Here is a 114,889-nt window from a genome sequence, read left to right as displayed (position 1 = left end):
ATCTAGCTTCAAAGAGTAGGGCCACGACCTACTTTATACAGTAGGTCGTGAGTAGGGCACTGCCTCTTGAGTTATCATAAAACGTTTCCTTCCTGATCTGCTGTTTCCAGTATCGATATAGTTCCACACTATTCTTCTTTTCCATTGAACTTATCCAATTTTTACCTTCCGCGTTTTTAACCTGTCGTTTAATGCTCTGTCTTTCTTCGTCCTCGTGTCTGGCATACTTGCTGGTTAGCTTCCTAGTTCTTTTCCGCCATTGTGAGTCAACGCTCTTTCTGTATAGGTATTTAAATACCTTAGCTGCCCCCCCTGTTATCGTCCAATTTCCTCAGGCGTTTTTCGTATAGGATTTTACTCTGAGCTTCCCGTGCTTCGAACAATTCATCCCCAGCCCATATCTGCCTGTACTGCTTCGTTTGTGGTTTTCCCGTGGGCACCTAGTGCTAATCTTCCAACAGCTCTCTGATTTAATTCTAGTCTCGACTGAACTTCTGCCCTTAAGCACAGGACCGCATTCTCAAAAGTAAGCCCCGGCACCATTACTCCCTTCCAAGTACCTCTCAGTACCTCATACCTGTTGTACGCCCACAATGCCCTATGTTTCTTTATCCCGGCATCTCTTCGCCCTTTTGCTATGAGAGACTGTTATTGCTTTTCCGTGTACCTCTGCCCTTTGTTTATCCATACCCCGAGAAATTTGCATTCGGCCACTTGGGGTATTTCATGGCCTTGTATTGTAAGCTCCTGATCAGTTGCATCGTTGAAAAACATCCCACCGGACTTAGCTGCACTAAAACTGAAACCCAGACTGTCTCCTTCGTCTCCACAGTAATTAACCAGAGTTTGCAAATCTTCCTGGCTATCTGTTAAAAGTACAGTACCGTCCTTATACATTAAACCCGGTAGTCGTTGCCAACAACCTTTCCGCCTAATCTGTACGACAGATTATACCCTAGATTGCTTCCTTGTAGCCTTCTTTCCATACTTATCATATAAAGCATGAACAGCAGCAGTGATAGAGGACAACCTTGCCTTAATCCTTTTTGTACCTCGACAGTTGTACTCTTAATTCCTTCCCATGTTATTTCAACATTATTTTTTCGATATATTCCCTGTAGAAAATCAATTACCTAATGACCGATACCTTCATCTTTTAATATGTTCCACAGGAGTTCCCTGTTCACATTGTCCTATGCACTGCTCATGTCCAGGAAGGCTAAATACAGAGGTCTATTTTCCACCTTAGCTATTTCTATGCACTGGGTAAGCACGAACAGGCTATAATCTAAGCAGCTGCCACTTCTGAACCCGTTCTGAAGTTCTCCAAGTATTCTATTATTTTCTACCCATGACTGCATTTTCAATTTCACCGCCTGCATTGCCAGCCTATATATAACTGATGTTATCGTAATTGGTCGGAAGGATTTTATGTTCGTTTTATCGCCTTTCCCTTTATAAATCAAATTCAATTTACTCTGTTTCCAGCCGTGCGGAATTTGCAATGCTTATTTGTTATGACTGCCTCCAATGCTTTTATCAGCGTTTCCTTGCTTCTTGGGCCAAGTTCATTAATTAACTAATGAAATGGATGCATGTTATGAGCGTCCCCTTTGTAACGGGACGGTGGGTCGCGCCACCAAGCTCTTGCTATTATACTGCCTAATGTCCTACCTAGGTTAAACAATAAAAAAGAAAGAAAAATACTATGAACTACCACACCCAAATTTTCTGATCCCCTATTGCGAACCGTGCTTTTGTACGTCTCCGTCTTTTGTAGTTTCCCTACTTTTCTTCCACCAATCCTCCAATCGCCTCTTACTAACGCCTATTACAGACATGTTTGCTTTACCACTGCTCCCGCTGAAACCAAGATTTTCAAGGAGGCCAGTGGTGCCTAAAACGACCGCTGGGTAGACGTCTTCACATTCTAATAAAATATGCTCCGTCGTTTCCCTAGCTTTACCGCAGCAAGCACATGCTTCTTCTTCCTTCTTATATCTCGCTTTATAGGTGCGTGTTCTAAGGCATCCCGATCTCGCTTCGAAAAGTAATGAGCTTCCCTTTGAGTTATCATAAATGGTTTCTTTCCTGATTTCGTTTTTTTCCTCTTGAGTAGTTACTCATGGCAGGTTTCTTTTCCACTGCCGCCACGCATGAGATTATTTCAGCCTCTCTCACTTTCTGCTCGACCTTCTTTTTTGCTGTGTTGCCCACCCTACAGGCCGCATACTTGCTGGTAAGGTTCCTAGTTCTTTTCCTCCACTGTGAATCAATGTTTTTCCTGTACCTGAACACTCTCCCAGCCCATTTACTTTCCTCCATATTCCTCAGCCGTTCTTCATCTCAATTTTACTGCGAGCTTCCCTCATTTCAAAACTCAGCCCATATCACCCTGCACAGCTTCATTTGTAGTCTTCCCGTGAGCGCCCAATGCGAGGCGACTCACTGACATGTGGTTTCCATCGAGTCCTGATTGTACCCCTGATTTAAAGCAAACAACCGCATTTCCAAAAGTAAGTCCTGGAACTATTACACCTTTCCACATACCTCGGAGGACCTCGTACCTATTGTATCCCCATAGCGCTCTGTGCCTCATTATGGCTGCATTTCTCTTCCCCTTCACTGTTATTGTTTTTTCCTGTGTTTCCATATATCTATTGCCTTCGTTTATCCATATACCAAGGTATTTATATTCTGTTACCTGAGGTAGTTCGTGGCCCTGTATCTCCACTGTCTGTTCACTGTTTTCATTGAATACCATAACACCTGATTTTCTAACACTAAATTTCAAACCTAAATTGTTGCCTTCCTGTCCACAGATATTAGCCAGACGTTGCAAATCACTTTGCTTGTTAGCTAGCAACACAATGTCGTCCGCATAAAATAAACCTGGGAGTTGCTGCTCTACTAACCCGCCTGTTTGTATGAGAGATTAAACCCGATATTACTTCCTTCTAGCGCCTCTCCATCCTCGCCATGTACATCATAAACAGCAGCGGGGATAAAGGGCACCCCTCCCTCAGTTCTTTGTTGATATGAACTTTCTCCTCGCTCCTCATCCCTTCCCATTCAACGCAGACGGTATTTTCTAGGTAAATCACTCTCAGCAGTTGTAGACAATCTTCACCTAAGCCTTTCCCTTCCAGAATATCCCACAAAATGTTGCAGTCTACGTTGTCATAGGCTCCTGTAATGTCTAAACCAGCCACATATAATGGTCTGCTTTCTACTTTCGATATTTCAATACACTGGATAAGAACAAATAAGTTATCATCTAAACGCCTACCTATTCTGAAGTTCTCCCAAAATGCCATTATTCTCTGCCCATGCTTTAAGCTTTAATTTGATTGCCTGCATTGCTAGCCTGTATATTACCGATGTAATGGTCAACGGTCTGTACGAGTAAATTCTGTCCTTCCCCTATTACCTTTATAAATTAAATTCATTCTACTTTGTCGCCAACTGTCTGGTATTCGTCTATCTTTTAAAGCTTTTTCCATTGCTTTCACCAGAGCTTCCTTACTTTTTGGTCCTAGTTCATTTATCAGCCTAACGGGAGCCTCGTCTAGCCCTGTGGCTGTGCGCTTAGGAATTTTCTCTTCCGCTTTCTTCCAGTTTAAATTTGTCAGCACCAGCTCCTTTTCCACTTGGGTCTCTTTCATGCTCTTTTTTTCTTCAAATACAACATCGTCATTGGCTTGGAAAGATTCGGCTGTTACTTTTCGGATGTAATTTATTGCCGCTTCTCCTTCCAGTCTGTTTTCATCTTCGTTCTTCGTCTAGGATATGTTGTTGTATTGTTGTTGACTTCCTGCCTAATAATTTTATGTGATTCCAAAATATTCTAGGTGCGGCCTTCTTTTTCTCACCTATTTCTGACAACCAACGTTCACTTTTACCTTTTAATTTTGCTTGCACCAGTATTTGAACCATAGACTTTTTCTCCCGGTATATTTCCCATTTACTGTTTACTTCATCCTGCGGCAACTGCGCCTTCTTTGCCTGCCTGTGCTCTCGAGATGCTTTCTGTCGTTCGGCAATCGCTTCTCATATCTCCTTGTTCCACCAGCTTTTCGGTTTCTTTTTTCCTTTCCAACGAACATGTTGTTTCTCTTTCCGTATTTCTGTCGTTATTACACTTAATAGAAGCTCACCATATTCTCACTCTTTGCTTGGCCATTTGCCAAGTTCTTCCTCAACTCTAGTGACTATATTTGCTATTTGTTCAGCGTTCAAATTTGGACTGGCCATTTTGCTCTCCTTGCTCATTATCCCATTATCAAGATGACGCGTTTATGGTCACTCCCTATGCTGCTAAACCCTTCCTCATCGATGACCATTTCTCTCAACTTATCATGAATTCCTTCTGTCATCAGACAGTAATCAATGGTCGATTGCCCGTTTCCTACTTCCCACGGGATCTGTCCTTCACACTTAGGCCCTATATTCACGATAACGAGGTTATGTTGCTCACAAAGGTCTAGCATTGACTTCCCGTTATTGTTGGTATAGCCATCTAAATTTTGTATGTGGGCATTCATGTCACCTAATAGGACAATTTCAGCACCATTCCCGAAACCCTTAATATCAGCGCTTATGCATTCTACTAACTCTTTATTCTTCTCTGTGCAATTTTTTCCGGTCCACAAATACGTAACGCCCAGCCAAATTTATTTCCCACTCATTGTACCTGATAACCAAAGATGCTCTTGACATTGTGAATTTACTCTTTTCCATTTGGCTCCCTGATGAACGAGCATTCCGACTCCCCCTCCCTTTCTTTCCGACTTAGTTTTGTTGCACCCTTCCCAACATAATTCTCAATAACTGGCAGCTCTTCTGAGTCTCTAAGGTGTGTTTCTGTAACCGCATACACCCCTATTTGTTCTCTATGTAACTACTCCTCAATCTCTGCCCACTTTTCATTTCTTCTGCCGCCCTGCATGTTTATGTAGCCTATTGCATGGAGAGCTCTTTTTCTTGCTTTCCTCCTTTTTCTGTTATTGACGGCGATGCTCTTCTGATGTTCCCCTAGGGGACCTCCTGAGCGCCCGCGGGCCCCCTAAAAAAGCAACAGCGCGACCACCAAGTCGCCAGGCCACTTCTCGCGTCAGCCTGTAATTGAAGTGGATCACGTCTCATTTAAAACCACCACAACTTCTCACTTCCCTGTTTACTTCGACAACCTCGAAGCTTTTCTCTCGGCTCATTTTCCATATTGACTCATTAGCAGCCACTACGGCTCTTTGTACGTGACTGTCACGTAAAGGCACCTCCAGCACCGTGCACACCACGATCTGCACCTGAAGGGATAGCTCGCGCATGTCGTCCACCCCCTTCACCAAGCGCTGGGCTAGTCTTGGCCCTTTCCTGATTAGGACGTTATTTTGCCCACCTGCTACTATGACAAGGTTGCGCACGTGGGCATTTTCCGCGAGCTTTTCTTTTGCTCGCTGCATGACAGAACCCAGTGTCCGCCCTGGAAATGTCCCTACCGCCACTCTTTTGCCGCCTTTCACCCTCTCCACAATTGCTTTTGAGCACCCAGCCAGGTTTGAGTCGCCGGCGATAATCACCCTTTTACTCTCCTACTTCGCCCTGCTTCCCTTTGTCCTTTTCCGCGTGATTCGGGCTCGACAAGGGGCATTGTCCCCTGGGCTCCTGCTTTTTCCGCGTGGCGGCCTCAAGGTAGGTGCCGCACTTTCCAGCCAACACTTCATCACGCTGCATGCATTCCACGTATTTCGCTGACCCTACCTCGCCTGTCACGTCGGGGGTCTGCGTTCCATTGACACGCATATTCTCGTTCACAATGGCGGCCCTGTTCAGCTTTTCCTCGGCTGCCTCAAGTCTCTTTTCAACTACCTTCCGTGCATCACGCTCCCTGTTTAGCTCATTTTTGAGCTCCTGCACCTGTTTGAGAAGCTCTTCCTGGAAAGCCTCCATTTTCTGCAGCCTAGTACATTCGAGAACATTCGAGATGGCAGCGCCACCTATCGCTACAGTCAGGAAATAGCCGCAACGAAGGCAAAAACACTCACTTCTAACACCCTTGTAAAACCTGTAATTGAATATGGCAAAATTGTTTGGGATCCTTACACTGCGTCTAACAAATTAAAAATTGAGAAAGTTCAGAAACTTGCTTCCCGTTTTATTTTCAATAAATATCGCCGAACTGATTCACCAACCGAATTATGTAAATTAGCAAACCTTAAAAGTTTAGAATACTGCACTAAAGTAGATAGGCTGAAGTTTCTTTACCTTCATGGCCACTTGAATATCAACACATCACCATATTTTACAATACACCCTAATGAGACATCAAGACATGGCCATTCCATGTAAATTCCTGTGCCGCGTTCTTATAACGATTGTTTTAAGTACAGTTTTTTTCCTCGTGTTATTAAAGAATGGAACATGCTGCCTGATTCCATTGTAAATATTAACTCCCTCGATGCCTTTCTAGAATGCCTGAAATCTTACCTGGACCGTAGTACACCAACGTAATAATTGTGCCTCAGCACTTGCATGCGTTTTCTTATCTACTGTTTGATTTTTCCTTTGTCTTTTGTGTCGATATCGTAGTTGTGAAATGTACCTTGTTTAGAATGTGAATTTATTAGATTTTCCACTCCTGTAATAGCCTGAGAAAGGCTGACAGTATCAATAAATGAAAATGAAATGAATATGGCCTCTGAGATCCGAAGATCTCGCCGGCCAACTAAAACTGTAAAAAACGTGCGCTGCTTAGCGTACGCTACACTATAGCGTATAGCGTACGCTATAAGCTGCGTACGCTTAACTAAAGCTGCAGTCCGACACAGCGGTCACCTGCAATGGAGCGACAGTGACCGATGGGACACCACTCCGCAATGCCGGCTTGCAGGGACAAACGCATACAACACGCGCCAAGAAACCTCCTCAGTAGTGCCTGGGCAGAGTCATATATGGTGTGAATTTCGGTGTGAATGTGCATTCACACCGAAAGCGGAGCGTCTAAGCGGCCAAGCGGATTTTCAACGCGGCGAGGCGGTGAGCGCGCGCGCCTGTTCAGACCGGACGGCTTGCCTGGCGGCCCGCGCCGCAGGGGAGGCGGAGCATCTAACGTTTTCGTGGCGCATGTGTCGCCATCTCTTGGCACCGGTCGTCCGTCCTCAACGCGCGCGCGCGTCCTCATCGCGCCGCCGTAGTCTGGCCAGCCGCTTTCGCTTGCTAACCACTTGTGAAGAATGATCACCGCAGACGAAGATGAAATAGTTGGCATTCCACTCGCTGCTTCTTTAGCAGCTTTTCAAGACGAGCAGCAGAAAGCTAGAAGGAAGACAGCCCGCCAACGCCACTGGTGGGTTGGCCCGCCTTGCAAGAACGAGAGAGAATGGGTTATGCCAGTGCTTTGACTCTTGTATTCAACGTCCTTGTATACACCGTGTCTCTTGTCATATAGCATCGGGTAACATTTGATTGTGTCAATCAAAAGTGCAGCGCAAAATCCAGCTGTCTCGGCGGATGCCATTTTGAGTCGGCTTGTCTCCTCGAGCCCTGATTGGCTGCGGGAGAGCGGGAAGCTCCGGCGGGGCGGAAAAAATTGGTCCGAGAGCGATCGGGCTGCCCGCCTCGTTTTCCGCCTGCTTTGCCAGCTCGGCGAGGAGGTTTTCGCCACTTTCCGCCGGCCCGCTTTGCCCGCCCTGCCTTTGGTGTGAATGCGCCCGCTCCGCCACTGGCTGCCCGCGCGGTGAGGCAGTGGGCACGGACGCTCCATTTGATGATCGCTGTGCCTGAAGGGGCAAGGTTCTGACTGGTGTTGTATAAGTCGCGGGTCGCTTTTTTAGTCGCGACAATAAATTGCATTCTTTACAAGCACTGCTCCAGGAGGGCACATGTAACCGGCAAACGGCGGCCTGAGGAGAGCACCTGAGGTTATATTAAAGCAGGCGACGCAGGATCTCCGGGGCACCCAAGCGGTAGTGGGGGGATCAAAGCTGGAAGCAGGGCGGCCCGTGGGTTGGGGCTGCGGCGGCCGAAGCGTGCCAGGGGGTGTTCGCATAGAAAATTGGATGTCCACGATAGTGGACAGCCAATCTTCTACACCCATGGCAAGCGCAGGCCTCTGCGAGCCCCAACCCACGGACCAGTCCGGGTTCTAGCTTTGAAGTCCCCGTTGCCACTTTGGTATCCTGGAGGCGCTGCCAACAATGCGAAATAATGACATGTTGATTTAATTAGTAAACAACAAGATTGAATAAATACAATTGTGTCGAGCCGCCAGTTTGCGATACTAAGTTCAGCACTACCGCGCCCCGCGACTTCTGCCGGCACGCCTATAGGGACAATCGCATACAACACGCGCTAAGAAACTCCTCCGTAGTGCCTAGGCAGAGTCGTATATTCAAGGTGCAAAAGTCCCCACATTTCCTCTCTCGCACCCTCTCTTACTCGCGCATGCGCGCAAACGTCCGTCGTCTCCAGAAGTGCCACGCCCCGCTGTACCTACTAGCAATTGGAAATATGCACCCGGGTTAGAGTCACAGGAAATAAATGTTTCCAGCAAGTTTTCTAGTTGCAGCGGCAGCTCCAAACTTCAATCACGTTCTCCTGCCTCCGAGATTTTAGCGGCGTCTGTTGCGATCTCGGAGGCAGAACCCGCGGTCTCTCGTCAAGCCATTGTTCGAGCGCGCGCAAGCCTAGTAATCGTCACTTCCTCCGCAACAGGAAGTAGGGTCGGCAGCTAGCGCAGTCTCTCAGCGACTACCCCAAACTACAGGAACCTCCGCTCCAATGGGACAACTAGCGACGCGGCAGGCATCTAGCAAAGGAGGCATTGCTAGTACCCACTAGTACCTAATGCTCGGTACATAAGTGTCCTTATGCTGAAGTCCTCTTACAAGCAGACATATTGTGGTACATACAATCAGACCGCACGCGTATTCGAGTACAACTTGATCGCGCTGCAAGCTAGTGGTGAAATCCCAGCCCATCCACACGCAGCAACACGCCAATGAGTATTTAAGGCATAAATTTAATGTCGAGACATGTGTAGTGTAGTGCATCATGTACATGCACCTTCCCAATGGTTCTCAACTGAAGAGAACACACACCATACAGGTGGCCGTAAGCAAACAAAGAGAAAGGTGTACTTACAGGTTAAATGTTATTCCCGGCGTATTATTAAGCCGATTTGTACAGCCGAAAGCAACGCACACTCTCATCATGGCCTACTGAGGCGCTGCAATGCTCTAGAAAAACAAGCCACAATCAATAAATACCATTACAGCAGCAGTGCGGCAGCACGCTCCGTGCTTTGCTACGACGACTAACCACGGCGGCACGGGCTTTTTGCCCCGAGCAAGATGGTGGGGACCAGCCTCACTTTCGGTGAGCCACCTCCACTCCAGAAGTTTTAGTACATAACCTCATAGAGTTTCATACAATAATTACTAGAGGGGACTCTGGCGCTAGTGTCTACGGGAGCTGCAATGGGAGTGGTTGTACCAGCATAGAAATTATGGGAAGCACATGGATTTGCCTAAATTTCGTCCTTCTGGCTACAAACGGCTTTGTAACTCGTCATTTTCAACAATGTACTGCGCAACAAATATTTAAATAAACAATGTTAAAATTGTCCAACAGCAGGATTCGAACACAGGACTTTTAGCACAGAGGCCTGACATTGAAACCATTAAGCATGCATCGACAAGCGACGTGTAACCTCATGCATGATATCTGCTATAACCTCCTTGGTTTCGAGCCGCCTGGAAGATGTATGGAAAACGCTTCTGCGACATGACGCCACCTCATGACGACAAAGAAAAGCGTCCTGCTCAGCCACCATCTTGTGTGGACAGGAAAGTAGCCTGCATGCGGCCTGTATTGTTCTTGACTTCGATGTTGTCTTCACTAAGCTGTCTACTTTGACCTCTACCACCATTGCCTCCTTTAATAAAGGAGGCAATGCTACGGCGAGTATTGGAACACAGCCTAACAAAATTTCACTTCGGCTCTGTAGCTTTGGCCTTTGGCTGTGCTGCGCGCTGCCACAGAAAGTTGCCACAGGGTGTTCTTCTTGTTCCTCAGCGGTTATGGCAGCTTCCCGTTGACGGCACCTCATGTTGCTTTTCCTACATCTGCTCCTTTTATGCCACGCTGGGCGATGCTGACACTCGGGTTGCTTTCCAAACTGCTGTTCATTATCTGCACTCTGGACCGCTGCCACTGCCACTCCATCGACCATAGGCCGGGCAGAGGGGCACGTGCATGTCTCCACTCTAGCCTGTCCATGGCCGGCCCGCAAGGTTAAATTTCTGGCGTGACGTCAGCGCCTTTATGACCAATTAGCGAGGTGCAGAAACACCGGCACATTCTTCTCCAATGACCTATATTTTCATACTTTAATTTCCGCTGGCTCCGCCTCCATGGCAGCCCTCTCCTCCATACGGTGCTACCCTCTTCTCACTATCAGCTGAGCAACATCAAGAAAGCAAGGACACGCATATGCGTAATCAAACGCACTTGTTGAGCATGTGAACATGATTACACAATCGATAAAAATTGGTACAGCGTTGAGATTGTGGCCACCGAGTGAAATTATGGTGTTCACTATTTCTCCGTCATTTACAGCAGCTGCTCAAAGTACATCATGCGAGATGCTTGCTAGATGCACTTTACGAAAAAAGGAAAACAAAACGACCCTGCAAGGGTTCATTCTGGCGCCAAATGCAACTCACACAATTCAGCGAACCTGCACACTTTCACTGCAAGATGCAAGAGTTTTGGGGGCCAAATTCAACAAATAATTCAGTGAACTTACATATTTGTTTAACGCAAATATCTTTAGTAAGCTATTTCACCCAGTCTGGCTTTACATCTACAGAGTCTCTTTACCCCACTCTTCAAGGAGCAACACATCTCTTAAAATTTCTATGGTGCTGGGCAAAATTGAACCAGCATCACATGAGCTTCCGAAACACAGCAGCCCAACATACCTGAGCTAACATTTGCAACAGGATGAGGCATGTGTCATTAGCAGTAAACGTCCATAAACAAATAACATATCATAATGGTATATCAAGATTAATCATCCAGCAAAACTCAGGAAATGTCCACCTTCCAGAAATGCTGGGATTCAAGGAGAATGGAAGCATTAACCGCATGGTCAGCAGACAAGATAAGCAAGTAATGTTTAGAGTATTAGCGGAAAAAAATCAGGGAAGAGATTTATAGAACCTGAGTTGTTACAGGCATAGGTACGTTTTAATGAAGAGAGTAAAAAATCAAGGAGGGAGAGGCAAAATACTAGACTACGATATATGCAGTAAAACCTGGTTAGATAAAGCGAGCAGGCTAGGCGACATTGTTGCCCCCCGTTTCAAAGGGAATGCCCAATAAAGATTATAATCATCAACCAATAGAGTGCCTCGATAGCAGCACTGCCCGCAGTGGCGTAGCAACAGGGGGGGCCGGGGGGCCGGGGGGCCGTGGGCCCCGGGTGCAAGGGGCCAGAGAGGGGGGGGGGGGGGGGTGTCATATACGTCTGAAGACACCCCTCTTTCTGCCGGCTACACCCGGGGAGGGGGGTGACAGAAGACCTATGGGCCCCGGGTGCCAGACGACCTAGCTACGCCACTGACTGCCCGGCTTGTTATCATGGCATCCTAAGAGAGAGAAGCCAGCTGCAGTACACGACTCATATATTGTGCATTTCGGCAGTGGCAATATTGACACGTGTACTTATCTTTATCGGGCGACCACGTTTGGCCGCCTAACAAATGTTATCGTGCAGCGCAGGACGCGCCTGCATGTAAAAGAAGTTTCTGGAATGTTATCGATGGTTCCCTCCACTGTCTTTCACCGCAACTTGTGTAATCTGATTGCATGTATGCGCGACGCGAATAGTGTAGAACTTTGTGGAAGGCACGCGGGTCCCATCGGTTAATCTGGAACATTCCACGACTGATCTATAAAAGCCGACGCGCTTGACCCGCTGATCAGATTTTCGACGATCGCCGAGCGTGTCCGCCGCTATCGTTGTGCTATAAGTGTAGCCTGTTTTGTGGGCACAGGTTCGCCCAATAAAAGTTAGTTTTGTCGTTCACAGTATTGCTACTGTGTTATTCAACGTCACCACCATGTGACATCTGGTGGAGGTGCTTTTGGTTCATGTACCGGACGCCCCCGACAAGCCTTGATCCAAGCCCGGAACGCAAAGACAACACCAACGTAGTCCCGGACCATCGAGCAAGCCGCCGTCTTCAACAACTGCCCCCGGAGCACGGACTTTGGCCTGAGACGACCAGGAAGATCGCCACCAAGTCCACCCCAATGGCAGCCCCAGCATCCCCCATCGTGCTGCAGCAGCCCAGGGAGCCTCCGACGTTCCGTGGTTCAACGTTCGAGGACCCGGAAAGCTGGCTTGAGACATACGAGAGGGTCGCTGCTTTTAACAACTGGAATAGCGACGACAAACTGCGACATGTCTTCTTCGCATTGGAAGACGCTGCCAGGACGTGGTTCGAGAACCGAGAAGCCACCTTAACGACCTGGGAGCTGTTCCGAAGCGGCTTCCTGCAGACATTCGCAAGCGTCGTACGCCGAGAACGAGCCCAAGCGCTATTAGAAACCCGGGTGCAACTACCAAATGAGACCACCGCGATTTTTACAGAAGAAATGAGCCGCCTATTCCGCCACGCCGACCCGGAAATGTCCGAGGAGAAGAAAGTCCGCCTACTGATGCGTGGTGTAAAGGAGGAACTTTTCGCCGGAATGGTACGGAGCCCACCGCAGACCGTTGAGGAGTTTCTTCGCGAGGCCACCAGCATCGAGAAGACACTGGAAATGCGGAACCGGCAATTCAACCGCCGCTCTAACTCGACAAACTACGCCGGAGTTCAGTCACTGGCCACCGACGACCTGCGCGAGACTATCCGAGCGGTCGTGCGGGAGGAGCTGCAAAAGCTGTTCCCGTCATCACAGCCTCAAGTGGCGTCGATTGCCAACGCCGTACGTGAGGAGGTCCAACAACAACTTGGAGTAGCCCCTGAATTGCCGCAACCTCAGCCGCAAGCGATGACATACGCCGCCGTCGCCCGCCGTCAAGGTCCCCCTCCACGACCGCGCCAGGGCCCCGCAACACCGCAATTCCGTCGACCACCACCGCCGCCGCCAGCACGCCCACCCGTCGCCCAGCGCAGCTACCCGAGGAAGACAGACGTTTGGCGAGCTCCTGACCACCGCCCGCTCTGCTACCACTGCGGAGAAGCAGGTCACGTCTACCGACGATGCCCATACCGGGAGATGGGACTGCGAGGTTTCGCCGTCAACGCTCCGCGCCCGCAGCAAGGTGAACGCCCTCGCGATATCGCCGACTACCTCGCCGCTACTCAGTGGAGCTCTCGACGACCGTCGCGTTCGCCATCACCAGGCCGCTACCTGTCGCCACAGCGCCGACCATACACTGGCCCAGCCCGGGGCCGGACAGCGAGCCCATATCCGGAAAACTAAAAGCAGCAACCGATGGAGGTGCGGTTGCTGTTCGTCGAACTGACGAAGATCCTCCGCCGCCGACGAAGACACCGAAGAAACTACCTCGACGACATAACGACACGCCGCCGTCCTGACGAAGTCTGGAAGTAAAGAATACGACGACGAAAGACAACCTGATGACGCGACGTTCCAGCTTCAGTTTAACACGACGCAGCCGTGATCCGACGCCAAGACCTAACTGCAACGCCAGACAAAGAACCACCGACCTCGACGTGCTTCTCAACGGCCACGCAGTTACCGCCTTAGTGGACACAGGGGCTGATTACTCCGTAATGAGTGGACACATCGCCGCCCATTTGAAGAAAGTTAAAACTGCATGGGAAGGCCCTCAAATTCGAACCGCTGGAGGACACCTCATTACGCCGACTGGAGTCTGCACGGCAAGAATTACCGTTCATGACCGGACTTACCCTGCCACCTTCGTTATCCTCCAACAGTGTTCACGAGACGTCATTCTCGGCATGGACTTCCTGAACCAACACGGCGCAATCATCGACCTGAAGTCGAAGTCAATAACGCTGTCGGAAGATCAAGCGATACCGCTGGAGAGCCCTCGTAGTCACCACGCCTTGAGGGTGCTCGAAGATCAAGTGAGCATCCCGCCTCGCTCCAGCATTGTCATTTCGGTCGGCACCGAAACACCCGCTGACGTAGAAGGCGTCATCGAAGGCGACCAACGTCTACTGCTCGACCGTGAAATTTGCGTCGCAAGAGGGATCGCTCGACTGCACGGAGGAAACACGAAGGTGTTGCTGACAAACTTCAGCCAGGAGTTCAAGCACATCAACAAGGGCACGACGATCGCATACATCGAGGAAATTCAGGAAACCAGCGATGCGTTTGTCTTCTCGGATTCTGTCGCATCTACCCCGACGACCGTAGTTCCCGAGCCAGACTTCGACATAAATCCAAGTCTCTCCGTGATTAAGAAGCAACAGCTCAGAAGTCTGCTTCGATGATACAAAGACTGCTTTTCGACGTCATCGAGGATTCGACAAACCCCAGTCGCAAAGCATCGCATAATAACCGAAGAGTGCGCTCGACCACTCCGCCAGAGCCCTTACCGAGTTTCGACGCGAGAACGCGAAGCTATAAGACACCAAGTCGACGAAATGCTGCGCGACGACATCATCCAGCCGTCGAAAAGCCCGTGGGCATCTCCAGTTGTTTTAGTGAAGAAAAAGGACGGAACCCTACGTTTCTGCGTCGATTATCGTAGATTGAACAAAATCACGAAGAAAGACGTATACCCCCTCCCACGGATAGACGACGCATTGGATCGGCTCTGCAATGCTAAATACTTCTCATCGATGGACCTCAAGTCTGGCTACTGGCAAATAGAAGTCGACGAAAGAGATCGCGAAAAGACCACCTTCATCACACCGGACGGCCTCTACGAGTTCAAGGTCATGCCATTCGGACTGTGCTCGGCGCCTGCAACGTTCCAGCGCGTCATGGACACGGTGTTAGCAGGATTGGAGTGGCAGACCTGTCTCGTTTACTTGGATGACGTCGTCGTCTTCGCCGGAAATTTCGACGATCACCTCAAGCGGCTTGTGACAGTACTAGAAGCCATCAAGACGTCAGGGCTTACTCTGAAGCCGGAAAAATGCCGCTTCGCTTACGATGAGCTTCTGTTCCTAGGCCACGTAATCAGCAAATCTGGTGTCCGTCCAGACCCGCAAAAGACAGCTGCAATCGCACAGTTCCCACAACCCATCAACAAGAAGGCAGTGCGTAGATTCCTTGGCATGTGTGCCTACTATAGGCGCTTTGTCAAGGACTTTTCACGCATCGCCGAGCCGTTGACACGTCTAACTAAATGTGATGTTGAGTTCAAGTGGGAAACGCCACAGGCCGACGCATTTGAAGAACTCAAACGATGTATGCAGTCGCCGCCGGTACTTGCGCACTTCGACGAGTACGCCGATACAGAAATCCATACTGACGCCAGTAGCCTAGGCCTCGGTGCCGTTCTAGTCCAGAGGAGAAACGGAGTCGAACAGGTGATAGCTTACGCTAGCCGGTCGCTGTCAAAAGCGGAAGGCAACTATTCTACGACCGAAAAGGAATGCCTCGCCATCGTTTGGGCTACAGCTAAATTTCGCCCTTATCTTTATGGCAGGCCATTCAAAGTCGTCAGTGACCATCACGCGGTGTGTTGGCTAGCGAATATAAAGGATCCTTCAGGACGACTAGCGCGGTGGAGCCTCAGACTACAAGAATACAACATCACTGTCACCTACAAGTGCCGGACGAAAACACTCCGATGCTGATTGCCTATCACGCGCCCCCGTTGACCCGCCGCCGCAAGACGACGAGAATGACGACGCCTTCCTTGGAATGATAAGCGCGGAAGACTTCGCTGAACAGCAACGGGCAGACGTGGAGCTAAAAGGCCTCGTCGAATATTTGGAAGGGCACACCAACGTTGTCCCCAGGTCATTTAAGCGCGGATTATCTTCCTTCACGCTTCAAAACAATCTACTCGTGAAGAAGAACTTCTCACCAGTCCGCGCCAACTACCTTCTTGTCGTCCCGTCAGGACTTCGTCCAGAAGTATTGCACGCCCTACATGACGATCCGACCGCTGGACACCTAGGATTTTCCCGGACACTATCGAGGATACAAGAAAAGTATTATTGGCCGCACCTGACCGCCGACGTCGCCCGTTATGTCAGAACATGCCGAGACTGTCAGCGACGCAAGACACCGCCGACAAGGCCAGCCGGATTACTACAGCCAATCGAGCCTCCTAGCCGACCATTCCAGCAGATCGGGATGGACTTGCTGGGACCCTTTCCGACGTCAACAACCGGAAATAAGTGGATCATCGTGGCGACGGACTACGTCACCCGCTTCGCTGAAACTAAAGCACTGCCGAAAGGTAGCGCAGCCGAAGTGGCGAAATTCTTTGTCGAAAACATCCTGCTGCGACATGGCGCCCCAGAAGTCCTCATCACCGACAGAGGAACGGCCTTTACAGCGGAGCTCACTCAAGCCATTCTGAACTACAGTCAGACAAGGCACAGGAGGACAACGGCCTACCACCCGCAGACGAATGGTCTTACGGAGTGGCTGAATAAGACCCTCGCCGACATGCTAGCGATGTACGTCGACGTCGAACACAAGACATGGGATGCCGTCCTGCCGTACGTAACATTCGCTTACAACACGGCGGTGCAAGAAACAACACAGATCACGCCGTTCAAGTTGGTTTACGGCAGGAACCCGACGACGACGCAGACGCCATGTTGCCACACGTCACTGACGAAGAGAATCTTGACGTCGCTACCTATCTCCAGTGCGCCGAAGAAGCCCGACAACTCGCCCGCCTCCGGATCAAAAACCAGCAGCGTACCGACAGCCGACACTACAACCTCCGACGACGCTTCGTCGAGTACCAGCCCGGCGACCGTGTTTGGGTATGGACCCTGATACGCCGACGAGGACTGAGTGAGAAACTACTGCGACGCTATTTCGGACCCTACAAGGTCATCCGACGTATTGGCGCACTGGACTATGAGGTCGTGCCAGACGGCATTTCGCATTCACAGCGGCGCCGCGCACGACCTGAAGTGGTCCACGTGGTGCGTCTTAAACTGTTTTACGGACGCTAACGAACTTCCCTTATTTTGTTGTTTTCTTTGCTACGAGTGCTTATTTATTACTTTCGTTTGTTTGCAGCATCGGGTCGATGCTCTTTAAGAGGGGGGTAATGACACGTGTACTTATCTTTATCGGGCGACCACGTTTGGCCGCCTAACAAATGTTATCGTGCAGCGCAGGACGCGCCTGCATGTAAAAGAAGTTTCTGGAATGTTATCGATGGTTCCCTCCACTGTGTTTCACCGCAACTTGTGTAATCTGATTGCATGTATGCGCGACGCGAATAGTGTAGAACTTTGTGGAAGGCACGCGGGTCCCATCGGTTAATCTGGAACATTCCACGACTGATCTATAAAAGCCGACGCGCTTGACCCGCTGATCAGATTTTTGACGATCGCCGAGCGTGTCCGCCGCTATTGTTGTGCTATAAGTGTAGCCTGTTTTGTGGGCACCACCACGTGACAATATGATGTGTAGCTACCTTGCTTATATGCCAATCACATTAACATGCACTCATTCTGAGATGGGCTCTGCCAAATTGTTTTCACATTTCTAAGTTTTCCTGTGTAACCAGTTAGCCTGATTTACATTTTGACGTGAAATGGAATTTTTATGATGCATAATAAACAGGAGCAGCAGAGCAGGAGCGACAGCTGTGAGCTAGGTCATATCCTATATGTGCACATAGAAATCAGTTTAGTTTGTGTGATCATCAACTCAAACAGCACCCCCCCCCCCCAAAAGAAAAATAACATACAATTTAGAGTTCAAGTAGATGAAAAAGGGCACTTAGAAACTGATATCGTGCAAGGGTACACTTCAATATTGGCATTCATTGCAAATTCTTGTCTTGACGGGCACCCACAACGGGAGATCGCATAACGAAGAATTTGGTAGTCATACAAAAACAGATAAAGGCAAGGTGAATTAAAAATATGGAAATTGTCAGGCACAGATAAAAAAACATGGTGCAGGAAAACATAGAAACAGCGAACTAAAGAAAAATATGAAAATCCAACATAATGTCTGATGCGGCGGCCAGTTTCATCGTCTTCTTCAAAGACATGCCAGGCTTACAGCATCGTATATAAATAAATAGCTTTTTACTCATATGAATTTTTAGTGTAGTATTCATATGTTTTTGTGCCATTATTGTTATACTTAGCCACCTGATACTGCATTGAAATTTCATTCACATATTTTATTCTTGATATGCATGGTAATGACGTATCGTATTGTGTCAAACCTTGAACACAAGCCCACAGGCAATGCCCCCCGCCCAACCAGAGCACCTTTAGGTCTGAGTAAACACACAAAACCAATCAGCTTCATACATTTTTGTATTGGTGATATACTAGGCCAAACTCGGTGATTATAGCTCAAAAGCTCACCATGCCAGAGCAAAATGGAAGCAAGAAATAAGCGACCAACACGAAACTGTAGACTATTTTATTTCAACTCTCTGAAGACTTTGAACAAGAAGGTTTATCTTTCTTTCTTTTTTTCACCCTATTACATGTGCACTGTGAACACTGTTCACGTTTTTCAATCTCCCTTTTCTTAAGGAGTCAGCAATTAAGGCTGAGAGCATGCACGACATTCGGAGGAATCACCCTCCACGTTTATAATTTTTTGCAAAGTCATTCTGCTGTCACCTATACGTGAGGAGGAATCTCAAAACAACACAAGATGCTGACGCCACAAGCATACATGAACCCATGTTCATGGGGCAGATAATGCCATGAGATATTTTACAACTGATACTGACAAAGCTGTTTACAAGATAAACCTCAAAAAATACAATCACAGACATGCTTAAGCCTTGTCATTTAAACTTTAGCGACAATGTGCAAACAACTGTCCAAATCATAAAATATGTTTATAGAAATGTTTATATCGCAGGGTATAAGCAATTGGTAAACTGACAATGGAGACCAACAAGACCATGCAAAAAGACTGTATGAGCACGATCAAAAATCCCTTTGCCTACAAGCAGTCGATTTGTAATGGTACACTTCCATCAAAGTCTACCGTGTTCAGTGACATGCACCTTGTGATGTACATACGCACACCAACATACAAAAGAAATATGAAAATGCTCTTCTCAACAGCATGAATTAAATAATCCCGCATACATGGTTCACAGCAGTAGTCTAGCAAAACATCAAGTACTTTATGCAAGGTGTAAACGCAATACTTTCATAAATCAATCTCGGGTATATGGCATTGCTACGAAACTATGCTTAACGTAGTAGTAAGCGTTTGACGTAGTAGTGCTCCATAGTAGTAAGCAGTAGAAATGCCCCTTGTACATTGCTGAAGTGTGGCAGAAACAATTTGTCTAAAGACACAATGTCAGCTTGTAACATGAGCACAAAAACAGTGTGCTGCAACACAAACCTAGACATGTTTGTGATGCAGCAAGAATCAAGTTTTGAATTTCACATTGTGAACTTCATATTGATTCTGCATCCTCCCTTACACTGATTTCAGCGTACCCTGCGTAGGCCATGGTATCCACATGCGCAGCACCTACTTTCATTACATGTTGATTGGCTGAGCAAGCCATGCTCACCAGTCTAATAAAATGTTGCAAAAGATGTTGCATTCAGCAATCAGTTGTGAGTTCGGCACAGAGGAGCACGCATGTCACCACACCAGGGAACCAGAACAATCCTCGGTGGGCAGAACGCATCCAAAAACATGCATATCTAGATGAACTTGTTAGACGTACTCTGATAAAAGTACAGCATGATAAAGATGTTATTTCAGAGCGTGTGGGCAGGGTATGTGACCTGTCTGCTTAATCATCCTGGATCTTTTCTACCACCTCACCAACTTGTGACAAGTGCTTTGCACATAATGTCCCAGATTTAAATGCGGGAGCAACTTTCACAATTTCATCAGCCAGCAACCACTCACGCTGGGAACTGCATACTTCCATCTGCTGCTATCGAACAGCAAGTATAGGTACCTGCATTTTCATTTCAACTTCAAAAAAAGAATAAATACCTTGCACTTGCCACTGCCTTGTTTAACTTGTGCTACAAGACTACATTTTTGGTCTGCGTTGTTGCTTGACTCCTTTGTCCGGAAAAAGAGAAAGCTGTTGTACATGCGAGTGTAAGTGAGCTGCTGTATGGTCACGGACTTGCTGTTTTCGCCACCAAATATATCAGTGGGTCTTCTAGAAATACTGTCCTGGACTGCCCAGGACTGCCCGAGAGGCTGCATATGCCAACACTCACTGGTTGAAAGCATAATCTCCAGGTAGTCCTAGGGAGTCTGGAAAGAAATTTCAATCACACCCAGTGTGGAAGGAGGAAAGAGAAAAGCAGAAGGCAGGGAGGTTAACCAGAATAACGTCCGGTTGGCTACCCTACACCGGGGGAATGGGAAAGGGGAAAACAAAGATGACAGGAAGAGAGAGAGAGTGTGAACTAACAAGAAAGCAAGGCATATTTGCGAGTTGTGTTGCTCCATATTTTAATTTCAAAATGTGACCCTGTTTTGTGAATTCAACTAGAGCGAGGCAATGAAATGAAATTTCCACATGAACTGTCATTCCGTGAAGTCAGCCTCCTGCATCTGTGTTTCTATGCATTCCGTTGCTGAGTACAAGGACACTGGTTCAGTTCCCAGTTGTAGTGGCTGCATTCCAATGAGCGCAGAATGCAAAAAACACTCTTTACCGATGCTTTTGGTGCATATGTTAAAGAACCACAGGTGATCAAAATTAATCCAGAGACAATGGCTTTCCTTATAGCCCATTGTGCAGCTTAATTCAGACATGAAACCTTACAATTGATTGCTGTTATCCACTCTACTTGCTGTTAAGCTTATTCTGTGGCTTAACTGCTGACAGTCAGCAAAACCAGTTCATGTTATACTCTGCAAGCATGGGAGAATGTTTAATTTTCTTAATTTCTTGTCGCGTGTCCACCATTGTTAGAGTACTATAAATCTGATATCAGCTAACCCAAATCAATATGTTGCTGAATGCCAGTTCAAGCTCCTGCAGCAGTTCATGCACACATGTGACGATGATTTATTACTTCTTCCAGACAAGCCATGTAAGCAACGGTGTGAAGTGCTACTATATTCAATGATGTCGACCAAAAAAATCTGATTTTGTAGTGAAATTTCAGCAAGAGCAAAGCAACAGCACGTAAAAAAGAAAAAAAATGATGCCTTAAAATAAAAATGCAGATCACTGTATAAATTTCACTCGCATGTCCAACACTGTATCAAAATCAAATATCTTTATGATCCCATCAGATGTGTATACCTAAAATAGTACCTAAACCAGGGTGTTCGAATGATAAGTCTTTCGTTCCACTGAAAAAGTTCCATTCTGGTTCTGCTCTGGAATGAAAAAACAAAATGATTCGTAACAGTTCATAACGTTCTTCCTCTTGTAAAAATTTTTGAAGCAATGTAATGAATTATGAATTCATTATGAATTATGAATTCTGAGGCCACGCTCAGTGCATTAAGTCAAGGCAACGAGGATGATCTCAGAAGCAACATGTCATCGAGTGTACTTGCCGAAATGCGAGGGTATTGTTTCGATAAAGTAAACTTAAATGAACATAAATGAAACACAAAACTTGGTTACAAAGCGTTGTACCTATAGAAAACAAGATGATAAGCTCTTCAGGGTGCAAGCCCTAGGTTTTACTACGATACCAATCTGCTAGTGCCCTGAGCGACAGGCTTACATTAGTGGAGCTCCAGATGGGCTATTGCTAGCACTATCCCTGCCTGATATACGTGCTAATGTGAACCCCTGAGATACACTCTAATGCTGACATTGCCTTATGTCGGTTGTTTCAGATTGCTGACTTTCCCCTTGAACTGAAATCCATAAAAAATATTTTGGTTTCACTTCGAGACAAAATAATAAATAGTGTTTCGCTTACATTTCCGTTCCATTTCGATGCACTGGTCTAAACACTGCGATACAGAAAACACAGGGTACAGCATGCAAGTAAATTTCCCTGGACCTGAATGTCTGTCTCTCCAGCAAACAAAAGCAGCAAGAGGCACTGGCTCCTCTATGCTTGCCTTCAAATTGCATCCTTGTAGCTCTTGCCAGTAAACCACAAGAAATGCCTGTTGTATGGGGAGCACACACTATGCAGTTAGAAAAGGTTGCACCGGGCAGACAGCTGTGCAGCCTGCTCAAACAGTGGGCAGCAGCATGTGAACTCACTGGCAACAATGCCAGCAGCACCAGGTGTCGACATGGGATAGTGTGCATACAGCGCAACCTAGGCAACTCCCAAAAGTCGAGCGCAATCCACTGTGAGAAACCGGCACCAAAACACATCAACCTCCGACAGATGCTGAAGGTACACATGCTACGGGCTGATCTCATAATCAATCTCTTGTCAGTGACGCTGAGGGACTTGACGCCAACCAGGTATTGCCTGAATTCTGAAAGTGGATGGCAAACCACTGAGAGCTCACTGGTTTGCCACCCACTTTCAGAATTCAGCTCTATATTGCTTAGGACCACCCACGTCAACTCTAGTGCCAGGCCACCCTAGCTGTGCCCTTCGACGAATCAGTGACATCTGTTATGACTGGGAAACTTTCCTCACATTAAAGAGAAGAAAAAGTGTGTTGAAACCAGTGAAAAGTAGCAACACAAAAAGATGTACTCAGAACACATGCTGGCACGTGCCCTTGTATGTCTTAGGGTACATATTTTTGATAGTTTCATTTGAGTAACACAGTATCTGTTGGGAGATGAGCCAATAAACAGGGATTGCCTTGAAAGCATCTTCCACCAGCCATAGCTATAATCCAACAGCTTATCTCACTTATCAGTTGCTCAGCTCAGCTGTTTATGATGACATGAAATTACGAATGGTTCATTTGCTTTACTGCTGTACGGTCTCACTGTACGGTTTGCCCTAAACGGTTTGCTGTAACACATGACTTATCATGCAGTGAACTGCAAATAGAACTTGCACAGTTCATTCTCAGGAAAGGGAAGTTGTCTCTAGTACTGAACTGGCATTGTTTGATGCCCTACATGTTTTTATTCCTTCAGTAGTGGGCCAAGTTCTGATATATACATTTGACGATGCAGCGGGGCCTTGTACATAGTCAGTCAGGCCCACCTGTAACAAGGGGTCATAATGATCACGCCATAAACCTTATGCAATGCTCCTGCCCTTACTGCCTAGCTTATTTTGTGTTCCAAACTGCATTGGCACACAAAAGGTAAACTCACAAACACTACACTTGGCGCACAGTGGCAATCTCTACGTACATTACATTGAAGGACTTGTGCCTGTGGATGTGGGAGAAGTATAGCAAATGCACCTACAATTAATATGGTACACATGCAAGCAGTTGTATTAGTGCACCTAGAAAAGTAAATTGTAGAAATTATGACGTAGTACCGTGCATTATGCATGCACTTGGTCGAGTGAAATCACTGGAGAACTTTGATTCGTGCTTGGAGTAGTGTGCAGCCTAAGTGGAATACAGAGAACTAGACTGCACTTCTGTGACGCAGTGTTTTACATGTGAAGATGATGGGCACTCTGCGAGGCGCAAATGGTGGCAATGATCTCCATGAAAACTCAACACTCCGGCAAAAGCATTCGTGCATGCTCGCACATATAGGCACAAGAACACATGCATGCACACACACACAAGAATTTGGCTGCAACCTCTTACAAGAAACAAAAGAAAAGATGATTATGACTCAATTGGACAGTAAACATGTGCAATAGACTGCAAGCACCGAGCAATAATGCAGCGTTATGTAATTGTCATTTTTTCCTGTTAATTTGTGAAAGCCATTCAAAGCGCCTGCTCAGCTATGCCTATGTGAAAGAAAAGAACAGACTTAATCTAATTGCAGTAACCTTTCGCAGAAATGTGAGAGAACTCTAGGCAGGTAGGCCCATGTGGTATATTTAGCATTGAAACGGACTTGGCACAGCACAGTATAGTATAGTTAAACAATGGTGGCAACGTATGCTAACGTGGCAACGCTTAAGCACTGAATCAGCTGCAGATTGATCACATGTCTCAACTCTCATGACATTCCTATGTGCATAGTGCAGCAGTACACTGTCATATGAAACTGCACGTAATTAGCAATGCTTGACATTGTGAGAAGATCAACATCAGAACAGAATCAATAGAATGGCAAAGCCATAGTTTGCAGGATGTGACACCAGTCAATGCAAAGCCTCCATTAGTCCTTGTATTTGCGAAATGCTAGGCAGATTCTAAACATTAAGCTGAACACACAAAAACATGCATTACCCATTGCATAACTTATTTCAAGCAGGGGGATAGAAAAAAAAAGCGTGAAGAACAGCTCTATCTACATCGATTACAGTCATAAGTTTCATACATTTCTGTTGTACCTGTTTTGTCATGTGATTCTCATGACTTTCACATAAAAAAGGGAGCACAGAAGGAAAGCTAAGGGCTACTACTAGATTTATCAAACATATATCAGAAGAAACAAGGAGCAATCACTAGTAAATTGACGAAACAAAATTTTGTGAATTTTTCTAGCTGATTTAAATTAATGAGTTTCTTACTTATGCATTCACATATTAACACCACACTAAGCATCACGCAAAAGTGATATTTCACACGTGATCTTCATTTGAGATGTCATAGCCAAGTAGCGCCTTGTCCTGTCTGTATTCCTTCTTGTGTGCCGTCACTATTGGTGCTTCACCTATTGAAAAATCATAGCCATTGTTTGACTGATTAACACAGGAACCGTGCAAGGTGCTGTGAGGTCATCGTCATTAATAAGGATACCAACAATGACTTTTCATAAAAGGCGTGGAATAATGCGTCTTGTGCTAATTCGCAAACCTATTCAAATAAAGTGTTGTTCAGTGCACCTTGTACGAACATAATTATCAGAAATCATATGCTCCTGTTCCCTTGAAGCTTTCCTCTCCTTTTCACATTTTAACAGCGCCTGAAGCTGTGCTGCCATGCTCTGCTCATCGTCGTGTTAAGCTTTTGTATTGGCATGACCTCACAATGGTATGTGATAATCTTCTGTTGCACTGCTTGGTCTCAGATATCGTAGTATATGTATCGCCATAGTGGTTTTATTCTCCACCATGATGAGGCATCCCCACCCATCAGTGATCAGACTTCTCTCTCTCTCTCTTTTTTTTTTTGCTTATGCAGGAGGCGGTTATCAGTTTTGATAGTTGAAGATATCTGGCAAATGGCCATTCTGTTTAATACGCATAGCAATAAACAAAAAGTCGCAAAAATTTAACATAGTTCATTGAAAGAAAAAAAAGTTTCGGTAGGAAAACAAAGAATCTGTAGGATCTGTGCATAACAGGATACATATGTCGTAATGCCTTCAAAATATTTCGCACGTGCCTCCATCATTTGTACTTTGTAATTTATGGTGAAGTAAATTTCATTTGACATGAACTAAAGTGCACGGGAAGTCTTTTGAACTGATGTGTAGCATCTCTGTAGCCCACTTACAGAAAAAGTATTAGACAGAAATGTTAATGACAACATCATCTGGTGCCCAAGGAAGATTATATACCATGTTAAAAAACTGTTGTAGTGCTCCTTTAAGCTGCTTAACAATTAAGGTGCTGTGACAACTGCACACACTCATGAAGGAATCATTTGCAAGCCATTTAGCTAAGCTGCAGCATTACTGTCACCTACATAGCCTCTTATATAGAAACAGCATCAAATGTGATCTGCAATGGCCTTGAAATACAATGCAGCAAGTAAACCACACAAGCTAGCAATGTCCTGCAGTGCACATTTGTGATATGAAACTCGCAAGAGACGCAATAATACTGGCTCTAATGCGACAAAAGACCGTTCAAGAAGAAAGAATTTTCATGCAGTGTTCATATTACTGACAAGAGGTACAAGCCTGATGCTCAAAATACAGCAATATTTACATGCGTGCAAACAGGAAGACATGATATGTTGACGCTGGTGGCAGTTGTGTTCTGTGGCAGAGGTGCACATCTAGCATGACCAAAAACAACATCCAAAATGGAGAACAGAGCCAACACAGACCTGATTCCCATGTTAGGCTTGATTCGTGCATAAAGATATGACTAAAGATAAGCCCCCTTTTGCAGAATGCTATGTGGAGCCTGAGGTAGCATCAAAAGATGCTTCGCTTTCTCGTAATGTCATTTTAACTCAAGGCAAGCACACTAAAACCCTGTTCACTAAAAATTGGTTGAGGATCCAGGCCATAAACTTGCCATCATAACAGGACTTAAATGTGCTGCATACTGCACATCAGCTAAACACGTGTAGTTGGTCTACTGCATGGAGCCTTGTCCTTCAGTACATGGTGAAACTTTATGATTAGCCTTGAAATGCTTACTGACACAGTGAACATGCACAAAGCCCACAATACATGTTGCAGATTTAGCTGGTTCATATTGGCGAAGACAAGGAAGCACAACTTTGAGAATAGTGAAATGAGGGACAACGCTGTCACTCCTTTCATCTCTGTGAAAATTGCCATGCAACAGAGTATTCCAGGCTGGCACATTAGGCCATGTGGCTCTCTTGACTCAAACTAGTGACCTATTAACCAATGCAATGTATCAGAAGCTAACCAGATAAGTTAATTTTACTAATTGGCCTTTATTTAATAAATATGTATCAAACACATGTTGTAGGTGTGAAGCTGAAGCTGATCACTATTCTAGGCATATCTACCTAATACCACTTTCAATGCGTATGTTCCCTAAAAAGGCAAGGAAATACATGAAATTCCATGTAATTTTGTCAACAAGTTGTTACCCAAAGTTGTTGCACTAACCGAGGGTACAGGGCAGCTGGCCACAGTGGGCAGCACAGGCACTGTACTGCCTACTGCAGCTCAATCATCATGGAAAAGGCAACCTCTAGGAACATGTGAATAACAGCCTCCTCATTTGTACAACATTCTTGAAGACTTGCTTAGCTGTTTAGTTTGATTAGATTTCTGATCATTGCTGCTAGGTCAACACAGCAGTCCTCTGGCAGTTATGAGGTTGCAATATAAGAAATGCATGCTTCACCTTAGAGACTCTTGAATATTTTTTTTTTTTAAGGAGGTCCTATATTGGTTGCCATTGCTACAAGTAGTGCTGGCTAACACTCCAATTGTGGGTTAGCCTTTACGCAAGTGCAAATACTCACGAAAGTTTATATGAGGATGGTTGCCACTATAGCCTATGGTAAAGCACCACACACATCATGTGCAAGATGTGGGATCGGCTCCCACCCATGGCATGTTGTCATTTCATCCCCTTTTGCTTCTCTTTTCCTCATTATTCCTAAATTTCAATTCACTATACCTATATTTTCCCTGGCTTTTCTATTTGTTTGTAACAAAAAGCGACCTGCTGCAGTGGCTTAACGGCTAGGATGTTGCGCTGCTAAGCACGGGGTCACAGGATCGAATCCCAGCTGCGGCAGCCGCGTTTCGATGGAACGAAATGCAAAAACGCTGGTGTCCCATGCATTGGGGGCACGTTAAAGATCCCCCAGTGGTCAAAATTAATCTGGAATCCCTTGCTATGGCGTGCTTCATAATCAAACCATGGTTTTAGCACGTAGAACCCAGAATTCAAACAACAATCGGGCCCCTCGGTTCTCATTATTCTTGCACATTTAATTCTTTTGGTAGGTTATACACAAGAGAAATTGGCACCCAGTAAAACCTTGTTATGAATTTCGGCACACTGAGTAAACTTAATGATAATAAGGAGAAGCACTAAAAAATTTGGAATGCCCTTAAAACAGCGCTCATGGTGTTGTCTTCTCGTCTCATGTCCCTGTCTACGTTTTGCACTGTTAACACCAGGATGGAAAACCAACAAGCCCAAGCTGCTGTTCAAGCAGAACAATGCGGCAAGTGAATAAATGATGATCACTGATGTGACAGCATTTCCAATGAATCAAGAAAAAGCGCAATTAGGCACCAACAATCTTTGCCATTCACAAATATACTGCCTACAGTGTACAGCAGACCTCATAGCATTCATAATAAGATTTCTCATCAGCACTACTTGGCGATTTTTCAATTTGCCACAGCCACGTTATGTACATAGAATCATAGCAGCTTTCTTCTGGAATATAAGTTACACATTTACAGCTGAGATGAATACTAATAGGGCCCAGTCAAGTCCATATTGGGAAACAAGGGAACATATACGCTGCTGCAAGTGTCTTATGGCTTCAGAGTAGTAAGCTACTGGACATGTTGGTGTAAGATGTGGGTAAAGGTGTGGTGCAAAAAGCCACTCACCTTCACCCAAATGTTTTATGGCTACTGAGGAAGGCCATTTTCTGTTCCCTCCTTTCTCCTGCACACAAATGCATCATAGGTGCCAGAAATACTGCCACTTCACACTGTAAATAACCCAGGTGCAAATTATGATGAACTCCTGATAGACATGCCAAGCTTACATAACTTTATTTCAAGGTGCTGGACACCCCATTACAAGAAGGACAACATTATAGGATATTGTTTTTGTTGATTTTCTAGCGAGTCGTCATAATTACACATTAATTCAATACTTATTTATTGTGCAGTCAGTTGTGTTGCATTTTCATGTAAAAGTCGCTGAATCACTAGCTCGAAGTGCATGCATCCATTCTATTGGCATTGCTGTAGGAATGCGGCATGTCAAACGTCTCGTCAAACATTGTAATGCCTTCAGCAAGGTCGTCATCTGTAGCAATATGCAGCACACTGAAGTGATATGGAGACAGGGGGTTCAATTCACCCAAAGCTCATTCTCCATGGCTTTTTTTCTTGCCACCACTGGACAGAATTGGCAAAAACAAATTGTACACACATGTGTACACCATGCCTGAAGGGGATATGCTGAAAGAAGGGTTCACTGTATCAAAACACCAGCAGACGACACATGTACATGAACTTCATAGAGGTAAGGAGAGACATCATGGCAAGACAGTGCAGCTGACAAGATGGGTAAAACAGACAAGACAATGTGCTTGTCTTACCTATTTCACTCGTCCCGTCGTCTGCACTGTTTTGCCATGATGAACGTAAACCAACTAGGCCAACTCTAATTCCCTGTGCAAGGAGAAACATGTTTCAGCACATCTGCCACAGAACACGCTGTCCAATCCAGTGACAAAAGACACTACTCTGTCATTCCACCCTGGTACATTAACAAGTGTCATCAGATACAGCTGAGGACTTAGGAGTAGGTCCTTGCATGTGTCATGAGGCTGAAAAGATGCATCAAAAAACTTTGAACAAGAAAGACTTTGGGAACGACCACAAAACAGGTCGAGGAAAGACGGTGAGCAGGGGGCATAGTTTGCCTGGGGAAGAAGTTTCGTCGGGGGTGCAACCTGACGAGCAGCATTCATAAAACCCTTTTCCTTTCAATTGTCACTGATGCCCCATCGTATCCATTTCACACAGACTTCTAGATCTGGCTTTTTGCTCAAATCAGCAGGTAGCCAATATAACTAGACGAAACTGCAAAATTTTAGATTCCTAAGGTACGTAGTACAATTTTCAATTTAACAATAAGCCAAGTCCACAGAATTAAAAAAAAAGAAGAAAGAAAGACAGAATACTGCAATTGACTTTGTGAAAGAGTGGCTCGTAGGTCAGTCTCTAATCAATGCAATTAAGTTACGCACTATTCTGCCAGCAGTCAAGAACTTCCTATTTTCAAAAGATGTGGTAATCTCTGGCAGTCTTGCTCCATATCTATTGCTCACTTGTCAAAATGTTTACGAAAGAAAAATAAGAATCATCTCAATATGATTTTTAATTTGCGTTGTAAGGCTTCAGCTTATATTGGGTATAAAAACAAGTAGAATATGTAATTTTGCATGTCTTCCATATTATGCAAACTACGAAGCTGTGGCCTTTAGTAATACTATATACAGAACAGTGTTTTAAGTGCTTGCATTAGAAATACGATGTCACTTTTCCAGTTCTTGCTAATCGGTGCTTTTTAACTCGTTAGCATTGATTAACACAACTTGAAAGAAAATAGACATAGTTAACTCTCTTTTGACTTGTGGAATTTCCACAAGTGGCTTTGAGTGTTACTGTTAAACTCTCACTTCCAAGTGACTGATCATGCTTTTCCCTCTACAAGATCTTACTGTCTCTTGCACACTTCAGAAAAATGAATAATTTCATGGTAGCTGTATCATAACAAAGTGTTTGTAGTAACAAGATGTCCCATTGACCAACAACCACAAAAATATCTCGTTTACACTAGCAGATACGTGAAAGTCATTCAAAGTGGATATAGTCTCTACCAACTGTGTCCAGGACATTAAATTATGATGGATATATTTTTTTTTCTTTAGCAAATACCTACATTGCACTTCAATTATCTATAGCTTCTTAAGCACATGAAGAGCCATGCAGCAACATTTCCAGCATTGTACTACCAGGAAGGAAGGTGATTGCCTTGATATCTACACTTGAAGAGTGTCTGTACTGATTGTTCAACTATTTGTTGGTGCTCGAGGAGAGATGTTTAATGGGCTCGGAAACAGCTAAAACTGATGAAGGAAACTCTCAGCATCGTCAGAAGATTTGTTGGATATATATATAACATGTCTAAGTGACTGTAGTTACATTGCTACCACTGCTGCTTAGTTATAGCAAAAGGTACTATAGTATGAAGCCATGTTTGCGTCTGTCCCACAACACGGCACATTGCACTCATCACATTACACTTTTATGCTGTCAAAGAGCAATGGCAGCCTCTCCTGCTCAGACAGAATTTCAGCTCAAGTGCAAGACGCTGGCTGCATTTATTTCGCAGCCTCTAAAACGCCCAACTAGTAATCAACATCACCGATTACAGAGTTGCACTTATGTGGCTAGATCTGCATCTAGTATAGAAGTTGCTGCTTGTCAATACTGACAAGCAGCAACTACATAAGCAGCAGGAGCATAAGTGGCAGAGGCTGGGGCAATTTGATTTGTTTATAGTATGTCATGCCTCACCACATCACCTTTTTACAAGCACTCCACCTGTCTGCCAAAGCTCCCTTTTTTAAAAGATTCATTGTGCTGAACATCAAGAGTGTTTTACTAAGATATATATATATATATATATATATTTTTTTTTTTTTTTTGTTAACACAGTGGTTCAGAAATATCTGGGTGCTTTAGAGTCAGCAGCTTTGAAACTGTTGCTAACATCCGTCATGAGAGCAGCTTTTTTTTATGTTGATTATAGTTCAGACATTACAATGAAGACCTTTAAAACTTTAAAGCTGTTGAAAGCTGGAGTAGCTGACCATGCACTACAGCATTCTTCCAAGAAAGACACACAAACTTAAATCTTTCACCCAATTAAAGCAGACAGCATGAAACGCTGAAATTTTCATCATGAAATTTTCACAGTGACTTTCGGGTGGAAGTTCTACAACAATGCACAGACTGTGCATCCCTATTTGTGTTAAACATAAACCATAGTACAAAGAGCTGTGTTCTTATTCTAACTTCAAAAGAGATGTGTTTATTGCTGCTTTGTTTGCATCCAAATTTTGCAATAACATCGCATTTTTTTGTCCACATTGTTCAACAAAGCACATATAATTTAGCTTGCCTGATTCATGCACAAAAAAAAAAAATAGAAAAAGCAGCATTGTATTAACAGAGGCAAACTGCTACATACACATGGATGCTGCCTGTTGACAAGAGAAGGAAACAGCGTGAATAGCAGATGCGGTAGAATGACTTCACATGCTGAGCTGCCTTGTTTCAATCATGTTCTAATAATGTAGAATTGTATTGTGATCTCAAAATGAGAAGATGAAACAGAATTTTCCTGCCACATTGGCTTTTCATTTTTCCCCATGAACCAGGCAGGCAACAATGCCATGTACTTTGTTAAATGATGAAGGCCACGAAAAAGCGATCTTCTTGTGAAGTCTGAGTACATATAAAGCAGAAGTAAGTGCATCGTCTTTTTTTATAGGTGTTATAACAGAAACGCAGCTTAATGCCCATGTGCAGGTCGAAGAAACCTTTAATGTTGTTTGCAGGCTTTAGCTCAATATTACTTTTAGATATTGGGCATGAATTAAGTCCAAGGAGCTACATGAGATCAAAGCAGCTGGCAGTTCCAATTGTTATTCATCATATTTAGAAACTGCAACATGTAAACACTCTGCTAGCAATATGTTCCGCAGGTCATGCACAGTGTGTAAATTTCTAGACTCCTATGGTGAGGTTTCTCTGGTTCTGTAAATACTAGTTATGTAAACTAATTAATTTTTGCAGGGATATAATTTTTATCATATCCACAAATTTCTCACTGCCCTCAAAATGTCTATCCACAAGCACCGGCATAATACATGCCTGTTCTCTCTACCTCATAAATATATTGGCCGCAAATTATTCTGTAAGCTTCAAATTGGGCCTAAAATGTGAACTGAACTTTAAAGCTCATGGACAAGACATTGTTTACAACAGTGAAAAAAAAAACTTGCATGCACGAAGAATCGATGACACTACAATAATCTACTTGGTACTTTTTAGCAGCCAGATTCGTGCCTGCATTGAGTGTCTGGCAAACAAACTGCGACCAGGAACAGTCTAGCTGCATTTCTCAGTGAACATGTTATGTTACAGGCAGCTATCCAAAGTGCTTTTATCATGTTGCCACTGATGACAGTGTAGTTGTCACAGATATACCAGGCAAGTACAGCTGTGAAACACAGTGCTACATAAAGTAAGTCACCCAGGTGGTGTGGCTTTAAAATGAAGATCCAATAAATGGATATTTCTGCATAGCCAATTCATTGGAGGACATTTAATCTACATCTCTATTTAGCACAGTCCACTAGGCCCAATCAGCAGGTCTATTTCAGAATGAGATACAGACTCCAAAAATGGTTGTGCATGGTTTTCACAATGCTTTGTTTGATTACAAAGACTCATCTACTGAGCCTTATATGTTTGTCTATTGCACTTCCTTAGCAAACTTTCCAAGCATAGATCTAAGCTAGGACTGGTGCTAAACTTCATCTGATAGCTTGAAACACTTGCACAAACATAAAGGCCAGCTCTCACAAGTTAAAAATTTAGGAGACACATTGTTGCAGCTATAATGTGACTTGAAACCTGGTACAGCAATCACAGCCAGCAACAACATACACACATTCTTATAAAACGAATGTCTGTGATCCGTTCGTTTATATATGCTGCCTTTGCTTAGCTCCATCTGCGAGCAGCTCAGCCTAGCAGTGACCTTTGCACCGCTGCCATCAATGTTTAGCATGCAGAAAGATACCTTTACGTAATACAGTCAACAACCGCTTTTTCAGACATGCCTGATAATTCGGACTCCTTTGTGGGAATGCCACGTACCCCATAGAGCCAATGTATAAGAACATCCTAAATTTCGCTCACTGAAACCCTTTGCCGGCCAATTTTTCGGACTTTTTGCTGTGATTGCAGGTCCAAAATGGCATTCATTGAAGTCACTACCTCTGTTCAGCACTAGCAATGACTTCGTCATCCTCGCCGATGGTGTCAAAGTGCGGAAAGTATGGAATGGGTCTAAAATGTTGCATAATGTTGGTTCCCAAAAGTCGGCTACACCGCAATATGGCAATGTGTGAAGGGGTCACTGTCATGGAACATAAAATGTGTTTCTGTATTATACATGTGTGCACCTGCCATTTCCTATCACAGTACGAGCACCGAGATGCCTAATAATTATACAGGCAGGCATTTAAAGCTACCTTGGAGGTGGCTGTGGCAATTTGAGCCCTAAACAAGCATGCACTTGTTTCGGGCGGTCCCCAAACAAGCATGCACTTGTTTTTGGGGACCGCCCGATTTTTCAAATGTTTTTGCAGTCCTTAGGAAGTACAAAAAATTGGACGTTGACTGTATCACGTAACATCTAAAGCAGGATTTTATCCGTGGTTTAAGCATAAGAAAAAAATACTCAAATGCTGTGACTCAGTGTACAAGATGAAATTTAGCATGATTCCAGATGTAGGACAAGGTGCATTTTTGGAAAGAAAAATAAAAATGAACTTGCAATACATTTGTGCAAATACTGTAATCACAGTGAGAAGGCTGTACCCAACCGCAAAACCATGCAGTCATTTTTCAAAACACATTTGTTAGCACCTCAGGTGAGACATCACTTGTGTAGTTGCTCGGAATTGCTGCAACTACAGCAAATCGAATTCTTTCCATTCTAAATTAATCCAAACTTGAAACCAGACACAACATACTGCACTCATAGTGTATAAATTACATTCCCTTTAAAAACCCAGCTTTACAGAGTCACTAGGCACACACATTCATCTGCAAAATGGAAAAAGAAGAGAGGTTGATGAAGTATACCAGGAAGCTGTAACAAGACATAACTCATTATCAACCATAATATCTTGTCATAATCGATGCAGCACTGAGGTTCATGCAGGCAATAAGTATGGCTGAGTTGCCAGATTAGAAGTTCTACTAAATTCAAGCACATTGCACTTTGCTCGTCGTGGAGCAAGAAAGTAGGTTTAAGCACATCCCTCTTCAGTTTTCAGGCAGGAAGCTGCCCTTGTTGGAGATGACGAACCACTGCTGTCACTCGCCAGATGGCACAGCCATGTGTGAACTTTGACTTCGTGGCCACGCCAACACTCTGCCATGTCATATCAATTGACCAATTTGCTATGCATTGTCTAGAATCTAGCCCTCAGAGTCAGTAAGTGAATGCAGCCAGGTATCGGCTACTGGCCTGCCGTGTGCTGGCCTGGTGTGCGTTGGCCTGCGGGCGGGGCAGGGAGACAGTGGACGATCGCTGATGGCTGTTGACGTGGGCTGACGTTGGGGCTGGTGGGCACAGCGGCAGAGTCGAGGTCGGCGGCGGATGCAGGAAGAAGTAGCGGGACACAGTGGACACCATGAACCCTTGGCCCATAAGCATGGCACTGCTCAGGTCTGCGAGGAGGAAGGACAAACAAAGGTCGGTGCAGTACAGCCATTTCTGGGTCGCCAAATGTATGATCAACATGTTAGACAGCAGTTACTGCTACAGTCATCTGCATTGTTCATGCCTTTTACTGCCTTCAAACATAACAAGTAATAAACTAATTAATTGCTTTAAAAATGATGCAGTGTCTTTGTTTTTTCACTTTGTCAGTGGCTGCAACTTCATCTTTCTCTTTGTTGTAGCACTTCTGGGCCTCGTAAGGAGGTTCAGCCTGAGTGAAGCGGGAGAGAAGAGGGAGTGAGCTCACAGACTCCGGTGACCATGGAGGCCAGAGGTGGCACGCAGGGCAGGTGGCCCGTCAGTCCGGCTGCCTTGAATGCAACTAGCTGCAGCCGCGTCAGGGTGAAGTGCAGGTGCAGTACGGTGAACTTGCGCCGCAGCAGCAGCTGCGGGGGCAGGGGCCGCGAGGCCAGCTTGACAAAGATGACAAAGCCGTACGTGCCCAGAAGGAAGGATCCCGCCTGGAGGAGCATCAGGTATGGGGACGCATTGGTCGCCTCCATCTGCAAAGAAAGAAAATCGCTCCTGCTGCTGCCCCAGTTGTTTAACGTGCAGCTCCTTTTCACTAATACAGTAAAAGAGGCATGTTAAAAGAGAAACACTAAATCAGTTCAGACTGATAAAGTATTAATTCCAAAATACTATTTTCTTTCATTCCATGGTAATAGGTTGTTCTTATTTCTTTTTTCTTCTTTTTGCACACATCACACTGCTGATACCTTTCATAAAATACTATTTAGCAGACTTTCATTTGCACTATCAATCTTTCTTAATCATTTCTTTTAATTTGATGTAATAGTTCTGTGGAAACCCGCAAGGTGGAGAGAAATAATTAATAAAGAAAAAATCAGACACCCACCCGTTTGTAGCAATTGTTACAAAGGAAACCCATACGGGCTCCTCGAAAGAAAAGCCTCGCAGTTGAAGAAAAATTCGTCCTGGTCCGAGACTCAAGCCCGAGACCACCGCCTTTCTGCGGCAGCCGCTCTATCATCTGAGCTAACCAGGCAGCTAGCAGATGGCAGGGCGAAGCCAAATTTGTCAACAACTCAAAGTAAAGGCAAGAGTTTGACGTAATAGTTCTGCGGAAACAGGCAAGGTGGAGAGAAGTAATTAGAGAGCTTTAGAATAGGGGGCCCAAGCGGCTTGGGGACCCAAGAAAATTGCGCGCCACAAGTGCGCATGCGCAGAACCCAAGCCAGTCTTGGGTTCTTGCGTTCGCGTTAACCCAAGACCCAAAAATCGAAAACTAGCATGGGCCCCCAAGCAGTCTTGGGCCGCCCTCGCGGGTGACAGTGACGACATACAGCAGATGGTCGTAGAGCAAACTTTATTTACTTTGACTGATTTTCACCATTTCACGTGGGTGAACTCACACCTTCTTCGCAGTGCGTCACAAGAAAACACCAACTAAGAGCACTTCGCTTCGATTGGCTTTGCTTGGCTTAGAATCGCACACTTAATTCGTAATACTAACCGGTACTAACACAGTGATTACGTTTCTTACATTGTTCGCTCTTTTTGCTCAAAAATGCATTGTGTTTGTTTTCACTTGTAAGAAAAGAGGTTCCTTTTTTTTTGTTCTTGCTTTCAAGCACCTTTCTATTTTCCATACTGCGGCGTCCCAAGCGCTCAACCCAACGCTGTCTGCATTTGACCCAATCCTCAAACTCTGCTGCTCATCTAAACCCAAGAGCAACTGACGCAACGCTGCTTGAGGGCCCAATGCCTTGCGCCCCCAATTCTAAAACTCTCTATTAATAAAGGAAAAATCAGATGTCTACCCGTTCATAGCAATTGCTACAAAAGAAACCCATACGGGTTCCTCAAAAGAAAAGCCTCACAGTTGAAGAAAAATTCGTCCTGGTCCGGGACTCGAACCTGGGACCACTTCTAATTTAATTTCTTTTCTTCTTTAATTTTAATTTAATTTAAATTGGACAATACAAACACATTTCACAGTTTTCGTGATGTCAATGCAAGATGGGGCCCTTATGACAGTCAACCACAAAAGTTTACAGACCACAGGATATTAGAAAGCATTGAATTTCCAAGCAGCCTGTAACAGTAGCAAGTAAAACTGTAGGTCAAGATGTCATTCACACATACTAGTGGAGGCTGGAAATGTGAATAACAGGCTGCGTTGTGACAGCTGCGAAGACATTTAGATTCTCAGATTTCAGCGTCCATAAACTTTTGTGGACCGCTGCCCATTGTACATAGATTTTTTTTTTTTTTTCGTGTCCACTCTTTTTGAAGCAGATGCTTAAGTTCATATATCCCCTTTCCTATGGCAAACAAGCAAGAACACAGGTGCAAAGGTTTGGGCAAGTCAATGATGCATGTCTGGTGCAGGTCTCCCCTGCTCTCCCAGCTACACTGGAACAAGCATTAAAGCACTTTAAAAATCTGTGTGACTCATCAAAAGTTGAGTTTGACAGATATGTCCAAGACTGTGTATGCATACCATTTCATTATGAGAGAAAACACCCTTCAGAAAAGCTGGCCAAGATGGTCGCACATGCTTTGTGCAACACATCAGGGGATGTGTGAAAGTCACGCATCCCCACAAGTGTTGAAACTTATGGTATACCACAGGAACTCCCTTAGATAGACTGCAGTCAGGATGGCAGCCACAGGAAACGTAGACCGCACAATTTTGACAAAGAGTGTATGTCACAATCAAGCATTCAGGAAAGCAGTGCGCGGTTGCAGGAGTGCTATGCATATGTCCTGACAATATAAGCACTTGTGAGAGCTCATCTTTGTCTCTGCTCAGTCCCTTTATTGAGCCAGGTTCCTACACTACGTGAATAAGGTACACGCACCTTATCCCCTTCATGGATGCCTGTGAGCGTGCATACAAAGATGATGGTGATCAGAATCAGGGGGATGAAGAACAGCTGGTAGACCACCACCCGTAGGACAGCATACCTTTGCCTGTAAAGTCAATAAGGAGGGTCTTTGATTAACAAATTAACTAAAGCATACTAATGCACGCACAGTACACTTTAGGGGAGTGGCAAAAACATATGAACAAAATACTGCAACATAAAAATACAGTAATTATTGAAAACAGGAATGCAAAGTTAAAATTCTGTAATAAAAATTGGAGGACGCTTAAGCTTTGCCTTCAAGAGCGGAACGCGATAGCGTTCCCGTCGACCCCCCAAGGGGTGTAAAACAATGCGCTACGGCGCAGCGATCACTTACGAGGCGCCCCGCATCAGGCTTTGCACCCACCAACCACGCGGTGAGCGCCGAGCAACGCAGCATTCGGCGCGGCAACGAAACGTGCGCCTGAGCAAGCAGAACGAACCAAAGAACTCGGTGTCTCGGAGGGAAAAACGATCTACGCAAGCCAAACGTCGTGATTGGCACGGACAGCCGGGCCGCGACGTGCCATTAAGGCGGATGCGATCATGGGGCTGACGCCTCGATGGGATCGTCCCCTATCTCGCTTGGTAGCACCATGCAGACGCATGACTCCTTGCCAGCAGCACGGCACACATCGCAGGGGATGCTTTCCCACCAGACGCGACGGCACAGCAATCACGTCAGAGGTGTCCCGCATCGGACTCTGCACCTAGGAATCGCGCTGTGAGCGGAAAGAGGAGCCGTGTCGGCTAGACACAAGAGTTCGAGTGACGTACACTGAAGTTGGAAGGGGAGAGAGCAAAAAAACTTATTAAACGCAAGGGCATTGGGGCATCCTCGCACCAGTCCCCGCACGGCCCCAATGCGCTCAAACGAGACGAAGGGGAGAAGCGGGCGAATGGTGCACCACCTGTCGGGGCAACGCCATACATTGCGAGGAGGGGGTCCTCTGTGTTTGTCGCAAGATGGCTCTGCGTGTGCGCCAAGCGCAGAAGAAATGTAGCGGAAACGTACTTCGCTACTCGTTTAACTGTGACTTCTGTAATTTACATGCTCATAATTACAGATATACACCGCAGTATAACTTTCTACGGCACGTTTCCAAGGCAACACCGCATTCACTAGAGGCGCTTTTGTCCCGAATTGAACCATCGAACTCATGGCTGAGCGTGAGCGGTAGCATCTCCGTCTCACACTCCAGAGACCCTGGTTCTATTCCCACCCAGCCCATCTTGCAAGTTGTTTTTATTTATGAATTGCCGGGATTTTTTGCTCAGGGGCAACGCCGCCGACATCGACGACACCTACTTTTCTGCGACACGAGCTCCTTAACGCTGTTGCGTTAAAATACGAGCAACCTTAAGCATCAGAACATCAGTGTAGTAAAGACATAAGCAACTTGTAGCAAAAAAATTTGGACAGCATGCTACACTCCTGTAACACGTGAAGGCGAAAGCTATACGATCAGAGAGGTCAGTCTTCTTGCAAGACATAACGAGCCGTAGTCTGAAGTAAACGTATGGTGCTGTAGGTCGACCTCCTCAGCAACACATGCAAGTACCTAATGCACTACCTAAAAGCTCTTTTGTTCCTTCTTTCATTCTCTCTTTCTTTCTGTATTTCTTTCATTGGTTCCTTCTTTCTTTGTTCTTTCTTTCGCTTTTTCCTTTCTTTTCTTTTTTTCATTTATATTCATATTCATCTTTGCTTGCTTACGTGGGTATGAGCCATTGCAATTGGATTGGATTGGAGCCAATTTTACTTGTTCCTGCAGTTGGGCGCTCGCGCGCCCCTACGAGGGCCTACGTCATCTACTAAGTCACCGTTACTCGGTGCGGGTCTTCGCTCGCCGTTGCGGCTCGCTGGGTCCCTGCCTTTCGAGCGCCCCGGGGACCTGCTGGATGGCCCAGAGCTGTTCGTCTTGGTCGTAGCTGTTCGCAGCTGCCTCGACCTGCGGTGGGATCGTTCTTGATTTTGCTTCTTCTGGATTTTTAACGCAGTCCCACAAGATGTGCGTGTAATTTGCCATCTCTCTCCGGCAGAGTCTGCACCTATCGGTCGGATATGTCTCTGGGTACATGCGATGCATCAGTCCTGGGCTCGGTAGCGATCCGGTCTGGAGCTGTCTCAATAGTACCGCCTCCGCTCAACTCAGCCTTGGGTGCGGGGGTGGGAGAGTCCTGCGAGCCAGGCAGTAGGCCTTTGTGATTTCGTTGTAGTCCGTCATGTGGTCCTTGGTTCCGAACATCTCAGTCCGGTGCCTTCCAGCTGGTCTTCTATTGCGTCGATGGCGGCTTGCAGCACGCCCTTGATGTGGGGGCGTGCTGCAAGCCGCCCAGCATGATATCGTCCACGTAGTGGTCTGCCTGACGTCTTCGATGTCTGCAAGCTTTTCGGCCACTCTGATCATTACCAGGTTGAACAGCATCGGCAAAATCACCGATCCCTGCGATTGAGCTACTTAAGGCTTTTGCCTTAACAAATATTTTGCAGTCGCATCCTGTGTGCTAAACTGCTCAGAATATTGACGTAATAGTTCTGTAGAAACCCATAAGGTGGAGAGGAGTAATTAATAAAGGGAAAATGAGACATCCACCCAAATGTAGCAAATTGCTACAAAGGAAACCCATACGAGTTCCTCAAAAGAAAAAACCTCGCAGTTGAAGAAAAATTCGTCCTGGTCTGAGAATCGAACCTGGGACCACCGCCTTTCTGGGGCAGCCGCTCTACCATCTGAGCTAACCAGGTGGCTAGCAGATGGTAGGGCGAAGTCGAATTCATCAACAATTCTAAGCAAAGGCAAGAGTTAGCAAGAGCAAGCAAGAGGCAGAATATTATTGTTGCTGTATTATGCCCAACTGCTAGCCTTACAATCGTCTCTCAAACATTCACTGCTATCATATTTATTGACACCACATAGCCCACCCACCGTGTACATAATTTGTATATTCCAAGAATGTATCACAACGAAACCGTAATAGCAACCACTAATGACATGTGCGTGCCGATGAGATAAATTTTAATGCTAGGTGAAGGGGTTCTCCAAATGAAAGGTTTGATATGCTACTACATGTTTTATATAAAACAAGAAATCAAAGGACAAGAAAAAAGAAAAGAATACACATGCATCCACTCACATAAACTTGTCAAAAGGCAGCAATGAGCACCATGAAATGAACAAATCATCATCGTCATCATCATCATCATCATTTATTTTCCCTTAAGGATTACATAGGGGAGGGGGGGGGGTACAGTAGATAAGAATAGAAACAAAGGTATGGTTACAGTTTCCTACAAAGCTCAGCCTGTGGATTCACATGAGAACAGGAAAAAAAAATGATAACAGGCACACTGAATATAATGCAAAAGCAAATCAGCAGAACAGTCACAATGTGAAATGGCAATCGCAAAAGAACGAAAACACAGTAAAGTCATAATACGGTTAGGATTTGAGGTGACCAGTCAGCTGTTCAAGATAATGGGGTTGCATTCGTTGACAACTTTATGTGGTAAATTGTTTCACTCTACAATGACGCTAGGCAAAAATGATTTATTAAAGGAAAATGTTGAACCATGCAAGCAATGGGTGCAGCAAGAGTTAAAAAGGCGACGAGATGTACATGTTGGTGGGATTAGAAGCTTTCCATGTAGTTGAGGGAAGTTATAATATACTCAGTGGAAAAGGCACAGCTTTGCGATTTTCCGACGGAACACCAATGGTTTGATTCCTAGGGATGATTTAATTGCACTGACACTTTCTTCACGGCTGTACCTGGAAGTGATGTATCTAGCGGCACGATTTTGTATTGATTCCAATATGTTAATTAAGTAAGCTTGGTGCGAACTCCAAACAGCTGAGGCATATTCAAGTTTACTTCGAATGAAAGTTTCATAAGCTAGTGTTCTTGTGGATGAGGGGCACAGGGCAAGGGTACGTCTGACTGTACCAAGTGATTAAGTGGTATCGGTAGCCAATTTTGTGGTATGGTTGGACCAGGACAACTTGCTGTTAATAGTGATACCGAGATAGCAATATGATTCGACGGTGGATAGGTCTGTCAAGTTTCAAGAGGACGGGTGATCTCTGTTAGAGTGTTTACAGGATACCTGCATAACCTTACATTTGGAGATGTCAAGTTTAATTAAAGAATTGGAACACCAGGTTTCTATTAAGTGTAAGTCTTTTTGAAGCATTGCATGGTCTTTTTGGTCTGTAACGAGGCGATAAATTATGCAGTTGTCTGCAAAAAGTCGGATAGAGGATGAAATGCCATTAGAAAGGTTGTTTATGAAGATGAGAAAGAGAAGGAGACCGAGGACAGACCCCTGTGGTACTCCAGAGATGATGCTAGCAGTGGTTGAGCAATGATTTCCAGCAGCTGTGTACTAGAAGTGATTAGTAAGAAAGCAACGAAGCTGTGACAATGCGAAGGGTCAAGACCGAGGCATGAAAGTTTGGCCAAAAGCCGCTGATGGGGAACACAGTCAGATGCTTGGGGTAAAGTCTAAGTATATGATGTCTGTTTGAAGTGGTGAGTCTAAGTTCAGGTGAAGTTCAGTAATAAATTCGAAAAGCTGTGTATCGCATGACAAACCAGGCCGGAAACTGCACTGATTGTGAAAAAGAAAGGAATGATCACCAAGATGACACGCTATTTGCAAATATATTATATGTTCTAGGAGTTTACAGGAAATGCTTGTTAGAGAAATGGGGCAATAGTTGGAAGGATCAGAGTGGCTGCCTGACTCATGTACCGGTACTTTACTAATTTTATTTTGTTAATCTTACTAATACCACTTAACAAATCTAGCTTTATGGCACCGTCAACAAACAAGATGTTATCTATCTCAGTCCTTTTGGCTGCACCATAGAAATGGATAATATTTTGACATGGATTTTGATGCCGTCCGCTCGAGCCTACTTAACTTTTATAGGTAAAAATGCACTACACTGTATACTAATGGAACCAAAAACTAAACTTACAGAATTTTAAGAAATTTACTGCACCACAACAGCCCTAATATGATAAGATGCTTTGAAACCTCTAACATTGCACTGACATATTGGCACTGGGGCTATGGCAAAAAAAAATGAAATGTAAAAGAATGAAATGCTGATTTTCATTTCATTTCAATTTTGTGTTAATGGGTTGATTATTAAAAATAATCAACCCATTGACACAAAGTTAACAAACATTTAGTTTTCAAAGAATATGTTATCAGTATAAACTGACTTAAAGTTTTTCTATAGTGTTCTCTCAAGGCAGGTGTGGTGCAGCAAAACTAATTAAATGAGTAACATAATTAAATTTTGGTATGTGACACTTGACAAACTACATTGTTTAAGCAATAAGGAGAGTTGGCCTCACTTGGAGAAAGAAGGTGTCGGGCAGCACCACAGCACACAGCAGATGGGGGGACCCCGCAGTGGCATTTGCTCGTTAATGAGCCGCTGGACAAGCTGCTCCGAGCCCCCCGCATAGCAGCTGATCAGCTCAAAGTACATCACCAGCGAAAATGGAAGATACCTGCATGTGTATTGCATGCAACAGCTGTCAGCTGCACACAGATCCACGTGATGCACAGCAGCAACAGCCATGCAATCGACCTTCCAGGTACAACAGCATGGCCTAGCCAGAAAGCTTGTCAGAGAAATCCTCAAGCAGCCCGGAACCAAGAAATGCATGGCAAGGAAAACATTGCCACCAATAGGCCTTTCCAATGCGAGCTCCCTGGGCATCACCGCTATGCTCACAAAAGCGCCTGAAGGACAGAGGCAGCACAGGTACTTTAAAGTGGTGTTCTTTCATCTCAGTGCAAAAGCCTATAGACACTTTTCACCAACTAGTTTGCTAGAAATGAGGTGGCGCTCTGGGCACTCTCATTTCACATGTGTGGGCTATCATATAACCATGGACAACTGAAACACAGGCGCAGAATAATGACATTAGTCCAGCACAAAGAAAGCAGCGAAGAGACAACTTTACTGTACTAAGGGTTCAAGCTTTATTAGCTTAAACCCTTAGTACAGACCTTAATAGTTTTAATATGCTAATTTCAAATAACTATGCTAATCGTAATCTGATAAATGGGTACACATCTGAGCAAGGCTGCTTCTTGGTTAATGGCCCAACAGCCGTGGTATTGTCGCATGTATCTTTGTATTAAAAGTAAATCAGTTTACAGTGTTTTGTAATGACAAACAAGAAGCATCGAAAAAGGATGTTCTTCTTGTGATTATGCTGAATGGCATTTTGTTAACTCTACTTGACTGTAGCTTTTCTCCTAACGTGTGTTCTACATGCTTCTTTCTTTGCACCGCACCCTCGGGACAAAGTGGACATCTAATCTACCTCCAACCAAGGTTTTGCTGTAGCAGAACAGGCTTTTCTTTCTCTTTTAATAAAAGGCAAGGTTCCAGGAACAACATGGTGACCAGGTAGCTCGGCAACATTGGTGGGCACTCGCTCACGTTTGTAAATATATTAGGGAAGGCTGTCCCCAAGTGTCCACCCCACTGTGATAAGCATAATAAGCGCCATCAGATACACACACAAAAAGAGGGAAGTGTAAAGCCCTTGGAACAACAACAGCGACTTCAGGGAAGAGCTACTGTAGGCAGCATCTGGCCGTGCACAACACAAGCTTCCATCAGTGCGCTTTGTTATGGGAACAGCAGAAGAATGCACCTGTAGACTGTCAGAGTACATGCATGTGCCTAAAAGTTAGTAATCATCTTTGTAAAAACCACTAATAACCAGTTAAATGCATTAGACCATTCTCAATTTGGAAATATACGAGCAGAGGTATGTTGATAGCCCACACAATGATTATTTTGATGGCTGGCAATAATCTAGAAAATATATGCACCACCGTACAGAAAGAAAAAGAGCAATTGAACAGCAAGAAAACGATCTGACAGGTGTTATGTAAAGCATACTACAAAGTTTGTAAAATGCCATATAGGCGTACTAGTTTATGAAGTTTGTGGGAGATATAGGTTTCTCCTCCGTACTCTTGGGACAAAGGAACGACAACACAGTAGTGCAAACAGTCACAAGGGCATTTATTGCACCTTTCATAGATCAATGCCTGCTAGCCGAGTTGCTATCCACAAAACATGCCGATGGGCGCGCGACAAATCTAGGAAGTCCGACTCACCGCGACCGGAAAACGAGCGAATATGTTCGCCCCATGCTGGATCCCAACGCCTGGTCGTTCGCGTGTTCGGTCACGCCAACGGTGGCACGTTCGAAGGCGACCACGCGAGGCGGTCTCGCAGAAGCATGGGTCGCCGCGCGGCACGGCACATCCGTCCCGCTTCCTTCCCGAACCCAAAGAGGAAGCGCCTTGTCTCTCGGCGCCCGAGTAACCCCGCCGCGGCGCGACACTCGCGCCATCTCTCGCACGGCGCTTGTACCACTCCGACCGCCGCAGACGCCAGGCCACGCGAGCCGTGCGGGAAAACAGCATATCAGGGGATGCTTGAGAGTCGCGCATCCCCACATCCACTCAACCTTAAATCACTTCTTATTCCGGCGAAACATGTCACACGGTCTAACATCAAGGTAGTGCATGCAACAGTGGCTGCGCTGAGGAAATGTCCACACGCTGTCCATAACATGCGAGCCGACATTGTCCCTGGGTACACCGCTGGCGTCCGCCGGTCACAGCAGCAGCTTTGCGGACTCGACGGCACGATTCCAGGCCAGGACTCCGGAAACGACGCAGTAGTCGGTACGAGCAAGCGTCGCTCGCGCCGACGCGCCCTGCTGGCAAGAGCCGCCGTAGCTGTCGGTGACCGATGGCTCCTTTGTCCGCCGCCGAGGGTTGTGAGCTGGATGCAGGAGGCCGCCGAAGTCGCTGCGCCGAACTGGCCACAGCATCGCCCGGGGTGGCTCGATCGTAGTCCGGGGTAGCAGCGTAGATGATGTGCAGGTGACAGCAAGCCAGGGGTGATTCCAATGACGTTGCGTAGACTCAACACACTCGGCAAACACTACAGTAGTGCAAGGGAGAGGAATTCTGCATGCGCATCGCCCACGTGGTACGATGTTCAACTCGGCTAGCAAAAGATCGGGCAGCTACTCAGATGCTAAGTTCATGTGAACGAAGCTCGCTTCCTTGAGCCGAACGAGTAATTTCAATTCGTGCGAGGCTAAATAGAATGAGGGAAGCAAATTGCAACGCCTCAACGCCACGGTCCACCAGGTTGTGTCCCTCCACGTGCGACAGGCAGCTTCGTAAAGCCTTAGGCCTAAAGCGTCGCTACTCTGACAACAACCGGCATCCAAAAACAACACCCAAAATGGGCGCAAAACAGGCAGCCGCGAGGAGACGTCAGCTCTGTTAGGTGGTCCTACTCCGCTCGGTGCACACAGCATCCGAGTTGACGGCGCCCACCGTCCCAGACGGTGTCGGAGCGCCCGGTGCCAGGCCGCAATACCAGTCAGCCCGTCGTGGCACCCGTGGTCCGCGGCCACCCGGCTCCCAGAGCCGCGACTTCATCCGAGTCAAAGAGATAGAAGAAGCTATTTACATAAGAAATTCGGACCACCCACGAGGCTTCCGTACTCACTCGCTTCAGGCTTGCCACTGCTCCGCGGGCGCTCAGCCTCGCTCTCCCAGGATGCAGACCACATGGCTCTCGTACTGACGAATGTCATTAAAAAAACACTTGCGAAAAGGCTTAGCATGTTGATAAGTTCAAACACACTACAGCCACCGTCGCCTCGCTCAAGAAAGCACGCCGCCAACGCTAGCGATCAAAACCCACACTAGCCCTACGCTTCGGTTCAAACAAAGGTCTCGAACGAAGCAAAACTGTTAAATCTATCGTCCGATGCCCCAAGAGCCCCACGTTGGGCGCCAGATCTGGGAGATATGGGGTTCTCCTCCGTACTCTTGGGACAAAGCAACGACAACACAGTAGTGCAAACAATCACAAGGGCATTTATTGCACCTTTCATAGATCAATGCCTCTAGCCGAGTTGCTATACACAAAACATGCCGATGGGCGCGCGACAAATCTAGGAAGTCCGACTCACCGCGACCGGAAAACGAGCGAATATGTTCGCCCCATGCTGGGTCCCAACGCCTGGTCGTTCGCGTGTACGGTCACGTGAACGGTGGCGCGTTCCAAGGCGGCCACGAGAGGCGGTCTCGCAGAAGCATGGGTCGCCGCGCGGCACGGCACATCCGTCCCGCTTCCTTCCCGAACCCAAAGAGGAAGCGCCTTGTCTCTCGGCGCCCGAGTAACCCCGCCGCGGCGCGACACTCGCGCCATCTCTCGCACCGCGCTTGTACCACTCCGACCGCCGCAGGCGCCAGGCCACGCGAGCCGTGCGGGAAAACAGCATATCAGGGGATGCGTGAGAGTCGCGCATCCCCACAAGTTCCTTTTAGCTGCAGTCACTTTTATGTAGGGCACACAGGCCATTGCATCAAATAGAGGTTGACCAAACACAACACTGATTAACTGAGCATGATTGTTTGTTGACCAGTGAAACACCATCTAACCTTTCTATGCACTGCCACAATTGCAAGTGCACTCCTCAACTTGCAAACAGTAAAGTTCTGTTCAGACATAAAAATGAAGAAATGCACCTTATGGCATATGGCACATCAACAATATTGTTACGTCACGAAAGAAACAGGCTTTATTTAAAGGGAATCAAGGTGAGCCTGAGACGGGGCAAAACGTTGTTCGCCTCTTACTTGTGTTCTCCGCCCACACTTCTTCCACTCGTGCGCTACTTTTACCATAATATTCCTCCCCTCCTAGATGAAGCTTGCCGGGCAAGTCAGTTAAGTTTTCGGAATGAAGGGCTTCAGACAAGAGACGTGTACAACCTCAGTCTTGGAGGAGCATCGTCCAGTTGCGGTGAGATGTGCCATTCGATAGTTTACCTCACTGAGCTTGTCAACAACAACGTACAAGCCATTATAGCTGGCAAGAAGCTTCTTCATTAATCAAAAGACTAGCGCAAATAACAGGGACACAGACAGAGAAGACAACAGGACGAGCGCTAAACCTCAACTGAGGTTTTACTGCGAGAAAATGTATATATGTACCGTCTCTCGCAGTAAAACCTCAGTTGATGTTTAGCGCTCGTCCTGTTGTGTTCTCCGTCTGTGTCCCTGTTATTTGCGCTAGTCTTTTGATTAATGATGACACACCAACTAGCCCAGCTTTCTGCCTTGACAGAAGTTTTTGACACAGGCCATGTTTGTGCACAGGACACCACAGCAAGACTAGAACCCCTGGAGAATAGGCGACATCCCGATGGTGCCTGTCGTATTGTGCTTTTGACCGGTCTTGCGAAGCTAGAGTACGCATGCGGGCAGAGTCTCGCGGATGGAGAGGTCGTCGTGGGTTAAGAAAGAAAATATGGTGTACAGTGTGTGGCGTGGTGAACGAGTGTAGAGGAGGAAAAACGGGCTCTAGCCAGTAGTTTCGTACTTTGCACTGTTAAAGGCATATTAATAAAGGGCAAAATTTCATCCCAATCCTTATGGTCCAATGCGACGTGCATGGACAACATGTTCACCATGCAGCATGTTGGTACGCTCGGTCAGCCCATTTGTTAGCGGGCGATATGGTGTCGAATGGCGAAAGCTGGAAGCGCGCAATCAAAGAAGCTCTTCTACAACATCTGCAGTAAACTGGCACCCGCGGTCACTGATGATGACTCGAGGAGGGCCATGACGAAGAATGATCGAGTTCAGCAGAAAAAGGGAAACTTGGCTGGTGGTGGCTGGTCTTGCAGCACTGGGTCATATGATTGGCAGCTACGATGATCCAATGGTTTCCTTTCGATGAGCGGGGAAAGGGACCCATGAGATCAATTCCAACTTGCTCGAAAGAAGAGCTAGGAGGTGTCAGTGGCTGTAAGAGTCTGGCTGGTGTGGTAGTTAAGTGCTTGTGGGCCTGACACTGATCGCAATTGGCCACATACATATCAGTCGACCAACGCGTTTGGGGTCAGTAAAACCACTCTTGGGCACGATAAAACGTACGTGCTGCTCCTAGATGTTCGGAGGTAGGATTGTTGCGCAAGGCCTGCAGAATAGTGGAGCATAGCTTCTCTGGAACAACAAGAAGGAAGTGCGCACCAGTGGTTGCAAAATTCCTTTTGTAGAGGAGGCCATCATGAACACAAAAGCCTCAGGTTGTTGTGGAGTCATGCACAGCACTAAAAATAGTTGTAGGCTGAGGTCTTCTCGCTGCTCCTTCTCAAAGGTCTCTTTATCAAGGAATGCTGGCGCTAAAGAAGCAATGTAGTCAAAGTTATCCGCATCACAAAGTGTTATGTTTATGGCATTCTCAAAAGGCAGTCTGCATCAGCATGTTGGCAACCACTCTTGTATGAAACTGTGAAGTTGTACTCCTGGAGACGTAGAGCCCAGTGTGCGAGACGACCAGAGGGATCACAGAGGTTGACAAGCCAGCATAACGAATGATGATCCGTGACAATTGTGAATGGATGGCCATACACATACGAGCGGAAACATTGCGCAGCAAAAATGCCCACTAGGCACTAGGCACTAGGGCTCCATAACGGTGTAATTGCATGGTGTGGATCTTGGTGTGGATCTCTGTCGGTGCAGCTGGGTCTACATGCTGAAGAATGGGGCCCATTGTCAGTAGGAACTTCAGTCAACAAAAAGAAGTGTCACACTCATGAGTTTAATCAAAAGCGGTGTCCTCATGCAGCAGACCAGTCAGGGTATAGGCAACATCAGCAAAAGTGGGTATAAATTGGCAGAAATAAGAGCAGAGGCCTAGGAAACTATGAAGCTCTCTAACAGATCGAGGCAGCTTAAACACTTCAACAGCTGCTGTCTTTTGTGGGTCAGGCCTGATACCATCCTTGTCTACAATATGGCCAAGCACCAATGTCTGCCGCTCATTGAAGTGACATTTCTTAGAATTGAGTACTAGGCCGGCGTGTTTGATGCAGTCTAAGACAACTTCCAGTGCAAGCAGGCCTCAGTACAATCAATTTGCAGACCCAGCACCCAACACCCGATGGCCTTCAATGGTGCAATCACCTTCTGGAAGCCGCTTTTGGCAAGGAAACTTCCAGAACCACTCCCCTACTTCCGACCGTAAGCGTGACGCCATCTCCTGCTCCTCGACTGCACCGATCTCCTTCACCATGGTGTTGTTCAAGATCACCACCACCGGAAAGCTAGAGTGCGCAGCCAATGGAGGTGAGGTCACTGGAGATTTTACTAAAAGATATGCCTCCGCCTGTTGTTATGTTGAAGAACAAAGTACAAGTCCTTGTTGATGGTGTGTCTACAATGGTGTTAGTGGACAGTGCTGCTATTGTTTCTGTGATGAGCCTTGCTTTTAAAAGGTTATTAGGACGCAAAGTGGTGTTTCAATGGAACCAAGTGGCAACATTTTGTGGCATAAGTAGGGATTCATTGCAGCCTGTTGGTGTTTGCATGTGCATGTGTCACTGGGTGGTCAAGTTTTCACGACTGAATTTACCATTCTCTGCCACTCCTCACATGATGTTATAATAGGTATCGATTTCCCCCAGATGTGTGGTGCCACAGATGATTGCCCAACAGGGGAGATGTTTATAACTGGTGACATTTCGTACAAGCTCAGGCAGGATGTTCCAAGCGAGGACAGTGCATTTCATGCCTGTGAGGACACTCTCGTGCCTGCTTTGTCCACTGTGTCCGGTGGGCTGTGCTAGTAGCAGTCATCAGCCCTTCGACACGGCAATAGAGCCTGCGCATTTAATGTGCATGAAGAGGAACATTTTTCTACCACATTGTCTTGTGTCTGTGGCTCAGCAGCGCTTTAAATTATGGATTGTCAACCCTTCCTGCAAAAACGCAGTGGTACCCACTGGCACAAAGCTTTCTTTCTTCAAAGAGCACAAGTCGACGCCAGTCACTGTGCTCGCAGATGTTCCACATACACGAGTTGGTGCTTGTTCAGAAGACTCAAAGATTCTATGATCAGCAAGTCAATCAGCACGGACGAGTGCCATACATTAGTAAACATTCTAACTAAGCACTAATGTATCTTCGACTTTGGCAAGATTATCGATGAACAAGTTCGCAAAATGCTACAGAAAGGAGTAATCCAGGAATCCTCCAGCCCGTGGGCAGCTCCAGTTATACTTGTGAAAAAGAAAGATGGTACTTGCGAGATTTTGTGTGGATTACTGCCGTCTCAATTCCATTACCAAGAAAGATGTTTACCCTCTTCCAAAGATAGATGATGCATTGGACTGCCTTCATTCGGTGTCCTACTTTTGAGCTGTTGATTTGCGATCGGGGTACTGGCAAATCCCAATGCACCCGGTGGACAAAGAAAAAACAGCATTTATTATCCCGCACTTCAACTAAAACTGTTATGTGATGAAAGAAACAGGGTTTATTTAAAAGGAATCAAGGCTAGCCTGGGACAGGGCAAAACGTCCTCCTCTTCCTCATATTCTCTGACCACACTTCTTCCACTCATGCGCTACATTTACCATAATACTACCAGTAGCATGTGCATAAGTCAGCCTTTAATTATCTTGCATGGCAGATATGTTATGCCTAAACCGTTATCTTTTATGGATAGGTTTTGCGTCTTCTTTCTTTTCTACCACTGTGTGGTTTATCAGTTGATAGTGAGTGTTCTGTGTTGCCCTTCTCTTTCTTCTGGTGTTCGTATTTTGCATGCCTGCCTGTCTATGTCAGGAATGAAAATAATCGCACTGTACAGCTCATAAATTCTAACCTATGCCAGAAACAAGATCACGGCTAGTACTACAATACTTTCAATGCATCCACAAATTTTGCACCTCGTCTTCAACAATATGTCACTTTCCGTTACATCATTTGTTTTTTACATGTATTCTCGCCCTGCTAGATTTGCTGATTTTTTTATTGTGCTGTTTAATTATTTATTTTTATTTTTTTACTGACACATTCAAGAAATTTGACGTTTTAAGGCTTATGTATTGTGCCTGTATCACTCATTGTACCGCCCAGCCATGTACACAAGCACTTATGGTTGTGAGAGCTGATCATTACTTTGTGCATACATCAGCATGTCCTGAAAGCATATTGAAATATAACAGATAAAAGTATAAATGTCTTCACCATCAAGAGCATGCAACATCCACAAGCTTCTGCAGCACACAGTAGTTGTGAAATCGGAAAAGAAATTTACGTATGCATGTGTGACATAGCTTCACAAGAATTGTAGAAAACAAAAGTTTTCAAAATTTACCATACTAGGAAAGGCTGAATGGTTGCTTGCTGGGCTATTTGGTTCATTGCAACCTATGTAACAGTGCAAAAATTAAGGAAGGGACGACAACAGCGCTCTTTTTACTCTTTTTTTTTACTCGGTCTCTATCGTCACCCCTTCCTTATTTTTTGCACTGATACATAAGTAGGAAAGGCTCATCACAGGCAATCAATGTACAGGAACAGCAAGTTAAACAGAAATCTCACAAAATAGAACATGGCGCAGTTCTCTAAATGAAACTGAAAGCAAATGTGTATGCTCGCTTAGCACAGGATTACTTAACAGCACAACCAGCCAAAAATAGAACATCTGGAGTGCAATCAAAGGTAGTTGTTCAAGGCGTGTGTTCAGTTTGTGTTCAATTTCACCTCACACAATTGGCCTAGGCCACGCCAACGGGCTGATGACGTCGGCATGGCCTAGGCCAACTGCGTTAGGCGAAACTCAACTCAAACTGAATGCACGTTTTGAACGATCTCCGATCATGCCCCTGCTTGCTATAGTTATCAAGTGCCAATGCTCAAGTTTTTCGGTGTTATATACTGTATCAATACCTTTTAATATATATCAGTCAGTCATGCCACTGTTTTTACATACACTGGCCTTGCAATAATCACAAAAGCATGAGATCGTGCGGGGATTTAATAGGACAATGTACAATTAATTTTCTCAATAATTCATTAGTCAAATAAATGTACTCAGAGCTTACTCAAACTATGTGCTTATTTTGCATACACTTTGTGCAATCAGGCCTGAAAAACTGCAGAGCCTTGCATATAGAAGTCTCTCCAGTGCTTCTGTACTAGAGCACAAGTGCTGCACTTTGGCTGCATGCAGCTGTGCACCTGTGCTCACTTACAGCATGATAATAGAAGAAGTGGCATCGTGAACTCTTGGGAACACGGTGGCCACTAAGGCACAGACCGAAGTTACCTTCACAAAGGTGAATGCCACAGAGAAGCAGAAAGGGTGGGCAGAGGAGGAAAAATACAGAGAGAATTGTTAGCAACGACACATTATTTGCATGATCATGTTAAAGCACAACAAGCAATGCAAGAGCAAGAAGAATTGGGCGAGAGAATACATTCAACAACCACACAGAGTTCTCGTGCATTTTCCATGGCTCACATAAACAGGACATGATTCTGCCTGCACCATGCTTGTCTTGAATAACTGGTTAAACTATTGAATGAAACTACTGAGACTGTTTTTCCTGTGCCAGATTACAGTTATAATTTGGCTCTTCTTAGCAGCATGTATCAATCTGGATAGAATTTCTTTGACATAACAGTGTTCACAGAATGGAGATCACCACTGCATGAAGACATCATCATGATGGTTATAACAAAACACAATTTGAAAAATCATAATTCTGAATCTATTACTGATATAGACAAATATGAGGTGGGGCATGCCTGCGCCCAACACTTGAAAGGCAAGACCTCAGTAACATTCACCATATGTACAAAAACGCGATTGTAGTGCTACATGTTCAAGAAGACTGAAACTGACACTGAAACTTTATTTTTCAAGAGCTTCAGAAAATATATGTACAAAGAATATTTGGACTGATAGCCTAAAATGGCTAGCGGCTCGTCCAATACAATATACTACAAATATGCACAGGTTGACTAGAGGATAAAAAAGCATGCAAAAAATACTAAAAACATACATTCATATATATATATATATATATATATATAATACACACACACACACACACACATGTGTATATAAGTATACCTATAATATGTAAAAACATATAGTGAGCATAAATGTCAGCCATGTCTGTCAACAGACATGCAAGTTCACAGGTCTTGCATGCAGTATAATTTCATTTACAAGACAGCTAGTTGCTTTCTAGGTTGGGGTACTAGTACCAAAGAAATTAACTTGGAGAACTTTTAATGCTGAAGGACAAAGATTCTTTTATGCACAGTCTCGAACTTTTCAGTACACATACAAGAAAAAAAAAGAGTAATCTACATTATGACTGTAGCTTACTTTGTTTACCACGTACCAAAGAAACTGAGTATGGGCATGCTTCAAAAAGACACATGCATGTGCAACATAAATATCATGGCTGCTTAAACAAACCAAGCTGGTGTTAGCTTTGACACTCCTGTAGGCAGCATGACATGCAGCCCTTGCAGTTCTAGCACAGAGTGAAAACATCAAGCCGGGAGCGCTAACTTGTATTAATCTACTCCTCGATCCATTGCTTACAGTATTCTTTGAAATGTACCAACATTAAATTATGCAGTTTTTCTTTTCAGTTAGGGAATTTTGTTCTAATAAAAGGGTGAAAAGGGGGCAGGAAATGAAGGGCCGTGTGCAGTGTAACTGTCTCACACTGCAGAACACTTTAGAAAAAGAAAACTATCATATCTAGGCTTCTGCCGTTGTTGCAGATAGGCTACACGACTAGGCAGACATAAGCAGCAAGAAAATTTGCAACAATAATTTTGCAAATAACTAAAATATTAACTTTTAAATTACTAACTTCAGTTCAAATGTTGTAATTGCATAATTGAAGCCGCAGGGTATTGAAGTGAAGTCTGCTTAGCAGAAATGCTAAGACTAGCACCACTTTTTGTCCCCAAAAATCAGCTTCAAAGAATGCCTCTGCATTCTAGTTAACGTTGACCCGAAATGTTAGGGGCATGCTTTTTAGAAAGTGTCAACTGAAACGCTGATAATTCGTAATACATCTTAAGGTTGCATATCTCGCAGGTGGTGCTATAGTCCTACGAGCAGACATGACCTTACTACCCCTCAGCTTCAAATTTCACAGTTAAATGTGTTCTAAGATTAGTAATTAAGAAGTATGTCCCTTTAACAGACACCTAAATGGAATTTAGGAACATGTGACATAGCTAATTGCACTACTGATACCGAAAACAATGTGGGCAAAACTAGCAAGCAGCCCATGGCCACAAAACTCGGCATAAGGCAAGCGCACCAAGACAAACAGATGACAAAGAGGAAATTCAACTAGTTGATCAAATTCAGACTGGAGTGGCCACATTTCAATGGAAGTGAAATGCAAAAATGCCGATGTCCTGTGCATCGGGGGCATATTAAAGATCCCCTGGCAGTCAAAGTTAATCCGGAGTTACCCACTACAGCGTGCCTCATAACGAAATCGTGGTTTTGTCAGGTAAAACCCCAGAATTCAATTCAATTCAACTAGCACTAATTCACAAGGATATTCACTAATTTGCAAGGACATCAATAACACCCTGCCAATGCTTAATTAAGAACAAAATTAAATCAAATGCAACTTCTTTGACAGAAACAGAGTTATGTTCAGCAGCTGGTATTTGCCTTGGTATAGTAGTTGCCTCTCATGCTATTTTACTACCATAGGGAGTACCTTTGATCCAACAAACCTTGTTATTACAAACACGAATACAACAAATTTGTGGATATAACGAATTACCGGATGAAACAATGAAAACTTAAATTTTTGTTGCTGATATCAGCATATAAAAATATATGCTTATAGCTAACATCACATATAACAAGGCTATTTTTGTGTTGGATGTGACTTCATTACAACAAGGTTCAAGTTTACCACAAAAGCTCGGCACAGAGAGAAACTTCACATACAGGAAACACAGCAAGAGCCAGGGAGCTGTAGAGTAGTGTCCTGCGGGGCCAGCAGGCACTGAGGTAGTGGCATTCGTGCACAAACACCGCCACTGTCGTCACCACCATCAGGCTTTCCACAGCTGCCAGGAACAGAGCCCAGTTGCCCAGCACTGCAACAGAAGGACACTGTGCTTCGCCATGTTGCTTCAGGCATATCATGTGATGTGCTCCTGGTGCTACGCGTTTTTGTTAATTTTCACTAAACCGTTTAAGAATGGAAGATGAGCTCAGCTCATCAATAAAGAACTTGCTAAAAAAGACAAACTACGAGACCAGCTCGTCCAGCACGTTCTTTTTTGTGCAGGCCTGAAGATAATTTGAGCGCCTGTATCGGTTTGCGCTTCTCGCAGATGGAATGCTTTATTTGGCTCTTGTTGTAAATAACACCGGATGGTGCAAGGAGCTGTTGAGGAGTGAAGTTGGGAGCATAGACTTACTTGTGCGCAGTGAAGTCCACCTTTGTTACAGTGTAATAAAAGTTTTTTGCTTCATAAAATGCACTTTTCCAACAGAAATTTTTCATGTGGTCTTGCTTTAAATGATCATCAGACTCATTTCATGCAAGAAAAAAAAAATTGTCTTTCTTGCACATTTTTTCATTTTTTTTACCGTTCTTGAAGGGTTGATGCTGTTCATAATTGGGTGATGAACCGTGATGCCAGTTACTGTATCTGTCATCTCCTGTGCATGTTTTGTAGGTAGGTATGCAAGCATTTACTGTGTGCAGTTCGCCAAAATATGCGCGGCAGAGACAGAGTTGCCTATCTGATAATGCAACTCATGTAGGGCAGGGCCTGTGCTGCTGCACTAAAGGTTTTTTTTTCTGAGTTATAGTAAAGTTCTTAGCAAAGTTCTGTTTTCCAGCAGCCACAGCAAGACCTAGCATTGCAAGTCCATCCATCTCTCTGATACTCTTTGATGTATCTTAATTATTCATATGTATCCTGGCTGGGTTACTGCCCAATACATTGGGTGGCTGCAGAAGCTCATTTAATCATTACAACACATACATAAGTCCAAGAATAAAAATCTCAAGATGCAATCTTCCTTGTAAAGTAACAATGTTGGCATTGCAAGCTTTGAGGATATTCTAGCAGAATCCTCTATTCATGCAATGATCGTACACAGAGAACTTCTAAAGTTGCACACAACTATAACAGTTCACTTACGTTACTGTGACATATAAGGAATTTCAGAAGCCAACTCTCTTATCTCTTGGTTTCCAAATAGAACTAATAAAGCATTTGTAAAATTCTGGAAACCAGCTGCTGCTTAAAGCTCTCCTCCAATCCCAAACTCTGATACAAGTACCTACTCTGACATTTAGTCATTTAGCTTTTGCAGCTAGATTCTGCTTCTTCATAGTTTGAGTTATGAACTGTCACTGATGGTTTTGAGGGCCACACAAGATGGTGGAAACTTTCTTATGGTGGAACAATGTTTTCCACATTTTTCCAAATAATAGGCACCGAAGAATTAGTGCTGCACCAAAATCCACTTTGAAAAATTTAGCACACACACACACAAACATGTTGTGGAATACGATTTGCATGAGCACAAATCAATTTTTGTTGGCAGCCTCTGCACAGATTTTTTAATTTATGTCTGCAACATACATACAGGGTGTTTCAATGAAGTCGGGTCGAACCTTTAAGAATCCACATCCGAGTTATGAGAATGCAACCAACTTAGTACTGTTCGTTGTCATCTTAAGAGGAAGCTTTCGCTTGGGTGCTCCTATCTAAATACATGTAAAAGGAGAATTCGTTTTTCTCGGCAACCACTGCACCAAATTTGACGAGGTTGGTTGCACGTAAAAGAAAAACTTAAAATCTAGTGACTGTTGGTTTCGGATTTTCGATTTAGGCCGTCAATTTTTTATTAAAAATTGGTAAATATCGAAAATTTTCAGAAAACGAAACTATCAAGTTTACAACTCTGTAACTCAGCGACGAAAATTGATAATACAATTCCGTGAATTGCACCAAATGGTACATCTAAAGCGGACAAAATTGATACATTACACATGAATCTAAAAAAAATTAGTAATATGGAAATATAGCTTTTGCAGAACCCTTGTAAACAACGTAACAAATTCACGTAAGATGTTAAATGACATATCGAATTTGTCCGCTTTGAATGATCTAATGGATGCCGTTTACAGAACCGCAATATCTGTTCTTGATGCAGAGCTATGAAGTTGTAAACTTCGTGCTTCTATTTTTTTCAAACTACCGAATTATTGAAAATCTTTTAAACAAAATTCAGGACCTAAATAGAAATTCCGCGACCAACAGTCACTGGAATTTAACTTTCTCTCTCATATGCAACAAATTTAATTAAAATCGGTCCAGGGGTTATCTCAGAAAAACGTGTTTGCGTTTTTACATGTATTTGAATAGGCCACGTCGGACTTGGGCCCGAGCTAAAGCTTCCTCTTAACGAACTCAAAGTATTTTTTACTATGAGCTTAAGTAATTAATTAACTGGGCAATATTTAAAGCATTGATTTAAATGCAATATATTTAAAGTAAAAATTGTATAGGCTGTTGAGGAATATCCAAATAATTTCTTTTCGTGGTGATAGCTGCTGTCGTTTTATTTTTTCTGGACTGCAAAGAAAGAAAGCAAGATTTGAAAAAGTACCACATGAATATTTGCTTACATGCAGCAACATCGGTGCCCTCAAACATTCTACCAATGAAGGATCGAGAGTGCCTGCAGACCAAAGGCATGAATAGGCCACACACACAACAAAAAAGAAAACGTGATGGGCACACCTATAATCTCCAATACATTGCCATCCACCGCCAAAACCTCCACACTCTTTATGATACCTGTTAAGAGCAAAAGCACCAACAGAGCTTCAAGAATTGCCCTGTGTTATTTCTTGGATCTCTTATCGCATCAGCCTGCAAGATATCATGACAATAGTGGAAGCCAATATCATTGTAATCAATCCCTCTCAGTTGCTCAAGGCCTGTTCATGCATCCGGTCTGCATGCATCATCGACCATTCATTTGTGGCATGTTTGAGGGCACTAATGTCGCTTAACATATGTGCTTATTCACATGGTACTTTTTGAATTCTTGTGCACTTTCTTTGCTGCCCAGAAAAATTAAAACCACGGAAGTTATCATAACGGAAATAATTTATTTGCACATTTCTCAACAGGCTCTACAACTTATACATCAAATGATTTGCGTTTAAATTGATGCTTTAAAAGTTGCACAATTAATTAATGTTTATGAATTACCTAAGCTCATAATAAAAGATCCTTTGACTTTCTCAAGATAAAGAAGACAGTGAACAATACCAAGTTGGTCGCATTCTCGTAATTCACACGTGAATATTTTAAGTCTGGCCTGACTTAGCTGAAACACCTTTTATATGTATAAAGTTTGGCTTGAATAAATGGTGTGTTAAGTGTTGTGTAATTTTTTGTTCTTTTCTGCAATCAATCATGCTGCTCAACCACAAGGAAACCTGCAACTAATTTAGCAACATAAACATTAGGCACTGATACCCGGCTTCTCAGCAGCAGACATTGTTTGACAAATTGGTATACATTGAAGTAAGTAAGGCTAAGAGCAAGTTACGATGAAGCTGAAACTGTATAGGGTGGGCACTTGTTCCTGCAATCTCAACACTGTTTTCATCAGAACTTGCGCTCGGTTTTTATTCCACATGGAAATAAAAAATAACTTGTCAGCACTTGCACTCTAAAAAGTAAGCGTAATAAGCCAAGTTGACTGGCATCGTGGCAAATGCATGGAGAGTCTCAGAACTAACTCTCCATGGGCAGATGGCGATACCAGTTCATCCAACTTGCATAGCTCACTGATGCTAGTGATGCCATGTTCATTAATAACAGTGGGCTCTCAAAATGTTGTACAAGACAAACTATGTAAGCACTGGTGCTAAATGTGATCCTTTACAAAATAAACTGCATGATGTGAGAATCCAAGCAGTGACAACCAACACAAGTTAGTGCAAGTACACAGATCACATTTCATAGAATGTAACTTAATAGAAGTTATGTGCTTGACTGGCAGGCAACACACTCTGGCACGCTGACACAACTTTCACCACATTTCTGGATTTGCCACTCATAAAAGTGGTGATAACTGTGCCAGCATTTCTTTCACTATTGCTCAACTGAAATGAAATTGTGTACCTATCCAGCACATGACATTGCCCGGTCAACGATGGTACTGTATGTCCTTGCTTGTTTGTTTGTTTTCCCTTCTACTGATAGTACTTCCAGTGTATGTCGATGTCAACACGCAATAAAAATGGGTTCTTATACAGTGTCACGTTTGTCTCCTCCTATCGCTGTCCTGTTTTTCGCATGGTTGCCATTAAGATTTCATATAAATATGGGAGCACAGAGGAAAGTAAACAGAGGAAATGGTATACAAATGAACAGAAGAGCAGGAAAATATGGTTTGGTCTGTCTTTTATTGTTTTTTCTGTTCCTGTGTACTTTTTTCCTCTGTGCTTCTACATTTATATGTGCACATGTGACAAATAAAGCCAGTTGGAATTAAGTTGACACTGGCCTGTGTTCCTTGTCCCCTGTACTTTGATCGAACCTGATGAGGATAGAATTTCTTGGTTGTGATTGGCTCCTTTGCACAAGCTGCAGGAGGGAGCCAATTGTGGTAGAGAATTTAGATCTGGATCGGGCTCGATCCTTATCAAAAGTGGCCATGTGACACCAGTATTACTCAATGAAGCACCAGCCAGCTATAGGCCAAACCAAAGTGTTCCATGCACACATTTTCATTCGGTCATGAGGATATGTAGCCACAACTTCAAGGTCGGCAACAAAGCTCCCTGGCCACTTGATTAATTCAATCACCATAGTTAACATGAGGAATGAAGTCAATCTATTCCAAGTGGAGCACAAGGAACTAAGAAATTTACTAAGGAAATAATCTCTTGGAATGATATGCTGCTATGTTGTCGTTTTTTTTTTTTTTTTAGCATTTTAGCTATTGAATTAACCAAACTTAAAAGCTGAAAAAATTTGCATCCATGCATGATATGTAGCAGCGAGCAATTCTTTTTCTCTACACGTTTGGTGAACTTTCATCGATCAAAGTACTTATGCAGACCCATGTATATGTCGTTCTGATATAGTCTGTTAAAGCACACAGACAGAATGGGTTAATTGTGTAATGTTTCTACACATATGTATGTATGCAAGTGATACTTTTACTTGTGTATTACAGAATGCAAAGAAAAAAAAATAAATAAAGGGGAATATCACATTAAGGAAGTAAGCTGTTATATATTTATTTGAATATAATGAAGTCAAACATTCATGGCAAAAGTTTGTGACATTTACTCCGTTATTAATTAGAATTAAAGGCATTTTTTTAGAATTTCTTATACAAGGAGGGAGATGTAATGAAAACAGCAATGTAATAATTAACGTGCAGTTTGCAGGCAAACCGCTAACTATTTTTTTTTCTCCTTTCTAAACAGGGTCAATATCGTTTTTGTGTGACTGCAGCTTGTTACCTGCTGTGTGTATAGTTCTGCATACCTTAGTCGGCGCAGATTTGGTCGTCCGCTGCATGGCGACAATCGCGATACCGCTCGATCCCTTACGCGCCCTGCGTGTCCATGCAGCTGCTTGTAGCCCAGCAAACAGCCGTGGTTAAAAAAAGAAAAAAAGGGGAAAAACAAAGGAAGCTAAGGAAGCACAAACTCAGAATGACTTTAGCGCGTTTCAGAAAGTAGCTGACGATCGTGAATTATAACGCGTTGTTGCATGCACTAGTACTCAATTAACGAAACCGCGCGGACGTCATGTGTGCTGTTCGCGCTTCAAGCAAAGACAAGTGCGGCAGAACCCCGCCAAGTGAAAATTATCAAAAAAAAAGGGGGGGGGGGAACAAATTAATTAAACGCTTACCTGCGTATGCTTCCGACGGTGTTGGCGTATAACCTTTTTCCAGAAGCTCTGAGCAATTCAATGTTTTCATTGTTCGCTGAACTGTGCCAAGACATCACAACAATTTGAAGCTGAAACAAGAGGGGGGTGGGGGGGGGCACGCAGATGTTGCCGATAAGTTTAACCTTTGCAGCGACGCGAGTAAAGTGCGCTTCGGCGCACTACATCAAGAAACGGCAGTGAAGAACCGTGTACCACGTCGATTAAGGTATAACAAACGATAGATGTTATCTCGCTTTTAGACGCTTCCGTTTTGTTTCATTTAAATGTAAAGCGAACCTAAGGCACAATATACAAAAGAGGAGAGCGGTGCCCACCAGAACACTTTCACGTGTACATCGAACAAGCGAAGCTATATCGCGCAATGCACGTTACAAAACGACACACAGCCGAGATGTTTTTACATAACGTTTAGTTGACCTAATGGCAAAAACGTCTGATAAGACTACCGCTACTTTAGCGTACACACAAGCACGTTCCACCTTCTTTGTTATTACTTCCTTTTTCCTTGCTCGCTACGCGCCAATAAATCGCTCGCTGGGATCAGACGGTGTGTTACGTCTACGCGAGAATGCGCCTATGCATTGGCTCCGCGGGCAACGCCAATAAAACGCCTCGATCTGCGGTCACACGCGCTTCATTGAGCCAGTCGAGTCTTCCGACAGGCAACCAATACTATATAAGTACTCGACTGGCGGTGGACGAGATTTTACACGCGCATTGTTGGAAAACGATATTAAGGACTACACGAGACGAGCAATCGCCCGCGAGGCACCGCTGAAAGCCCGTTAATTTGAGTAAACGAGTGTAAAAGTGCAGCACACACGTCACCTTCGCTCGGGTAAAGTGCCTGGGGGTAGGGCGGCGTGATCATCATCAACTATTGGTGATGGTGTAGGGACGCAGCACGAGCTTGGCGGCAGTGCGCTGACGCGCCGACATTCGGATTTCCGCACAGCTGACGGACCAGCCCAGCCCTCTCGGCCGCTGCCGCCGCTGCTGCCACAAGCGCTAAACGCGCAGCTTCCTCACTAGGTGACGCCGGTTGGCGTTGGCTTCTTGTCATTATATCTTGCTAGACATCTGCTCTCAACGATGTCTGTTACCCTTTGAATTGGGAAGGTCCTTTGCGTGACGGTTGTAGTGGTGGGGCTAGTTTTACAAACAGCCTCTATGCAATTGAGCAATGCCCACATCCTTGGCCCGCACCGTGGAAGAAAAGAACAAAAAAACTTCATCCTTGGCGCACGCCAAGGCACCTATGTAGTCAAACGCGTTACAGTTTATTTCTAAAGGGGTCCCGTACGGCACGCGTACGTGGGGTCTGGAAACTGTTGAAGCCCGCTCGTTTGCGTGAATTGGATAATTAAGTGGGAAAATTATATACGACAAATCAAGGAGCGATGCTGTAGGAACAAACTTCTGCGCGTGTAGTGTTTTTCATGACCTGCATTTCTGTGTCTGCAAAGTATTTTACAGAATGAGTTGATGCAAACTTGCTGCGAAAGCAACAGTAAGCACACAGATGGGCAGGGGGAAACGCACTTCTCTATACTTTGACAAGGGGGTAACGACATGCGCAAAGAGCAAGCTTTTAAAAAAGTGGCGTAGCAAGGGGGGGGGGGGGGAGGCGCTGACCGGGCTTCACCCCCCCCCCCCCCGAAAATTTTCCGGCCGGCGCCCTGCTCCCTTTTATTCCTGGCAAGTCGCCCATAGAATAAAGAAGTCGCCTATGCACAAAGGCGCATAACCTTCGAACGCCCGCCCGACAAGTACAGCAGGATGGTACACGCGCCTTCAGGCAGACCACGCATAGAGACCATGGGCCTGTTCAAAGTAATAGTTGTGTTACCATGCGCCAAGCATGGAGGCTACATTGGCTACATCTGTGCCATGGCAGCTTTGGCAACGCCGCACTTACATCATCATGATCATCATCATCGCTCGCTATGATTGTCACCCATATGATTCTCGCTCTAGGGCTCAAGGGTTGCAGTGGTTGCAGTCTATGGTTGCAGGCAAAGAACGAGTCAGCGCGCGTTGCTTGTTCTGTGGCGTTGCACGCGTTCTTCGTTCGTAGTCTACTTGCTGCGTTCTCCAGTGTGGGCTCTCTCTTCTGTGCTCTTACTGCGCAGATTTTATCTTGTGCGAGATGTACCATAAACAAGCAGCAGAGCCGCCCAAGGATGATGAGGTGGTGGTCATTCCGTTGCCGTGCTGGGGCCGAGGCAGCAAACTTGTACCTCTGGATGAGTTGCCGCTGTTTCAGTTCCTCAAGAGGCAGGCGGCAGAAAAATCTGGACTGTTCATTGTAAGTCTTTCGCTTAACTTTGTCATCGGTTCCCATACGCGTGTGTCATCGCGTGCATGACAGCCTGTTCATAACGGCGCAAACGTGTGCGAATTGGAGTGGGCGACAGTTCTGAATTGTTTAACAGCGCAATATAGAGAGAATATTAAGGTAAAGGAAATCGAGGAAAGCTGGAAAGTACTGAGCCTGGTTTACCGATGTCACCTGGTACTGTCCACTGTCTGCGAGTGTGGACGTGGAGCATGCGAGCGACTTAAGCGAATGAACTGTATAATGTAGTTGTCACACTCTTTGTCCGATGTGCCACTGGTTGAAATACAACGCTTCATTATAAAAGGCACAACTCTTTTTCAGGCGCCTATATATAGTAATATATTCGGCGCATGTTCATGTATGCTGCGTTGACTCTACCAACACTTCCTGACGATTGTTCAACGAGGAGGCCTGCGTCCGGCTGCGCTCTGTTGGCGATTGACCCGCTTCGCTATATACGGTGCGAGTCGTTTTGAACGCCTATCAATTCAAACACATTTACTGCATGCTGCGCCGGCTCTATCAGCGTTCTATCGCGCGTTCTGAGTATACACTGCAGGGCTGCGTTGCGGCTGTATAGTGACCACCGGCATCACTAAATTCGGTGCAAGTCTTTTCAAACGCTAGCTTCACAATAATCCTAGCACCGTACGGCCGCATGTTCAGCTGTATGCTTGTTGCGCCGGCATATATGCCAACGCTTGCGTATCTACACCTGCGTCCGGCTGCGCGTTCTTATGGCAGGGCCATAGAAAAAGTCGTTGAATTTCTTTTCTCTGCGTAAGGCGCGGTAGGGCTGCGTTGTGGCTGTTGTGCACTACATTTCGACTGGTCGCTTTCGAGCGCTCTGAACCCATACTAGCCTGTTTCTTTGGGATCATCAACGCCTGTGTCCACCTGCGCGTCCGTAGTACGCGATACTGATCACGCCGCGCGAAAACCGCAGAAACCCGCCGTGGTTGCTCAGTGGATATATGGTGTTGGGCTGCTGAGCACGGGGTCGCGGGATCGAATCCCGGCCACGGCGGCCGCATTTCGGTGGGGGCGAAATGCGAGAACACCCGTGTAAGCTTAGATTTAGGTGCACGTTAAAGAACCCCAGCTGGTCCAAATTTCCGGAGTCCCCCACTACGGCACACCTCATAATCAAAAAGTGGTTTTGGCACGTAAAACCTCATAATTAAAGAAAAAACGCAGAAGTGTTCATTGTATATATACTTTTCTTCGTGACAGCATTTAAGTACTACATCGATCACCAAGCGATCGACGCGTGCACCGCGCGGTTCGCGGATGTGACGCAAGTCCTTACTCTGAATTCTCAAGTCCCAAGCCTCAGATTTTCAGCGCGCCGTCTGCCCCAGGAGCCGCTCTCGGGTAGTATTCTTAAGAGCGTGATCAACACTATCCGGAAAGTACCCGTACATTAATATGTTAACGGTACTCTCGGGCGATCACAGCGATCACTTTCGGGGACACTTTCGCGGCGTCCACTATCGCGAGATTTCGCGTCACGCCGGACGCGTCAGCGTCTACCCGGACGACAGCGTTCCTGGCACCATGTCGAACGCACCGCAGCGTCTTGGCACAGTCATGGAAGATGTCGCCGATAGATGCCGATGCGTCCGGTGTTAGTAACGCAAAATCACGTGATAGTGAAAGTAATCGCCGAAAGTTGTCGCTTTAACCTTTGCGTGCTTATCACGGCGCATATGCGCCGTGAAAAGTATATACACTGTCTACTCGTATTTCGTGGAGATCGAAGCAGGTCTCCCTCGCGTCTCCCGAAGGCCGGCTTCCGCGCGTAGCACTTGCGACGCCGTAAGTCGGCAGTTGCGCAGTTGTACGAGAGATGGTGCAAATGTTCCACTGCCAGTACACAGTGAGTGTGACCACCCGTTCCAAAGGCGAGGGCCACTACGATCATCATCATCACTAGTCTAGTTGCCACTAGAATTACTGTATATGGCTCCCGCTGGAGCCAGAGTTGGGCTTCTGTTTTCCACGTGCTGCTCCGGATGGAACTCCGAATTGCTGCAGAGAAGCCACCCTAACAGTGGCAACATGGCAGTGCCCATACAGCGCCGACCACCCACTTGATCCGAATTCGTGCTTGTTACTGGCTCTCCGCCCTGTTAGCAAGAAACAAGGGGCAAAATCCATCATCGCTAAGTCTCATCTCAAGCTGGGGTCAAATCATTAGGTATGTTTCGTCATAATTATTGAGAATAGCTGTTTGTTTTCACGCTGCTAGGACTACACACACAGCACCAAGCCCTAAAACTGGCTTGATTTCTCGTTAGCAGATGGCGCCACAGCATTGGCATTGGTGATGCATTGACGACGCGGAGAGCTATGAAAGGTATAATTATTCACTATCATTAATGTACTACCCCGCTCTAGCATGGCACATGATGACGGTAGCGAGCAAATTCCAAGCAGACACCGAGCAGACGCTGTGGCGCAGATGAACATTTGCAAGGGCATTTGCCCGCACCACTTGCTGAGGAGGCTTCAACATAACTGCAGGGAAAGTGTATTGGTAAAGCGAAGCCCTGCTGTTGCATGCATGTAAACACAGCTTATGGTTATGTTGTCAAAACATCTTTTTTTGTGTCAATCCACCAACCATGGAGCATGTAACATGATGGCAAGCAGACGCTAAGCAGATGACGTGACACGGATGAGCACTTATTGAGCAAGTGGCGGAATACGCGGCGCAACTTAACAAATCAAACTGGGCAGTACGATGCAATACTGTAGCTAGGCAGATGAACTCGAAGGGGGCATGGCGCCTCTTTCGGTGTCTCATCGGCCCCGCGCTAACCAGAGGTGAAAAACAAAAACATCTCCACCGGGCCTTGCATCGCTTTTTCATGGAACCAATTCCCAGCTAGCTGATGCTCTTTGCGATAAATACCTATGTCGCACACTGGACCCGGACAGAACTGCATATGAATACGCGGGCAGGGAAAACGGTCAAATGGATGTTCCATTTGCCATGCATGATCTGAAAGCGGTGCTGGCCAAAATGCGCAGGGGCACTGCACCGGGCCTGGGTCAAATCACGGTAACACTTCTAGTAAATCTGTTGGATGATACCTTTCGGCATCTATTGGAATACATTAACGCGATCTGGAACTGCCAACCGCTCCTGATCGATTGGAAAACAGAATTAGTCACCTTCATCCCCAAACCCGGCAAGCATATTAGCACAGACAACCTCAGACCCATATCATTCACTTTGTGTCAAACTCGTGGAAACCATGGTTAGAGACCGCCTCTCTCCGTACCTCAAAAGTAAGGGATACTTCGCGGATACCATGCTTGGTTTTAGGTCGCACATGTCTGCACAAGACATCCTCCTTCAACTAAATCAAGCCATCATCCAACCCATCTATTCGACGCACAATGACAGGACAATTCTTGCTCTCTACCTTAAAGGTGCGTTCGATAATGTTAAACATGAATGCGTTCTGACCAACTTCAGTGACACTCATTGCGGTAGGAAAACCTTTGCATACATCAGAAACTTCCTCTCAGGTAGGCTGGCAATCCTCCGCATAGACGATGAGGAACACAGTCCACTTAAAATGGGTACACGGGGGACCCTACAAGGGGCGGTACTCTCACCGCTGCTATTCAACATAGCCATGATGAAGCTCCTGCGGGCATTGGCACAGGTGGAGGGGGTACATCATGCATTATACGCCTATGACATCACAATTTTGGCAAATCAGGGCAGTATAGAGTGAATGGAAGACCGTCTCCAGCAGGCTACCTCGATTGTGGACGCCTATGCGACTTAGTGCGGATTGCAGTGCACTCCAGCTAAATCCTAACTCCTACATATCCGGCCAAACTTAAAAGACAGGAAAACCCTGGACTTGACTCTATCAAGGGGCTCCATCTGGGTGGTCTCTGAGATCCGAATCTTGGGCCTTCTCATACATAACAGAACCAAAAACGGAACTACGTTGTAAAAGTTACGCAAAGTTGGGGAACAAGTAGGACGTATGATCCGCCGAGTCTCAAACAAACGCAGGGGCTTACGGGGTAGGGACACGCTTCGGCTCGCCCACGCCTTCGTAACTAGCAGGATTCTTTACTCAATTCCATATTTAAGAATGACTAAACACGAGGAGAACAGGGCTGATGCAATCCTCAGGAAAGTAACCAAACGCGCCTTGGACCTGCCCATCAGCACTTCCAATCAGAAACTATCTGCCTTGGGGGTCCTCAACTCTATTCAGGAGCTCAGGGAGGCCCGCCTTACAAACCAATACACACGGCTTACGCAGACTGCCCTGGGGCGTCGCCTGCTGGACTGCCTGTGCATTCATCATGATTGCGAACCTGAACGCACAGAGCACATCCCAGAGCTTTGGCAGACCAAACTCTGGGTGCGCCGCCCTCCCTTGTAATATGACGAAGGAAACACATGAAAGAAGAAGACACGCACATGCCAAAGCGCAAGAAAGACAGCTTGGCTCCCGTTCTGGGGTTTACTATGTTGATGTAGCCGGACCACTGCCCAGGGGATATTGCATGGCGTCGGTTATGTATAGGGGAACTCAGGTGGATGGGCTCTCATTTAGAGCTGCGAATCCAAACCAAGTAGAGGAGGTCGCTATCGCCTTGGTGGCTGCAGACCCAACATCACAATGCATACTTACAGACACTCAAAGGGCCTGTGAAAGCTACTTGGCAGGGGAAATCTCTCCGCTAGGCAACAAAATTCGCAAACTCTGCATCAGGGACCGAGATCCCGCGCCAAAACGAATAATCTGGACTCCAGGCCATCAAGGCCTCTGAGGCAATGAAGCTGCACATGCAGCGGCCCGCACACTCATTTCCCGGGAACCTCCTTGTTGCCATAAACAACCTGAATGTCCTACGCCTCTACTACGGTTCAGTGCAATCCGAGATTACTTCTGCTAGCAGCGCCGGGTGCTAGCAGCGCCGGGTGACGAAAGGCCTATCCAAAACAGAAGAACATGTCCTACGGCACATCCAAACTAATACGTTGCTCTGCCCAGCTATAGTTAAACATTTCGATCCAAATATCAATGGGCAATGCCAGCACTGTGGCAGATATATATCACATGGTCTGGGCCTGCTAACAGAATCCCAAGCTATCCCCTATTTCCCACCCCACTCAAGAGGACTGGGAGGTGACCCTGCTCAGTAGCTCCAGTCTAGAGGAACAACAAGCTCTGGTCCAACGGGCTCGAGCGGTGACTTCGACCAATGATGTCTCGGACTAAGGACGACACCTAGTTTAGTGGAGCCTACGAGCTTCACCCTCTCTGTTGAATAAAAATTTTCACCACCACCACCACCATCTCGAGAGGCATTCCTCCTCATCATCATTACCATCAGCCTATTTTATGTCCACTGCAGGATGAAGGCCTCTCCCCGCAATCTCCAATTACCCCTGTCCTGTGCCAGCCGATTCCAACTAGCACCCGCAAATTTCCTAATTTCCTTTGCACCACCTAGTCTTCTGTCCTCTACTGCGCTTCCCTTCTTTTGGTACTCATTCTGTCACCCTAATAGTCGAACGGTTATCTACTCTACGCATTACATGACCTGCCTAGCGCCATTTTTTTCTCTTCATGTCAATTAGAATGTCGTCTATACCCGTTTACTCTCTGGTCCAAACCGCTCTCTTTCTATCTCTTAAAGTTATGCCTAGCCTTCTTTGTTCTATCGCTCTTTGTGCAGTCCTTAACTTGTTCTCAAGCTTCTTTGCCAGTCTCCAAGTCTCTGCGCCATATGTCATCACCATTAAAATGCACTGATTGTATACCTTCTGCTTTTTCAATTATAACGGTAAGCTTCCAGTCAGGAGCTCACTATGTCTGCCGTATGCGATCCAACCCATTTTTATTCTTCTGTGAATTTCCTTCTCATGGTCAGGGTTCCCTATGATTAGTTGACCTAGGTAAATGTACTCCTTCACAGACTCTAGAGGCTGCTTGGCAATCCTGAATTCATGTTCCCCTGCCCACCTTCCTATTGGCTAAGAATTGGTGTAGATTCCACACTGCTGCAATCAGCTTGTGAAATGGATCCCCTCTGTAATACCTCTGTGGTCCTTAGGGTAAAATAAATGAAATAACCCCTGCACAAACGAGAGGTGGCTTCACTACTCAAAAGTGGATTGCAAGATGGCAGACCTATGCCCAACTCTGGCTTCCTGCAGGAGCCATATACAGTGACTCTAGCTGCCACTTTAAACACTCCCTTTTGGGAGCTTAAGGGAGCCTGTACAGTAACTCTACTGCCATTAAGCTGCTGTCACCACCTGACGGCGGGGATACTTGGGTGCAAGGGGCTTCATGTTTCTGTGGCTTGGGGTAGGTGTCACATGCAGACAGCCGCACGCCTGCCGGCTCATTTCGGGGGACCGTCCCGCGAAGAGCTTCAGGGCAAGAAACTGGGATGGATGAACATTGTTCGAACGCCCCCTGCGTTTGCGTGACTGCACCCGCGAACGTATTCGCTCGATATCCTCACACGATGAGTCAGACTTGCTTGATTCGTCAATGCCCATCAGAATGTTCCATTTGTTATAAATCGGCTAGCTGACACTTTGTTTGTTTCCACTACTGTGTTGTAGTTCCTTTGTCCCACGAGCACGCTTGACAACCCACAAATTAAAATGTACTACCTGAAACTAGGCTTCTTACGCAGTCAAAAATTTTGTTGTAGGTGGTTTAATTTGCTGCAGTGTGTTTTGATCAAGTTGCAGATAATCCGGCAAGCCAGTTAATCACTAAATTAATTTTTTGCTCAACAAAAATTTCAGTTTTTTTTTTTTTTTTCAATGAATGTATCTGCATTGCCAGAAATAAGCATGAACAAGTTTTAATTTTTGTTAAAGTGGAATGGTGTTTTAAACAACTTAACAACTTTGACAATGCATGCATGCTTGGATCTGCAGTGCAAACGATTGGACAGAGATGAGAATGTAAAGGACAAGACATGTAAAGGAAAGACAATGTAGTGTCTTTGCAACAAGCTGACCTCCTTTGACCAAGAAAGAATGTTGCTTTTCAAAGCTTCATTTCTAATATCTTCCCTCACTGTCTTGTGAAGACAGCAGCAGCGATACTGAAAACTCGCTAAATGTGCATGCTGGAAGTCCAAACTAAGCACATTCGTGCTATCAACCCAAATCTAACAAAGGCACTTTGTACTTGAGCACTTGACAATGGGCACTTGAAGGAACACAGCTAGTGCTCAGCTAATAAGTTGTAATCTTAGTAAATAGCATACTGTTATTATTCCATGCTATGCGTACACAAATAGCTGTCTTCAATTGGTCTCTCATCTTGGCAGCCTTCCCAACCGGGCAATGCCACAGGGACTGCAGAAAAAACACGAGGGGCAACATCACCTGATGCACAGCTCCCCTCGGAAACTGTCCCCAAAATAGCACCAGAGTCTTCAAAAGGTGAGTGATTGTTTCTCAAGCTTTGCGCTTGGCTGCACATGACAGTCTATCTTGCGGTTATTGTTTGTTCGCATAGTTCAGACCACTCGAGAGCTTTCCTGCACCATATGGTGCACAACCTTCATTTTGTAAATGTCACCGTTTTCTTTTTGATGCTTTTGTAACACTGTAGTACTTAGAGCAGTGCTTTGACAATGGAATGCAAGCTTACACTTGCATATCCTTTTCTATGGATTTGTGAGCGGTACTCGGAAGAGCAGAGTTAAGTGGAGGCATCAACAGATTTGTGTCCCTACTTGCATGGAAAACCAGCCACTGTGTGATGTCATGTGCCAGATGATCTGTGCACCTTGTTGCACAGATCCCACTGTGCTGAGAAACAACTCCAGCGCTGTGCATAGTGGGAGATAATGTTATAGAGCGAGGTTGATGCTTCCATGGCACGTCATGTTTTGCAAAAAAATAATTGGCTACTTGCATCAAACTTTGAGTGTAGTCACTATTAGCTGTGCTGGCTGCATGTGAAACCCTTGGTGTCAGGTGCAGTTCAGTGGAACACATATCACTGAAAGCACAATCTCATGATGTAGCTGACCTCCTGTAGCGAGTACCACTGCTGGATATCCAGAAGAGAGTTTGAGCATTGCACCATTGCAGTGCTTGGATGAGTGCACCTTGGATGACGTGTTTTGGATTTGAAACATTGCTTTAAAAAAAAGCAAGACAGCATTTATGCGACATATTATGTTCTTGTCTCATAAGAAATTGCAACTACATATAATTGTAGCCAAACTGTGGGTGTGGGGCCTGTGTAATTCTTGAGCAGGATGGGGTGCCAGTGCCGCATTTTTGTTTAAGAGGAAGCTTTAGCTCGGGTGCTCCTATCTAAATACATGTAAAAGGAGAATTCGTTTTTCTCGGCAACCACTGCACCAAATTTGACAAGGTTTGTTGCATTTAAATGAAAAGTTTAAAATCTATTAAAATGTAGTGACTGTCGGTTTCGGATTCTTTATTTAGGTTGTCAATGTTTTATTAAAAATTGGCAAATATAGAAAATTTTCAAAAAGACGAAACTATCAAGTTTACAACTCTGTAACTCAGCAACGAAAATTGATAATGCAAGTCTGTGAATTATACCTACTAGTACATCTAAAGCGGACAAAATTGATATGTTACACATGAATATCAAAAAATTTAGTAATGTGGAAATACAGCTCTTGCAGAACCCTTGTAAACAATGTAACAAATTCACATAAGATATAATATGGCATATCAAATTTGTCCACTTTCAATGATCTAATGGATCCCGTTTACAGAACCGAGATATCTGTTTTTTATGCAGAGCTATGAATATGTGAACTTCGTGCTTCTATATTTTTTCATACTTCCGAATTTTTGAAAATCTTTTTTAACAACATTCAGGACCTAAATAGAATTTCCGCGACCAACAGTCACTAGAATTTAACTTGCTCTCTCAAATGCAACAAATTTCATTAAAATCGGTCCAGGGGTTATCTCAGAAAAACGTTCTTGCGTTTTTACATGTATTTGAATAGGCCGCGTCGGAGTTGGGTCTGAGCTAAAGCTTTCTCTTAAGGCTAGAAGCCCTTGCCCACGCTTGTGCCTTGACAAGAAGAGCATGTGCGAGCGATGGCTGCATGGCTGTGTGCCTGAATGCTTTTTTTCTAAACACTTGCATGCCTGTGCAGCTTCTGATGAGCGGGATAAAATGCTACACGAGCAAGAACCGCTTACAGTTCCTGCTGCTGTTGCTGCTGCACCTCCTCAAAAGCACGGTATCCCCAGCTCAATGAAGGTACTCTCTTTTAGCCACCTGGCAGAGTAGTTTCTGGCATTGAGCCACTTGCCTGATGGCAGCATAGTGCGAGTTGTTGATATCGTGTAGCAGCACACTGAAAGGACACGGACAGGAAGAGACAGCAGAAGCTCTGGGAAAATGGATGGAAAATTAACGAAACTGGTTACCAAAAGCACCCATGCACCAACATGTGTGGTTATGTACGAGTCAGATATGCAGATTCATCCTTTGTGAAAGAAATGGTGAGTTTACCTACAAATAATGCACTTGCTTATGAATACGATATGCTTCAGCTATCTCCCTTCTTGTCTGTGTCCTTTAATTTCGCTTGTTCGTGGTGAATATAATCTAACTCGCCCAGTTTTCTATTCTTGTGAAGTTTATTTTATTTTTATTTTTATTTATTTATTTTTTTTTTTATTTCGTGATTCATCATTAGTACTGACATTGGGTGGCAACAATGTACAGATGAGTGGGCAGAGGTCAGCTAAGCTGGGCACAAGGCGGAAACAATCCAATAACTTTTGAACTGCTTATTTGATAGAACTTTAAATTGTACATTGGATTATATTAATGACAGGAATCCCTGACAAATATACCTATAGCAGGGGTTTCCACGTTTACGCAAGTTTCACAAGTTTGAACAGCATAGCAAAGCATCTTCTATGTGCCTGCCAGCTTGGTCAAGTGTGAAGATATTATTTTCTACTTTGTTGTCATTTCACTGTTGAGCATCATGACATGACACCATACCAGCTTTGCAACAATGCAATGGCAATGGTGGTGCGGTTGGTGGTATTACACAGGATTTGCTCGCTGGTTAGTGGCCTACTAGCCAAAGCCAAGTCAAGCTGCTCAACACAACACACATGCATTCCATTAATTCAGAATGTGCACTTTCACGTGCCAAATCAGTCAAACGTGTAGAAAACTGCCTTTGCAAGTTGCTGAGTATTCTGCATTTTTGTTACCGGCATACATATTCCGATCAACACAACTAGTTTGGATATTTGGTTGAGCATGAATGTAAGATGCGCTTAACAGACCTGATCGAACAGTAGACGGACGAAACACTCAAAATGCACAATGTGCTATGTGTGTTTCATCCTTCTGCTCTCCACATCTGTTAAGCGCACCTTATGTTCATCATAATCTGAGCAGCGAGTAAAGAAATTTGTTCTTTGCTGTAAATGATATTGAGCTGAATCTTGCATTTTTGGTTTCGTTATAGCTGTAAAAAACCTATTGATATAATGCATGGCCAGCCAGATATCAAATTTACTTTCTTGTGTGCATAACACATTCATTAATGTGTTTGTTAAGACAATTTTTTCTTGTACATTTAAACAATATAGGAATGATTCAGCAATACAGTAGAGAAATGAAGTTGACAAGAGCTGTTTCAGCTTGTTGGTACATAAAGGCATACAATTCTAGATAAAGAAGACTATCAAATGGAAGAGCAGTTTAAGAGAAGATTAGTAAATTATGTTTGAATGGAGAAACACTGCGTAATTCTACAACTGATGAAGGTAATAATCCCACTGTTCGATCATGTTTCGTAAAAATTCTTTAGATATTTGTGTTTTGCAAAAAATTCTATGGCTTTAGAGTTATTTATTAGTGACAATCTAGTGTATTGGTGGTAGTAGATAAAAACTTTTCACTAAGCCAAGATTGCAGTGGTAAACTTGAAAAAGGAACTTGGTTTGTAATGTGCACATGTGTAGGACATCCAGTCCTAGCTGCTTTAACATTTCAGTCACAGATTGCGTCAGCCTATCATCTGATGTACGAGTAATTCAGATGTAATCAGCCTATAAGCGGGGCATGTAGTTGCACAATTTTCTTGTTAGCAGCCTTTAAACTGCACCTAAACAGACGACATGTGCACCTGGTGGTTGTCGCCATGACGCAAGTTTCAGCATGCCACTTCAGAAACCTTGGAGGTCATGCCAAGCAGCCATGTTTCTAAATTAGGCACCACTTCCGGTGAGTGGTAATGGTGGCGCTCTTTTTTTTCTTCTTCTTTTTCCTTTTTTTTCTCAAGAACAGCAATTTTTGCATGTGTTTCGTGATACTGCTGCTCATATTTAAAATGTCAAATTTTGCACGGAGGCTCCTCCTTATCTACATTGTCTCAAACTAGGCTTCTTACGCAATCCATAATTTTGTTGCAGTTCAGCTTTAACTTTCGAACCGTTTTCTCGTAAAGCAGACAGAACTAAGCGCTATCCCTCTAGATAAGCCACATATGCACAACACAACTACAAGTGGTCGGGGTGAAAACATTACATTATAATAGATTATAGATTAGAGTGTGTTGCATGCTACATTCTTTTTCTCTTTCCTCGACTGGCGACAGATGCATGTAGCCCCAATGATAAAGCAGCCGACAAGAGCCCGCCCTTGCACCACATCCCGCCAGACCAGGGCACGTCCTGGTCAGCTGCCACTCTACCCATGCCCTCCTGCGCCGGTGCCTGGTAAGCTGTCATCGTAAACTTTGGCAAGGGATTTGAAACGCATCTTTGTAGTGCTTAGCGCACCAACTTAAAACAAAACGAACAGAAGTTGAGATACACACAAGCACAAGCATGTGTATCTCAACTTCTGTCTATTTTGTCTCAAGTTTCTGTACTGAACACTAAAAAAAATGTCATGCAAACAAGGCCGAAGTTCAAACCTCGCATTTAAAATGTAGTTTTCTATAAAACTTACTAGATGGAACTCCTCTAGGTTCTATTGGAACTTCAAGCACGGCAGTTTAGCCAGCATGGGAATTATAGTCGCTAAACTTCACCCTTCTGGATTCGAACAGCTCTGCCATTGTGCAGATTTATCATTTCCAGCTAAATATTGCTTATAAATGCAACATTTCGTAACAATTATGTATTATGCATAATTATTATGACGGGCTCAAACACCTTGCGATGTATATTGTGAACCCACTACCGGTGAAACTGTGGTTACGTGCAGCTGTACTTCGCATCTCTGCGTGGAGCGCGTAATTAGTCGCACGGCAAACTAGCCCTGAAGGTAGTTTATATTAGTAAAGGCTGATCGACACGGTGTCACTTTGATTCTGGCTGCAGAGTCCAATCTCGGCAGAACAGCGTGTGGCCTTGTTGCGCTTTAAAATTATGAGTGCTTGGAAATTCACAAATGCCACATGTAATAATGTCGCAAGAGTGTTTGATGCCACAGGCATGAAGGTTAGACAAATCCATGTGCTAACCATCATTCTCATAAAAACTTTACAATTTTTGTGCCATGGCTCCTCTACCTATATATACTACCTATATTTATTTATTTATTTATTTATTTATTTATTTATTTATTTATTTATTTATTTATTTATTCAAAATACTCACAGGCTCCAAATAGGAGTATTGTGTGAGGGGGGCATGTACAGAAAATGAAGGATACAAAAAAGCAGCTCATGCATCATTATACAATGGGTAACAGTTTCACAGGACACAAAGAACTAATGAGAAGTATAAAGTTACAAATATAAGGCCAGAAAAATATTGCACAGTATATGCAATCTATGAAGGAACATTGAAATCGCGGCTAAAAGGGTGACTAACGAAGTACAAGGCAGTGAATAAAACAGTTAGGAAAACCAGAGCAGTACTTGGTCTTTGAAGGCTGCAGAGTCATGTAATGCAACGATGCGATCAGGAAGATCATTCCAGTAGCTTATGGCACGTGGAAGCGCTGATGAAATAAAAGCCGTGGTTCGGCCAAATATGCGCCTGAAGCTGTGGCTATTACAAAGACGACGGGATGTACGATGTGGTTCGGTAAGGGGAAGGGTAGTAGGATGCTGACTATGAATTATTTTGTGGAAGAGACAGAGCAAAGCTACCTTCCTTCGCAGCTCTAGTGTTGGGAGTGATAGCGAGAACTTCAGGTTAGTAACGCTAGTCTGTCGGTCATATATCCTGGTTATAAAACATACCACGCAGTTCTCAATTCATTCAAGTGATTGTATTAGATGGGCCTGATGCGGTGACCATATGGGCGAGGCGAATTCAAGTTGAGGACGAACAAAAATCTGATAGGCTAGTTTTCGAGTGGTTAAAGGGGCATCTCGAAGATTACGCTTCAGATAGCCAAGAGTATGCGATGCTTTGGCGGTCATATTATTAATGTGAGTCTTCCAGCAAAGATTGACAGTGAGATATACGCCAAGGTACTTGTATGAAGTCGCATGCGCACAAGGGTTAGAATTTAGTGAGTATGGGAAGGCTGAAGGCGTCTTTTTGCGGGTAAAAGTCACAGTTCTGCATTTGTCAGGATTCAGCGTCATTTGCCACGATGTGCACCAGTTAGTGATTTGATCTAAGTCGTTCTGAAGTTCAAGGTGTTCAGAGGGTGAGCTAATTTTCCGATATATTATGCAGTCGTCTGCGTAAAGTCTTAATGGTTGAAGTAATGTTAGACAGCAGGTCATTGATGTAGATTAAAAACAGTAATGGACCAAAGACGCTGCCCTGGGGAACACCGGAGAAGACATCAGTTAAATCAGATTCATATCCGTCGACGACGGTGAACTGCTTACGAAATGACAGGAAATTACGCAACCATGATATCGTTGAAGAATGTAAGTGCAACGACGATAGTTTAGCTATTAAGCGGGAGTGTGGAACACAATCAAATGCCTTGGAGTAGTCCAGAAAAATGCAGTCAGTCTGGAAACCTTCATCCATGTTAGAAAAAAGTTCACTGGTGAATTCTATTAACTGCGTGTCACACGAATATCCCTTCCTAAATCCATGCTGGTTTGGGAAAAAGAACTTATTGCGTTCAAGGTAATGCACGATGCCTGATGCGACAATGTGCTCAAGAAGTTTGCATGCGATACAGGTTAGAGATATCGGGCGATAGTTACTGACATGATTTCTATCACCAGCTTTAAAAATAGCGATTTTCCAATCATCAGGTATTTCCCCGGTAGACAATGATTGCTCGAATATGTTACAGAGGATAACGCTGGAATGATTTATGGTGTTCTTAAGTATTTTAGAATTTATGCCGTCAATGCCAATACTATGCCAAGGAAAGCATATTGCTACACACGTGCGGTATTTGATTGTTTTAACGAGGCGCGTGGGTGCCATCGCTCACGAAAAGAGGAGGAAGAACAAACTGGGTGCGCGCTGTGAATCTAACCGGTCAGCGCTGCAACCACTGTTGTAAATATAACCTGTAAATAATTGCTCGTCTTACTGACTCGTCCTTCGCATAACATTGTGGTGGAGGTGGAACGTTCCCCATCCTCGCCACGGAGCTCCAACGCGGCCACACCATCGTCTTCTCAGCCATGGCTTCCGATGGAACCACCCCGTCGCCACATACACCTGCGGCGCCAACCACAACGTACGTTACGGTTCCTACTCTCCATGATCCTGGGACATTCTCTGCCCAAAATGACGTCGACAGCTGGCTTAGCATGTATGAGCGTGTAGCCAAAGCCACCACTGGGACCCTACCATCATGCTTGCCAATGTGATCTTTTATCTGGACGGGACACCGCTTGTCTGGTTTCACACCCATGAGATCGAGCTCTCCAGCTGGGACATTTTCAAAGAGCAGCTTCACGACCTATTTGGCAACCCGTCAGGTAGCCAACAGGCTGCGTGAAAAGAGCTTGCCACCCGTGTCCAGTCGTCGACCAAATCGTATGTCTCCTACATACAGGCAGTGCTCGTGCTTTGCCGGAAAGTCGACGAGCACATGACTGAGGTTGACAAGGTGGGCCATATCCTAAAAGGCATCGTGGACGACGCCTTCAATTTGCTTATCTATAACGATGTTTTTACCGTGTACTTTATCATCGAAGAATGCCGCTGCTTGGAGGTAGCCAAAAGCCGCCACATCATCCCACACTTTTCCTGGTTCCCAAACACCCCTGCCACATCCTCTTGTTCCGCTCTTACCGCCACACGTCCATTTCAAAAGAACGTCACATGTATCGTTTGTTGTGAGATTGAAGCGGAAAGTCCGGCCCCCCTTCATCCATGACCCCCTGACGGTACCTTTGACCAAGCAGCTCCCATTATTTCCGTTATTCAAGCAGTTGTGCGGCAAAAAATTGCAAACCTTGGCATCCCTACTGCCTGCTCTGTCTCCTGACCTGATTCGGCACCCATTCCCATGTCCACAACCTTTAATGACCAGTATTTCGCTCCCAGACCACGCAAACCTGTTGAATGGCGAACCCCAGACGACAAACCGATCTGCTTCCAGTGCCACGGCATTGGTCATGTATCCCACCACTGCCACACCACCTGGATGCCGCCTAACTGGAGCGCATTCCTTGCTCCTCACCCATACGCCGACGCTCGCTGTTATTCACCTCGCCGTTCGCACCCTACTTATGCCCCTGACAGCCGCTCCTCCGAGCGATCGCCGTCGCCTCAACGCCGTCGCTCCCCGTCACCCTAGCCTCGCCGCTTTTCCTCGCCAAACCGACGGGTGGAAAACTAGGCCATGCAGCTCTTGGAGGTAGGGCTGCATCACGTTTGTCCTGTCCAAATCCTCTGTTGACGCTCTTCACCAACACGAACATAATTGAAGAAGACGTAGCTGGTGTTCCGTTGATCGCATTAATGGATACTGGAGCCCAAGTGTCCATAATGAGCGCTAACCTATGTCGTCGCCTCAAAAAAGTTCTTACGCCTTCCATCACTCGAGCCGTTCGCGTCGCCAATGGCGCCACTGTTGCCGTCAGGGGTATGTGCACTGCTCGCATAGGAATTGCTGGCCCCCAAGTTCCAGTCCTGTTCATCGTGCTGACCAGTTGCCCCCATGACCTAATCTTCGGGCTCAATCTTCGGGCTTTCTGACGATGCATTGTGCCCTCATCGACTGTGCCACCGGTACGCTGTGCCTCGAGCTTCCTCTTCTTTCAGACGTTCGCCCCGAACCACCGAACCCCCTCTGCACTGCAGCGTTTGTTCGCTTACCTCCAAAAGCCCTAACCTTCGTCGCATTGGCCTCAACGGCAACCGTGCCTGATGGCGACTATGTCGTCGCACTTATTCATGATGTCCTGGCACGCGACATCTCTGTGCCACACTCGTTGTTACCTGAAGGCATAGCGGTGGCCACGCTCCGGTCAGTGATAGACGACCACGTCACTGCTTTTGCAGCCGACACGTCTCCAGATCCTCCTGATCACACGCAAGATGCCTTGAACCTTGACAGCCCATTACGTCCCATGGTCACTCCGGAGCTCGCATCTGACCAAGCAGCCACCCTATATCGCCTTTTGCTTTCCTGCCGCGACATATTTGACGCTGACAATCGACCACTTGGTCAGACGTCCCTTGTTAAGCATCGGATAAACACTGGTGATGCTGTCCACATTCACTGTCGACCGTATCGCGTGTCCACGGCAGAGCGGCACGTTATTCAGCAGGAAGTAAACAAGAGGCTCGCCAAATGCATTGTTGAGCCCTCGTCGAGTCCTTGGGTGTCACCGGTCGTGCTCGTCAAAAAGAAAGATGGCATATGGCGTTTCTGCGTTGATTACCGCCACCTAAACTGAATTACCAAAAGGGATGTTCACCCTTTACCACGAATCGACGACGCTCTTGATTGTCTTCATGGTGCCGAATACTTTTCGTCCATCGACCTTCGATCTGGTTATTGGCAGACTTCCGTCGATGAGCAAGACCAAGAAAAAAATTGCTGTGGCTTAGCTAAGGTTAAGCCCAGGATGCGAAGCATACTAGCCTTTATTTTAGTTGTTGAACCACTGTTTAGCCTGGTGAACTGCTGTTGCTTGGCTATATTTGGTTCGGCTAGACGAAGAAACAACTCATGTGTTACTCTGCTTTGCCTTCAAGAGTGGAACGTGACAGCGTTCCCGTCGACCCACCAAGGGGTGTAAGACAATGGGCTACGGCGCAGCGACTACGCGCCCCGCATTGGACGCGGTGAGCGTCGAGCAACGCAGCGTTCAGCGCGGCAACGAAATGTGCGCCTGAGCAAGCGACACACGCCTGAGCCTTAGAAACAGCTCGTTTCTAAGGCAACACCGCATTCACTAGAGGCGCTTTTGTACCGCTTTGAAGCATCGTACTCGTGGCTCAGTGGTAGCGTCTCCGTCTCACACTCCGGAGACCCTGGTTCGATTCCCACCCAGCCCATCTTGCAAGAGTTGAGCCAAAGCCACCTAGAAACAAGCGCAGCTGCTTATATACCACCGCGACGCCGCAAGCGACGGTGCGAGTTGGAGCCCCGTTTCTCTTCTGTCGTGACGTCACGGTGTCACGTGGTCAGCTTTGAAGGCGACGCCGCGAGCGACGGCGCGAGTTGGAGCCCCATTTCTCCTCTGTCGTGACGTCACGGTGTCACGTGGTATTGAAGGCGACACCGCCGCGCCTGAGGAGCTGGGTTGAGCTCTAGTAGTATGCTTCGCATAAAAACGCTTTCGTCACTCAGATGGCCTCCACCAATTCAAGGTTATGCCATTCGGTTTATGCAATGCCCCCGCCACGTTCGAACGAATGATCGACTCTCTGCTTCAAGGTTTCAAATGGTCAGCTTGCTTTTGTTACCTCGACGATGTCCTTGTGCTCTCCTACATTTGAGATGCACCTCGAGCACGTCGCAGCTATCCTCGACGTCTTCCGCAAGGCTGGGCTCCAATTAAACTCATCGAAGTGTCACTTCGAGCGCCGACAGGTTACAGTGCTAGGCTATCTCATCGATGCTTCCAGAGTACAACCCGACCCAGAGAAGGTTCGAGAGAGAGAGAGAGAGAGACAACTTTATGTAGTCGCCTGCAGAACGACACCATGACTAAATGGCGCCGCGACGCGGGCCCTGACGTCTTCTCAGCGGGTGGTCTCTACTCAACTCTAGCGCGTGTTACTCCCGCAGTCAGTTGCCCTGAGGGGCAATATTCCATTGGTTTCGCTCGGCCTTTGTCTTTCAAGAGCCACCGAGACCTGCTGGATGGCCCAGGTTTGGGTTTCGTGGTCGTAGCATTCTGCCGCAGCCGCGAGCCGTGGCGGAATCGTTGTACTTGTCAAAGCTTCGTCGGAGAACTTGGTGCAATCCCATAGGATGTTCCATAGGAAGGTTCGAGCAATAACAGCTTTTTCTGTACCTCAGTCTGTCAAAGACTTCTGGAGTTTTGTGGGGCTCTGTTCTTATTTCTGACGGTTCGTGAAAGATTTCGCAGCAATCGCTCGACCACTCATTGAACTTGTGAAGAAAGACGTGCCTTTTACGTGGGGTTCCCCTCAGGCTGCCACATTTTCACGCCTTATCACGATTCGGACCAATCCACCGGTCTTGGCCCACTTTGACTCGTCTGCACCTAGAGAGGTCGGAACCGATGCCAGTGGTTATGGGATCGGCGCCATCTTATCGCAACGCCAACGCAGACACGACCGTGTTATAGCCTACGCTAGCCGGCTCCTGACAATTGCAGAGCACAACTATTCGATTACCAAGCGCGAATGTCTTGTTCTCGTTTGGGCTCTTTCAAAGTTCTGCCCCTATTTATATGGCAAGCCCTTCTCAGTAATCACTGACCATCATGCGCTCTGTTGGCTTTCGTTGCTCAAGGATCCTACTGGCCGGCTCGGTTGTTGGGCCCTCCGACTACAAGAATATCCCTACACAGTGACTTACAAGTCGGGACGCCAACACCAGGACGCAGATTGCCTCTCTTGCTACCCAGTCGAAGGCGCGGCCTCTACATCTGATACTGAGAACGGCGCCTGTGTTCTCTCTGTTTTTCCACTGCTCCATGTTGCCGACGAGCAGCGCCTTGACCCGTCCTTGCGTATCATTATTGACTGCCTGGACTCGTCACTTGCCGACAGTTCCCTTCGCTTATTGACACTTCAAGATAGCGTACTCTAACACCACAAAGTTCACCCCTACGGCCCTGCATTACTCCTAGTGATCTCTAAACACCTTCGCTCGCCTGTTCTCCACGAACTTCACGACCTCCTCACTTGCCGGTCACCTGGGTGTGTCACTTACCTATGACCGTATCGGCTGACACTTCTTTTGGCCAGGGCTTGCTCGCTCCGTTCGAAGATACGTAGCTGCGTGTGAGAAGTGCCAGTGACGCAAGACACCATCGACGCTCCCTGCTGGGTACCTTCAACCACTCGACATTCCCGCGGAACAATTATTTCGGGTTGGTTTGGACTTACGTGGCCCTTTTCCTTTCTCTACCTCTCGGAACCGGTGGATTGCTGTGGCCATGGATTACGCCACGTGCTACGCCATCACCTGAGCGCTTCCTACAAGCTGCGCCACAGATGTCATCGATTTTCTTCTACGCGACATGATTTTATTACATTGAGTTCCACGACAACTTCTCACAGACCGTGGCCGGCCATTCCTATCAAAAGTTATCACGGACATCCTGCAGTCCTGTACCACGAGGCACAAGCTATCCACGTCATACCATCCCCAAACAAATGGCCTCGCGGAGAGTCTCAGTTGCACTCTCACAGACATGCTCGAGAAATATGTCTCTTCAGACCACACTGACTGGGACCTCGCTCTACTATTTGTCACATTTGCTTATAATTCCTCGCGCCACGACACAGCCGGTTATTCCCCATTTTTCCTTCTGTTCGGCCGAGAACCAGCACTGCCCCTCGACACAACCCTCCTTGTTCACGCGGCACCAACCAGTGAATATGCACTTGACGCCATCGCCTGCTGTGCTCACGCAAGGGAAATTGCCCGTGGCCGCCTTCTAAAATCCCAAGAGAGTCAAAGGCGTTTGTACAACCGGCAACACCGAGACGTGCACTTCCCGCCTGGTTCTTTGGTGCTTCTATGGTCTCCGTCGCGTCAGGTCGGCCTGTCAGAAAAACTGTCTCATTACACAGGCCCATACCGAGTGCTTCGTGCCGTGACTCTCGTCACCTATGATATCGCCCCTGACGCTCCATCTGCTTCCCAGTCCAGTGATATTGTGCACCTTACACAACTGAAGCAGTATCACCCTCCCAGTGGTGACATTTCGACGCTCCGGGACGTCACTTCTGCCGCCGGGGGATTATGCTACATGCGTGTGGTATTTGATTGTTTAAACGAGGCGCGCAGGCGCCATCACTCCAGAAAAGAGAAGGAAGAACAAACTGGGCGCGCGCTGTGAATCTAACCGGTCGGCGTTGCAACCAGTGTTATAAATATAACCTATAAATAATTGCTCGTCTTACTGACTCGTCTTTCGTGTAACAATATGTCCCCTTGAAAAAGACAAGTCCACTTGTCGAAACATTAGCTTTTACCCGCTTTTACCTTGCTCTCATTTTGTTCATAGCTCTAGTAATTTTTGTAGGCCACGAGAGAAAGTGGGAGCCTCGTACCAAATTTTGTGCTGCATTTTCTTGTATGTTATGCTCCGGATGACTGCTGTTTACATGACAGACACATTTCCATTTTTCAGCATGTTCCGTTTTTTTTTTTGTTTTTTTGTTTGCTTGTTTGCTTGTCTGTTTGTTTGTGGGGGTGTAAAGAATGGCATCGAGGTTCCATTTTCGGTCCTCAAATTCCACCTCTCCACTACCTTTTCTGTGCTTCCGAACAGCATACATAAGACATGTTCCGATACCAGGCTGACCAAATTGAAGACCAATCTGCGAAAAACATCATTGAAGAAGTGAATTCTGCCATGAGGTCACCGAGAGAAGCCGAGAGTGCTACTTGCGGGCAGGCAAAAAGAGAACTAAGACATCTTTTTTGCAGGATTACATGAACATGAAGTGTTCCTCGTATCACTAAATGTTCTTTAGCTTCTTAGCTTACCTCCAGAGAAGAAATCCTGCAAGTGTCATGGACACCTAGGGAACACAGACAGAAAAACGCTTGTTTTTTTTAATTCCAAACCAAGCATTGCATTACATTGCATTGATATTTGCATTAATTTGATTAATGCTTAATGATTAATTTGCATTGATATTACATATGCAAATATGAAGTGCAGACCAGTTGGCATAGTGAATGAAAAGCAGTATGTAAAAGAAAAGAAACCACAGACCAAGGCAGTGGGACAGTGCACACGGAAGGTAGTGTTTTGAATACCGTAGCCTCTGCCGCACAAGTCGCAGGACAGTGACAGCACAGTCGTGTGTCATGCCAGCTTTGCACATCTATATGGAAAGGTTAAAAAAAAGGCTAAGGAAAGCTTGTTCTTCTACATCCTTTACAGACAGATGTGTGTGCCTGTGTAAAGGAACACTCGCTCGAGTTGTATTAGTAAATCACCCTTTTACAATAGCTAGAAAGCCGGTACCATGAGGAGCTTTGGTAAGCCAGAAAAGAGAAACAAAAGATCAGTGGCGACACAGCCTTGAAGTTGCCACACCAGCTCACCGTGAACTTATGGATTTTAACGGTGCCTGCTCGGACGTAGCAAATTTTTTTTAGCAGCAAAGATTGACTACATTGCATTCTAGAAGACCCAAACTCTGCACTCAAAGTTTATTGAGCTACATCAGCCCAAATATGAAAAAGTACTTTGAAATTAGCGACGACAGAATGATGTACTGCACTTGAGCTGTAGTGTGAAATCATGTGGAAAAAAAAATTGACCTTTATTTTCTCTTATAATAATCAAACTATTACTGCAGAATTAAAAAAACTGATTTTTGAAAGAGTACTTCATCAGCGTGAACTAACTTAGTATTTCTCTTTAGTGTCACTTTAAAATTTCGAGGCACAGTAGATACAAGGTATTTACTTGCTTCAGCTCCTAAGTGTTGGTTTTTCTTACGGTCTGCTACAATAATTCGTGGTTTGTGGTATACGGATCATAGTACACTACATTACCGAATTGCCAGCAGAGACAGCCTGACAAGCTCACTTTTTGTGTAGATAGAGCGGTGAAAAAACAGGATGGGAAATCTGGAACGACTGCACTTTCTTGGCAACGTTGCTCTTCAAGACTTCTAGCAAGCAGGTTGCGTGTTAAATTAGCTGCGCATCTTTTTCATCACCTGCCTGTTACATTTCAACAGGATTCAGTATAAGATATTATTTTTAATTGTGAATTCTTTTATCCCATTCCAGTGTCATCACCAATTTGAAAGCTGGTCACAAACGATTATGAATATACTTGAAACTTCACATGAAGCCTATTTGATTTCAGAACTGAGTTATACAGTCAGCTGTAATTAAATAGCTATCATAAAATAACTTGACAAGCCTTTCCATTTGACTTGTTATAAGGTTTTTTTAAGTACTGTCATTAACTTGAATCACTTTTATGGCCCACGCCATAAAAGTGATTCATAATAGTGAAAGTTAGGTACAGCATGTATTTTTTCATCAGAGAGTTGCACACATTTTCCTGCAGTACCGAATTCTTTCAGCTGCACTTTTTTAGATTTGAAAGCATCCGCGTGGCTGTTAGTGGAAGCGTAATGCCTGTCAAAGTTTTCATGTTCCTACACTTTAAAAACAGCTTACACTAGGGGTGTGCGAATATACCGAATAGTAGATTTTGCATCAAATATCAAATTGTATCAAGAAAAAAAAAGTTGAACATCGAATTGAATATAAGAAATTTTTTCACAAAATTTAATGCTTACAAATCTTGGGCAAGAAAACATTGTGCTGCACATGCTTAGGAGTCTCTTAGCACTGCATAACAAGAATGTGGCAAGCTATCAATAACTTAAGTACTTAGATATCAAGACATACAGTGCGGCCTACGCTCATTCAAGGGAACTCCAAATTAGCATGCCAATACTGATTACAGCTCAGTTTCTAGTGTATGAAAGTCTGGAAAATATTTCTTTTTAATCAATATAACGTCCTTAAATAGAATTGAGTTTTTTTTTTTTTTTTTCCCCTCTGAAAGTAAAGAATTGGTGGCATTATGAAAGTACTGAATATGAATGAGGTTCATAGCTTGAAAGTGGACCTGTGTTTTGTAATAATCTTTTATTGCGTAGAAAGTTCTGCTTTCCAGTTTTCCTCTCAAATACGCGGTCTGTTAGAAAAGTATCCAACCTTTGGCCGAAGAAAAAAAAACTGGCATAGCTGAAGCGTGGGAAACCTAATCACCCTCAAATAGTCTCCTTGGGACTCCCCACACTTCTCCCAGCGGTGCTGCCATTGTTGGAAGCATTGTGAGAAGGCCTCTTTCGGAATGGAGTTTAGCTCAGCTGTCGTTGCAGCCATAATGTCCTCTTTTGTCTGAAATATATTTTTTTTAATTTTTTTTATTTATTTACAGAATACTGCAGGCCAACTTGTGACCCAGGCAGGAGGGAATACGTTCATACAGTAATGTAATTAAATACGTTCAAAGAAAAGAAGTGCATATGAAATATGAAATACATTGAATCATATGAGGTACATTGAAGGATGATATAAATACATAAAAAACACATTTTACAAGCATACAATGCAAGGGATTAAATTGAAAGGAGAGAAATATTTACAGTACCAGTTTACACAGCTTTTACACAGTTTACACGGGTTGTTCTTGTTGGTATTTTTTTTTTTTCCATGCTAACACGCATGAAAGTACTCATGCGGTCACACGTTTACTTGAAATGCAGTTTTTCAATGGCATGCAATATGTTATTGGACAGGAATACATCGGTCGGCAGAGAGTTCCAATCATTTATTGTTCTAGGAAAGAAGGAATATTTAAAGCAATTTGTACGCGCGAAAATAGGGGTTATCTTGTCGGGATGATAATTTCTGGTAGCTCTAGCTGGTAGCGGCTGCAGAGAGGGTGAATGACCAAGTTGTAGTTCCCTTTTCCAAAGGCAGAAAAGCAATGTTAGGTGTGCTACCTTTCTTCAGGATTCTAGGGTGGCAATATTATTTTCATTAATCAATTGAGAGGGGGAGTCATAACGTCCATAACAATTATTTATGTAGCGGACGGCAAGCCTGTTTATGTTTTCCAGTTTTTTAATATTTTTTTTTTCGTGAATGGGTCCCAGACGACGCAAGCATATTCTAATCGCGACCTTACGAGTGTGTTGAATGCCAATTGTTTCACGGATGGAGGAGAATGTTTCAGCTTGTGTCTCAGTAGGCCGAGTTTACGTCGAGCAGACGCACAAACATTATCAATGTGTTGCGACCAGGTTAGACGATTGTTGATGGTTACACCCAAATATTTAAAGGAGTCTGTTTCAGAGACCGCGGATTAATAGTGTATTGATATGTTAGAGGGTGATTTTTGTTGGCAATGCGCATAAAAACCGTTTTTTCTTCATTAAGTTTCATTTCCCAGGTGTCGCACCAGTCAGAAATCGCAGTAAGACTTTTATTCAGGATCACTTGATCATTGGCATCTTTATAATCTCTTTGTAAAGTAAGCAGTCGTCTGTGAACAGTTTATTACTCACACTATCGTCTATGCATGCTGTTATGTCATTAATATATACTAGGAAAAGTAGTGGTCTGAGCACGCTTCCCTGCGGCACTCCCGAATTTACGGGGAGACATCCAGAGTAATGGCCCTCAACATCAACGAATTGCCTGCGCATGCTCAAATATGCACAGATCCAGTTTACAATGTTAGGTGGAAACCCATAGTTGCTTAGTTTTGTTATCAAACCAAAATGAGAGACCCTATCGAAGGCTTTGCTGAAATCGAGGAATATAACATCAACCTGGCCGGCTTTATCAAGAACGGAGGCAAAAGCGTGGATGCTAGAGAGAAGCTGAGTAGTGGTAGACAGCCCCTTACGAAAGCTGTGTTGGCACGGGGACAGAATACCATGTTTTTCAAGAAATTCCATCATGAAATTTGAGATTATATGCTTTAAAAGCTTGCAAGATGTAACCGTCAGTGATATAGGGCAATAGTTTGATAGTAATGTAGGGTCACCTTTCTTAAATACAGGCACAACACGAGCGACCCGCCAGTCTGATGGAACGATGCCACAAGATATGGACGCGCGGAAAATTACGAGAAGAAAATGTGAAAGCCACTCGGCATAGCGACGAAGAAAGGCACTAGAAATGCCGTCAGGACCGCATGTCTTTTTTGTGTTTAGATTTAAGAGCATAGAAAATATACCCTCGTATGTTATAAAATCAGAATTTACGTTTTCCACATCTTCAGCAATGACCAGAGAGCACTGATTAGACTCAGAAAAGATAGAATGGAAGTAATGATTAAATTTGGATGCCTGGTGTTGCTTATCTTGAATTATCTGACCATCAATCTTTAGGTGGTCAAGAGCTTGCCTCTTCTTATAGTTCAAATGTTGCCAAAATTTTTCAGGGTCAGTCTTAAGAAATTGGGTGAGCGTGTGGGAGCAATAAAACTGCCTACCTGCTCTAATTTTTTTAGTGAGTGTTTGTTTTAGCTCGTCGAATACTGGGCCAAATTTTTTTTGCCTTCGGAATCTTTTTACTTTTCTAACGAGGTGGATTATATCTCGATTGATCCAAGGATTTTTTCGGTGCACCTTCTTCATTTTACTAGGGATGAAGTTATCAATACAGAAGTGGCAAATGGATTTCAGCTTTAGCCATAGGTAGTCAACATCATCGCCAGAGAAGTCTTCCAGTGCTAGTTCAAGGTAATCGATAAAGGACTCGTCATTTGCTTTAGTATAGTTTTTGACGGATTTGCAGTCTTTAAGCGCGTTATTGTTTGAACTATCTGTTCGACATGTGAAACACACAAGCCGATGATCTGATATGCCTTCCTCAACAGTTATTACAACGTTTCGAAGAGATCTGCTGTGAAAAACCAGATCAAGAATAGAGGAAGCAGATCCCTGCACCCGTGTTGGAACGTGAACTGCTTGGTCGAGATCGCAAGCTAACATTGTGTCGAAAATAATTTGGTCCGCTAGAGTAGGTGACGAAAGTTTCTTCCAATTTATGCTGGGAAGGTTAAAATCGCCAGCCACTATTATGGTCTTTCTGCAATATTTAACAATATGTTCATGAAGTTTGGTTAGGAAATCCGACCTGGCACACGGCGGACGGTACACTGCTACAAGGTTAAACAAGAACCCGTACAAATTGATCTGTTGGAACAAACTTTCATGATTATCAATTTGTTCTAGTAACGATACAGACGTGTTTTTGCTCACAGTAACGGCCACACCACCGCCACGGGAAGTTCGGTCCCTTCTGTATATATTGTAGGATCCAGGAACCAAGTCCTCGTCTTTAATTTCTTCATGGAGCCATGTTTCGGTTAATACTACTATATGAGGGTCCTGACAAAGGAGTATAGTTTCTAGTTTTGCAGTTTTGTTAATTATACTTCGTACAATTACGTTTAAGATGCGCAAATGCTGTGGCCGAGAAACACGTGGTTGTCAATTGCTATCCGCGTTGACGTGTCTAGCAGGGAGCCTAACACGTGTGTTTTTGTATTCGTCCCACACAAACGTGTCGCGCTCCTTTCGCGCTCCTTTTAATAGCCTCTTCTTGATTTTGGGAAGCAGTCAGAAGTCGCAGGGGGCCATGAAGGTTCAACGTGAGCTGATGCAAGCGCGCTTGTTTCGTATCCATCAGGCGTTCGCAAAAAAAAATAAGGTCAGATACTTTTCTAACGGACCTCGTCAAGAAGGGCTATCCTAACTTTATGGCAGGTGGGTTATCGTAAGGCCAATCTGCGTGATAGACAAAAGGACCATGCATCACGTGACTCGATCACTGCTACGTGCGTAGCCGGTGCCGACAGTAAAGAGCAGGCACCGTCTGTGCCATTTCATTGTCAGGCGCAGGGTGATTTGTAACCTGTCAAAAATTCTGAATTCTGGAGGGTCACGGCAAGCTCGCACAACGCTCCTCTCCCCTCCGCCCCCTCCTCCTCCTTTTTTTCATTAATCAACCAACTGCACAAATGCATGCAACCAGGACATGACACTTTCGCGCCCACCTTGTAAATTCAAAGCTAGTCATGTGACGGGTTGCTTGAAGCTACAAAAATAGACTGATGTGTATCTACGAATGATGTCAGGAGCAAGAGGCCACTGTACGATGTGTCACAAGGATGGCGGCCATGAGCAATTTTGTTGCGATATTGTGCACTCACTTTCATTTGGGAGGCGGTTTGTCGGCTTTTTGAGTATCGCATGGCTGCTGTGAGTAGATCTGCGTTGATTCTGCACCAGTCCGTAACTTAAGTCGCCGCCACCCAATAAAGCAGTGTCAATTAGGCCTAACGGCCTAGGCAGTGTGGCCATTACAAGAATTTGCCGCTGACTGAAGTGTTAATGCGCCGTACACCGCCGTGGAATGCTTGAGACAGATATGTTCGTACGGGTGGCTCATCAGTGATCTGCGTGCCTTTCAGTGGTTAATCAGCTCAATCTTCACACGTTTTCGCATTTTCCGAAATATGTGCTGCTTTGGTTGCCGTTCCCTCTGTCCGCATAGCGTTGTTGTTTCAGTCAACCTTGTTGACCTAGATGAACCTTATTCTACTGACAGAAATGAGTGCTCTGAAAATCTCATTGCGACGCATGTGACTGCACTGAATTTTTTCGCAATTGCGCACCAGTCACACCATGGCTTCAACCGGGGCAGCCATCCGTGGAGTGCTCGGCACTTGTTTTGCACCAACGACAACAAAGTGACATCGCACGTGACATGTGCGAGTCTCCACATCAATATACTGAATATTCGAAAAACTGTATAGTAGATATTCAATTTGCATATCGGATTATTCTAATGTTCGCTGTTTGATTCGATTTGGTGATACTAGAGTATATGCACCCCCTAGTTTATTCCTTTGGGGCCTATCTTTCTTTATCCCACAACAATAATGGTCATTTAACTCTGCGTGCCTTTCCTTTGTTTAACATTGTGCACCATATACTTCCAGGTCACGAACAGCATGAAGTAGCTCTCTTGACAAGAAAGTAGCAAGCACAGTTTTTATGAAAGTAAATGCCAGCAAGACTGATGATAGACAAAATACATAGAGAAGAATGACACACACATTGATCTGTGTATTTCGACCTAGTGCTAGTCTTCCAGAAATCGAACTAAGTTACACCAACCGGCCCAAGTTTATACCCAACTGATGATTAATGTTGTAGGACAAAAAGACACCTCAAAAAGTGTAAGCTGTTTTTAGGGTGTATGGTTTTGGACTTGCCTTAAGTCATAGTATGATACTGGGCTGGTTGCTGTTTCATGGCTTCTGAAGTGTAAGACAGTGCAGCAAGACAAGCAGGATTTGGGAATGTGCTAGTTGGTATTTCATTGCAAACTTGACTACAGTGCGTACATAGACAAAAGGACCAAAATAACGACGATGACAAGCACTGTCTCAAGACAAGGACAGATATAAAGGAAAGCAACACAAGTGCTTGTGTTGTATCTCTTTCTATCTGTTGTCTTGCTCTACTGTCTTGCAATTAAGTTACCTCTAGTTGTTATGGCCCGACACGTTGGCACAAATGAGTGTGTTCCTGTCTGGCTCACAGATGCAGAGTACAGCGGCCCTCGTCTGGATACGGCTGAGGCACAGCTCAAGGCAGCTCAGGTGCCTGTTAAGAAAAGCGCCTTCGATCCGAGTGAATACACTCACCCCCACGACCTGACATGGTGGGCCGCCTCTCTTGCTCAAGTGCAACCCCGCGAGCCAGTAAGCGATTCAGACGACGATGATGGATATGCACTTCAGCGACCATGTAAGAGATTTATGTGTACTTCTGTTCAAAGAATTACTTGCATCTAAATTGTGACTGCCATTTCTTTCCTACTCTTAATGACAGGATTGTTGCTGCTAGTCAAAAAGTTCTAAAATATCTGCGCACATATAGGTTTCCTTTCACTTTCTTTTTTCTTTTCTTTTGCCAGTGACTTTTGAACAAGATTCCATTTGCGAGACTCTCTCGACAACGACACTGGAGTCCTCCTCCATGGAGCTAGAGCATGAACCTACTCCGGAGGGTCGCACAGCAGAAGCCCTGCCTGGCCTAGAGCCAACGGAGACTTCTACAGAAACTTTGACAGGGAGTTTGCCGGAGACACCTGCAGATAGTCTGACAGAGACTCCACTGGAAGGTACTTCACAGTTCTTGGAGCCCCTCCCTCCTCAGGAAGTGGACTTCACCATTGACAGCGTAGCTGCTGACCAGAAAGCTTTTGAGAAGAGCGATGTAAGTGCATCACCTTGTTTTCTAGCAAGGCCTTTTACAGGCGCTACCTAAAAAAAACCATAACTTTGCTTGCTTTGCTGCTTTTGTGCACTTCCATTCGTTCTTATGCTGTGGTGGTTGAGTCGCTGTGGTGTCCTGCATTTGTGCATGAGATTGCAAGTTCAATTGCTTGCCATGGTGGCCACATTCCAATGGGATGTGGAATGCAAAAATGCTTGTGTACCATGCATTTAGTGCATATTAACCCCTTCCATGCCGCACTATTATCCCGCATTTTCACAAAATAATGGCCAAATTATTTATAAATGGCCCAGTTGCCAACATGTTTTACTTCTTCCTCGAGAATAAACTCGCTCCTGCTTGCACCACCTCACAAATTGTCTGCTGCCATCTACCAGGAGCACAACAAAGCACAGAAACTAAACCAGCTTGTCCAACACATTGCTGGAAACCAAAAAGTACCATTGACGAGCTGATCTTGTCGTTGGTCGTTATACCAAAAACAAGCGGATGAAACCAGCTTGTCCATGGCCTGGAAGGGGTTTAAGGACCCCAGGTGATCCAAATTAATTGGGAGTCACTCTGCACTGCAGTGTCTTTCATAGATTTGAGACTTGATTCGGTATGTTAAATCCCATAATTTAATTCAATTTGACATTTGTTTTATATCGAAAACAATTTGCATGATTTAAGCACCAAAAATAATGACCTTGAGGGGTGTGGGACAAAAAGCTACAGAACTCTCTATAGTAGGTTGTTGGAATCTGTGGTGGAGAAAAAGCACCTTATTAGGTATAGCAAGGATGTTAGCAAACACATTGTCCTTCACTGTGCTGTTGTGGCCGGAAGGTACTTAAAGGTACAGGAGTCCTACAATGTTCACTTGAGCTCTGTTGCTCCTGCCGGTAGCATGCACCGTGATGCCAACGCTGCCTTTTGTCTTCTGTCCTAGAATGCTTTACGATTGGGTTGCTTCTGCTTGTGCTACTCTCTGCATATTTGGATTGCATCATGCAGTCTTTCTCTCTCTCTCTCTCTCTCTCTCCATGGTCTCATGGTTAGCGGTTAGCACACAGATACAATCTAATTGTTTAATTTGTCTTCGCAACAGACTCCACAGAAAAGATGCTTTCTTGGCGCACATTCTCACTTGGTCACGGGCAAATGAACAAAGTTCTGATATTCAGTTAATTGCAGCAAAATCTCGTTAACTCAGATTTCATTGGATAGGAAGCTTTTGAGTTATCTGATTACCAAATTAAGGAATGGACGAAGAAAACCTACAACCACCATGCCTACAGTGGGAAAAGGTTGCTTTAGTTTTATTAGTTAATATGATCTTCATGGATATGCAATTTTCATTGTGATATGCACTGGCAGTAGTAAGTGCTTGCACACAACCTTTGCACTGCGGTAGTGGTGTCAGTGCAACATGCCTTTAATACATGTTTCTCACAATCCTGCGTGCATCTTCCAAATTATTTCACCTCCAATGAGGTGGCTGGAAGTGTTGTCAGAACTGCTTATCCATCATGATGTAGAAGACAACTTTGATGCTAGCATGTGGGTTGCAGTAGAAGTGTACTTCATCCTTCATGGCTTCCAAGGTGCTTGTTATATCGCATGTCTTGCACTAAGTTCAAATAACAACAGTTCTTACAATTTCTGTTGTAACCACGGAGAATGCATTGTGTTGAAAATGGCCACCGTGAAGTCTTGCACGCCAACATGCATAGTTGTGGCAGCATCATGCACATCACAAGACGCAAGGAACCACAAAGCATTGCAAAATAGTTCCCCGCTATGAATTTATTAATTTTGAATTGGAGGTTGGGTTCATGCATACTGCTGCTTTGTTTTGGTTGCAGGTTAGAACATTGTTATTGCGCATTTGTAGTGCTCTGTGCTTGCTGTGCTCTGGGACTTGTCTGAATTAACCGGTGTCCAGCAGTACACTTCCGAATAAACAAGCGATTGATACCATTGAATAATGCATACATTGACAAGGCCTGATCGCAACTCAAAATTACGCAATTTTCTCAATCAGTGAGTGTCATATTAACAAACTTGTACTGATTGATGCCGTTTAATAATACATACATTGATAGGGCCCAATGGCAACTCAAAATTACCCGATTTTTCATATAAGTGAGGGTCAAATTAGCAAGCTTTTACTGTAAAATGCATATCTATGACGATCAGGGGGTGGCATGTGAGGTGGAACAGTGCAGTTTGCTGTGACCGTGTTCAGCAGGCATTCTTCTTGTGGGGCAGTTGGGAACAAAATGAGGCAGTCATGCACTCAGGTCAGTCTGAAGTCGTGAGATTGGCTGCGAGAAATATGCATGGCGCTTGGCGAATAACTGATCATGACAGAGCTGTTCTCCTTTTCTTTAACCCATTCTTTGTACCATTGCCGCAAATCTCTCAGTTGCGCACAGGCATTCATTCTGTGAAGAATTGAAATGCATGATACTTGCTCAGAATATAGCTCGTAGCTTCAGTTCATGGCTGCAGCACTCATCTGTTTGTGACATCATCTGTATGTGGGATGTGTTGTACGAAATATTAGATGCTGCAATTCAAATACCTGGTCACCTTTGGAATTGGCTGGTTTCTGGCCGCATGCATGGTGCAAATGTTTGAAACATTGGCTTTGGAGTGCTACCTAAAAACCTTGTTATGCAAAGTCTTTGCTGCACTAGCGATCACATGGTTAGCTTCCTTGCACTAGAACATGCTGTTACCAGGGCATATCAGCCATTTTCAAAGGAAGGATTTGGTGTGTGGCAAGTTTTAGTGGCTAGAAGAACTTGTGCCCAACACAAACATAGGCAACCATTAAGGGAAGGTAGCCCAGCACAAAAATTGTGAACATTGTTGCCATGTCGACTTGGTCTTTAGGCATGTAGGAAAACTGTCTTGGAGACATTGCAGCATGTTGTTCCTGGTAAAGACCACATAATGTGAAGGCAAGAATGCAAACAGTGTGAAAAGCTGATGAGTGTTCCTGACAAGTGTTCATGATGAGTTTTCCTGTTCCTGGTGTTGGCTCAACACATTGTTGCATATCTGCAATATACCTTCAATGCAGCCTGTCTACTACATTTGATGCAGTACATCAGGCTAAAATTATCTTAGCATCGGTGTTGCTTGATGTAGCTCTACAATAGTGTAAAAGAGCATTTCTGCGCACAGAGAAAATGCGCACACAAGAATATTTCGCAAGACTCAAATGTTCCTGCTCTTACACTAATATGTACATCCATAGCATAATTGAACTGCGTATGTGTGCGCACTCAAGAAAACTGTGTGGTTGTGTGCCTCCGTCAAAAAAGCAAAATGTGTGACAAACTTCCTCTAATCGTCGTCTTATCACCAACCAGAGGCAATTAGTTCTTGCGAGTGTCAAAAAAAAGAAGCAACAGAAACGCATGCACGGCGGCATCCTTCATATGTGCACCCCTGTGAGCACTAAATGAGCAAGAAACAAGCTGTCGCCCTTTGAGCAATTAGTAACGAGATAGCCATCAGTTTTGCAAGCGCAAGAAGCCAAAACCGCGCGTGGTACAAAACCCAAACCGCCGCCCGCCCGCGTGGGAGCAAACTAGCTCTAAACAAACCATGCAACAAAAACTGAGAGAGGGAGGCGAGCGAAAAAAAATTCCCTGTATTCCCACATAGTGGCAGCACATGACAGAAAAGAAAAGTTAGGAAATTGGTACTCTTTTTAAATGTACAGACGGCGCCGTAAATATACGGCATCGACCATTTTTGGACTTGTTTGCGGCGCTGTTTATTTACGTCATTGACCCTCAAAGGGTTAAGGTAGATTAAGGTGGATTAATGTTGATTAAGATAGAATAAGGCAGATTAAGGTAGAATAAAGTGTATTAAGGTGGATTAATGTAAAATTAGGCAGATTAAGGTAAATTAGGGTGCTGTAAGGTGGGTTAAAATGGATTGAGGTGGAATGAAGTGGATTAAAGTAGACTAAGGTTGGCACACATTAGAGCAAGGTGGATAAAGGTAGAGTTTTAACTCATTTAAGATGTGAACTTATAGAAGTTATAATTCTTTCACATTAACATCGCGTAAGAATACTTAAAGGGACACTAAAGTGAAAAATTATTTCTTCTGCATCAGTAAACTACAGTTCTACAACACCAAAAACACCACTCGTACAACGATAAGACGTTTAGTAAGCCAGAAAAAGTGCAAGAACGAAATACGGGTGGCGACGCTTACTTAAGTTCCCGCACCTGGGGGCTGTGACGTCTTGGATTTTGATGGCATCTTCTAGGGCCTACTAATCATATATAGTGGTACAGATTGACTACATTGTGTTCTAAAGGAACCAAATATTGAACATGGCAAGTTTCGGGAACCTTTATTCAGCCAACGCGGCCCAAATGCGAAAACATACTTCGGAGTCCCTGACGTCACGCTGACGTACCGGCGCTGGGGTTTCGGCGCGAAATTCAAATACTGATACTTAGACCTTCATTTTCTCATCTAATAATCAAACTATTTTTTTGAAATGACTGCCTGCAGGGTTCTCAAACAGTGCTTCATTAGTCTAACTTGATTTATTGTTTCGCTTTAGTATCCCTTTAAAGGGACCCTGAAACCATTTTGGCGATTTTCTACAAACGTACTGAGTCGTTAGAGTAGGTCCTTCTGATCATTAATTGACGCATCTAAGTGCTCCGCGTAAAGCGTGTAATTTATTATAAGGTTTTAAAAATGCATATCGCTGTCGATCACAGCACACTGCGCGGCGGAATTTTAAGCCGCCCCTACCCATATGACGCAAATCACCCATATCACGTCAGTGGGGCGAGCTATCCGATTGGCTGACCAGGGCACGTGATCGATAATTTTTCCAGCTTTATGGTAAACAAATGATGTTCGTAATAGTTGGAATGTTAGTTAATTTGTTTTTATAAAAAGAAAGTAACATAAAGGGAATGCACAAGAACAATTTTTCAGTACTTTTAAGCACTTCCGGCACACAGCAAGTGTCGTCTGCTTGTGTTACAACATGCTCAGTCTTTGACGAGAGCTCCGTGTCAGTGTTGGTCTGTCTTTCTGCGAGCGCTATGATTTGACTTTGTTGCGTTGTGGACTGCAAACGTAGCGACTGGCAATATGTCAAGCTGCGACATCGTGTCCTTCTGCAAGCCAGTAGACTAGCGGACTGGCTGCAGCGCATCGGACTGCCCCTATCCGATCAGCGCCAGGATTTGTGCGATTGCGGCCGTCACTTTACACTGGAAGATTACTAACACAATAGCGTTTCGCGAGTCCGGTATTAGGGTAAACGCAAGCGCCAAGGGGACAGGGCCTGGCCGTGTCCCCTTGCGTGTCGTTTCATGGGATGAACAGAAGCGCAAATGTGAAATGCTGGTGTAAATTTTTCGCAAGCGTGTAATCGTTAACACATTGTTTTTGTAAATGTTTAAAATCTTTTACACTTGGCTAGAGCAGTATTAGCTCTTTCTTTGGCTGGTTAAGCTCTGCGCCAATGGGTGGCTGGACCGTGGAGACCGATCAGGCAGCTCACGTATGTCTACGCTAAAGTTCCTTCATCAGTTTAAGTTTATGCTTCCACCGTTCCGTCGAAACGTTCCGCTAGTGTGTGATTACCGGAATACCAGACACATTCGGCGCTGCGACAGAATGCTCGGAACGCACGCTGCTTCGATAGCTCTCACTTGGGGTCGACGTCCAAGCAGCTAGCGGAGAGGTTTCGCGCGAGCGGGGGTGGGCTCCAAAACAACCGGAAGTGGACGATGTGACGTTGCATCGTGACGCAGAACCAGTGAAGGCGGAGATTAGGCCTCGATGCCTCGGCGAACGAATTGAGGAGGAAAAGCATGGCTAGGGAGGAGGGTAACTTGTAATTGCTTGTAGCTCCATTAATACGTAACGCTTCACTTAAATTGTGGTGCAAATGTTCTACTTAAGCTGTACCCTACGCGTCTACAAAATTTGTCTGAGCCGTTTCAGGGGCCCTTTAAGTGGCTGTCAATGTCTTTTACTGTAATTATTGCTCGAATGAAGCACATTGCTGTAGTGGTCTTCTCTGGGCATGTGGCCTTGTCTGTGCTGTTATGCTTGCTCGTTTGCCACAGGAGTCCTAGAACGCTCACTCTTGTGGCTAGCTTCTGCTGTCTGTTTATGGCACACACTGTCACGCTGTGTCCTCTCCAAGGCTCCTCTGATTGCATTGCACCTGCTTTTGGCTGCTGTCTGCACCTGTGGCTTGTATCGTTCATCCTCGGCATCATACGGATGCTTCGTCTCCTCTTGCATTGGCACTGTTCAGACACTGCTCTGGATGTCCACTTCACTGTGTAAAATCTTACAAGGACATTGCTTGCCCTTACCCCTACCCAATTTTTTGCAGATGGTGAACAGACTGTCATGTTGTGCTCCACAGCGGAGGACCCCACATTTGAATGATGTCTTGAAGTGTCTTTGTGGAAAGATACAATATCACTCTGCAGTTACCTGACATTATGGTCTACTTAACTGCTGCCGAATTATTTGACATTTTCCACTGTTACTTAAACACCCTGCTTTTTCTTACTCCATGTTCTCTACAATGTTGTTCTCGCTATTTTCCTTGTTGGATATAGTTTCTTCAGTAATGAGAGTTGTGATCTACTGTGTCAACTTTCTAGAACATTTTTTTATGGTTGCTTCTTAACACGCACACACCTGCGTCGGCTGCCTGTGAAATTTTATGGAGCCATAGTGCATGAAACACTGGCTTCACACATTGCAGTACATGAAACAAGTAGCGAGTGTTCTCTCATGACCATGACATCATTTGCACCTTGGTGAGCGGAACATGGTGTGGTTTCTTGTAAAGGCTGAAAGCTTTGCTCGTGAGAGCACTGACAGAATTGAAAAGCCTTAATGTAACGAACCTGATATGACTGTTTATTCTTGAGAAACCAGGCCGTCTGTGCTGCTTGTACAATTTTCACAGAGGTAAGTTGTTTCATTTCTTTGTATTAGTAACAAAAACACTCATGTTTTAGCTATCAGCATCAAAATGCATATCCTGCTCCAGTGCTCTTCGAAGGTGAAACACTGTTAGTGCGCTGTTAGCGCTGTGTCGTCGTTTTATTCCTTAGATCTGTTGTCCTTGTCTTGGGTGCGCTGTTACAACTGTTAGTACATTCTGAAGGATATTGCTCCTTGCCTTGTATTCATGGCTACCAATTTGATGAACCAAAGTCTATTGTCTGGGCTGCAGAATGTCAAACTGGATAGCCGCCTCTGTGATAGTCATGGTCAGGTCAGTTCAGGTAAGGCATGGTGGAGCAGCACGTATATCGCCAAAATCAAAAGTGAAGTATGTGCAGGGAGACACTGCTGGAGCAGAAGCTGGACTGGTATGCTGGAATACGAGTGCAGTGAGTGTGGAGCAGTGTATACACTAGGGCCACTCTTGTCAGCAGACTTTTCTGTACTGTGCATATCTCTGACCTTGTACTCTCTTGCTCAGTCATCCTCGCCATCGAAAAGGCTGAAGCTGTTCTGTGTTTTTCATTCTTTAGCGGCACTCATGTGCAGTGCCATGGAAGAATTGGCCCTCTACATTGTTCAAGAATCACGCTGTGGAAAATGCAAGTTTGTCTGTAAAGTCTTGTGAAGCTACAGTTTAGCAATCCATTATAAAAACAGTGCAACAGTGGGCAGAGGATGGAGAGAAAAGATGAACAAACACAGTGCCTGTGTTCGTTCTTTCCTTCCGTCCTCTGTCCACTGTTGCACTATTTTTATAATAAATTATCAACTAGCCGGTCACACACATTGCACTTTAGTGCATGACTATGTTTTGTTAAGTGACACTCCACCCCCTACCCCTGTGCACATTAACAATAAACCAATTAGAGCATAAAATCAGCCATAAACAAATAATGGCTTAGCCTTATTCAGAAAGCATCATTCTAACATTTGAAACAGTGCAAGGCACAGGGCACATTGAGGGGCAGCCAACAGGCTTCCATATTGGTTAAGAGACACCAATTCACAAGTGAGTATCAAATGTGCATCAGGTTTTGCATTTATGTTGAACCTGGAACCTATTCAGATGACAGGTGAAAAATTTGGGAATGATTGCAGCACAAATAAAAGCTTGGTAGAAGCATGTTACAAATAGCTGTCAATTTGCCAACGTCTTGAATGCTGCTTCTTACTATGTTTCTAACAGCAGAAAAGTTGTTTTATGCTCTACTTGATTAGTAAGACTAAGAGAAAAAAGGGGACTAGATTTTTGCTAATCACGACCCTATAAATCCGACAGGCAATGCAGCCAAAGAAGCCATAAGGGTAATTAGCTTTGGTTTTACCTATTTATTGAAGATACTTTCAAGGCCCGAAGGCATTACAGAAAGAAGTGGGGGAACACTAAAAAAAAATTGTGCAAGATGCAAAGACGCATTCAACGTGGCATTTCATGAATGGTGGTTTTGAAGGTGTCGGTATCCAGGATGGCTGCAACGGTGGCGGGAAGGTGGTTCCAATCTTTGCTTGTGCTAGGGATGAATGCATTACTACAAAGTTTAGTATGTGAAAACAGCACACCAACTTTCAAGCTGTGGTCAGAGCGAGATTATATGTATGACGGTTGGGTGATAAGCTGTTCTTGTTCTTAAATTGGAAATCTGAAATATAATGAGGAAAAGGGAAAATTAAAGCGAATGAAAAGATAACAAGTCATCTTTCGGCCACTTTCATATACTTTTCATTTTCCCTTTTTTTATTTTCTACATTTCAGTTTAAAGCATAGCTAATTACACCTATGCGTTCCTTGGCTTCATGGCCCGTTGACTTTATATGGTCCTCCTTAATTAGTGGCATATATTATATAGTTTGTTATTCTGTGGCTTGCATTTTTCCAGACAAACTTCATGTGCTAGAATTGCATTTGGGGCTGCACTTACTGGACACTTATGGTGTCTTGTTGGGCTGCATGGGAGGGGGCTTCAAAAGTTGGATTGGCTCATGTGTCCCACTAGACAATCACAATCAAAATTTATCGTTTCCAACTTTGCACCCTCCCATACAACCATTTACTGTTATAAGACCATTACAAGCTCGTCAAACTGTTATGCAAAGCTGACATTATCTTGTCACTTCACTCTTTGTCATTGTACTTGGCCGAAATACTTATTAAACCATGCAGGAAACTTGTGTTTTGAATAGTGCTTGGTTGATGCGGTGTCAAATATTATTTATGACTTCATTATGGTGTCTGCACAGTGAAGCTTGTTTAATTCGTAACTGTTTTCGCTATGTTTTGAAGCACACTTGGGAGACTAATTTGGGGGAATAACACCCTAGAATAATGCCTCCTGACCAAATGTAGAAACATTGGATAAATAATAATTAAAAAGAGGACATCACAGTAAAAAAACACGGGCAGCCAGTGCTACCATATTACAGTGCATATTGTTTACATTGCCTCTCTTAGGCTTATTGTTCATCACCTGTGCATTCATGTGGTACAAAACATATCAGGTCATATCTTAGTTCTGTAAAACTTTTTTGTCAGGGGAGGCTGTGTCTATGATCTGAAGCTTGGATGTCACCTCATCTTGAAGAGCGATAAGGCCTTTGAATGATATCAACAAGGATGGATGGTGGCAAGAACAGTGCTGCTTTTGTTTTGCGCTCTTTCGTACCTCGCCACCTTGAAATTCGACTTTTCCTGTGTCTCTGTGTATGCGTACCGTGTGCAGAGATTGCATATATGGAGTAATAGGGTGGACTTTCTGGGGCTTTTCTCTTCTCGCTGTACCAAACTGCTTTTGGATTATTCGAGCAAAAAGCACTCTGCTGTGCCGTTCATGTAGTGCCGTAAATAAACTGTTCTTGCCAAAGGCGGTGAGGTAACACTTTATAGTCTTCACTGTATAAGCCATGCTTACAGGGTTCGTATGCCTTCAATATTTTTGAATTTAGAAAAAGAGTACCAGGGCCCTCAAAACTCTTAAAAAGAAGTGTACTCCTTGAATTCCTTGAGAACTGGAGTCGAGGGCAACTTTTAAACATTGAAAGTAACAAACTCTGCATTAGGGCTATGTCATAGACACTGCATCTCTTCAATTTGGCATCCTGGAGTATCCGGGGCTGCCCTAGATGCTGTGCTTGCAACACTCATTGCCTGAAAGCAGTCTCAAACAGTCCTGGGCAGTCAGAGAGGACAAATCAACGGGCCCCACTGCTGTCTATCAGGAAACAATCCTTGATATTTTATTTTCAGAATGTTACTAAGCGATGCAATGTGGTGTATCCACAGCCACTAATGACAGGCTAGCTTTAATTACCATTGCCATTGTCGAGCTAGATAAAGCCAGATCAAGCAACCAAGCTGTACCACCCCCCTCCCCCACCCCCCTTCCTAGATTGTTCATATCACCACTGTTATGGCTCTATTTTTGAGCCCTTAGCTCTAGAAATGCATAATGAAAGGTAAGTTTCAGCCATGTGACTTTAACACAACGAGTATCTTCAGCTGAAGCAGAGTACCACTAACCATCATGCTAGAAGGCAATTGACATCATTACATTGGGAAAGTCAACGTTGAAAAGTCACCTGAAGAGCTTGAAGCATGTACTGCTGAGGAAGCCTTTATCAAGCAGATGTACTTCTCTTGGGACCTCTTCCCATAAAAATCTGACGTGTGTTGATTCTGGATGTCTTCTGATCTATGGGCACTGTTTTTTGTTACATAGTTGATATCTATTGGCGTCATTGCAATTATACATCAAAGTTTGACTTAATGAATCTCACTGCAGCCGGTCTGTAATTGTCTGTACCTTTGCTTCACTGGTAGTATTATCAGGTTTATATTTATCAGTAAGGGACGTTAGCGGTACATGTGTTGCCTCTTTGGAGGAACTGTAAAGAAAATGATCTAGCATTTGGGTACGCAGTAATGATGCGAGACAATTTTATTGATCTGAAAGAGAGCTGGGATAATTGGAACTTCAGCCACTAAAGCTAAAGACAGGGTTGGGCTGGCTCTTGCCTACTGACAGTGGCAAATAAAAAAAGAGTATCTTTAAATGCCACAAAGAGATATTTGGGAAGGATGCAATTCAGCAGTACCACTAGAAACAAGACACTATGGTCGAAACATTTTGTGATAAAGCAAAAGAATCAAGCTTGGCATTCTGCATAATGTTAAAGAGCAGTTTGCAGTTCTCCTAAGAAAGAAATTGCTTTTTCAAACCCATAAAAATTTTGCATTGCACTTTTCACAAATGGCAGCAATCCTCTGCATCATCCCATAATATAACTCTTTCACATATATGTGTCATTCTGAATGGCACCTGCAAAGTTGCTGCCCATCGGGTTGCCCAGCTGTGTGCCCTCATCATTGTTGAGGCGATTCCTCGGTTTCATAAGTGCTATATGGTCACTCCAAAAAGAGCTTGACTTGGCACCGAGTCTCAACTTCAGTCGACAGCTTAATTGATCAGACGAAGTAGCGCTAGTTATGCTCAGCAGGTAAGGGTGGCAGGCAGCAAGTTGTTGAAAGAAGCTCGCCCTTAGTGTTTATACCCACAGAATACATCTGAGATTAGGCACAAGATGATGTGCATGGGCTGGACTGAACAGTTGCCCACATGAAGCAGAGTTTGGATCAGTAGACTAATAGATGGCTACTATTGCTAACACCTAACAAGTTGGTGTGTCTGAGGGAATCGCATAAGCTCGTGTGTGGGCATAAGCCTCCAAATTGAATTTGTGCAACACAGCCTAAAGTGACAGTGTCGCAGTTGCATGCACAATAATTGCACTTGGTGATGACACACCACACATGTTGGACTCTGCCTTGGGGGAACATGAAGCGTACCTGCAGCTTGTATGCAAGCACTGGAGCGGGCCCTGAATCATTTCTTTCTTTATTGGCTTTTGGATAATGGGGCAAGGTTTCTTCAAGTAGGTGGAACACTTTTCACATCTTGGAGCACAGTTCATGAAAGTTCTTGGGGACATGAGAGCCTACTGGATGCCTCTCATGTTCAACCTTCACATGCTTTGGAAGTCAACATGTAATGAATGACTGAGATTTCATGTCTACTTCTGTTTTCTACCTCACGGCATCTTTGCTGTAACAAAATACTGATCACCAATTTGGCACACAAGTATCAACTGTTTAGTGTGCATGTCGAGAAACACAGGTAACATCCTTAACGGCACACCTTGTCTTGGTGAAATTGTTTTTGAAACATACTCTTTTCATAGGTTTCGAAAGAGTGGTTTCACGCACATGTTACAATTGTCACTGCTGCTTTAAGAGATTGACCCAAGAAACAAGTTTGTTTCCCATGAATAAGCCATGTGGCTTTGACAGTTGAACCAGTGTGCTGGAAATTCAAGTGGAAGCTAGCTTCACAGATAGCCTTGGCATGATGCTCTACACTGAAAGCCTTCTTACTTGAATGTGCATTGGTTCCTCTTGAGTGCATGCCTTTACGTAGTAGTATTTCACAAAACTAGTATTTATTGTTAGCAAAGTCAAAGCCTTGTGCATTTTGCATATTGCAGCTAATAGGCATGTGCCTTACTTTTTCAAAACTCTAAGCCATTGTGGCAGGAGTGGCACAAGCGGTGATCAGCAGGTAGGTATGGCAGCAACAGTCTGCATGATCAGTATGAGAGTTCAAAAAGAAAAAGTTTAAATACCCTTTTAAATGTGCTAACCTTAATTACATGCTTGTGAAGCGAATTTAGAAGCAATGCCTAGAAAACATCGCATTATTTCTTGTGAAGGTAGGCTGATGCTAAAAACTTTTACACAAATATGCAAAAGCAAACGTATGGTGCATTTTGCTTCTTCCAGTCTGACGAGGACTTGCCATTCTACGACCTGGACTAGCAAGTGTCCAGCAGGGGTAAGTCGCAGTGTTATGCTTCTCAGATCATTATCTTATGTGGCAAGCCTTTATTTAATTTTACTTCTCACCATTGCATGAGCAATGTCGCAGCGAAAGCCTTTGAAAGATCGAAAGAGAAGCTTAGGCTTGTTGGTACATAATGTCTGAGCAATAGCACAAACTTGAGAGAGGGACAGAGGAGGCAAGACATAAAAGGAGCATTATCAACTTGACGTTACAAAATGCTGCCTTGAAAACTTGCCCACATTTGATTGATCAGGCGCTCTGGAACCAGGCAGCTTGCTTGTTGAAAGCTGGTTGTTCAATAAGTCTACAGGTCATCGTGGTGGAAAGTTTGCACCATCGAGTGCGCTGATAGAACATGTAAGGTTGCTGCAGTGCCTTACATTCACATCTCACAATCTCAAAAAGATAGCGGGTCACGCAGAGGTAATTATGGTGTTCAGTGCTCCCAACAAGCTTTCCACAAGCTTTTCGACCTTTCAACAAGCTTTTCAGCCTAGTTTTGGAAGCTTGCTCAAAGAAGCATAAATCAAAGTTTGTAAATTATGTTGATTATGCCCTATACCAAATCCCATTAAGCTGCAGCAAATACCGCATCAGGCAGTCCACTAGACGCCTAAATGGCGTCTTGGAGAACATAATGGTAATGTGCACAAGTCAAAGGACAGTATTCTTGCCCCACACGTCGGCACATGCGGTTGTAAGCTAAATCTTCAGGGAGCTTATGTGATAGTCGAGAATAAAGAAAAGCTAGTAAGAGAAATACTTGAGGCCGAGATGATAGACAGACTGGGCACACAATGTGTCGGCATACCATCTGTCTGATTATCTATAAAAGAACTTGCACTACTTCACACCTACCTTAAATAGTCATTCATGTCATTCATGCATGTAATAGGTATGTACTGCTTTAAATAAACATTTGTTGAAAGTTAGCGATTGTGTTGTCGTGCCTCTTCTGTCCTTGTCTCAAGTTTGTGCTTTTACTCCAACCTTTGAAAGCGTTTGTGGTGCAGCCTTGGCTGGTTGATCCATAATCTGCATTTACTTGGGCATCGACTGAGCCTTATACATTTAGTATTCATCTGCTGCACAGGCATTCAGAACTATCGCATATCAAAGCCAAACCAAGACTGATGTTCCGAAAGTGTGCATTGTAATAATGCTTGTAGAGCAGCAGGCCTACAGTTTAACTGTGCTTGCTTCTTCCCAAATGATTTAGTCATTATGGATCACTGCCTACTTTAGTCGTTGTGGATCGCTATGTAAAAGCGGCAAATACGTTGCAACTAAAGTAGTCCTGAATTACTCCTCAGGTTTGGTGAAAAAAATGCAGTCTGTGGATAGCTTGCTCTGCTGTGAACCTCTCAGCCAAATTTTGCAGTCGTACGTGGAGCTCGCAAGCACAGCGTGAAGTTACATATTTCTCTAACACGCTCTTCTCAAACAAGGCCTTTTCCTCACCTGCTTCAAGGCTGCCAGAGGCTTGTATATGTTGTCACATGCAAGATTTTCATAGATGGCTGCTATGGGCTAGCAGCTGACATAGATAGATCAAGAAGGGTGTTTGGATAAGTCAGCTTCTTCCTACTGTTACTCTGTGTATTTATTGATGCAGATAACTAAGTCAAAATCTTCTTTCAAATTTCAATAAGAATGACATACTTCCTAAAGAAGCTGACTATTGTCCGCTCACACTCGGCTGCGGCCGCCCAGATAGGAATTAAACTTTGGCCACCCTGCTCATCTGTGTCCTAGTCATTTGGTCTTGCTAATTTCGATTAGTTTTGAACACTCGGCTAGTGTCGAACCACGTGGAACTGAAGGTCAGACTACACATATGCTTGCCAGCACGCACTCGCTCCTAGACGCCTTGACAGCCCTCTCTTCGTACTGAGCTATTGACAGTGCTTCAAAATGCACAAGTTGGATGTGGTTGGAGTCGGTTAAGCTGGTGCAGGACAAAGCTGTGGTCCGCACCATGTAGCACGGAAAAACTGGAGCACATGAACGCAAGCGTGCATTCCTGCCTCGTCGTGCACAAAGCAAACGCTTCGCATATGCACAACAGTTGCATGTAGCTGCAGTCTGCTACATAGCATAGGTACCGTGGCCACCATGAATTGCCGCTACGAGCCCACTCACTGAATGCACTGTGGCTCGCGGAGGACAATGCGACGCGCCATAGGCACCAAAAATAAAAAATAGTGGCGTCTACGTGAACATTCAAAATCAAATTTGAACTGCACGCCATGGTGACATTCAGCGAGCACAGCGCTGTGGGCATACCCCACTCTGCAGTAGCCTTTGGAATGCAAGACATTGAAGAAAGAGCAGGAGCATCGTGAAGGGAATCAAAGGTGATCTTTGATTGCCCGTAACTCCGCTTATGCTGAACGCATCGAAGTAGTCTTTTCTGCGACGTATTTCTGAAATAATTAATCTAATTTAACTTCAAATGCATTTTTTGACTTTGACAAAAGGTGTTTCAAGGCCGCTTTAAAGGGCAAAGCATTCTTGCATTGTGGTTGTATGTGTGGATACAGTTTAGCCTATGCCATAGTCTCTGCTTCGCACTGTCCACAGCTGCACACTGCTTTAAGACTGCTGTAGAGGTGGAACCTATGCTTGAATACGACATTGTGTTTCTTGAGCGATATCACATCTCTCATTACAGTAAAAATGGTGGTCAGTGCCCCCGAGTCCTAGTAGTCAACATTGATGAACTTATTTGCCAGTTGACAGCAAGCACCTTTCTCGTCCTGGTGCATTGTACAGCCTTTATGAGGGGTGGTCAGCACTTGTGGTTTGAGGGAATTTTGCTATGGCGACAGATGTTAAATAAAAACGGTGCTTCACCATTAGATTTAATCATAGTAATTCTGCATTAGAGGTAAGAGCAGACAGTATATTAACCCATTCAGCATTGCTGACATACCAATAAGTTTCTGGAGTGCATTTGCCATTATATACTATGTCATTTTTTAATTTCTGCACAAGCAAAAATAAAGCATTGTGTTCGTTTTATAGCATACGAGAAAAAAACATGATGCTGGGAGTGCGTAATTTCCGAAAAAGAAAGAAACCTGACAGTGAAAGTGTTAAAAGTGTAGGATCTGTGCTGTGTGCACAGAAATACTATTTGGCTCACGCATTCATGATAGCATTATAGAAAAAAAAAATTAAATTATGGGGTTTTACGTGCCAAAACCACTTTCTGATTATGAGGCACGCTGTAGTGGAGGACTCCGGAAATTTCAACCACTTGGGGTTCTTTAACGTGCACCTAAATCTAAGTATACAGGTGCTTTCACATTTCGCCGCCATCGAAATGAGGCTGCCGTGGCCGGGATTCGATCCTGCGACCTCATGCTCAGCAGCCCAACACCATAGCCACTGAGCAACCACGGCGGGTTATAGAGAAGATTTGATTGATACCCATGGCGCACACAGGCACTTTCCAATGGCTATTAGTAACCACAATGGCAATTCCATCAAACTAACAGTTGTGTTGTTGCTACACAGCAAACTCGATCGCCGAAAGGTTTAAATAATCTCAACACCAAGTGCATTTGGCAGTGCTGTTGCAACAATTCTGCATCCCTGAAAGTGCCCAGCCTTTTACTGGTGTACAGTTGCTAAGTATACTGTAACATTTGTAACATAATGTAACATTTTTAGTTTCATTATTGTCACAGATGATCATTTTTCATAGACCAGTGTTGGTTTTGCAAGAGTGCATGCTCTGGCAGCATTCACACTGCTGGCTGCAGCATATGTAATGTGGCACAGGACCAACGCTTGCTGTTGATGCAAGAGTATTATTTTTATGAGGTGAATAGTTCCATGCTGTTGTTTTTTGCTTTGAACGCATTGTTTACAATCTGCCAGCAACGGATTACGCAGGCTCGCTGCTTGAGGGCTTTAGAAATTTCAGTACAGTTTTGCGCAATTCCACCGACTTGTTTGAATATGGACTTGACTGCTGTCGAAGCTTCCTGTGTAGCAGTGCCTAGTTCACCAATGAAATGATAGACCATCTGTTCGAAGGCCTTCAAAATGAATGTGTGACACCAGTACAAGACCACAGGAGAAGAATTATACTAGTGAATTTTGGTACAAAGAGCACAATCCATTGAAGTTATGAATGGCTGCTGTTCACAACATCTCTGTCGTTGCCTGTGTTTTGTAGTTCAGTGGGGCAAAGCATAAATAGGATGACCTTGCTTTGTATCTGTGCAGGTGCACTGGCATGACTCTCAGCTATGTGCTTGGAAGCATCATCTTTGCTTGTTCCAGTCGGCCAGAAGAATGGTCACTTCATTTGCTGTGTTGCACATTTTTTTGCTAGAGCTCAGGAGCTCTGTCTCTGTTAACTTGTATTTAATAAACAACTCAAAAACCATTCTGGAGGAATTAATTGTTGGGCTAGTTAGTTTTGCATAGCTGAACAAGTAAATTAGCATAATAAAAGACACAAGACAGGGAGACAAAGGCAAGTGCTACTCACAACTGTTTAACAGCAGGAAAAGATTCTACATATATATCCTCTTGTCATTTAATATTTCATCCTTTTTATGTGACATTTTATGGGGGGAGGGGGGGGGGGGGTTAAAGGTTTTTAGGTATGTTGATGGTTTTTCAGTGCTTTTAAACAAACATGGTGATCATACATTCCCTGCTATCATTTTAGAAGCTTTTAACAATGAAGGCCAAGGTAGGGTGGCCCTCGCCAAGGCCTTGCTTTATGCATGAACCCCCCCGACGCCACAGGCCAGCAGTTCGATTTAAAGCTGTCTTTTGGTGTTGGTTACATCTGCTGGGCTTATCAACTTCGTTCCTTGAAGCAATTACTGCCTTATGATCCACATTCTAAGATGGTGAAGCCAGCAGTAGGTTTGCTTTGCATGGAATCTGCTCTATGCAAATTGTGCACGCACAAAGTGCAGTCTAGTTTGTCAAACCAAATAGACTGCCTTTTGGGAGCCGGTTTCTCCCTTGACGGTCGTCAATGCTGTTGCTGAATCTCTGCTGCAAGAAGTGAAGCTTGGAGCACGAAGAGTATGAGCAGAGATCCAAGAACGGAAGTTGTTGCCGGAGGTTATACCATATGTGCACAAAGTGTTACACAACCTTAAAACGGTTGCAAATCGTTGTGGTATACCTCGTTTTTTTCTGCGCCCAACAAGCTTTCCAACCGGCGCCCTCGAGTTTGTTGTGAAAGCAGATGGGGCTGCTACATTAAGCATGAGAAGCCCTTAGTTAAGTGCTCTAGAGGGTTTATCTACACCATGATCTAGTCTTGTGGGTAGATGTATGTCGGCCAGACTGAATATTGTGTGAACAACTGCTTAAGGGAACATGTGCAGAAAATAAATGAGGATAAGGGTGCACATATGGTGGCCCATGTTAACACGTGTGGATGTGGCACTCGGTTTTAGAGACAACCGTTCTAGACAGTTTATCTTTCTTTCTTTTTTTGCATTCTTCAAATAGGTTTCGACCAGGCTCAACAAGCTGCGGTCCTTTGGGCTTCTGTAACAACGCAGCACTCTAGACATTATACAGACCCTTTCATTGGGCGAGGAGGAAAGGGCGCATGGCTGCCACACTTATGCTTAAAAGTATTGTAATCATTTGAACATTTACTCCGCCGCGCAGGCTCTCTTCTTTCACATTAGGATGCGATTAGGTTACCATCGTCACAGGACAGTACGCACTTTTACATTTTGTTTTGTTTTTTTTCATCGGACAAAGCGGGCACTTTCAGAAGTCTCTCTGACGCCATTTTCATTGCAAATGAATGAGTATGCGCCATAGTGTTTGAATTATGTGGTTTATATTGTGACAGTAGCGTCCGTCATGAGTTTCTGTGCCTACGGTAATCGCTTCAATCAAGGAAAAAAAAAGCTTTTGATGCTGCCGTTCGGCAAGCATGATGTGTAGTGACGCAAGATATGGATGCGCCGGATTGATCGAGCAAACTTAAACAGGCTGTTGTCCGCACGCCTTTGTGAAGCAAGTAGGACGCTTCTGAATAATGAAGTGTAGTATCTGAAGTCAATGCTTTAAGTCGGGGGAAGCCCGGGGTGGTGGTGGGGCTTTAATTAATAAGGAAGGGCTTGGCCTCCCCCTCTGCAGGTCAGCTATAGCACTACAACAGCCATTCTATTAGCGGTGGAAGCGATTTTATTGCCAGTAGTGCCTTCTGTAGGGTAATTCTTACTCTCCAATGTTTCTGTTAATGATTTAATTGCGATTAATCGGTTGATGTGGCATGAGCAAAAACAAGATAGCAGGTATTGTCATATTGCTGCATGCATATACCCGAGGCACTGCACATGACTTGGCACCACCCTTGTTCGACTAAGATTCTTGCTACAGCATACTATTTCGTGAGTAGCCTGAGCGTGAAGCTACCTGCTCGTGAATTATTTATTTATTCAAAGTACCTTACAGGCCTCTGTTTGAGGCATTGGGTAAGGGGGGCTAGTACAATAAAATTAAAATGCAAATCAATAACAGACTTAAACAGCAGACATCAATAAACAGACAGAATTATAGGCATAAATTCATACATTTCAGGGGAAAACACTATACAATACACAAGAGTTAGCCGAAAATTCATGTTTGAAAAAGAAAAGTAAGATAACTAATTTGATATCTAAAAAAAATTTCCAGGTACGTATACACATGGGTGTTGTAAATGAACATTGAAGACGCATAAAAAGAGGAACACAAAAAAGCTCCTGATCTATATCATCCCAAGAAGTGCATGGTGAGATCCTGGTGAAATGTGATTATCAGATTCAGTGGCAATGAAACCTTGGAGGTCATTCCAGAGGCGAATGGCTCGTGGGAGCACTTATGAATTGAGAGGGTCCGTAGTGCTGTAAATGCGCATGACCAAGGTGCAATTATGTAGTGTGCGTGATGTGCAAGATGGGGAAGACAGACATAAAGCAGAAAGCTGGGCACTGTAAACGTATTTGTGAAAGAAGCACAAAAGCAAGATGCCATGAAGGATACTTAAAGATGGAAATGAAAGAACACCCTTTTGTGTCTGTAATGCTAGAGTGATCATATTTTCGAAAAACAAAATGAGCGGACCTATTCTGCACAAATTCTAGAAGGTTAATTAGATTATTGTAAGTGATCAGATGGGAAATCAAATTGTAATCTGGTTTTACGTGCCATGATCCGATTATTAGGCACGCCATAGGTGGGGGGAGGGTGACTCTAGCTCAATTTTGACCTCCTGGGGTTCTTTAGGTAATTTCCCCTATGCTGTTCTTCGTGTCATTGTTGGCGTGTGTGTGTGTGTGTGTGTGTGAGAGAGAGAGAGAGAGATAAACTTCGCATGGAAAAACGCTTTACGTATGGGATGATGCATCTTCCACATGTGTTCCAGTTCTAGCTGCCGACAGCAAGGCATCCAAATCGTAGCGGTCACAGAACTCTGACAAATTTTTGTGTATCCTTTCTTTGAATGCCAGGAGCATTGTCAACAAAATAGATAAACTTGAAATTTTGTTACTTACTTACGGCCCTCACTTGGTGGTTTTGACTGAAACCTGGTTAAATGAAAACATTTGTGATAGTGAAATTATTCCGCCTGGCTTTAGCATATATTGACGCAATCGTGGTTCACGTGGTGGGGGAATTGCAGTGATTGCTAATTCTGGTATAAATTTTCATGTCATGCAACAGATCGAAGATTATGAGAGCTTGTTTCTAAACATCACAACAAATGAGTTGTCGTTTGTACTCTGTGCGGTTTACAGGGCACCTGATGCTCATGTGTCTTTTCTTCCTAGATTGTGTGATCAATTGGTTAAGTTTTGCAAACGAAATATAATGACAGGAGACTTCAACTTGCCATCCATAAACTGGAAACATTTGGCGTACGGTGAATGCACTAATACGGATGCTATTCTTGATATAATGCTTGCTTTGAATGTTGAACAAATTGTATGTGATTTTACTAGAGAGCAAGCACTCCTGGACCTTTTTTTTGTCAGTGAATCTTTCTCTAAATGTACTATTGCCGTTGAGCCAAGTATTTCAGACCATAAGTTGTTGTTTTTCATCTGGTCGTGCCCCAGGGACGTCAGATACAGTCGGTCTAGTGCGACAAATCATAGAAATTTTGAACGTTGTAATACCTCAATAATCGATTTTAAAAAAATCTAGTTATTGAGGCTCATTCTGGGAATGTTCATGACCTATGGTGTCATCTTAAACAAGTAGTGTCATTCTGTACTAAAAACTTTGTACCTATGAGGAAGGCTAC

General features: G+C 44.6%; 2 protein-coding genes across 3 annotated transcripts; one reads left to right on the top strand and one right to left on the bottom strand.

The window, feature by feature from the left end:
• Positions 1-18,582: 18,582 nt before the first annotated feature.
• Positions 18,583-62,955, bottom strand: LOC126525462 (organic solute transporter subunit alpha). Its single transcript, XM_050173345.3, has 8 exons — positions 62,766-62,955; positions 61,896-62,005; positions 55,927-56,078; positions 53,174-53,247; positions 43,412-43,570; positions 37,994-38,105; positions 35,413-35,668; positions 18,583-35,113 (listed from the first exon to the last, which is right to left on the bottom strand). Exons 2-8 carry the CDS (start codon positions 61,963-61,965, stop codon positions 34,875-34,877), a joined length of 1,062 nt encoding a protein of 353 aa, XP_050029302.1. The 5' UTR covers positions 61,966-62,005; positions 62,766-62,955; the 3' UTR covers positions 18,583-34,874.
• Positions 62,956-63,908: 953 nt separating this feature from the next.
• Positions 63,909-111,001, top strand: LOC126525524 (uncharacterized). Of its 2 annotated transcripts, XM_055067723.2 has the most exons (8): positions 63,912-64,245; positions 71,623-71,737; positions 73,450-73,556; positions 75,925-76,045; positions 92,987-93,193; positions 93,363-93,664; positions 106,539-106,590; positions 110,839-111,001. In XM_055067723.2, exons 1-7 carry the CDS (start codon positions 64,087-64,089, stop codon positions 106,572-106,574), a joined length of 1,047 nt encoding a protein of 348 aa, XP_054923698.2. In that variant the 5' UTR covers positions 63,912-64,086; the 3' UTR covers positions 106,575-106,590; positions 110,839-111,001. The 2 variants fall into 2 exon arrangements, with proteins under 2 accessions (XP_050029377.2, XP_054923698.2); XM_050173420.3 differs by lacking the exons at positions 106,539-106,590; positions 110,839-111,001 and adding an exon at positions 100,077-103,567 and having other exon boundaries at positions 63,909-64,245.
• The last annotated feature ends 3,888 nt before the right edge of the window (positions 111,002-114,889 follow it).

This window comes from Dermacentor andersoni, chromosome 8 (genome assembly GCF_023375885.2).
Source record: "Dermacentor andersoni chromosome 8, qqDerAnde1_hic_scaffold, whole genome shotgun sequence".
Classification (NCBI taxonomy): domain Eukaryota; kingdom Metazoa; phylum Arthropoda; class Arachnida; order Ixodida; family Ixodidae; genus Dermacentor; species Dermacentor andersoni.
Note: the sequence above shows the minus strand (reverse complement) of the source record. Positions and strands in the feature narration are given on the sequence as shown.

Excerpts from the sequence above, each read along its gene's own strand:
- LOC126525462 (XM_050173345.3), bottom strand. The coding sequence starts at position 61,965 with ATGAAAACATTGAATTGCTCAGAGCTTCTGGAAAAAGGTTATACGCCA. Across the intron at positions 56,079-61,895 it reads ACCGTCGGAAGCATACGCAG|TGCTGGGCAACTGGGCTCTG; the intron begins GTAAGCGTTTAA and ends CTTCTGTTGCAG. Across the intron at positions 38,106-43,411 it reads CCGACACCTTCTTTCTCCAA|GCAAAGGTATGCTGTCCTAC; the intron begins GTGAGGCCAACT and ends TTGACTTTACAG.
- LOC126525524 (XM_050173420.3), top strand. The coding sequence starts at position 64,087 with ATGTACCATAAACAAGCAGCAGAGCCGCCCAAGGATGATGAGGTGGTG. Across the intron at positions 64,246-71,622 it reads AAAAATCTGGACTGTTCATT|CCTTCCCAACCGGGCAATGC; the intron begins GTAAGTCTTTCG and ends TCATCTTGGCAG. Across the intron at positions 76,046-92,986 it reads CCCTCCTGCGCCGGTGCCTG|ATGCAGAGTACAGCGGCCCT; the intron begins GTAAGCTGTCAT and ends TCTGGCTCACAG.